This window comes from Sapajus apella, unplaced genomic scaffold, assembly GCF_009761245.1.
Source record: "Sapajus apella isolate SASKATOON/1434 unplaced genomic scaffold, GSC_monkey_1.0 scaffold52, whole genome shotgun sequence".
Lineage (NCBI taxonomy): Eukaryota > Metazoa > Chordata > Mammalia > Primates > Cebidae > Sapajus > Sapajus apella.
In genome coordinates this window covers 15,776,338-15,920,516 of record NW_022436992.1, presented here as the reverse complement: position 1 = coordinate 15,920,516, position 144,179 = coordinate 15,776,338, and the positions used below count along the sequence as shown (strand labels likewise).

The following is a 144,179-nucleotide window of genomic DNA, read 5'->3' as shown; positions in this document are numbered from 1 at the left end:
CTACAGGGAAACTCATTTGTTGTTGCTTGGTGCCCATGGTGTGATGCAGAAGCTCTGTATGTAGGTTTCAGAAACATAACAAGAAAAAACATTGAAACAAAATATAAATGAGGAATGCTATTTTTTTGTGTGAAAGTTTACCCAAACCATGCTCAATGGAAAATATCAAGATGTTATTATTCAGGATGTACATTTAGAGTATCTTTCATGTGAACTTTGCTGTATGGACTTTGCTTCTAAATAACTTGGGGTAAAGGAGAACCAGGTAAGTTACAGATGAAATAAGATTGGTTGTGAGTTAACATTTCTTCAGTTTTGGGAGAAGGATACATGGGAGTTCATTATACTATTTGTTCTACTTTTATATATGCTTTAAATTTTCCATAGAATTATTTTTAAAAATTAAACCTAGACCGGGTGTGGTGGCTCATGTCTGCAATCTCAGCACTTTGGGAGGCCAAGGTGGGCGGATCACGAGGTCAAGAGATCGAGACCATCCTTGCCAACATGGTGAAACCTCACCTCTCCTAAAAATACAAAAATTAGCCGGGCATGGTGTGTGCACCCAGCTATTTGGGGGGCTAAGGCAGAAGAATTGCTTGAATCCGGGTGGCGGAGGTTGCAGTGAGCGGAGGTTGCAGTGAGCCGAGATTGCACCACTGCACTCCAGCCTGGCAACAAAGCGAGACTCTGTCTCAATAAAATAAAAAATAAATCAAACCTATACTGCACATCCAAAACATGGCCACTTTACATTAAGAAATTATAAACTTTCAGGATTTTGTGAAATGTAATATCACATTATTTCTCTTTCACCTCCTTGTATTTTGTGTTTTCCAATCCATTTCTTTTCTCTTCCCCCACCCTATAGTTTTGTCTGTTGTATGGAACCAAGCTGGTGTTTCAGGAGCGGGCCTGGTATTTAGAACATAAATACTTGACCTCTGTGGCCAGCACGAGGATCAGGAATCAGGTAAGGACCCTGGGGTACAGAAAAACCCTTTGTACATCAGCTCTGGGCTCTGCTTTCTTAGAAAACAGTCCTGCCAATCTTCTATCAGTTTCCACTCATGGATTTTTATGCCTCTGGGACTTCACATATATGTTTTCATTACCTATCATGATCGTATTACACTTCAGAGTTTAGGTGACAAGGGAATGACTCACTGTACATGAGCTTTCTAACATGAAAAGGAGAGGAGGGTGTCAAAGTGTCTTCCTTGTCCTGGCAAAAAAAAAAGTATTAATGATTTTTTTCTGCTGCGTACCAAAGCCTATTAACACATTCTTCATATTAAGAAGAAAGAGCCATGATACTTTTATGTCAGTGGTAGCCATGGGGAATTCAGTACAATAGTTATGGAGCACCTGAAAAAGAAGGTAAGGCCAGGATTCACCACTACAATGCTACTCCAAAGAAAAAGAATGTGAAACAGCATATTCATCAGTAAAAAACATTTCTGAATACATCCTTTCTGCAGGAGAGATGCTGAAACACAAACAGGTATAAGACTAAGTCTCCACATAAAGGGAGCTCATATCCGAGGACACAAACCCAACTTTAAAAACATAAATACTGGCCTGGTGCAGTGGCTCACACCTATAATCCTAGCACTTTGGGAGGCTGAAGTGGGTAGGTCTCCTGAGCTCAGGAGTTTGACACCACCCTGGGCACACGGTGAAACCCTGTCTCTACTAAAATACAAAAAAATTAGCTGGGCTTTTGTGGCACGTGCCTGTAGTCCCAGCTACTCCAGAGGCTGAGGCACGAGAATCACTTGAGCCCCAGAGGTGGAGGTTGCAGTGAGCTGAGATCACGCCACTGCACTCCAGCTTGGGCTACAGAGTAAGACTCTGTCAAAAAAAAAAAAAAAAAAAAAAAAAACTCTCACAGAGTCATGGAGGTTTTTGAACTCATAAGAATAAATTCAGAGTTGACAGAACAGATGTCTTAGGAATGAATGCCATTCTTATGCTAGACCTTGAAGAGTAGAAAATTAAGACAAAGTGGAGGTGGTAGTCCAACTGAGAGGGGAAAATGCACTTGAAACTTCAGACAGTGTTGATAAAGTGAGCACGATCGTAGAAATGGAGTACTTAGACATATTAAGAAACAATAAAGACTTTACCTGTCTAATGGAAAACCTGGAGAAGTCTGTGGGAACCCGACTACAGTGGACCCTGGAGAAACTCGAAGAATCTTTTTCCTTTTCAGGGAAACAGAGATTATAGAGAAAAGCATATGTAATGATGCTTCAGTACTGTATTTCTATATAACAAATGACTCCAAACTTATGACTTACAACCACCACCACTTATTATTTGTCTTGGTCCATTTTTTGCTGCTGTAACAGAATACCATAGTCTGGGTAATTTATAATGAAAAGTCATGTACTGCTTACAGTTCTGGAAGATGGAAAGTCTAAGGTCGAGGGGCCCACATCTGGCAAGGGCCTACGTGTAGTCCCATCCCATGGAAGGGAAGGGCAAGAGAGGGCGAAAGCAAGGGAGAAGGAAGGGAGGGGTTGAATGTATTCTTCTATTAGGAACCCACTCCTGAGATAACAGCATTAATCCATTCATGAGGACAGAACCTTCATGGCCTATTTGCCTTTTAAAGGTCATACCTCTCATCACTATTACATTGGGAATTAAGTTTTCAACACACAAACTTTGGGGGACACATTCAAGCCATAGCATCATTTCTCATGATTTTGCATTCTAGACAGAGTTCAGCTATTAACAGCTATTCTTCTACTCCATGTGGTGTCTGCTGGGGCTAAGTGTTCACAATGACTGCTTTACTCATGGCTGGCACCTCAGCTAGGATGACATGAAACTCAGCCAGGATGACAAGAACAGATGGGCAATTGTCTCCTTCCAGGTAGCCTAGTTTGGGCTTATGCACAGTAGACTAGTCTGAGGGTGGTCAAATGTTTCATTTGATGGCTTCCAGGAAGGAGAAAGTGGAAGATGCCAGTCTTCTTAAAGGATAGGCCCAGAGCTAACATAGTGTTACTTCTACTGAATTCTGTCAGTCAGAGGCAGTCACAAATGCCAGCACAGATTCAGAGCTGGAGGAGAGACTTTGCTTCTGGATGCATGCACATGCTGGGAAGGGAAGAATTGATGGCAGCTATCTTTGGAGACTATTTCCCACAAAGAGAGTGCCTACTTTGGGAAGATAGAAGAATGCTTTTTATTTAAAGAAAAAAAAATACATAAGGGAAGATTTTAAATCTGTGCCACCAGGTATTTCAGTGACACAGAATTAGATAAACAGTACATCAGAGGAATATTTAGTGAGGGAAATAAACTTTCATATAAAACATTGAAGTGCTTTTGTATTTTTTTTTTTTTTGAGATGCAGTCTTGCTCTGCCACTCAGGCTGGAGTGCGGTGGCGTGATCTCAATTCAGTGCAACCTCAGCCTCCCAGGCTCAAGTGATTCTCTTGCCTCAGCTTCCTGAGTAGCTGAGATTACAGGCACCCACCACCACACCTGGCTAATTTTTGTATTTTTAGTAGAGACAGGGCTTCACCATGTTGGCCAGGCTGGTCTCGAACTCCTGACCTCAGGTAATCCACGGCCTCAGCCTCCCAAAGTGCTGGGATTACAGGCATGAGCCACCACTCCAGCCTGCTTTTATGTTCTTACAGTGCAACATGCTTTCCACACTTCTCACTTACTGGATCCTCTTAACAGCCTGGGGGATAAGCAGGCAGGAGCCAGCCACTTTGGAACAAGCTTGTAGGACATCTGAAAGCCTTCTTTGTCACATCGCTGATCTGCCAACCTTGAGCATTCATTCCCTTTGCTGGTGTCCCCAAAGGGGAGAGGATAGTGGAGCTGGCACAAATCCTTCCTTTCCCACTGCCACAGCACTTCTTTGAAGGGATCTCAAGCCTTTAGAGAAATGATTAGCAGCCATTCTTCACAAAAAAGTATCTGGAACTTTTGGTCAACTGAAAGTGCTAAATGAGAGTGTGCTTGCAAAGAAGGTTAGAGGGGACTGGGTTGATTGGCATTACTGACAGGGGTCCAGTTTTCACATGATAGCTCTCCACATTTCTTAATTGTTTCTTCAGATGCATCTAACATTCTGGTTACCCCATCCCCCCAATTTTTAATTCCAATTGTTAGAATTTTTATTTTTAAAAAATTTTCATATCATACATGTTACTTTTTCATATCCTATTCCCCAAAGATATATTCAATATTGTATTTTGTTTTTTATACATCAAAATTCAGCTGTTTTATAGCCTGTAGCTAACAATTCCAATATCAAAAAATCTTTACAAGTCTATTTCTTTTTGTCTCTTGTTTTTTCTATGTGCCTGGTTATCTTTTATTGTGTGTTGGTCATTTGTTTTGAGAAATAATGTGTAAGATATACATGAAGGCCCAATCGAAGGTAACTTTCCTTTGAAAGGCCTCTGAAAACATTCTCAGTTTGACACCCACCTTAAACCAAATTAAAGGCTTGAGGTTTTCTGGAAGACTCAGATACTCAAATTAAGGGTAGCAATTTTTTTACCCTCCCCATGGAGATATAGCTCTTTGACCTTCCAGTTTATCATGGCGAGGGTCTGCTGTTAAATTTCTTACTTAGTGCTGACCCTGGTTTTTTACTACTATTACCTCCTCTCCCCTCCCTGACCACCATAAAGTTGTCAATGTGAAAATTCAGATTTTCTGGAAATGGCAAATACGTTCAGGGAAAATGCAATTTTCTTGTTTATTTCTCTGGGTTCCCACATACATTTTGGCTTTATTGTTTTGTCAGATCATTGATGCTTTGAAGATATTTCCTGTATTTTCTTCAAATATTTTGGTTGTTTTCTGCAGAAAAGTTAGAAAAAAAAATCTAGCCCTCCATTCTCATAAATAGAAAGTTTCTTACACGTTTATTCTACATGACCCCACAACAACCTGGTGAATAATTTTCATTACTCTTACACATAGATGAGAAAACTGAGGCCCAAAGTTGGCAAAGTAATTCACTCAAAGTAACACAGCTATTAAAAACTCCTATCTCTCTGACTGCAAACACTTTCATTTATTTTATTTGGATAAAAATCAGCATCAGAACGACAACCACACCCAGCACCCAGTTCTTGGTTTCTAGCACCATCCTCCAATAAAAGGAACAGGGCCCTTGGAGAAATGGCTGATTTTAGGGCTGGGCAGTGAATATACAAGATGAGCCTGGAGCATCTTCTAATGTCAGAAAGTAAGAAAGTGTTTGGAAAACAAATAAACAAAAGCCTGCGATGATGGCAGTATGTTCATGGGACACAGAAAGGAGCCAACTGAAAGAGCTCCCTCCCAGTGGCCAAGGTTGGAACAATTTGAGCAACAAAATAATGTAATATTGGGGGTTATAACTCCAAGCATGTAGTAATTAAGCCCAAGTCCATAATGATATGAATAAATGATTAAACAAATAAATAAATGGGGAAAAGACAAGTCTTCCTTGCAGAAGAATCCCAAATAATATGTGTAGCTACTTCTCCCTCCATAAGGTGAAGCTTAATTCCCCTTCTCTTTAGTGTGGGTTGGACTTTAGTGACTTGCTTTTTTTTTTTTTGAGACGGAGTTTCGCTCTTGTTACCCAGGCTGGAGTGCAGAGGTGCGATCTCGGCTCACCGCAACCTCCGCCTCCCGGGTTCAGGCAATTCTCCTGTCTCAGCCTCCTGAGTAGCTGGGATTACAGGCACGTGCCACTATGCCCAGCTGATTTTTTGTATTTTTAGTAGAGACGGGTTTTCACCATGTTGACCAGGATGGTCTCGATCTCTTGACCTCGTGATCCACCCGCCTCGGCCTCCCACAGTGCTGGGATTACAGGCTTGAGCCTCCACGCCCGGCCGTGACTTGCTTTTATTTTAAAGACTAGATTATGGAAAAAAGAAATACTTATTTTACAATAAAGAAACCTGGTAGATCCTACCCTAACCAAGTGATGAAGGTACATATCACCAGTGATACATCATGTTGATAGTATGTACTCTGGTATGATATGAGGAAAGGAACACTTCTCACTTTCCTGAAGCCCATAACCCAAATCTAATCAAGAAAAAACACATCAGACAAAACTAAATGGAGGAATGGTCTACAATTCGAAGGTGTCCAATCTTTTGGCTTCCTTGCCTGGGCCACATTGGAAGAGGAAGAATTATCTTGGGCCGCACATAAAATACACTAACACTAATGACAGCTGATGAGCTAAAAATAAAAATCACAAAAACATTTCATAATGTTTTAAAACAGTTTATGAATTTGTGTTGGGCCACATTCAAAGCTATCCTGAGCCTCATGTGGCTCACTGGGCTGTGGATTTGCCAAGCTTGTCCATAATAGCTGCCTTGTACCCATCAAAACTGATGATGCAGGAAAGATGAGAAAAGACTGAAACCATCAAAGAGCAGGAGACATGATGACTAAATACAATGAAGTATCCTATTTTGAATCCTGGGACAGAAGAACATGAGTAAAAAAACTGGTAAAATCTGAATAAAGTCTGTAGTTTAGTTATTAGTAATACATTAATATTGGTTTCCTAGTTTTTATAATGAGCCATAGTTATGCAGAAACTGGGTGAAGGACATATGAGAACTCTTGTTATCTTTGAAACTTTTCTATAAATCTGAAAGTATTCCCAAATAAAAAGTTTACTAAAAAAAAAAAAAAAATCAGCATAGGGAGATAGCAATCACCCCAAACTATTTCGAAATAAATAAAACTTTCTAGAACACCCAGGACTTACACTGACGCTCCAGTCTAATGAAAATTACAAATGCATATTATACATACTTAAAAATGATCTCGATTTCATTCTCATTAAGATCTTCAAGGAAAGTAAGGCTGACATAATCTCCATTCAACAAATGAGTAAAACTAAGAAAGAGAGACATTAAATGACTGTCCAAGATTCTAGTTGAATCCAGAAACTAGAACTCTGAATCCCAAATGGGGTGCATTAAGCTCCAGGCATCGCTCATTTGTAGCCTGGCTCATTCCCTTGGTGCACTATAGGGCACTAGATGCACTGAGGAGTTCACACACTTCCCCAAAGCAGGCAAAATCTATCCACATATTGAGAAGGTAGCACAAGTGCCCAGTTGTTCAACCAAGGACCACAAGAGAGGGGGTTGGGTTGAGGTTTACTTTTTAAATTCCAATTTCCCACAATCCTTTAGATCAGAAAACTAATGCCCATTCTTTTGTCTGGAACTTCAGTGTTGTCAGAGAAGGTCCATATTCATTCTCGTATCATCCTCACAAGTACCCTTTAGTGTGAACAGCTGTTACTCCCTTGTAGGCACTGGGAATCTGAGGTTGATTTGCTGCTCAGTGAGCAAACAAGCTGAGGCTTCTGTGGCAGGTTTTGGACTCCACTCCATTGCTGTCCTAGCGTCTCCAGGGCTGAGGAGGAGGATGAGCTGCTCCCCCTTGATGCCCTCTCTGTGAGACCCTGGCTCGAAGGCCAGTGATGGTGCCCCTGGGGCTCCATCATAACAAGGTCTCTAAGTACACAAGATTCCTGTGTCCTGGCCATTAAGCATTTTTGCAGGGGTATGTAGAGAACAATTGTGTTCTTTGTTCCTGGAAAATTTTGTGTCCAGGCGTTATCCTGTTTCAGTCTTCATTAACCCAGACATTTGTATTTATTTTGCTTCAGATAATTATCAGCATTAGTGAGCAGCTATCAGCTAAGTCTCATTTGAAGGAAGAAAGCCTTTCAAAATGACCCAACAGTTAACAATTGTATATCTCCAGTAAAACCGACTTCATTTTACTTATAAAATAAAGCAAAGATCTCAGCTTCTTAAAGTAGAGAATTTTAATGCAAATGACAATTATTAGTCTCTTATATTATTTTACACCATCCCTTGAAATTGACTGAAGTTACAGTAGCCTTATTTTGCTCCCTGAACTCCTGGGCGCAGGACTTGCTCCCTGAACTCCTGGGCACAGCTGTCCTGCTCTGCCAGTGCCTGCCTGCATTGGGACATATGGAGAAGAACAAGTACTTGTGAACATGTGGTCAGCCCATGCTGAGAAATCAATGCAGGAAGAAGCTTTTCAGCCTATGTGTGTTGAGAGAACCACAGCCCAGCTGTGGGTTGCAGATCAAAAAAGGACCCTATTCAGTGTGGTGAAAATAATACGTAGCAAAATGTTGAATCAGGTTCTATTTCCTGTCATGAACTCAAATAATGGAATCATGTGAGCATGCAGGTGATGAAGGACCTGCAGGGAAGTGAGGCAGGCTGTGTAACTCTGGCACAGCAGGGAGGAAGGCCACTCTACCTCCCAGAGGCCGTAGTGAATTGCCTGTAAAATTAGCAGAGTTGAAAAACCAAAATCTCATTCACTAAGAGAGAAAATAAATACTGATTGTAACCATGCCAAGAAATCTGTACACCTCCCCCATATTAGATTATATTTATACCCATAGCTGCTACTCTCACCCAAATGTGACCTTAATGTCCTATTTGAGTCATGACCATCAATTCCTAGATGCACTGTTTCTGTTAACACTTTAGTGCATTTGAGGCTTTCTCCCATGCCACTAAGGCTGTTGTCATTTTGGTGTCCCCACTGATGTGCTAGGTGAAGCCCAGATTCACCAGCACAAGTGCAAATCCTGTTTTGTGCCCTTGCTGTTAAGTGGACACAGGAGCAGTTGCACCAGCCAGCAGCCTTCATCTGCCCTACTGAAATGAGCCATTCGTTTTCTCTCTGAGTCAGGGAGAGCTGCCCAGGAGCCCAGCTGCAATAAGGAGGCCAAGGAGAGCCTGTCGATGACATGTGATTGGGACTCTGGCTGTGTATCTGCTTATGTCTAAAATGACCACTAGAGTTTGCGTGTTAGTTTCAGTTCAGTCAATCAAACGGTTGAATCATAGAGGAAGAAGAGCATTCAAGCCCGTTGATTGATGAATCGTTCAAGCAGTTCTGAGTAGACACAGCCAATGGCATGTTGCTTTATTTTCAGGAGACGTGGCTTGGAGTAAGAACGTGCAGAAGTATGGTAGACACCAGGCTTCAAAGCCAGGATGCTCCTTGGCTCCTTTTAATTTAGAAGATGGATTACACGGGCCGGGCGCGGTGGCTCACGCCTGTAATCCCAGTACTTTGGGAGGCCGAGGCAGGTGGATCACGAGGTCAAGAGATCGAGACCAACCTGGTCAACATGGTGAAACCCCATCTCTACTAAAAATACAAAAAAAATCAGCTGGGCATGGTGGCGCATGCCTGTAATCCCAGCTACTCAAGAGGCTGAGGCAGGAGAATTGCCTGAACCCAGGACGCGGAGGTTGCGGTGAGCCGAGATTGCGCCATTGCACTCCAGCCTGGGTAACAAGAGTGAAACTCCGTCTCAAAAAATAAATAAATAAATAAATAAATAAATAAATAAATAAAAGAAGATGGATTACACTCATTTACTATTTTAATCTAAAGCATAAAATATGAAGGTAGTCACTGCTTAGTGCCACAAAGGCTTGGGATTAAAGAACACAAGGAAAAAATTTAGGAGAGAGTTCTAAGCTGGAAAGATGGTGCTGGAATATTAGCCCTTCTCAAATCTGAACTGCAAGAAAAACAGATATCCCACACCTACACCCGCTGGGCTTAGAAACAGTACATGTGCCTGGAACTTCCTCGAAATGCGGTGTTGGCTGTTTTCCATGCCACATTGAATGTTTGTTTTTAATGAACACTCGGATTTCCCATCCTTCTATTTCTCCTTCCCCAGACCGCCTGGATCAAGAGAAACATTCAGACGTTAGAATCGAATGCAACATGAACTAAGGTTTAGGCACAGCAGATTGAAAGCATTCATTGGAGTGGGGAAGAGAGATGGGGTTTCTCAGTCATTCACCTGCTACTCATAGTCTTTTGCTTTTCTCTGCAATAAATTTGAGGGAAAAAAAGTCTCTGTTTCCCTCACCTCCACCCCATTCAGCCCACCCAGCCCACCCAGTAAGGCCCATCTGATTTGGCTTCAAGGCAGTAATAAGGCTGTGAGAACCCCTGGCTGTGTCATCCTGGCTGAAGGTGGTGTAAGGTGTAAGAACAGGGTCCTACTCTGCCAAAGTGGAAAGGGACCACTCCTGCCTGTGGTCAGTGAGTTGAGGATGTTATTGAAATCACATTGAAATGGAGTGGTCATAGCAGAAATGCAACTGGGAGTCAAATTTTTAAATCCTCTTTGGTTTGAAAGCATCCCCAGAACTGGTTTTAACCTAGCTCCACATCTTTAGGACTCCTGGTTCACCTCTTGGAAACAGCAGGGACCAACTAGAATGTGGGTGTCTCCTGCTCCACCTAATCCTCCCAGTGCAAAAGACTCTAAAACAGGGAAATGGGAAAAATATTAGTACGAACAGTGTCCTGCTAAGAGACAAGACAATCTCTTTTCCCTTCCGCCTTCCCTTTACTGACCTTGCATGCTCCTCAGTGGTATAAAATACATTGTCGAACCTATAAATGCAGGCCATTCAAGTCAGGTTCAGAAAATCTAAATGGGATTTGGTTTCTTCAGTTTGGCCAGTAAAAGGGACCCTGAGGTCACCCCGCTGCAATCCCAGTTTCTGCATGGCAGCCACCTGGTCAACCCTCATGCCGCCTCACAGTACAGCTTTGTGTATCTGGGGACTGAGCTAGGATCATTCTATTTTCTTCATTCAAGGGTAACTTATAACCAAAGGAGAGAGCAAATTATTTTGATGAGCTCTAGCCTCTGAGTTTTTCTGACAGCTGCATTATCCTGGGCTCCTTGGGGAGGTACTTAAAATGGGGTTCCCTTCCCCATGAGTGTCGTTCATACCCTTGGACCAGTATGCACGGTGAGAATTTCTGACTTGTGAAACTTGTACCTAAGTATAGCTGTGTTGCACAAAAAAGGACCTCTCAGGAGATGAGATTCATCTGAGTCCAATCAGACTCCAGTAGTGCAGTTAAGAACAGTGGATTTTATTATGATTCCAGGGAATTTAAATAAATTATTGAACTTGAAATAGAAATGACCCCTAGTATATCCATTTTGGTATAAATTAATATTCTAATTAAAAATCAATAATTTTTATAATATAAAATGTGTTTGTAGTTGCTTTTCATTTTTCTGATGGTAAGTTACCTTTTCCCTTTGATTTTACAGACAAGACATTGCTGTGGCCTATTCCATTTCACTTTTCTTCCCTTATTTGGGGAACTCAAAGTGCTTGGTACTTAATAACCATTAAAAGATAGCACACAGAGGCCAGGTGCTGTGGCTCACACCTGTAATCCCAGCCCTTTGGGAGGTTGAGACGGGCCGATCACTTGAGGCCAGGAGTTCAAGACCAGCCTGGCCAACACAGTAAAACCCCATTTCTACTAAAACAAACAAACAAACAAAAACATCAAAAATTAGCCAGGCCTGGTGGCATGTGCCTGTAATCCCAGCTACTAGGGAGGCTGAGGCATGAGAATCATTTGAACCTGGGAAATGGGGTTGCAGTGAACCACAATCGTGCCACTGCATTCCAGCCTGGGCACAGAGCTAAACTCTGTCTCAAAAAAAAAAAAAAAAAAAAAGAGCACATAGGGCTGGCCACATTTTAAGACACAGAGAAGGGATAGGACTTAACTTGTTAGAGATGATACATCTATGGAAAGAAATTAGGGACTCTTTGCAACTTCCTTTTCTGGACAGTCAGTCATTCACACCACAGATTGTGGCCTTGAACCACTAGGCATTAATGCCATTAACCTAACTGGTTATTGGTGAGACAACATAAGTAAAAAAGGTCCAGCTCAAGTGTATGACTTTTTCGGAACTTTGGGGATGCAGGTGTTCTATTAAGTTGCATAACCTGTTCCATGACTGAGTTCATTTTGTGATAATTTAGCAAGCTGCTATATACCTAATATGCTTCACCTAAAAAGAATAAAAGGAAATAGAAAATAATAATCTCCTAGTGCCTATATAAAACATTTTTGTTAAAACCTAACTTGAAAGTTACTCTGTGATTTTTTTTTGGTTGTTTTTTAATGAAGGTCTTTTTCGAGAGAATCATAAATTCACATGCAATAATGCAGATATTTCATGTCCCTTAGTTTCCCTCATTGGTAACATTTTATACAACTGTACTTCTACAGTATCACACCCAGGGTTTTGATACAGTGACATTGATAAAGTGAAGATACAGAGCATTTTTGTCACCACTTGCGGCTCTTATAGCCACGCCCTCTGCCTGTCCTTCACCCTCTCTTTAATCTCAGGTGACTACTAAGCTGTTCTCCATTTTTATAATTTTGTCATTTGAAGAATGTTGTATAGATGAAATCACATCATATGCAGCCTTTGGAATCAGCTTTTTTCACTCAGCATTATTTTCTGACGATTCATCCAGGTTGTTACCCCTATCAGTGGTCTGTTCCTTTTTATCGCTAAGTAGTATTCCACACTACAGTTGGACTGCAGTTTGTTTAACCAGTCACATATTGAAGGATATGCAGATTGTTTGTCGTTTCTGGCATTTAAAAATAGAACAAAAAAATATTCGCATACAGGATTTTGTGTGAATATAGGTTTTAATTTCTCTGTAGTAGATGTTCAGGGGTGCCATTGCTGGGTCGCATGGTAGGTACATGCTGACATTTTTAAGAAATTGCCAAAGTTTTTTTTTAGAGTGGCTGTAACAGTTTACATTGCTACCATCAGAGTAGAAGTGATCCAGTTTCTTCACATTCTCACTAGCATTTGGTGTTGTCATTATTTTCTGTGTTAGCCATTCTGATATGTGTGTAGTATATTTCATTGTAGCTTTAGTTTGCAGTTACTTAATCGCTAATGATGTCGAGTATCTCTTCATATACTTATTTACCATCTGTATGTTCTCTTTGTTGAAAAATTTGTTCGCCTCATTTGTCCATTTCTAATTAGATTGTTATTTTTTTAACTGTTTATATGTTCTAGGTACTAGTCCTTTTTCAGATATGTAGCTTTCAAATGTTTTCTCCTAATTTATAGCTTGCCTTATTATTATTTTAACATGATCTTTAACAGAGCAAAAGTTTTTAATTTAATAAAGTCTAATTTATCAATTTTTCCTTTTACGGATTGTAATGAACTTTTACTGTCAAGTCTAAAAATTTTCACCTAGTCCTAGATCTTGCAGATATTATCCTATGAGCTTTATCTAAAAGTTTTATACTTTTACATTTTTCATTGAGCCATGATCCATTTTTAGTTACTTTTTATATAAAGTAGGAAACTTAGGTTGAGATTCCTTATTGTTTGTTGGTTTTTTGGTGTACCCATGTCCAATTGCTCAAACACTATTAGTTGAAAAGGCTATACTCCCCATGTTAAATTGCTTTAACACCTTTAAAAATTACTTGGCCATATTTGTATGGTTCTATTTCTTCATTTTCCTATTTTATCTGTGCATCTATTTGTCTATCCCTCATCCAATGCCACAGTCTTAATTACTGTAGTTACATAAGTCTTGAAATATGGTAGTTTGATTCTACCACTTTATTATTTTACAGAATCACTTTAGGCTATTCTAATTCCTTTGCCTTTTCATAGGAATTTTAGGATAATCTTGCCTAAAATATTTTTTACAATTTTACAAAGAATTTTTATAATTTTACAAAAAAAATCTTGCTGGGATTTTGAGAGATATTGCATTAAAACTGTAAGTTAATTTGAAGAGAAATTACATATTATTATGCTGAATCTTCCAGTCTATGAATATGGTGTGTCTCTCTACTTATATAGATCTACACTGATTTATTTCATCAGCATTTTACTGTGTTCAGCACACAAGTCTTAGTCCTAGTCCTGTTTTGTTGGATTACATCTATGTATTTCTTCTGAGTGATTGTAAATGGTGTTGCATATTTTAGTGTCTACATATCCATTACTATTATATGGAAAAAAACTATTTTTATATGTCGATCTTTCATCCTATGACCTTGCTCATCTTCTTAAATCTAGAAGTTCTTGTAGATTCCTTGTAATTTGCCATATAGACAAACATATAATCTGCATATAAGGACAGTATTTCGCTGGATAAAAGATTCTGTGTTGGCAATTCTTTTTTTTAAGCACCTGAACACATTTTTGGCTTCCATGGTTTCTAATGAAAATCTGCTGCCAAATAGTTCCCCCCCCGCCTTGTAAGTAAAATGTCATTTCTCTTTCTCTGCTTTTAAGATTAAAAATTCTTTACGATATGCCTTTGAATAAATTTCTTTGGATTTATCCCATTTGGGGTGGACTCAGCTTCTTGAATTTGTTGGTTTATGTCTTTTGTTGGTTTATGTCTTTTGCCAAATTTTGGGAGTTTTCAGTCATTACTTTAAGTACTTTTCTGCCCAGCCCACTTTCTCTTCTCTTTCCAGAACACTGATGACACTTAGGTTGAATCATTTTTAAAAAATAATTACACAGGTTCCTGATCCTCTGTTCATTATATTTTCAGTCCATTTTCTGTCTACTATTGAGATTCAGTAATTTTTATTGTTCCATATTTCAGTCCACCAGTTATTTCCTCTGTCCTCTCCATTTTGCTGTTGAAACCATCCACTGAGTTTTTCATTTGGGTCATTGTACGTTTCAGTTCTAAAATTTCTATTTGGGCTCCTTTTTTATCTCCTTTTTCATTGCTAACATTGTGTTTCTTTGCTGAAACTTTTTTTTTCCATTGATTTCAAGTGTGCTTATAATTGCTCATTGAAGCATTTTTATAGTGGCTGCTTTAAAAACTTTGTCAGATAATCCCACAATCTCTGTCATGTTGGCATTGATACCTATCGATTGTCTTTTTTTACCCAGTTTGACATCTTCCTGTTTCTTGATATGAAGTGACTTTTGATTGAAACATGAACATTTTGGATATAAAATTATGAAACTCTGGATCTTACTTAAACCTTCTGTTTTTAGCTGGTTTCCTTTAACACTGTTCCAGTGGGGAAAGGGGGTGCATCACCTCATTACTGCCTTATAGGGATAGAGTCTAGGTTCTCTACTTAGTCTCTATTGACATTCAAAGGGCTGGGGACTCCTTGTTATTTCTGGGTGGAAGTGGGAGTTTTAGTTACTAACTAGGCCTCCACTGACATCTCACTGGTGGAGAGGACAGGAAAGCCACATTACTGTCTCCTAAGGGGCCTGCACTGACACTAGCAGTGACTTTGTTACCACCATGTGATGGCTAAGTCTTGACTCTCACTAGGCCTTCTCTGACAGCATCCCATCTAGTAAAGGGAAGGATGCCTCTTCGCTGCCAGGTTGAGGTGGAGGTAACAGCTCTCCATGTGGTCTCCATTGACACCATGGTGGGCACTTCACTATAGCATGTTGTAGCTGTAAGACTAAGCTTCCCCATTTAGCCTTTAGAGCCATGGCAGGGGTGGGGGGCATGGAATGCGTAGTTTGTTCAAAGTAGGCTTTTTTTTTTTCAAAGAAAGAGAGAAAGAAAGAAAGAAAGAAAAAGAGTATTAAAAAAAAAGAATGAAGGAGAGGAAGAAAGAGGAAGAGGAAGAGGCAAAAAGAAAATGCAAGGAATTCACCACTGTGTCATTCCTTGAATCCTATGATTCCTAGACAGTCTAATTTCTCTTCACCTTTCATAGTCTTCTAATATTTGTTTTATATATAGTATCCAAGGATTTCAATTGTGCTTAGTAGGAGAAATAGGAAAAAGCATATTCATCATCTTAGAAGTGACTTTGACTACAGTTTTTGAGAAGAGAAAATGGTATCTAAAGGACTGGAGAGCTTTCTGAGTTCATTTGACCCCAGATCAGTGTTTTCCATGGAACTTCCATTTTTTCATCTCTATTTCACTAGAACCACCCCAGACCCTCTTTTCTCATGATAAAAAGTCTGCCTTTAACTGTTTCTTCCAGCAGCACTACTTGACTTTATGTAGAGAATCCTTTCTAGTCTTTGCAGGCTTGAGAACCATTCAGTCTTAATTCCTATAAGTGCAAGCCAGGAATTTTCCTAGAGAAAGAGTTGACCATTCTATGACAAAATTTGGGAAATAAAATGTATCAGGTTTTTCATAATGCAAAATAAGTTTTCATTAAGAAATTATATTATTATCTTCTCCCTACATTTTAGATGCTGAAAATTTCCCTTTACATAAAATAACGATTATAGACAGTTCTTTTTTGTTACCCTTATTTGACAAAATAGAAAAGTTGGCAATTGCATGTTGGTTACCCCCAAGTTGCTTTGTTTCCCTTTATTTTTCTTCTAATTTTAAAAATGGAGGTTTATTTATATACATTGAAGTGCACAAATTTTAATGGTGCAGTTCAGCAAGTTTTGACAAATAGCAGATTGTATAATGCAGATCTCAGTCATGTTAAAGGAGGTGTCTATCACCCAGTAAATTCCTCTCAGACACTTTTCCATCATTTCCTCACCCTGACCCCTGAATTTCTAACTTTGTTAGAAGAGCTCAGTTTGCCTGCTCCAGAGCTTCATAGGAATGGAAGCAGATAGATGTATGTTTCTTTTGCTCAGTATAATGTTTCTGAGATATTTGATGATTCGTTCCTTTTTAAAATTATTTTTGCTGAATAGTATTTCATTGTATAGGCCTAGCCCCTCTCTCCTCCCAAATGCTCATCTCTCTAGAACTCACCTGGTCAGATTCTTCAGGAACTGGCTTGTTACCTCCAGCTGACCTCAGTTACATCATTCCATAGGTATTAAGGTGCAGTGTTATTTATACTCACCTGTGGGAAGAAAAAATGAATGAAGACTTAAGACTCACTTTTTTTTCTTTGATTAACACAGTTTGTATTGAAAAAAAAATTGTTTATTCTCCTGTTGATGGACACTTAAGGTGTTTATGGACCGATGTTATGAATAAGATTGTCAAGAATGTTTTGTGGAAGATGTTTTATTGTCTCAAATTTAGAAACATTTCAACCATTATATCTTCAAGTGTTTTATGTCCCATTCTTTCTGACATCTGAAATCCCAATGGCATGTATGTTAGATTGTCAATATAATCCCACGGGTACTGGCATTCTGTTCATTTTTTTCTCTTTTCCCCATTTGAAATAATTTCTATGAATCTGTTTTCAAGATTATTGATTTTTGTTCTTCAGTACTTACTCTGCTGTTAAACTCATTAGTGAATTTTTATCTCAAATATCCCATTTTACAGATCTAGAATTTTCCTTTCATTCTTTCTTAGAAGTTATATTCATCTCTTAAAATATCCCATGTTAATCTATTATATCCATTTTTCTCCTTTTTTTTTTTTTTTTTTTTTGAGAAAGAGCCTGACTCTTTCACTCATGCTGGAGTGCAGTGGCATGATCTTGGCTCACTGCAACCTCTGCCTCCCAGGTTCCAGCAATTATTGTGTCTCAGCCTCCCAAGTAGCTGAGATTACAGACATGCATCACCATGCCCAGCTAAGTATTGTATGTTTAGTAGTGGCAGGGTTTCGCTATGTTGGCCAGGGTGGTCTCGAACTCCTGGCTTCAAGCAATCCACCTGCCTCAGCTTCCCAAAGTGCTGGAATTACAGGCATGAGCCACCATGGCTGGCCTTCTCCTTGTAAATTCTTGAACACGTTCATAATAGTTGTTTTTAAATCTTTGTCTGTTAATTCCAATAACTGGTCATCTCCAAGTCTGTTTTTACTGATTGTGCTTTGTTTAGATTTTAGGTCACATTTTCCTATTTCTTTGCAGGTCTTAAAACTTGTACTTCAAACATTGTCTATAACAGATTTTACTTTCTTTTGTTTATTTTCCTTTCTTGTGTCTGGTGGTTAGGGTCAAGGACTGATCATTAAGACTCCTCCTAGAGTCAGGTTGAGCAGGAGCTGCTCTAGTTAGACTAAGTTCACTATGATTAGTCCACTCACCCCACTACACCACCCGTTTTATTCTTTCAGAGTTTGAACTGTGAAGATGGTGAACTACAGTTTCAGATATCTTTGATTCACCTTTGAGTTCAACTCCAGCACAGCTCCAAAGTCTACATACCACAAGGATGCATAGACCATGCGAATTTCCTCTGCTTTTCAGTCTCCATGAACTGATGCTTTCATAGCAAAATTCTGGGTTGAGAGTAAAGAATTGCTAGGCCACGTGTTTGTTTTTGTGCTAGTTCTTCCCAATTCCAGTCCATCTGGCCATTTTTCTCACCCCTTCAAAGTCTCTCCATCTCTGTTCAGCTCATTCTTCTGTCCATCTGTCTCCAAAATAGGCACCTATCCCATGTGTGGAAGCTGCTGTGGCTGTCGGCTTACCTAGAAAGAGCTCATCTCTCTGAAATCATTTCATTAATGTTAATTTCTTACGTATTGTGCTTTTCAGTAGCCCCATAAAACGTCCGATTTTTACTTTGTTCAGATTCTTCAGTTTGTTACCATGGAGCAAAATTCTCTTGAATCCTTCTACATTTTAACTAGGAGTCTTCCCAATTGATTTTCAGATCATTTGGGTCCATGAAGCTGAACATCCCAGGACCCACTTACACAGAATTTCTCCATAATAACTTTGTACTCTTATTGCATTTTTAGTTTTGGCAGTTTGTGGGGATTCTGTTCTTGAAAATTTTTGACTAAAGATTATTCCTTCTTGGGTGTGTTCACTTCTTTGGGTCTGTAAGTTGATTAAGATGCTTTTTTTATGCGGGGGGGACAGGATCTCACTCTGTCACCCAGGTTGGAGTGCAGTGGCATGAACTTGACTTACTATATCCTCCACCTCCTGGGCTCAAGCAGTCCTCTTCCTTCAGCCTCCCGAGTAGCTGGGACTACAGGCATGAGCCACCACTTCTGGCTAATTTTTATATTTTTTTTGTAGAGTTGGGTTTTACCATGTTCCCCAGACTGGTCTCAATCTCCTGAGCTCAAGAGATCCACCTGCCTCAGCCTCCCAAAATGCTGAAATTACACGCATGAGCCACTGTGATGCCATATTTTTCATATGAGAAGTGTGCAGCTAATACTGAAGCTTTATTATAATAAATACCTAGTTGAATATTCTTTCTTGTTTCATATAAATGCCTTTGTCTGTAGAAAATGTCTAAGAGCAGCACTGTGGTTACTTTAATTTCATTGCCAAAACTTTTATATGGTTTCCTGTATTCTAAAGGGAAAGGTATATGCACTTGTCTTCTTTTTAAACTTTTCCTCTTATGAATCAGTAGCAGTATGAATAAATGTCAAAAGTTCTTATTAAGTGGTTAATGTTGATGCCTCTGTCTCAGCATTCTTGTTTTAGGTAATGATGATTAAGCAGACTTTGTCATGAAAATGCCACAGTTGTAACGAAATTGTATTTATTACTAACTAGAGAACCCACGATAATAACAATAATATTTATAAAGAATCAACCTGAGCCAAGTTCACTAAATCCTTCCATCTTAGCAATAAGGAAGGTTTTATGGGTTGGAAGTGACAATGTCAGAGTTCAAAGCCCTTCTTCTTTACTGAAGTGGACATTGCTAATAATACTTAGTAAACAGCCAAATTGTATACTCTTTAGTTGAAGAAAATTGCAATGAAAAGGACATTTTAGAGGTAAATTTTCTTCAAGTTTAATTATTTAGTGAGGCTAAACAAAGATGATTTTGTTGTTGTTAGGTAAGGAAGACAATTTATTCTAACATTTCAGATTAAGCTAAATATTTTTTATTAACTGAAGAACAAATCAACATAAAATATAATTTAAATTGATTCAAGGAAAATATTAAGCTGGAGTCCTGATTATTTAATAGACTCTTGGAATGTCATTTTATGCTAATGAAATTTGGTTGTAGAGGAAACCAATGAGAAGGTATGTGTCCCTGGGACCAGGAGACCCAGCAAGCTAAGGTCTGACCCTCCCTTGAGAAGCCAGCCAGTTGGCAATGAAAACAGGAATGGAGCTCCCCTTTCTAGTAGTTGTTAGGAGACAGCTACTAGAAAGAGATTTGAGAGAAGAAAATTAAGAGAAGTAGAATCACAGCACACACTGTGAGATTATGCCTTGTGTGAGTGTTTCAGGTTTATTTTTCTTTCATTCACTGCTTAGTCAGGCATAAGGACTAAGATGGGAAATTACCTGCCACAGACCTATCATCTGATCCTTTACAGTATGTTTGTCTAAAGGGAAAACAATTCTTCAGAAGTGAGTGAGGAGGAGATAAGTCAGGCCAAGGCCTCTGTGCATTCAGCAAGTTTGGAAGTCTGAAAAAAGTGGGAATAGGTGCAGATTAACTACTTGATTGTGCCCATTTTCACTAGTCACGATTTGCCAGTCAATGTGCTGCTCTTTTGAAGGCACTTCAATTGTTTGACTTAAGGTGGTGATCCGAAGGAGCAGGGAGGACCTGTCAACCAGTGCAGAAAAGTACTCCCAACTTCCTGAAGGAGAATCTGCAGAGCAGAATTGAAGCCTTGTCCTTCTGCAGGAAAACGTCCTTACAGGTCATCAAGCTGCACTTTTCACATCATGGTAGCTGGCTCTGAAGCCGATGTCCTTGGCACCTTCCTCTGGTGGCAACATCATAGAGTGCCCCTGGACCCCATTACTGCCCTGGTCCTCTCAGGGAATCCGAGCCAGTGTGGCTGGGCAGATTCATGTTCTCCACAGTAGGCACACACAGAATACAGATTCTGACTTAGGGAGAACATCCAGGGTCACACATCTGCCACAGTGGTAGAGGCATTTCCTCAGTGCAACACCACATAGCCTCCAGCAACTCGAAGCAGTGAGGCACTGGGGGAAAAGATCGAGGCAGAAGGACAGACAAGGCTATAGAAACAAAAAGCCCTGGATTAAAACTCTAGTCGCAGCAGTTACAAGGGATGTAACTTGAAACAAGGTATGTGACTTAAATTCTTTAAGCCTTGGTTTTCTCATCTGTAAAATGGATTGATATCTGATAGAGTTATTATGAATACCAAATAAGACAGTGAACATAAAGCCCTCCTCTGTAATCTGGCACACAGTAGTTGTCCAGCCAATGTCAGCATGGGGTAGAACACAGAAGACCTTGCTTATAAATGTAAAGTGCCACATGTTGCTACATAGCATTGTTATAAAAATGCTAGAGATACAGCAGACTGACAAGTCAGGGACAGCTAAGTAGCTGCCTTCTGTACCTCATTTCCTTTACCTGCCTGCCCCTCCAGGATGGAATGTGGAACGCACAGATACTGCATGGTGGAGATGGATCCTTGGCAAAGGCTGGAGTAAACAAGCTACGAATTGTTGATTGGGGACTAGGGTTGGGTGAGACAAGCATGGAATAAATGTGGCCCGAGGCACCTGCCAGAATGCCAGTTATGACACAGCAGAAGCAAAGGTGACAAATGACAGCCACAAGTAACACAGAAACCTCATTTTACCAACAGCTTTAATCTTAGTCCCTCATTACATCTTTTAGATTAAAAGGTGATGATTAATTAAGGTTCCCCTTCTTGTAAAGTTTCTACCTCAACATCTATAATCTAAAATGAAGTCAACTGAAAAAGAATGGACAGGAAATTACATTCATAGCTCACCAATATCTAACAATCAGTTAGAAAGTAATAGTTGGCTACATGGAGATTCCTTTTGGAAAGGAGGGGGAATTGATGCCTTATAGCAAGTTTGTTGTTTTGCTTAGTCAGATTTAAAGTTTCTATTTCTGTGCACTAGCAAGTAATAATGACTAATACTAATTCTGTAGGTAGGCAGCCTGGACAGTTCTTTGACTAGCCTTACCTGGGATCACTCCTGTGGCTGCAGTTATCTGAGTTCAACAGGACTAGGATGTCCAAGATGGCCTCTCTTTCATATCTGGCAGTAGGTGCTGGCTGTCGGCCAAGGCACCTTGGTCCATCTCTACATGGCCTTTTGTCCTCCACCAGGCTAGACTGGGCTTCTGCACAGCAGATGTTCTCAGGGTTATAGAAGAGTGATAATGGGGGATTCAAAGTTTCTTAAAGCCTAAGCTCTGGAATTCACCCTGTGACATGTTCCCCATATTCTATTGGCAAAGCAAGTCATAACTCAGCCCAGATTTAAGGGATGGAGAAAAAGACTCTACCAAGGTAGCCAGACAAGAAATGGGCTAATGAAGAGACATTTCAAATTGGGATAAGGGATTTTTCACATAAAACAGCATGTAGTCATACTATGCTGAGAATAGAGGTGAGGCATATGAGAAGAGGCAGGAAAACCTTCTGCATGGAATCCTAGGAAAGCTGAGGTGTCCCTGCAAGCGCACTGGGCACTTCCCACCTTGAACATCTATTGTATGATTAACACCAGGCCATGCTGGGAAAATATGGTTTGTTTAGAAGACTGCAAAGCTTAGTCATTGCCCATCCTTGGCCATCCTATTCTCCCAACTGAAATAAGGAAAATATAGGGAGAGTCAAAAAAGAGCAGAAAAACAAATTGAGTACTGCAACTAGATGGAAGTGGGAAGCCAAACTGACATTACAATTTTTCCCTCCCTCCCAAGTACACATATTAACATAATCAAACACAGTGTCATCCCTTGAGGGCCGAGTGCTTCTGCTTTCTTTAAAGCAGATATTCTCAAATTTCATTCACTGGCTATTTGCAGTTGATTTTACATTCTTATTGCCTGTAGAATGATAGTGCCCATGTTTAGGTTTGACCTTAAAAACATTTTTTTACAAGAACCTATAACTTGTTCATGCTCTTTTATTTTTAAAGTATACCTATTCATTTGTGTTTTTCAAAACCTGATGAATTTTCTTTGTAAAGATATGGGCAAGCTTGAGGTACTTTATCCAGCATAAATGGGTCATAAAGTGGCAGGGCAGGGGACCCCTACAGTGTGTGCAATTTTTATGTTTATAGTATGGAAGCATGTTTGGTAACAAGACTAAACATTAATAACATGCTGCTTAGCCCCAAATAAAATTACTCCCTAGTTATAAAAATACTATGCGTAATAATCAATGCTATATTATCTACTCGTTTATTTTGTATTAAAGAGATCATGTATTTTTTAGTCTTTAAAACACCTCAACAGTTTCACGATGTGAGACCCATTCCTGCAGCGTATACCATTAAACCTCTAAAGTTCAGCATTGTACTTAAGACTGGGTAGGAATCCAGCACACATGCTGTGAATGAAAGGATGGTAATTATTGTTATCCTGACAGCCAGGAACAGAGGTGGGTGGGTACCTGGAATCAGAGTCAAACATTAACTAACAGGAATGATGCCAGATCCATCCATAGAGACAATAATCATTTTGGGGTTTCTGTTGCAATGTATGAAGAATGGAGAAGGGTAGGAGGAGTTATTTTAGGCTGCCCCAGAAGTTTAGATTTAGAAAGGATGTTGGCAGTCAGCTCCTCTTCATAGCCAGTTCATTGTTCCTCCCTAGGGTGCCATTGGAGAACACACTCCCTGAACATTTATGAGTAAAGAAACCCTCTATTTCACTAGCTATTGGGTTCCTTTTCACTTTTTAAAAGTTTTTCTTATATTGAAATCTGCCTCCTTTAATTCCTACCTCTGGCCCTACGTTCTGTATTTGACACTAGGTAGACAAAACCCATACTCTATTTTACACTCATTCAAATCATTGTATTTCCCCCACTGGTGAATATATTACCAAAGCTGGTTGAGTTTCATAATGCAAACCCAAAGGGAAAATTATCTTGAATAATCATATGACAATATGTGGAAAGTTTAGGGGCTGTGTACGCCACCTCATGGTTTTGAACTGTGTGGTTAAAGACATTGAGAGTCAACAGATTAGTCAGGGATTTCTCAAGAGTATTAATTATAAACTTTGAAATCTTGGTCAGTGAAAGTTCATTTTAGTGCATCTTGCAAATATGATCAAAGGTATTTTCAGTACTGATTTGATGATGCTTAACCACATGGTGAAGAATGAACTTTTTCATTAGAAATTACAGATGTAATAGAGCACATTTTCAGGGAAGATGTATTGTTGGACTACTACAATTCATGTTCTTCCCCCACCATATCCCTACCCTCTACATCCCCCATCCCCTAAGCCCCATCCTCCTTCTTGGGACCTCACTGTGTCTGAAAACCTGAAATAGCATTTTGGTTTGCTGCAAAGGAAACTGTGATCTAAACAACATCAGTGCGGCTCAGAGATGACCACCACGTGCGGGCAAACGTGGGGCTGGTGTAAGTGGTGATGTTAAACTCATAAAAATAAACCATGAAAACCTGGGGATTTACTGTGATTTGGGGAGTGAAACAAATTTACGACTGGCTGGAAATTTGAAAAATGGAGTACAATGTGTAGTAGATTAGAAGAAAGTAAGCTGTCCCTCTGCCCTTGTGTAGTTTTAGAAAAAATAATATTATTTTGGTAAATTTCTTTTTTTCACGGAATAAAAAAATACACTGGCACCTAAGCCATGGAAAATGAAATAAAAATACACTAGTGCAGCTTCCAAAACACTGGCTTGCATCTCCCTTCTCCTATCTGCCAGGAATGTCTTATCCCTGCCTTCCAATGGCTGCCAGAACAAGCGAGGGCATCCATGGCGTTCCTTGACATTGGCATTAACAGCAGATCGATTTTCCGCAGCAGCCAGGTGGAAGGTGCTTATCATTGGTCCGCCGTCTCACTGTACTGAATTTTCAAGAATCGTGGCCTACTGCCAGCCAGGTCCGAAGGCGCTAGTCTGGGGAGACTGGAGCAGGTCTCCTCTGGTTCACCTGTTCTAAGGCTCTTCCTGTTCAGTTGCCTCTGCGCGCCAGAGGGTGGCACCCCAGGCACTCCAGAGGTGGATTGGAGGGGATAGCAGGGGAAGAAAAGGGAGAGGAGCGGACGTTAGAACCAGGAAGGAAGGACCTAGGAGGGACGGGGAGGGAACATTAATAAATTCTCAGACCTTGGTCTCGAGTTCCCGACTAATTTAGGGGCACAGCCGCTCCCATGTTCACGCCCACCCCTTTACGGAAAAAACCTGGGTTTCCATTGGGCTAGGGGTAAGAACTGGGAATTTCTAAAATAAAAAAGGCTTCCGAGCGTTATTCATGGCCAACAGTTTCCACCGGAGAATCCAAAGGGAAACTCGTTTCTGGGGCCTCTGGGTGTGCGGGTGCTTGGGGGTGGGCGGAAAGCCGTGACACTTAATCGCTGTGAGTGCGCCAACATCTGACCTGTCCCTTTGTGTCGTGTTTTGCAGTTGCTGGATTTGTGCGACTCGTTGAAGGATGATGCCCTGAGGGTGATAGCCGCCTTTAACATTCCATACACCAACCTCCATGCACCAATCGCCGGAATCTCCAACCCGCGGGCCGCTTGGGCCTTCTACCCTGCACCGCTGCAACCCGTGGCGCGGGAAGGGGCGCGCTCCCAGCTGCCCAAGCTGGGAGCCAAGCTGTAACGGGTGTGGCGGGAAGTGTGGTGGCCCGCCTGCAGCTGCCACGACGCTCGCTCCACTGACGCCTGGAGCTGGGGCTGAGGCTGGGCTGGCACACGCTGGGCCGCCGCTCTCCGAGATTGTGGTGGCAGAGCGAAGGTCCCGCCGAGGCTGGCTGCTAGGAAAGAGATCCAGAGGGTCGCCTGGTGCGCTGGATCCCTGTGCCCTTTCCCTGAAACCAGCTTGGTCTGGCTGCAACCTCTCCCAGCTTGGTGCCCGATCGCCTAGACAATCAGGGTGGGCTCACCCCCGCGAGCGCGCCCCACAGCCAGGTGCCGCCAAAGGTCTCCTGCGGTCAACGGTGACTCAGATTCCCAGTGATTTAGAAAAGCTGCGGTGCCAAGTGAAAGAAAAAAAAAGCAAACACCCTTAGAAAAGCAAAAAGCTGCACTCCTTCCGCAAGCGGGCAAAAAGGTTGGGCTCAGCAAGTGATGCTTTTCCAGTGAATCAGACGTTGTGGGGCTCTGCGAGGAAAAGCACGGACGGGGAGAAGGAAGTGGCAGCCTGGAGTTTTGCTCTAAGCAAAGCAAGAACTCGCCTTGTCCTCCCAGGTCGGCGGTTTCCGGACGGCAAGACAAGGCGCGGAAAACATTTTTACCAACTAACGCCGTAACCTGTCCTTAAGAAGAGCATAGGTGAAACGTTTAGTAAAGAAATTAAGCGATATGGAAGTCGTTCCCGCTGCTGGCAGAGGGCGGTGAGGCGGGCCTGGCAATTTCGGAACTAGGAGAGACCACTTCAGCAACTCCTGTGGTCCTGGGCAAGGGCCATGGATTTCCCATTTCTCAGATCCCGGCTGCCCGACTTCATTCTTGTTTCTTTCAGTCCAAGCCATCCTCCCGTCTCCCTCCCCTTAGTCTCTTGGCAGGGGCAGAAAGGGACACCGCTCTGCCCGCGTCCACTGCAAGGGACCTAAAACTCATGGGCCCTTCACACACTGCATTCTCTGCGCTCCGGCCCGGTTCCGGGAGAACCTCCCTATGCCGCTGGAGAAGGCCGCAAGGGCTCGCGGCCCCCGACGCTGCCCGGGTCTCAGGGGCGCAGGAACCGCCAACTTTGGCCGGCTTCCTTTTAGTGCCCCAAGCAGCCCTAGTGCGTTGCTTCCCCCGACTCCTTTGTTTTTCAAAGTGTTCACAGGGTCGCCAGAGCTAGCTACGTGGGGGCGGTGAGGCTGCAAGGCTGCACAGGAACAGACAACAAGAAATAGGGCTTTCTTCTGCGTGGTTCTTTTCCGGTCCCTGTCTGCACCACCCGACCCCGAGGCAAGCGCGGAGCATTGCTGCGTGGGGCGAACTTGGGGATCTCAGCCTGTGCAGCAGGTTGCGTTGCTTTTCCCCGGGTGCGAAACCGGATGGCCAAAGAGCAGTGTTCTTTGGCGGTAGGAACTGCGAGGCCGGGTCAGGGCAGATCTCCGGCCTGCGAGTCTACTTGGCCGCGTCCACACCCGTGCCTTTCCCCTCTTGCAGCGAAATAACTGGGCGGGGCCCGGCGCGCGTCCTCCAGCTGCTCCGGGAACCCATGGTCTTTATCACTTAGCTCAGAACTCACCTGAGAATGCGCTGAGACTTTGACCTGGGGCTGTGCTGTATCCCACTGACGTTACAGATGTGCTTATGAATTTAAAAACTGATCCAGGTGGCCCGACCGCAGGACAACGCCTCCTCACTTGCTCCTCTGCTACAAGACCCCGTCCTTCTCCCTGCCGGCTGGGGTGCTGAGAAGGGTGGCCCCTTTCCTTAATCTAACTAGCCTGACGTCCCCTGCGGGATGTTCAATTTCCTGACCCACCTCACACCCCGCTGCTGCAGTTAGTTGTCTAGAAGCCGGGGCTGGGGAACTGAGGCGCTCGGGAGCAGAGAGAAGAGGAGAGGTTGGGGGCGGCAGCCACGCGTTGAGAGAGCAAACCCAGGTGCAGACTCAGAGGACTGGACGGGCGGCATGGAGTTTGGTCTCTAGGTAGGAAGAGAGTGTGGTGCCGCGGACTTCAAGGAGGAAAGGGATGGGGGCGCGAGGGGAGGAGGGACAGGGTGTTTTGCGCCCCCGCACCGGGGCCTGAACTCTGCTGTTCTGCCTTCACTGGCCTCAGCCCGTCGAAGGACAGCTCCTGCGAGCTTATCTGCAAGCCCAACAAATCTCCGGGGTGCTAGCCGAGTGTAAGGCACAACCTTCTCTCTCACTTGGAGGCCGCCACTCACCTCGGCTTTTTATTTTTCCTAAAAGGATTTTTTTCTGAGTGCTTTTTTCATTTCCCTATTTTACCTGCTCTGCACATGTCTCCCGAACACCCCCGGGAGGCGAAGACGCCCACTGGGACCACGCCTGGCCATTTTCTGGGCACCTTCTGTCCCCACAGGCTGTGTCTGTTAGGGAGACTGGGCGCGGAAGAAAAGCTGGAGACACCCTGCGAGGTGGCAGGAGGAGGGTGCCTGAGTTCCGCGACAGGAGTGGGTGAGGAAGATGTGCAGCCTACTGATCTGCGTCCCGCCGGGCGCCAGGGACCCTCGGCGGGAGGAGAGCTCAAAGACCTCGCCCTGCGCCTTCTCGAGGACCAAGAGAGTCTCCGTGCCTGCCCCAGAGTGGCTTAGAAACTGGGCACAGTGAGGGTGCAGTGCACCTCTTGAAGCTTTCCTCGGCCGGCTGGGCCAGCGGAAGCTGTGACCGGAGCGCCCCCTCTGTGCTGCGCACGCCGCGGCGGCCACCGGGTTAGGGGAGATGAACGGGAAGCTAGGGTACACTTCGGGGTGGGGGATGGGCGCGCACATAGCCGCCACCAAGCCGAGTCACTCGGGTAAACAAGCCAGGGTCGCCGGCGCGCGCGATAGGCAACCCAGTGGGGCCACTCCGCCTTTACCTGTCCGAGCCTGCACGCGCCCGCGGCTGCGGCGCCGCTGGGGCGGAGCTTGCTAGCCTGCGCGCCGGGGCGGGACCTAGCGGGGGCGGGGTCCGCAGTGATTGGGCGCGGGCGTCGGGCCGCCAGCCAGAGCTGGGCTGCAGGGCTGAGCAGGTTTCACTTCGCTCCGCGCAGCCGCCCGGTCTGCTGTTTGTTGGAGTTCTGCGTCTGGCGCCGGCGCTGCCACTACCACCACTCACTTTTTGCAGCCGCCCTGTGAACCCTGCCACGCTGCGATCGCATCGTCGTATTCGGTTCGCTGCGCTCCCGCCGCCACCGCCTAGGCGCCCTTCCCTTGGCCCTTGTTCCCCCAATGTCTGACTCTGACTCTCGGACTGAGAAACGCAAGGTAAGTACCTCCAAATCCCGAGGAGCGGGTCGGGCACGGATGGAAGACAAGCGCTGGAGTCCGAACGGCACCACCTACTGCCCGCTTACCGTGCACGTGCGAAGCCAGACGCTTGCATCGGCCCCGCTTGTCGCCGGCGGCAGGCGGCGATCCGTGTGGGTCGGGTTCCCTCTCGGGCAGATTCTCTTTAGGGAAAGGTCTTTCGCGCGGAACCTGCGGGATCTTGGCTGAAGTGCGGTTGGGCCGGGATGCTGCGCGCCGGCCTGGTGAAGGGTCGCAGGCCCGGGGAGGGGGAGGAGCAGCGCTTGCTTTCGGCGCCGGCCGGGGGGTTGGTAACCGGCCCTGCAGTACGCGGCTGTGCGCCCAGCCTGGAAGTGTCGCGGGCGGGTCTGGTGAAGGGTCGCAAGCCCGCGGAGGGGGAGAGGCAGCGCGTGCTTTCGGCGCTGTCTCGGGAGTTGGGGACCGGCCCGGAAAGTCTTGCCGCGCGCGGGCCTGGTGAAGGGTCTCAGGCCCAGGGAGTGGGAGAGGCTGCGCGTGCTTTCGGCTTCGGCCCGGGAGTTGGGGACCGGCTCCACAGTACCGGGCCGTGCGCCCAGCCGGAAAGTCTGGCCGCCGGCTCCGGCGCCCCGTGAGTAGCTGCCGGGCAGTGTGAGCGAGTTTCGCGTCTTGGATTTTTTTGGGCGCGCAGGCCTGTTGCTCAGGATTTGGGGAACTGCGGTGGTGATTTAACTAACGAGACGGGGCTTTTCCTTTTACTCATTCAGGCCAAGGTTTCGGGGCTGCTGCTGGTTCGTCTTCTCTAGCGTACCTGGGGCCCCTGCTTGCTCTGCAGGAGTCCTGCGGACAGTGCCATCCGCACGATCCACTGGCAGCGGGAGATTTAGGCCCTCCCCTGACCACATGGACCGCGCAGGGAACTAGCCCCGACCAGAACCTGCCTAGTCCCTGGGACCGAGCTATCTCAACAACTTACGCGTGCCCAAGCACATCGACCCTGTTCGCGGTGCGGGCTGGTGGCGCCGTGGCCTCCGAGACCTGTTGCCCCAGGGTGGGCGCTACTAGTGGAGGGCCCGACGGATGCCTGGGCGGAGGGTGTCGATTTACTAGATGATCGCGGACCTGCGCGTCTGTGGCCAGGGGAGGCCCTTCGGCTTTGACTCGTGTCTGCCGCGCACAAGGAGAAAGAGAGGAAGTTGTTGGAGGAGAATAATTGCCGCAGCTAGGGCTGTGACGGCCGTTGGGGTCTGCCCTCGACGGTCCAAAACAAGGACCAGTGGCGGGTTCGGGGCCTGGGGATGGCCCTGTGGGTGCGGGCGCGGCGCAAGTCCTGCTTTGTCTACAGGTGACCCGCTGCCCGGAGCGGCGGGAGCTGCTGGGGCTCTGTCCGGAAGGAGCACAGGGACGGGGCAGGTTAGCCGGGACAGCCGGTCCCCAAATCCTCCCGCAAAGCAGCCGCCACGGCCACGGCCCGAGCCGCGCTCCGAGGCGAGTTTGTCAACAATCGCCGCGCCTTTGGCGGCCTGACCCGTAGGCGCCGCCCCCACCGTGGCTGCCGATTGGCTGCGGCACGGAGCCACCGCGCGCGGACCAATTGGGAGCCCGGGCACCCGGCGCCAGCGGCGCGGGGAGGTCGGTGGTGCCGGCGGCGGCGGGCGCAGAGCGCAAGGGGAGGAGCGGGAGGAGGCGGAGGATGTTCCCGGCGGCTGCGACCGGGGCCGCGCGGGCCAGAGGCGCAGCGCGCGGAGCCGTCGGCTGTCCGGCGGAGCGCAGTGGCGGGCTGGCGGGAAGGCGTGGGCTCTGTGCTGTGCCGGGGACTCTGAATCCGAGTCCCGGGCTTTGTCTCCTGAGCTGCCTTCGTGGTGACGGTCAGGGGCCGCCGGCTCGGCGAAGGGCGCGGGTCGGACGCCGCGGGGCCCGGTCCCGGGCCAGGACGCTGCGCTCTGAAGGGAAGGCTAGGACGTGAGTTTCAGCGTGATTGCCTTCTGAGGGGAGGTTCTGTGGGGTGAAGGGGGTGCGCACCAGTGTTGCCTAGCATTCGGACCTAGTTGTGGACTTGGTAGGGATTGGCTTCGGGGGGACCCCCCAGATTTGGAGGTGTGCACCTCACCGTGCAGCTGCACCTCGGAGAAGTTCTGTCTGGTTCGGTGCGGCGTGCGGTACGGGAGTGGGAGGGAGGGACCACGGGTGGAGAGCCCCGAGCGCGGCCGAGCCGCGCTGGAGTTACAAACTCTATTGTGACGCACTTACTACGACTGACGGCCGCTGCCAAACCTTCCCCAGACTTGCTGTCCTCAGCATTTTCGGCAAACAATGGGGCCGGAGCAGGGAACACGGCCAGCCGCCTGCAGTCGCTGCATCTGCGCCCTCTCCTATGCTCCAGCCTTCTATCTAACTAACCCCGGGAAATCAGAGCCGCAGGGAATTTCTGACTTAAGTCTGTTCTGGGCAAAGAGCTCACATGAATAGACTTGAGATAAACTACTACTTTGGAAATGCGTGCGTGTGTGTGTGCACTAGTTTCACAAGCTGTTGACATTGTTACTGTATTTTGTTGGGGGTTACGAAGTTTAGTCCCACCCTCTACCAAAAAAAAAAAATTATGTCTTTATTATTTTAGGTACGTTTTTATTATTTGGGAGATTGTCAGAAAAGTATAGAACATAAAGTATTGGGGATTAACCCTAAGAATTTTTAATGATTAGTGAGAGCTAATTTGTTTATTCATTGATTTTTTTTTTTTTTTTTTTTTTGGTTAAAAATAATCTTAGTTTTTATTTTGCTTGCAGAAAAAAAGACCAAATGGCAAAGCAACCTTCCGATGTAAGTTCTGAGTGTGACCGAGAAGGTAGACAATTGCAGCCTGCGGAGAGACCTCCCCAGCTCAGACCTGGGGCCCCTACCTCCCTACAGACAGAGCCACAAGGTAATCCCGAAGGCAATCACGGAGGTGAAGGGGACAGCTGCCCCCACGGCAGCCCTCAGGGCCCGCTGGCCCCACCGGCCAGCCCTGGCCCTTTTGCTACCAGATCCCCGCTTTTCATCTTTGTGAGAAGATCCTCCGTGCTGTCTCGATCCTCCAGTGGGTATTTCTCTTTTGACACAGACAGGAGCCCAGCACCCATGAGTTGTGACAAATCAACACAAACCCCAAGTCCTACTTGCCAGGCCTTCAACCACTATCTCAGTGCAATGGGTAAGCAATGCCCGGGTAAGAAGCACTTGATGTGTGGATGGTTGAATCTGCTTGAAGGCTGTGTGTGGCAACTAAAATCCCCTTTTAAAACCCTGTAACTGATGTATTCCATGTTTTGATGGGAGTGGAGGATATGTCAAACTGTCAAACCAACATTTTTTAAACATTAAATTTTGTGGCAGTGATGAGTTCAGGTCAAAACATTAGGTTTCAGGTGTGACTTCATTTTAAGCTGAAGTGTGTAACCACGACATCTTGTTTTAACCACCAGGCTTTACATAGTGATGATATTTTGCTTGAAAAGGACATGATCATTTATAGAAAATTAATAGCTTACTAATCAAAAGTGTGAAGAGAGATGACAATTATTTTTGAAAATGATTCTTTTTTTTTTTTTTTTTTTTTTTTTTTGAGACGGAGTTTCACTCATGTTACCCAGGCTGGAGTGCAATGGCGCGATCTCGGTTCACCGCAACCTCCGCCTCTTGGGTTCAGGCAATTCTTCTGCCTCAGCCTCCTGAGTAGCTGGTATTACAGGCACGTGCCACCATGCCCAGCTAATTTTTTGTATTTTTAGTAGAGACGGGGTTTCACCATGTTGACCAGGATGGTCTCGATCTCTTGACCTCGTGATCCACCCGCCTCGGCCTCCCAAAGTGCTGGGATTACAGGCTTGAGCCACCGCGAAAATGACACTTTAAAAAAAATGAACTAGTTCATAAAAGCAGTACCACCATAGAACCATGAAAATGGTTTGTTTTCTGCTTAAATTCCTCTTTGGACTTACTGCTCAAAGGGTTCGGACATAGTACTGATCAGATTAGGTTGTAGGTTTTTATTTCAGGAATTGAAGGCAGTTGTAGGGTTTGAACCAAGAGTGGCTAATATAAATACAGAGAGGCCAACAGCAAAATCATGGAAGGAACGGACCTGGTGGAGACTGGTAAACTGGAGAGTATTTGCCCCTCCCTGTTTGGGCCATGCCTAATTGTGGCTGTGAGGGCATGTGGTCTCAGGGTGGTGGGTTTTCCTATATTGCAAGATAACCCAGTAATGCAAAATTGTTGCCAGATACCCTTTTTCAACATTGACAACTAATTTAGATCTTTGAAAACATTGTACAAGCTGAAAAGAAATATCTGCAGGCTTGATTTGGCCCTTGAGCCTGTGACTTTGGGTACATAGAGTCCTGGTAACCCTGGTGAGGGGCTGAGTCTGTGTTGATTAACATGCTGTTCCCCACCAATGGAAAAGGGTCACGTCTTGATCATTAGTCACCACAATCACATTGACCATTTGTCCAGATTAGCTTGCCGTACATGAACAAGATAGAAGTAATTTGGTAGTTATCAGGAAATCCAGTACAGAGTTTTTTAAGTTTAGATTGTACTTCATGATGAAGGCTAACTCAACAAAGTCATCAAATTTGACAGTGGAACAAAGTGATATTTCTAAATACCATTCAGCTCTGTCTTCATAGGCTTCAGTGAGGTAAATCAGGCGGACCGTTGCCAATGTTACAGAGTTGGAAAGAACCTCAGAGTCACTTGTCAGAGGTTGGGCACACCTGTGAAGTGGTGGACAGAAACGACAAACGTCCCAGCAGCTGCACAGGTTGGCTGCATATCTCCTGCTACCTTCTAGCTCCTTTCCCTAAAAGTACTTTTTTAGGGCCCATCCTTAGGGAAAGGAGCTAGAAGTTTTATTATTGCTGGTATTACTGCTCATGAACTCATTTCAGCCTTAGAAGTTCTTAGTGCTTGTAACTGTTCTACTCGTGAAAATGTTATCCCATATATATGAACTTGCTTGCTTACTAAATGAGTTAACAGGGCTCTGTGGTAAATATGCTCTTTAAAGACCTTCTGGAAGCTAGTATCACTTTTCACACTTTCACAGCAGAAGCTTCACACTTGCGGTTATTAAGCTATTTTCTCTAAATAACCAGGTCCTTTTCAAGCAAAATGCATACATTGGTCTCTAGGTGGTGGCTTAATGCATGGAAATAGTTTCTCTTTCCCTGAAACTAGGAATAGTGGGTGAGATAGTGTATTTTTTTTAATGTAAAGACAGGCATGAATTTTTTTTTTGGTGATAAATACTATTTTACAAGCTAATTATAAGTTAAGTACTGTTACTTGTGTTGAAAGATAGGGCTTCAAAGATAATCTAAATTTTTATGCACAGCTAATGGTTATATCTGTGAAGTGAAGTCATGGATCCTGAGGTATAATTTTATAGTATTAGCTACATTTCAGTAGATGGTGTGATGAAGAGTTTAATGCATAGGATTAAATGAGAAGTTACAAAGTTTGTTTAAAGTTAATGTACCAAGGTAAGTTTTCAGTGTTAAGTTTTTGGGAGATTTGTTTTGGAAGAGGATGAGTTGGGGTTCAGGGAGGAAAGGACTTATCCAGATGTGAGTTTCTTAAATTGAAACATAAAATTTACAATTTTTGTTGTATGTAATTAACTTTTCTTTGGCCATTCTACAATCTTAGCTCATGCCTGAAGACCACTGAAATAATGCTGACTTGATAAGTGGTTCTCTTGACTTTGTTTAGTATTTTTACCCAGCCCTATCTGTGAAGTTCTTCAATGAAGCTTTTGATAATTTAATGCAAAATACATTTTCCACAAAGAAGTCATTATGATTGGTTTGAACTAGTGGAACACAAATGTGAGGTTATAAAGAGGTTTGCCTTAGCCAAGGGCTCCTTTCGCCACAAAATAGTTTTTTGCTCAGCAACTTGGGGTAGAGAGTGCATCTTGAAGTTTTGTTTTGCATCTTTGTTCTAATGAGAAAGTAAAGTCCTATGTGGAATGCATAGTAGTTAAGTGTACTAACAGTGTTTTCATATTTTCCTTTATGTCTCTAATTTTTCCAAAGACAGGTTCAAAGAATATGTTTATCTGTGGAACAACAGATACAGTTTTTACACTTTTCCTCAATTTTAGTCTCCTTACACTCTGGGAGGATTAACTTGAAAAATGATGTCTTAGTGAATAACTGATTATTTTTATTAAAATCACTCACGTGTCTGTTTACTGAGTGCCTTTTTGGATGAGTGTTTTATGCCATATGTGTTTTTAATGCAAATTAAAGTATAGTCAGTACAGTTGGAAATACGAGTTGAGAAAGGTGAGGTTATAGAGGAATGCTCCCTCATGTCATGTTAGTAAATGCCTTAAACTTTCTACTTGTTCCCTGGCACATCGGAATTCACAGATGGAAGATAATGGCTTTCTTTTTTGCACCCCTCGGAGTCTTGTGGGTACTTCTCTTATAGCTGGTAATTGTCTGGCCCCTCTTTTAGTTTGTGAGCTTCCTGGGCGGGGCATGATGTCCTGTAAATGCTAGTGAGTGCCTGACAAAGGGAAGCCCAGGAGATGTTGCAACTCAATCCAGCTCTGCCTGTTGGCCTTTCCAAGGAGCTCAGTTAAAAACGGAGGACAAATAAAGTTTAAGCAGCCAAGTAGCAAGAGAAAGATCATGACTTCTGCTCTGCCAAAATGTTTTTCATGACCTGGATCTAGCTGTAAGTTTTGCCATGTAGGGGTGACAGCCCAGCAGGAAAGCCACACATGCATTAAGCACTTGACGTAGGACTAGTCTGAACTGAGTTGTGCAGTCAGTGTTGATACATACTAGATTTTGAGGACATAAAAAAGAATGAAAAATAGTTGAATTGTTTTCATATGGGTTACATGTTGAAATGGTATTTTAAATATATAAGTTAAATATAAACTTGTATTGCAGTTTAAAAAAATACAAAACATAAAATTTACCATCTAAACCATTTATTTCTAAGTGTACGGTTCAGAGTGTTAAGTGCACTCATTTTGTTGTGCAGCCAATCACCTTGTGAAGAAACAGAAATGCCATACTCATTAAACAACTCCCCATTTCCCCCTCCCCCAGCTTCTGACAACCATCATTCTGTTTTCTGTCTATTCATTTGACAACTTTAGGTACCTTACATAAGTGAAATTTATACAGTATTTGCCCTTCTATGACTGGCTTATTTCACAATGTCCTCAAGTTTCTTTTATCTTGTAGCATGTCAAATTTCCTTCCTTTTTAAGGATGAAAGGTTGTTCCAGTGTGTGCCTATCACACATTTCGTTCATCCATTCATACATCAGGGGACACTTGCATTACTTCCACTTTTTGGTTATTATGAGTAGTGCTACTATGAACATGGGCATGCAAATATCTTTTGGGGATTCTGTTTTGAATTTTTTTGGATATATACTTGGAAGTGGAATTGCTGGATCACATGATAATTCTCTTTTTAATTTTAATGGGAACCATCATGCTGTTTTCCATAGAGGCTGTGCCATTTTACATTCCCACCAACAGTGTACAACGGTTCCAATTTCTCTACCTACTCACCAACACTATTTTTTTTTTAACAGTAGTCATCTGAATGGATATGAGGTGATATTTCATTGTGGTTTAGGTTTATATTTACCTTCTTTGATTTGTATGGCCACCACCACAGTCAAGGTACAGAACAACTCCATCACAAGTATTTCTCATGATACCTTTTTATAGCCACAGCCACCTCTCTCCCTCTTGCTTGAGCATCTTGTCATATGTTCATTGGTGATTAAATAAAATATATTTTAATATTGACTTTCTCTGTTTCTTTTTACCTTTTTAAACGTGGCTACTAGAAAAATGCAAAATTAGATCTATGGGTAGTGTTCTGTTTCATCTAAACAGGCTGGCCTCAGAGAGAGGAGCTAGAGTGTACAGTGCTGCTCTAGCAAGCAGGACTTGACTCTTCCCACTCAGGCCACGTAATTTCCATGAAGCTTACTCCTTGGGTTGTTTGATTGACTTAGGAGAAAGAAAGTGATTAGCCAAATCTTGTGAGCATTTTAAACATTAAATGAGCATTGTAAACAGCAGTATACCGACTTTTGTTTTACCACTAAACTCCATCGTATATTTGGACTTCAGAAAGTAGATGGTAGAGCACATGCTTCCTCAGCACCCCCAGGCTACCCAGAAGCTCACAATACAGGTGTTTTTGAGAGAGTCCCAGCTCTGTCTCTGAAGCCCCATAGTCACTTGTTTGACACCAGGAGAAATAAGGAAGCTTCTTAAGTCCTAAGTGGGGAGAGAAAATGCTAAAAGAGAAAGATTTTTTTTTCTTTTTACCAGTTCCAAACACAATTTAGTAATTGTTAGTTACCCAGTTTTAAATTTATATCTTTCAAAAAAATTTTTTCAGGTAATTATAGATTCACATACGTTTATGGGAAATAACACAAAGAAATCATATATACCATTTACCCGGTTTCCCACAATGGTAACATCTTACCTAATTATAGTATACTGTCACAACCAGCAGTTGACATTAACAGAACCCATCTACTGTGTTCAGATTTCTTCAGTTTCACATTTAGTCCGTTTTATTTGTCTGTGTATGTGTAGATACTACTATTAAGTTTTATCAAATGGGTAGATTTGTGTGGCTACCACCAGTCAAGATACAGAACACCACCACAAGGATTTCTCATGATACCTTTTTATAGCCACAGCCAACTTCTCCCTCTTCCTTAACCCTGATAACCACTCATCTGATCGACATGTCTGTACTTCTGTCATTTTCAAGGATGCTATATAAGTACAATCATACTGAATATGACCTTTTGAGATTGGCTTTTTTCACTTGGCGTAATTCCCTTGAAATCTGAGAGTTGTGTATTAATAGTGCCTTCTTTTTTATTGCTAAGTAGTATTCCATAGCATGATGCATTACAATTTGTTTATGCACCTGTTGATGGATACTGTGTTTGCATGTTCTGGCAAGGCCCTGGCACAGCTGGAACTTAGGGGGAGGATTAAAAGTATTTATTGTAATTGTACTTTATTTTTATATATATTTTTTGAGACGGAGTCTCACTCTGTCGCCCAGGCTGGAGTTTGCTTTTGGGATCTTGGCTCACTGCAACCTCCAACTCCTCGGTTCAAGCGATTCTCCTGCCTCAACCTCCCAAGTAGCTGTGATTACAGACATGCACCACCACACCTTGCTAATTTTTATATTTTTAGTAGAGATGGGGTTTCACCATGTTGGCAAGGCTGGTCTTGAATTCCTGACCTCAGGTGATCTGTCTGCCTTGGTCTCCCAAAGTGCTGGGATTACAGGAGTGAGCCCCCACACCTGGCCCTACTTTTAATATTTATGTGTTCATTTGTAGTGTATAGAAATACAATTGATTTTTGTATGTTCGTCTTCTGTTGTGCAGTTTGCTCAACTTCTTCATTCTAAGAGTTTTTCCATACATTTCCTGGGAGATGTATATAGTCATGTGATCTGCAGTAGGGACAGTTTTATGTCTTCTTTCTGATCTGTGTACATTTCTTTTTCTTGCCCAGTTGCACCTGCTACAACTTCTAGTGTTTATGTTCACTGGGAGTGGTGAGAGCAAACATCCACACCTTGTCCCCAATCTTAGAGGGAAAGCTTTCTGTTTTTAATAATTAAATATGATGTTAAGTATAGGTTTCATATGGATGCTTTTTAAAAGAATGAGGAAGTTTTAACCTGTATTCCCAGAATGCTAAGAGTTTTTGTCATAAATAGATGGTGGTTAGATTTTATAAAATGCTTCTGTATCAGTTGATATGATCCCATGATGTTAATTTATGTTAACCTGTTGATATGGTGCATTGCATTGATTTGCAATGTTAAGTCTCTCTTGGATGTCTGAGACAAATCCTGCTTGGGCATGGTCTGTGATTCTTTTCATCCATTGTGGTATTGAATTTGCTGATATTTTGCTTAGAGTATTTGTGCTTAAGTTCTTGAGAGGTGTCATTTTCTTTTAAGACTGTCTGTTTTTTATATCAGGACCTTAATTAGGAAGGGTTCTCTCTTTTATTTTCCGGAAGAGATTGTGTTAGAATTGGTATTGATTCTTCTCTCAATGTTTATAGAATTCTGTAGTCAAACTATCTAGGCCAGGAGATTTTTTGGTGGGGGAGCATTTAGATTATAGATTTTTTTTTTTTTTTTTTTTTACTATTTTTGTAGGACTGTTCAGGTTGTCTGTTTCATCCCAGTTGAGTTTTCATAGTTTATAACTTTTGAGGAATTGGTCCATTTCTTCTAAGTTACTGAATTTATGAATGTGAAAAGTATTTGTTGTAGTTTAATAATTTAATGGATGCAGGATCTGTTGTGAATAGCTCCTGCTTCATTTCTGATATTGATAATTTGTGTCTTTTTCATCTCTATCAGTCTTTCTGAAAGTTTATCAATTTTAATGATTTTTTAAACCAGTTTTTTGTTGCACTGATTTTTCTCCACTTTCCTATTTTTAATTTTATTATTTCCTTCTGCTTGTTTTATGCCAGGTTCTTTTTCTAGTTTCTTGAGGCAGAAACTTAGAATAGTGCTTTGAGACCTTTCCTCTCTTTTCTTGTTTTTTACTCAGAAAGAAACATTTAATAGGTATATACAAACAGAAACCCTATCTCGGGCAGCCTCAAGATGAGATGGTAGATCCCTGCATGGTTACCCCCCAGACCCAGGGCTTATGTGCCATAGGGAAAGAATATATATGCTTCAGAAGAGATGTATAGAACAGTTGCTTAAGGCCAAGAATTATGGTAAGTAAGATAATATCAAAGTTGTTTCAACCTAAGGACAGGATGGATGGTAAGTATATGCTTGTACCCAAGGAACAGTAGATAAAACAGAAATCTTGGAGGCATTCCCAAAACCAGAGTTAATCAGAAGTCAATACAGCAGATTAGCATCCAAGATGGAGTTGCTTTGGCTTCCACACTCTAGCCCCCAATCTGGCTCTTATAGTCTCGTATGCCTTGCTCTTCTGCCATGGTCCCTGAGCCTTTAGTGGGTGTGCTTCATATTGCATAGCTTTACCAGTAGTGCCTTGGCAGTGGAAAATAGATCGGGCACAGTGGGATTCCAAATGAGGGAGATTCTCAGGCTTTGTCAAATCATCTGTAGTCCTCAGAATACCAGAATTCTGGTTTTCTTGGAAGAAGTAAAATGAGATAAACACTGTTAATATGCGCACAAAGATTATAATGAAAAAAAAAATAATTTTAACATGGTTCTTCTTTAGAGACTTGTAGCTAAGAGATAATTCAGGATGCATTTTGAAATACAGTCAAATAATAACTCAAAAATAATGGTTAGGGCTAGAATTTGATAACAGGCATACAATAGTTTTCTTTGGAACATATTTTTTTCTCTCCAGTTTCCTCATTTCCACCAAGGACCAATTTATTTGCAAAATAAATTTTAGTCTCATTATACTTAGCCTGATTAGTTGCATAAAGTGCAGCAAGAATAGTGATTGGCCATATAGGCTTTTCTTAAGTTGGCTTTGTTGGAATGTTTTTCATAAGGAATCTCAGATTAGACTTTTACAGGCTTCCATGCTAAAAAGCCAAGCTGAAAATTTGCCTCCAAATATTGCCTGTAATACCTCCAAATTGGATGAATTCCTTTCTTCTGGAGGTCCCAAAGTACCTCGAGGTTCCTGGGCCTGTCAGAAAATGATATTCTTTACTTATCCAAGGTCAGGAACCTTGTAAGGGAACTATGTAGACAAGTTACCAGGCCTGTCTTTTCAAGGGGCTTTTTATTCTTTAAAGCAATCTGGTCATATCTGAAAATATGCCATTTGAGTCAAAGGCTTGGTAAAATAACCAGCGTCTCCAATTGCGTATGGAACATAGTCTATGCAATTTCAGTGCTTTTAAATGTGTCAAGGTTTGTTTTGTAGCTCGGGATATGGTCTATTTTGGTGACTATTACAAAAGAAAACAGAGTCTTACTGAACTGATGGAAATAATTGTATTGCCATCAAGTAAGAATACTCATGAGTAGTCTCCAAATTTTGGAGCACTCAGAGAGAGGCAAATTTTGCTCACAAAAGTATACTTTACTCAGTCATAAGCTATAAATAACTCAAAAGCAAAAGGATTTTCTTCAATCAGAATGGTGGCTTTCCAAGCAGGATGCTGTCCATTCACCTTAGAGCTGCCATCCACAAACCAGACAGCTCTTGGTCAGTCAGGTGAGAGCTGTCTTTCAGGTGCTGTAGAATCCAGCAGCTCCTCACACAGTTCCAGAGTCGATTGAACAGAAGTCACATCTCAGGAGCAGAGCTGGTAGATTTTACCCCCTTTTGCTTTTCTAATGTAAGTGTTTAGTGCTAGAAATTTTCTTTTCATCACTGCTTAGCTGCATCCCACATGTTTTGGTATGTTATTTTTTCATTTTTATTGAGTTCTCTCTATATTTTTAAATTTCCTTTGACACTTCCTCTTTGACCCTGGGCTATTTAGAAGTGTGATTTATTCCTAAATCTGTGTAGACCATCCTGTTTTCTGTCTACTACTGTTTACTTTCTGATTCTCTTATGGTCAGAGAACATATTTTATACTATTTCAGTTTTATAAATGTGTGAAGATTTGTTTTGTAGCTCAGGATATGGTCTATTTTGGTGACTGATCCATGCATGGGTACTTGAAAAAAATCTGTATTCCGCTGCTATTGGGTAGAGTGTTTATTATATATCAGTCAGATCTTATTGGTTGATTGTGTTGTTCAGTTCTTCTCTGTCCCTGCTGATTTTTCTGTCTTGTTCTGTCAGTTGCTGAGAGTATGGTGCTGAAATCCCCAGCTCTTTCCTTTCAGCTCTATCAGAGTTTGCTTCATGTCTTTTGAGGTGCTGTTGTTTGGAGTTTACACATTTAAAATCATGATGTCTTCATGTTGGATCTGATCTTTTATCATTCCTATAAAATGTACTTTATCTGGTATTAATAGCCCTTCTGCTTTTTTAACATTAATCTACTAATGTTGACATAGTATTATCTTTCTCCATCCTTTCACTTTCAATCTTCATATGTTGTGTTTGAGGTAAGTTTTTTATGTATGGCATGTCTTTAGGTAAACCTGTTTTTTCTGGTCTGCCAGATATGTCTCTTATATGGTATAGACCATTTACATTTAAGAGAATATATATAAATCGAAGCGCCTTTTTATTATTTGTATTTTGTTTTCTTTGTTCCATGTTTTTTTGTTTTGTTTTTTAACCTTACTGTGGGTTATGTGAACCCTAGAGAATGTTCACATAACCCACAGTAAGATTAAAAATCTGGAAGTTCAGATTCCTCCTTGGCTTTGCTGGAGGAATTTTGATTTGTTGTATTTTAAAATATTGATCTGTATCATTTTCTTAGTTGCCGTTCCAGGTATTACAGTATATCTGTGGAATATACAGTATTTTAAATCTACTGGTGTGAATGGTCCCAGCATTTTATGACTAGACTGAAGAATAGAAACCTTACTTTTCTAGATTCCTTTAGCCCCATGTTTCAAATAAAATTGTCTTAAGTATTTCCTCCACGAGCATTGAGCACTTGTATGAGCTAGTGTTGTCATTTTTGCTTGAGCCATATGATTTAAGAAGTCGTAAGCAGTAGGCTAGTCTACTAATAGTTCCTCCCATTTTTCCCATTCCAGTTTCCTTTCTGAAGTTTTAAGTTTTCTTCTTTTATCATTTCCTTTCTGTTTAGATAATTTCCTTAGCTCTTTAATGATAGGTTTTTTAGTAACATATCCTCTGAGTTCTCCTTCTGGGAATGTCTTTATATTCCCTTCAGTCCAGAATGATGTCTTCACTGAAGATAGAATTCAGTTGATGATTTTCTTTCAATACTTGGAAAACATGCCACTTTCTTCTGGCGTCCATGGTTTTAGATGAGAAATGCCCTGTCATTTGAATTGGTGTTCTCAGCTAAGTTATGTGTCATTCCTATGTGGTTGCTTTCAAGATTGTTTTAGTATTAAGGAGTTTAATTGTGATTTAATTTTTATATATGGCATGTCTTTAGATAAACCTGTCATGGGTTTTTTTGGGTTTATCCTTTTTGGGATGCATTTAGCATCTTGAATCTGGAGTTTCATGTTTTATGCCAGGTTTGGGAAGCTTTCAGCCATTATGTCTTTAAATACTTTTCCAGTCTCTTCCTCTCTTTTGGAATTCTGATGATAAGGATTTAAGTACTTTGGTTAGTCCTGTAAGTTCCTGAGACTGTTCATTTTTTTCCAGTATATTCTCTCCCTCTTCAGATTGAGTAAATTCTATTGATCTCGCCTTGTATTCACTGATTGTTTTTAAAATTGTTTAATTATATTTCTCAATTCTAAGATTTCTGCCCGTTTCTTTAGCTAAGTTGGAAGTTCAGATTCCTCCTTGGCTTTGCTGGTACTTTCCAAGCAAAAGTGGGGCCCGAATGCACACTGCTTCATTGTGTCCAGTTGTTGGGGGAGGTGTGCAAGCTTGGCTCCCTAGGCCACTGTGACACCAGGAAGCAGGGAGACCGTGGAGGGCTGCTTCACACCTTGTTTCTGCAGGGTAGAGGCCAGAACTCAGCTACCCTCTGTCCCCTGCTGACACTGGGGGCGGGGGAGCAGGTACAGCATGCCAACCAGCCCCACTTGCCACTACCTGATTCTCTCTCTTTGATGCTGAGTGGGGGAGTTCCCTTTTGTTCTCCCTAATTAGCCAGATGGGGCAGAGACTCAGTACCCACTGGGTGCCCAGACACCCAGGGCTGGGGCTGGGAGAGCCAGTGGGCCCATGAACCCTGTTTTGCACTGTCTGGTTCAGTGGGTATATGTAATGTCTTGTCAACTAACCCCACCTTGTACCTGTTCCTTGCTGTTTAGTAGAGGTGGAACCTTAGGTCACTGCTCAGCCCCTCTAAGGTTACCCTGGGGGGGATATTAGATAACTGCCCATGCACCTACTAACACTTGCTCTGGCAGGGCAGCTGATCACCTCTGACTGCCAGGCAGGGTCTGGGATCACCTCTGACTGCCAAGCAGGGTTTGGGAGATCGGTCTGCTGACACCATCTGGTGGTGGAATCAGAGCACCTCCTGCTTCCCCTGGGCTGGGGATGGACTGGAAGATCAACTCCCCACTCTGGCCATGCTGAAGCTGTGGTGCTGCTGCCAGGGGTGTGGTGGTTTTTCCCATTGCTGTTTGGCTGGAGTAGGGCAGGAATCACGAAGTGGCTTTCTGTTCTTAGGTCACCCTCTTCTCAGTTCCTTGGCGATGGAGAGCAGGCCTCCAATGGAGCTTTTATTTATGCCTCTTGGAGAGGCCCAGTCCAAGGCTTCTGCAGCGTGCTGTCCAGAATACATGGGAGTGAGGAAAATGACATACTCCCTGTCGGTCATCCCTCAAGTCCTAAGGTCCCCAGCAGCCTGCCCTCTTTCCCCCTTCAGTTTTCCTGGGCCTGCTTGTTATATTGTGTCTAGATTTGTCTAGGGTTCTGTCTTGGGTCTTGCGTTGAGAGAGGAAGGACCTGGAGAGATGGCTTCTCCACCTTAATGGAACTAGAGCTCTGCTGCTTCCTTTAAAAAGTGTTTATGGTGGCTACCTGTCTTATTCCCTTTAAGCTGCTCCGATGAAATACCTGAGATTGGGTGGCTTATAACAACAGAAGTTAATTTCTCACAATTCTGGAGGCTAAGTCCAAGAAGAAAGCAGCTTTGGTGCATGGTGAGAGCCACTTAGACGGCACCTTCAGGCTGTGTACTCGAGTGATAGAGAGGGTGATCTCTGGGGTCTCTTGTGAGAGCACTAATCCCATTCCATTGGCCCCACCTCCTGACACTCATCACCTTCAAGGTTAGATTTCAGCAAGAGTTTTTGGGGATGTAACGTTCATACTATAGCAATATCGATTGGCTCTGGCTACAAAGACTGCTATGAATTTTAGAAGTTATTTCTTTCACCCCTTCTTTTTACTTGCTGTGTGGAATAATAGACTTATAAAGATGCAAAGAGATTTAGCCATGATCCAGGCCACCTTTTTCAGAAGATAACCATAATATCTATTGCTGTAACACTACTGTGTGTGACTCTCATGGTGTGCCCATAGGGTGTGCTCTGTGCTGTTTTCAAACATCACTCCTGAAAACGTCTGAGTAACCCAAATCCAATTTTGCATGCTTTAGGGGGACTTCTTCTAAAGATTCTGACTTGTTATATATTTAGGGTACTTGTAGTAGGTTTAGAGATATACACGTAATTGACAGTTGGATGCTGTATATTCTGATGGCTTGCTGCTTGACCTACTTTAAAACCATTAAATCTGATCATTGGCCCAGTCTCCACACACCCCAGGTCTGCCTGTCACGGGACTCCCGGTGAATCACCACCTCTCCCTGCCCCTGTCTCCACTTCCCATACCTGAATTAAGTTGTCTCCATTCCTTCTTTGTTAGGCCAGCCTCAGTCTCTTGCCATATTCCTTCTGTGATGAAATTTCTAGTCTAGTTCACCTCTGGTCACTGCTCGGTCAATGGCTGAGACTTGTGCCAGGGCAGCTGACTTCAGACTGCTTTCCTTCTCTGCAGGTCTCATCACACTGTGGGCCCAAGCCAAACACATGTGCTCTGAGACCTCACAGGCTTGGTCCTGTGCTGGCTGTAAGCTCTGCCACCTATATCTGTCAGACCCTGCACTGCAGGCACAGAGCAGAAGACCTGACATTCCCTTGTTTTTTTTTTTTTTTTTTTTGTTTTTTTTTTTTTTTCAGGAAATGTTAGCAGAAACATTTGTGCATGGGGGTTCATCACAGCATTGTTCATACACCCAGACGGGTGCTGTCTTCGTGGTGTTAAAAAGAATAATGGCATGGGGGAAATGCCTCTGGCCCGATATTAAGTTTTAAAAAGCTGCAAGATTATTTATGGTAGTCTAGTTTGGTATTAAAGAAGTTCATAGGCATATCAACGGGCATGCATGCCTTGCTTGTGTGATTCAGTGTTAACCATTGTGTCTTTTGCATTGGTAAAGATTTTGTCCAGGCTGATCAAGTTTGGGGCCCATCATCACCATCACCTGAACTACTCTAGGTGAACATTAGCCCCTGATTTACTCTTTGGGGGTCTGCCTTTTTATTTTTTGCAAAGTGAGTAATCTATCAGGGAACATCGCCATCGGTGGGATCATGGATAGATTGGTGCTGGCAGGTTGCTCTTGGTAGCTGTCTCCCCCACCAGGTTGCTCTTGGGTCCGGGGAAGGTTCTGGGTTGAGTCCTGCCTGCCCTCCATGAGTCCTGGGTGGATCAGTGAGTCTGTCTGAGCTTCAGCTTCCTCAGCCATCAAGCACGGACATAATGCTCACCTGTGAGGGTCACGGGGAGTTTTTCCATAAGTAAATTAACAGAAAGCACCTGGTAGAAACTTGCAAAGGAATCTTTCCTTGCTCCCCAATGAGTCCTCATTCCTGGTAGGTTAGTGAGCATGACTGTAAGGAAATGCTCTCTGCTGCTCTCCGTGGAAAGGAGCTGTCGTTCCAGGAGTATAGGAAACTCACAGGGAAGTGAATTCATCTGGAAATGTTACTATAATTCAAATCCCCTGGGTCCCAGAACAAATAAGCAAGCAAAAAAGAACATCTTTTCTAGAAACCGCCTGGAGGGGGTGGGGAGAGGAGGTCTGAATCAGCCCTTACCTGCCAGTGAACCGAACAACATCCTGAGAAGAACCTTGAGACATCTGGAAACCCGCCTCACCCCAGCTTTGTCTGAATTGGGGCTGAGCTGGGGACACCTGCCAGAGATGGCTCATTTGGTTTGGCAGAAACTTGACTATAGTTCACATTGTGTCTTGAGGGCCGGGTGCGGTGGCTCACGCCTGTAATTCCAGCACTTTGGGAGGCTGAGGTGGGTGGATCACAAGGTCAGGAGTTCGAGACCAGCCTGGCCAAGATGGGGAAACCCCGTCTCTACTAAAAATACAAAAATTAGCTGGGCGCTGTGGCAGGCACCTGTAATCCTGGGAGGCTGAGGTAGGAGAATCGCTTGAACTCATGAGGCAAAGGTTGCAGTAAGCCGAGATCGCACCATTGCACTCTAACCTGGGCAACAGAGCAAGACCCCATCTGAAAAAATAAAATAAAAACAAAAAATGTGTCTTGAGACATGAGAAATAGACAACTACTTTTTTTTGCAATCCAAAGTTATGAAACTTTTTCCCAAAATAAGGGGTACATTGGTTGCTCATTGATTTAACATTAGCAATGTTCATCGTGTGACTGAGATCAAGACTTTTACAACTGCTTTTTCCTTCTTTTCCCTGAGATAATTAAACTCCTTTAGTGAGAAGACAATTTAGACAGACGATTGGCCATCGATAATCAAAATTTTGGTATTTCTAAGTGAGTGATTTATGGATCCTTCTTCGTAACCTTTGTTCACATGCTATGAGGTAGCGGAAGTAAATAGTCAGTATAAAGAACATTTACCCAGTTTAACCCCTCTTTTTAAGAGGCCAGGCCATTGTGGTTTTAAGTATTTGCCTAGAATGAATTGGTATCCCAGTGTCCTCTGGGAACCAAAATTCTCTTTGTATTTTCTCTTTCCTGCCTTGGACCAGATCCACAAGGTTGGCAAGTAGAGTTGTGCTTTGCCAAGACAGGTATGGCAAGAAATAGCCCTGAGACAGGCCTCCTGGCAGGCAGCTCTCCTCCTGTTCTGCCCTTTGTATGAACCACGAGGCAGGAGTGAGGGCTTCCCATGGAGCGTGTCTCCCTTTCAGTCACACATCTGCGTTCACAGTGCCAGCCAGTTGACTGCATGGGCTGTGTCTGCAGACCTTAGCGTGGGGACTTGACATTGTTTTCAGAGTGAGGAAACTGAACTTGGGGATTTGGGCATGAGTCTGGGCTGTGCTTAGTGTTGGAGCCCCAGCTTGAACTCGGGTCTTTGGTGCTGGCAGACAGCCCTCTGCACAGTACATAATGCTTGGTTTGGTTTGGACTTCCCTTGCTTAGGAGTGAAATGGTTTTGAAGCTTAAATTAGAAAAAAAAATAGTATCAACCATTTCAATCTGATAAGAGTATGTGTGTTAAATGGAAACACGTTCAATGTAAGGATTTCAACTATTTGAATTACCTTGGGGCCTTTTCCCCCCCAAAATATATTGTATTCCTGTGTCATCGCATACTTCCCATTCCAGTTCCTAAAACATTTTACTATTAGCAATTTATAGGAGTGATTTGATACTTTTTTTAAAAGAAGGCAGCTTAAGTGGATGGAATCTGTTTTTCTCTTAGGCACATGCGCCTGTGAAAGTGTCTGAGGTGAGCCAAGCTTGATAACCTGATTTTGTTAGTGAGTTACTTTGCTGTGGGTTAAGTGTGCTGGAGAAAAGACTAAAAGTTTATTTTCTTGTTGATTTGTCTGTTATTTGGTCCCTTGAGAAATGCGTAAATCTAAAGTAGTCTAGTAGTGAATTCTGAATAGATACAATGTTAGTATATGAGTTTATACCTCAATATTACTGATACTTGAGCATAAATTCTAAATTAGTCAAAACAACTTACCAACTTAAGAAAAACTTTGGTACATAGCAGGAGTGCAGTATTTGTTGATTTAAAGAGAATCTAAGTGGTGTTTAATGCAGTGTTATGAGTGCTAGCAGTTCCTTCTCTTTTCACTTGGATTTCACCAGTGTTCTCATTTGAAGCTTAGAACTCTGTTCTCTCCAAAGAAAGCCTGGCATATGCAGTACATGGTGTTGACTCACCTTTGTGTTCCTCTGCTCCTCTTTCTCATAGTGTAGTGTGAGGTATGGAGTGGGAGGTTCCAGCAGGTGACCCATCCCAGTTTGGTCCTCCCACTGGCCTGTTAACAGCCCTGGGGCAAATGCCTCAGCCTGCTTGGAAATGTCAGGGTATTAGGGCCATGGCCCTTTTGCAATGGTCATAGCAGTGTAGGGAGTTGATGCCAGTGGGGAACTGGCTTGCACTGAGTTAAAACAATCCCGCCTCTTTCTTCTTCTAAGATGGGAGTTTCATTCTTGTTGGCCAGGCTGGAGTGCAATGGTGCCATTTTGGTGCACTGCAACCTCTGCCTCTTCACGGGATTCTCCTGCCTCAGCCTCCCAAGTAGCTGGGATTACAGGCAGGTACCACCACGCCCAGCTAATTTTTGTATTTTTTTAGTAGAGATGAGTATTTCACCATGTTGGCCAGGCTGGTCTCGAACTCCTGACTTCAAGTGATCTGCCTGCCTCAGCCTCCCAAAGTGCTAGGATTACAGGCATGAGCCACCGCCAGAGTCTGTTTCTCACCTAGAATACAGACTCACTGGTCAGTAGCCATGTCTGCCCTGGAAAGTGAGGGGCATCAGGGAGGAGCAGGAAGAATGTGTGAACCCAGACACTTGGGAGACCTTCAAAAGCACCAGAACACAGAGTCTTTCAGCACATAATTCTATACATCCTTAACTTGCACATGCGCTAATGGAGACCTCCTGTTCCTTTTCTTTTGTCATGAAAGAGGTCATCTGTCTGGGCACAATTTACTTATTCAACATTTTTATGGTTTACAGATGAGGCCACTGGATCCTCCCTTGGAATTGCCCTTCGTAGGGAGGTTCAGTGGCCAGTTGAGTGGTTAGCAAAATCCAGGTGAAAAGTTTTTCTTTTTATTCAAAATGGGATAAAAAGAAGCAGCTGCCTTTTGTGACTTTAAGTGAGAAGCTTTTATTTGTGTCTCAGCCCTGCGGTGTGTTATCGATCACCATATATCTGTTAAATTGTACTTCACTTTGTATATAGCCATTGAAAGTTTTAACCGTGTAAATAAAATCGATAGGCTTTTCCATGTTTTATTTTAAAAACTGTTGAAGGCGTAGCTTTTTAGGATTTTGTTTTTGCTCTTATTTTTGACCTGTGTCTTGGTCTTCCCTATCATGGAGATGAAAACAGTAATACCTGAGACCTTAATGTAGGTTTAGGAGAAAAGATGCTCGTGACCAATTTCCTGCTACTGGTTTTAAATTACGTAGAGGAAGCCACACTTACTGTGTCATCAGAAACTTATATTTGTAGTTTAAATTCCCATCTCCCTCCCCTCTTGTCCAGATCTGGTTTTTTGACTAGAAACAACTACAGTAACTTCAAATTAAGCATTTTAATTCTAAGGAATGGTCTTAAGTGAATCAATGTATATAGAGTTGTATCTTTACTTTTAAAAGGTCTCTAAAGCATTTTTCTTCTTGTGGAGAAATATACTGGATAATTTACATTGTCAGTAGAATAAATATAGGAGTTTGTGTTTTTGCACTAAAGTAAGTTCAGGGTTGGGCTTCATTTATTTGTCCTTAGTTTGGGGGTTATTTTTGTTTTTCAGAATGAAATGGCACAGATACTTTTAATCTTCTGAAAGTAATCTAAAGCTATAGAAATGGACCTGTAGCTGTCCCAGAGACTTACTAGGACGAAGGTCAGTGTAGAAAAATTAAGGAGCAGTAGCAGTATCCAGTGTCCTGTGTCCTTCTCGGAGAGAACACTGTCACACACTATCCAGAGCAGCGATTTCAGGAGCACACCAAGGCGGGCCAGGTGGTCAAGGGACTTCCCAGGGGATGTCATAAAAGGCTCATGGAAGGAACTGGTTTAGGACCAGATTTGGTGCAGGTTCATTGACAAAAAGTGTGGTGGTGATTAAGAGGGATCATAGATTTCCTTTTTATAGTTGCAGGGCAGAATCAAGATTTTCTATGAGGAGTAACTTTGTAGCACTCAGTGTTCTTCAGGGAGGACAGCAGTGCCTTAGGAAATGCGCATCTGTCCCAGGAAGTAGGCACACAGGCTGGGAGTCGCAGAGGGCTCCTGTCCAGGTCTCCCACATGGTGGAAGATGCTGTCATGACTCAGCTGGGAATGTCCTTGAATATAGGGATTACAACTCAGTCTGGGTTTGCTCCTGGCTGCTAGTAAATATGTTAATGTGTGTGTCGGGGACAGCTCTGGTGACATAGATAATTAGTTCTTCTGATGTTGAATGAGAAATGAGTAAAAAGGCATAATATATTTTAATGTCTTTAGACTTGTACTTTTATTATAAGAGACAGATAATAGTGAAAGAGGGAAAACTCTCATGAAAACTAGTTTCCAGACTTCTGTCCAACTTCACAGCGTTGGTTTACTGGCAGTTTCGAAATGGTGAGGCTGGAAATTGATGAAGTCAGTTTCTTTTGACCATGGCCACATAAAGGCAATGGGCAGTGCACGTTGAAGGAATAAATATGAAAACACTGGCCTCATCTCATAAACTTTATTATTGATAGTATTTTATCCTAACAGCTGTTTTTAAAGCATCGTCTTGAATTCATATGACTGCCCAGGCTTGACACAAATATGTTCCAGGGTGACAGATTGAGGAAACTTTGAGTACTAATGCTGTCACTTTATTTCTCATGGCTTTTCTTTTCATCCAGTGTCTCAGTGGAATTGATTGGGATTGCCAAAAAATAAAATGATGCAAGTGAGAAATAGACCTGGAGGGAGGTGTATGTGTGTGTGTGTCGTTGGTTTCTTGCTTATTTTATTTCTGAGAACCATCAGAGTTGAGGATTTCAAACACATGATTCTGATAGCATTTACCACAAATAGTGATGGCAGTTGCTCTCTTTTGCCTTGTAGCTGACTGGGCCTAGAAACAGCTCCATCACTCAGGTGGGTTTCATAAGGAAACATTAGTGGACTGGTCTGTTGCTTCCCTCCTCCTGTAAGCTTTGAATAACTCTGAATGTAGAAAGATATTTCTGAAAATACTTTAGGAGACTTAACAGTGTTGAATAAACATCCTAGAATTTTTCTTTCTCTAAATGAATGCCAGCATCAGAAAGCCCACCTGCAGACAGAGACAGTGTCTCCTCTAAACATTTTTGGAGTATCTAGTGGAATTGGTTTAAAGCTGGTTTCAGAGTCCACAAAGAAATGGCCCTTTACAGGATCCTTTATTGCTTTTGGTGGTTAAAGCAGAATCTCTCCAGAGAGTAAAGGTGGACAGCCCTGCATGTCTAAAGGACAGGCCTTCTCTCTCCCCACAGCCCTGCAGCCACAGCCACAGCCCTCCCCATAGCCAAGCCCGGCTATGCTTGGCTGTTTCCCACAAGTGCCGGACAGAACATGCACTTTTTGGCTAAGTATGTTCTATTATGTGTATAAAATCCTCTCTCAGTTCTGAGTTGAATATTGATTCAAACCTTAATTCATGCTGATTACTTGAAAATCTAATCTTGATTCTACCCAAGTGTTTGTAGATATCTGAACATCTGAAAACAGTGCAGAGTGAAGTGTTCCTGTGAATTTTAATTTGGTTTCTGGTGCTACACTTGAAACTCCATTAATGATAAGATGGGAACTAAAACAGCAGCTGCCCCTCAGAAATGAGGGTTGTACAAACCTTGTTCCCAGACTGAGGCTGCAGTTGAGAATGCTTGTGTGTGATATGCCCAGCCTCCCAGTACACATGCCTGAGTCATTAGATGTCACTTTACAGCATCATCACAGAGAGCAGCTGTGTTTTGGAGCGAGAATGTCATGATGAGACTTCAGTTCCTTCACTAGGGTAGAGGCTCTTGACATACAATCTCTTGGACATTAAAGAGAAATCAGAAGGTTTAGCCTGACTGATACTGAGCTCGTTATGAATTGACAGTCTCTCGTTAAAAAAAAAATTTTCCCGCCTTGGCTGCTGGCACTACAGAAAGTCCTCTGTGAAAGCCCCAGCCTGATTTCACTATCAACCATTTAACCACGGTATTAATTTTTCAGTTGTTGAACTTTTAAGATTTTAAATTAGAGTTTGGAAATTGTTGCTGAACCAGAATAGTTTGTTAAGAAACATGAATCTTTGAGTAGAACTAAAGTTCCTTGGTGTTGGAAAATACCCACCCCACTCCTCCAAAAATGGATTAAGTATATACTTCATGGTATTTTCTCATAGGGAATAATGTTACCAGTAAGCTCTGGACTTCAAAAATCATTTCTAAGAAGTGTGAAGATTCAGTGGACGTATCACACTTTTGGCAAAAATTGCTTGTGTCTGACATGTTGCATTATAAAAGTTTTGATTAGCCTTTTTTTTTTTTTTTTTTTTAAATACAAGTAAAGAGAAGGACAATGTGGATCTACCAAGGAAGTCCCCTCTGCCCGAGTCTGCTTCTTGCAGGGTTGGCACTTGTGCTGCAGATTATAGCTTTGGCATCGCTTTACCTCAAGAGCAGTTTACATTTTATTGTGCTTTAAAAAAAAAATAGTGCCAGGTTTATGGAGTGAAATGCTTTCATAAATGCTGAAACTACATTTTCTGTGGATAAAAATGCACCTCATCAGAATTTCCCCTTTGAAGAATTTTATCATGTTCACATAAAATTACCAAGTTAAAAATTTGATCTCCCTACAGAGTAGAAGCCTTCATTTCAAATAAAGCCATTTTATTGACCAGATATCAACATTTACAGTGGTCACATTGCAGATAATAAAATATTTATGCTTGGTACTTACTTTTCTTAGAAACTAGAAATGTTAACCTAAGTTATCTTTTTGATACCTCGACTATGTTAGGATGGTAGGAATTGGGTTGAGTATCCAGGTGGGATTACAGGGGTGAGGGTGGAGCAGCAAATGTTTAGAAATTGCTGTATCCCATACCCCACGGACTCCAGGCACACTTTTGGAAGACTGTATCGATGGATTGCTTTGCCATCGTGGTGGCAAAGCAAACTGATGCTAACGTAAATAAAAACCTTAATTTTGGTGCTGCTTGGTGCCACTGGGGGGCTGACAGACCCCATTCATTTGTCCTGGTAGATGTCATCTGGTATGAGACCAAACACAACTCTCGCTGACATTAAATTAGCGATGAAGTTAAGGAGAGGCTTTCTTGATCCTCGAAGAAGGCATTTTGTCACTTAAGAAATAATTGAACTTTATGTTGCACTGTATTAATGGATTAAAACTACCTTTTTAAAATAGCAGAATAAAGTTCCTTTTAAAATAGTAAAAATAGGGTTTTTGTCATTTAATCTTCATAACCATATACTGCTGTGTGCATACTAGCTAGGTCTCACTGCAGGATGAGTGTTTGCCCTTACTTTTAGCTTTATACATTCAAGGAATAAGAACTGTATTTGTATTCTCAAAAAAACAAACTGGTTTTTTAAAAAAATAATGATAGGTGCTTGTTAGAGTAGCCCCAACAGGTCAGTCTCTTTTGCAAAATGTAATTTATATTTCCATAATAACTTTTTAAAACTACACCTAAGTACAGTTGATAGCTGTCTTAGTAATCTGTAGCTATTGCCAATTCCAGTATATGCAATTCCAGCATAAGCCTTGTCTCTAAACCATTATCTTTGGTTAATACAACTCTCCTAACTCTTAAATGCTAAAGATAAATCTCAGGGCTCCAGGGCATTGCCATGGTTTCTTACCTTTTGCCCACTAGGGTCTGGTTGGGAAACCATCTGCACCAGAGTTGGTTAGTAACTTACAAGAGTACAGCCTTCTCCTGTAACCTCCTGCCCCAGCACATACCCTCACACCCTCCGTTTCTCTCTACCAGAGCTTAGGGATGTATTTATATCTCTGAATTTATTTAAGCTAATTAAATTTAGCTACTGAACTTTTCCTTTTGTAAAAGAAACAGGCCATTTGCTTATTTGCGTCCTCGAAAGCTAGCAGGACATTTATCTCTTAACATAGAAGTTAAAATTGTCCACCAGGGTTCCTTATTTATCTCCTTGCTGCATGCTAGGTTGAATGCATTCACTAAGTGCTAGTTTTGATAGGTTGGCTTCTGACAGAGACTGCCCCTTTGATGGTGTTTGGTGGTGTTTGCAGTTGCCAGCCCAAGCACAAGCCATGTGGGACCTTCTAAACCACAGACACAAGTCAAGGTGTTAAAGGGAATCCAGTGGACTTCATCTACAAGTTGGGAGAAATTGATGGGGGGAGTTATATTTGTTTTGTCTTACGAAAAGTATAAAGTATGTCTCCTTGTCCAAAAGAAATTTTGCAGTTAGTTGAAATCAAGCAGTTAACCCACAAGAATGTAAGCCCCATGGAAGCAGGACATGGCCTCCTCTGATGCTGTACCCAGAGCACCTCCTAGAACAATGTCTGGCATGTGAGTGTTTGTGTTTGTTGAGTGGTTTTGTGACTATCATTGATTTATTAAGTATTGGGTAACTTGGCCAGCAATTTTTACCAGTCTGCCAACTTTATAAAACATCCATCTATATTTCACAGATGTCCTTTTGATAATTGGCATTTTCCTCACTTCTGACCCCAGGGCTGAAGGCAGTTTTCTCTCTCAGTCATGTGTAGTGACAAACAGGTGGAGCCTGAAGCTCAGGAGAGGTGGGTGATGATGTCTTGCTGGCTGGATGTTCACCTGTGCATATGGGTAGGTGCATCTCCTTTAGGAGGATTGCATGACACCCTTGTGCAGTGGGTGCCCAAACAAAAACTTTTCTTCTTCCCCTAAGGGTGAATTAACTTGTTTAAAAGCTTCTAAATCAGGAAAGAAAACTTAAAAACAGTAACTCTTTAAAGGACTGTAAGCCCAGGAAAAGGAACTATGACGTTAGCATCACCTGGTATCGCATCTACCCAGAAATTTTGTTTTCTCCCAGTTTAGTTGCTGAAAATTAATTTTAAGACCTTTTATAGATTTGTTAGTACAATCAAAGTAAATTTTATATGATTGGATGTATTCAGAGGCCATGCCTGACATCAAAAGTTTGCCTTTCATCAGCCTTTGCGTTTCTCCACCAGGGCTTCTTATAGCCGTTCCTCCCTCTGGCTTATTCGCAGAGTGCAGATAACTCTGGAGGGGATTGGTGTGTGTCCCCCACTCTTCTCCACCACCCCCACAGGGTGGTGTGATATTCTGCCTCTCTTAGGCCCTCAGTCTTTGTGGGATTATTGTTAAATTCAATTGGGTAGGGGCTGGGGAACAGAGAAGACGAGGCAAGGGTTTTTAGAGGAATTGGCAAAAACTCTTCAAAGTGTTCACTTTTAAGTGCTTTTATAGAGCTGTGAATCAGTATCAGTTTTACCAGCCTTTTACAAAAATAAAAAACAGGAAGTTATGTTCATACTATTACAAAATCCTATTATCGTAGGTTTTTACATGTTTTGTTCTGGCAAAAACGTAATACGTATTTTAATTGTGAGTACAGTATGCCCATTTTTATAGTAAGTTAGCATAAGTCACACGTGACTAGCAGTGAAAATCCAAAAATCTTATCTCTTTTCCTGTACACATGTTACTGAACTGTTCGCCTCTGAGTATAATGCTTTCCTGGTGGCACATGGAGAACATAATCTTTCTAATGCATAATGGGATCTTTGACAACTCACATTTGTGTTCTCCTTCGTTTTTGGCTGCCACATGGCTTTTAATGGTTTCATTAGTAAACAGATGAATGTACTGGGTGTGAATGTTAGTGACAGCTTAATGAAAGGGCAGTCCCCCCTCTTTCTTCTCCTTTCAAAAACGCCTTTGCTCTTAGACCCCAAAACATTTTTTCTCTCCATGTGGTGTTTGCAGACTTGAGCCCATCTTGATTGGCTGCATTAATATTGAGACAAAACATGCAATTACGCTTTCATTTGGCACTGGGGTAACCCTCCTGAAGACAGCTGTCTGTATCATTGTACGTGCTTTAATAAAAACCATCTCATTCAGGTTTCTTAGAGTTTCACTTATTTTGCTTTGAATGGGGCAACCATTTTACCTCATATTTTTCTGTGATGTTTGAAAGTTATGTAACAATTTTTACCTTGTAATAAGATCAGAATGGTCATTTTACTGAAAAGCCAAATTGTTATGCTCTAATTATGTTTCAGGCACATTTCTTTGGCAGTATTTTCCTTTTTTTTTTTTTTTTGAGTATCTTCTTGAAATGGAAGTGTGTATGAATGGGTAGGGATGCTTTCAGTTCTTGCAATTCTGAATCTCCGGTTTTGAAAAAGGAAATTATTCTATATCTCTTATTATTTAACCGAAGTTATGTAGTGCTACTCTGATCTTTAATAGATGGCTGTAGTTTTTACAGTAAGGGAGCTCCCAGAAACATGAAAGAGTGTGTGAGATAGGCTTGCCTCTACTGTAGAGACTTATCTTTGGAACTTTCCGAGTGATCCATGAACCACAAAGTGATTTTTGTTTTGTTTGTTCTGATGCAGCTTCCATGAGGCAATCTCAGGCTGAACCTGCAGGTATGCGCCCGGAGATATGGATCGCCCAAGAGTTGCGGCGTATCGGAGACGAGTTTAACGCTTATTATCCAAGGAGGGTAATGATATTTTCTTTACCCCCTTTCTGCTCACCCCTCCCCCTCCACACTGTATTTTTTTAAAAAAAGACAAAGTGACTTGTCATAACTACATGCTAATTCTGGAAATGAATACTGTTGCCTAGTTGTGGCCTTTCATTGTTTCTCCTTTCCCATTTTTCATTTGTTTTATGGCTGAGTTTAAGTAATGACACTTAAATAAAATACAGTAGGAGGCAGCAAAGGAATTTTATGAGGGCAGACTTTAAAACAATGCTAAAAAAGGGATTATTTATAGGCTTTGAGGGAGTCCCACCTAAATATTATTTACATAGGTTTCAATCCATGTAGTGTGTTTCTGTACTTCCCTTGTGCAGTTTACGTCAAAGTTAAAAGAAATTTTTAAAAAACACCTTTTGTTACTTAGCGCACAGGAGCGATGCCAGCACTCATGTAAAACACTCTCCTGCAATTTGCAGGGTGACCCGGGTAAGAGCAGGGAGCCATTGCCCTTGCAGAGCCATTGCTGTCTTTGGACATTTAGTTATTGTAATATATTAGAAGGCCACTAATCAATAGCCTGTAATTTGGGCTATAAAAACTATATTGTGGATAATTGACTGTCACTTATTTTTAGCTATTTTCTTGATTTTTAAAACATTTTAGCCTCTGTCATCTTCTGTAGTTAGTAGAAGTAGAAGCAGTGTTTTTTGTGTTTGTTTTACCTGGGGGCAATATAGGTGATCATTTGGACACCTTTTTCACATGGGAGACATTTTTAAATGTGTAGGCATTAACTCCAGGAGTTAGTACCATTAGAAACAGCTGTGACTACTTCCGCTAAAGGGCACACTACTAGCAAATGTGTGATATAGTATAATTTACTTGTTCACAGAGTTTTAAACACCTCATATAAAGGTATCTCAGTTGATTCATCCAAAAGGAAGACACTAATTCTTATTTTGTGGACAGTGTTACAGTTGTTAATATCATTAATTCTTAGCACTTCTCTTCTAGCTCTATTTTTTTTTTCTGAACATTGTTGTTTCACATAAGTACCTCTTAAAGATTTTTTTTTAAAATCTGTTTTCTGGGGGAGGTCATGCTTAGTTAACTGTTGCTATGTAAATGGATTTTACCTTTGAATTATTATTTTTCTGTCTGTGCACAATGTTTTTTAGACAAATATAGAGACATTTTCCTGTTACAAAAGAGTCAATTCTTCAGTATGGAATTTCTGTAAGAGGCAAGGATGTTTTAAAATACACATCAGATCTTCCTACCTTTCTGTGGAGGTGTGTGTTTGAGGAGTGTGCTGTAGTAATGATTCTGTTGTAAAATGGGAATGTGACATTGATGGGCTTAAGAATTTCTTAAAATATTGTCTTTAGCTGGCAAAACTCTTGGCATCCTCCACCTGACATAAACCAGTTCACAGAACGTATGTTCCTTTCCAGCCTGTATCCGAAATGGTAATTTTTTTTCCAAGTTTGGTTGGTTTTATAATGTCACTGAAGTTACCCTTCCCTCCAGTTCCTCTGCCTTGGTTTTCCTAAAGGGATTTCGGTGTTCCTGTATGTGACTGGATGTGGCTGTCTCTTGGTTGACTAGAAAGAATTGGTGAGAAGTGGGACAACAGTGTATTGAGGATGGAGGTGGGGAGGAAATGGGTCCCTTTAAGAGAGCAAGTGAATACACTCAAGTCCCGATTCTGGGATTGTGTCCAAAATCCAACAGGACAGATCATTTCTGATGGGTGTGGAGACACCTCCAAACCTGGACTATAAACTATCCCCTTGGCCTGTTTTCTTCCCGTCTGGAAGGGGCTTTGTAGACACCTTTGGGGCAGGATCTGCCTTAGATGGGGCTGCCTGAGATCCGGGCTGCAGTAGGCCTTGCCTGGTGCCCACAGTGTCTCCCTGCTGCCAGGAGCTCTGGGTACTGAGATGAGCTCGCACATTCTCGGGGATTCTATTAGTGATTTTGACAACAGAGCTGGATGTGTTTAAGGATATTATACAAGTTTCTCTTTAAACCATGCAATATGAATGCATGACTCCACAAGGCTTTCCTGTGGTCCTGCCCAGATGGACCTTGTGGGTACACCTCCTTCATGGCCTCCATGAGTGGTCAGTGACAAGACATGGGCTAAGGCTCACATGGGGACTAGAGTGCCTCCCAGTCCCCAGCCATCCCCTTGCGAAGGCTGTCAAGGTGGGGAATAGTTTGAGTCACATGCCAATGAAACCTAAGCTGCCGGGTTGTCTTTGTTACCTTGCCTCTCTGTTGAGAATGCAATGGCAGCACCTAACAGGTTCATAGCCTGCCTCCCGACTTCTCTTCTCCCAATGTCATTTCACAGTTTAATGTTCAAGTGTATGGTTAAGATGGTCATGTCTGTGTATCCAATGAGATGCAACGTATTGTTCCCCTGCTTTTGGTGGTAAACTAAATTTGGCTGATTGCAGTATTTATGAGATTTTGTCATTGTCCGTCTTATTTTGCCTATCTTAAATAATTCAATGCAAAAATACAGTCACAAATAATTAAAGGACTTAAGCCTTCTTAGTATGCTGGGATATTGGGTGGAAGGAGTAGGTAGAGATTCTAGGTTATAACCCAATTTTTCTGAAAAAAAGATAAATATATTTAGATTTTGTAAATTATTCAAAACACTGGATAATACTCTGGATAGTGACACAGTGACCTTCAAAGCCACAGACACCCGTCTTGATACTTGTTAAATTTAAGACAGTCCAGCCGGGCGCGGTGGCTCAAGCCTGTAATCCCAGCACTTTGGGAGGCTGAGGCGGGTGGATCATGAGGTCAAGAGATCGAGACCATCCTGGTCAACATGGTGAAACCCCGTCTCTACTAAAAATACAAAACATTAGCTGGGCATGGTGGCGCGTGCCTGTAATCCCAGCTACTCAGGAGGCTGAGGCAGGAGAATTGCCTGAACCCAGGAGGCGGAGGTTGCGGTGAGCCGAGATCGCGCCATTGCACTCCAGCCTGGGTAACAAGAGCGAAACTCTTGTCTCAAAAAAAAAAAAAAAAAAAAAAAAATTTAAGACAGCCCATTGTCTGGAATCACACTTAATGGTCCAGTGTTAAATATTGGGGGCAGAAATCCGGGGAGGAAATGGGAGGCTGTTTTGGGAAATAATGAATTCAGATTACCTGTTGTTTTCACAAGGGAATTATCTTCTCTTGGCAAGCCAGTGTACCTCACTACGCTGCTTTAGGATGAATATTAGCCTTTTAAATATTGACTGTCTTTATTTGCTTAATGCTATTACAATGCCTTGTCTAAAGTGTTAGTCTTTTATTACCATGAGCCTTGCGAAGCCTGACAGGATATTTTCCCGTTTTTCCAGTTAGAGAAATAGAGGAAGTTGTCGTGTAGTTGTCATGTATTCAGTCCACTTAAGGGCAGTGGGGAAGCATTTGAGACGGAGCTGTGGAGGCTGAATCCTTGAAGGAGGAGGTGAGAGAGGCACAGGTGAGCGCAAAGTCCCAGTGCATGTCCCCTCTTCTCTTCTGATGCTGTGCCATTCCCAGATGACCCTGCCCGGCTGAATGACCTGACTCCTCTATTTAGTTGGAGTTTTGCTACTACAGAGGATTTTGGTAACTTTATTTTGAAATAATTTCAGACTCACAAAAATGTTGCAAGAATGACACAAAGAACCACCCTTTTATATCTGCCCCATTTGTTTTAATGTTTTCCCTCTTTGCACACATGTACAGTTTATTTCAGAATAAACTGCAGAGATGATACTTCAGTGTGTATTTCCCAAAAATAGGAGTAATCCCTTATGCAACCACAGTGCAATTATCAAAATTGGCAAATAGTGTTACAGAACTATTATCTGATCTATGTACCTTATTCGAATTTTAGAAGTCGTCCCAACAATGTCCTTCTCAGGGAAAAAAAAAAAAAAAAAAAACAAATTTTCTGACTCGAGCCAATGTAGGATTACACATTGAATTTAGGTGTACTAGCTCTGGCTCTGTTAATCTGGAACTGTTCCTCTGTCTTTGTCTTTTATGACAGTGACATTTTTTAAGGATCAGGGCAGTTGTAATTTACAGACTCCCTGAATTTGATTTATCTGATGTTTCTACATGATGAGACTCACTTTTTGCATTCCTGACAGAAGTGCTCCAGAGGTGATGTGTCTGTCCTCAGTTTGGTACAGCAGGAGGCATACCACGTCCATTTGTCCTGTTACTGATGAGGTTCACTTCGATCCAAGATGGTGTCTTCCACTGTGAAGTTAGTACTTCTCCATTTATAATAGAAGGACAGAGCTTATAAAGGACAAAGAGCTATTCTTTTTCCCTTATATAGTTATTTAGTGTACCAACTTAGATTCATGGATTCCTGTTTTATTCAATGGACTACAATCCATTACTCTCAATATTTATTTTGATGCTCAGCATCTTTTTTTTTAAATATATATACTTTAAGTTCTGGGGTACATGTGCAGATCTTGCATGATTGTTACATAGGTATACACATGCCGTAGTGGTTTGCTGCCTCCATCCCCCCACCCACCTACATTAAATATTTCTCCTAATGTTATCCCTCCCTAATCTCCCTACCCCTTGCTATCAGTTTCTTAAAGATTTGGTAGGAGGCACCAGTAGTGCAGGCGCAGGGAGAACCAGTTGTGGGACAAAGCCCAGGGGCTGTGGAGGTGATGGAGCTCTTAAAAGGCATTTGTTGCTGAATGAATGTGGCCAGGGGGCTGCTGACCCTCTCAGCTCCTCCTATGCAAGTCTGCTTTGCAGGGCATTCTTACAAGACTCCAAGCTTATGAGACTCCTAGTGGAGAGTGGGGAAGCTATTGGTAAAGACTGGGTAGCACAGGGAAGATAGTGGGGGGAGGGAAGAGAAGTTCTTTAAGAAGCTAAGTCTTTATTTTGGAATTTGTGAGGAGGTGAGCAGCTTGCCTTTACCTGAGTGGAACAGTGTTTGTACACCTTCTCTTCCTTGTGGGTGGGCACATCATCCCAAGACAGCCAGAACTGTTCTTCTGTAGCTGTGGCCAGTTTCTTTCATCACCCAAACTGTGTTAGAGCATGTGCTGGTTCATCTGCTGCATGCAGTGCCAGCAAGTGTAGATTGCGATCCTCTGTAGGTGTGGAACACAGGTACTAGAAGGATAGTGTCTACTTGGATGGGAGTCTTGACCATGGCCAGGGCTGCAGTCAGAAGCCCTTGGAATGTAATGCTTGCTCTTGGAGTAACTGGACCCATTCTGCAACCAACATTCTTCCCCTCTTTCCCCTCCATCCCTTCTACCACCCCTAATACTGAAGCTGGAGTCGTTTACTTTCTGTGGCTTCTTAAGTTCTTTGCAGTGAGGTTGTCCAACTCAAGTCACTTTGAATGCAGGCAGACTGCTCTTGGCTAACAGTGACCTGCGCATGTCCTGGTGGTGGGCTGCGGTGGACAGCAGCACATGAATCTGCTCTCCAGATGAGGCAGGCAGTGAATGAAAACCCTTTCATTGTTTGATCACGAGAAACAGTGATCTTTTGTTTACACTGCCTACTTCCTTCTCTGTCCAGAGCATGTGCAGACATGAATTGATTGAAATGCATGTAGACCCAGTCTAGCCTTGAATCAAAGTAGAGTTGTGAAGGTGGCTTGCAGACTGGTTTTAATGGAAAGAATTTAATGTAAGTGTCATTACATTAGCATTTTCCTATACTGTGTATAAATTTGAAATACTTATATGCTCCCCCTCTTGAGAAGTGAAATCCCCAGTGCTATCTCATTCTCGTTTTTATAAATGATAGTCATTCTTCTGGGAATAATGTACAAAGGCGAGGACTAAAGTTTAGCCTGTTCGGTAATTGCACAAACTGAACACAAACCCAGAGATGTGTGTTCTCGGCATTCTTTGGAGGCCTTCATTAATTGAATGTTGGAATTTAGTAAAATAAATTGCTTTCTGTTACTGGCTGTGAAAAGAATTGTGGAAATCTGCATGTCAGTTATTAAATATATGCAATGATAGGTTGCCCCCACACTTCACTCACATGAGTTTCTAAAACGTCAATTTTCATAACAAAAGCAGTCATGAGGAGCTTAGATAAATTGATACCTGCCATTGATCAGTGGCACAGTTTTCAGGTTCAGCAAGCGTTTTCCTTAGAGCTGGAGGGGAGGCAGCTCAGTGTTTGGGTTTAGGAGCCTTCCTTGCCTGTTTCACACCACACCATTTCTATCCCACAAGTGCAATGGCCAGAGGTGATGAGCTCCTTGGTTCTTCCCCTCAGACTTTCAGGAGAACGTGTGGCTGTGATTGTGTGGACTATGGATTGCTGGTTTTCCAAACAGGGGCGTTCTATTGCTCATTGAGGCCAGAATGTGATCTTATAGGCAAACACAGCTCACAGAGAAGTATGGGGACTTTGGGGTCAGACCTAGTACCCTGGCTGTACCCTTAACTTTTAGGAGGCCCATTTTCTGGTCTATCAAAGGATAAGCATGTAGTGAAGATTAAGTAAGAACATTTAGAGATGGAGCTAGAAAATTCTTATTATCATCATTCTGTTTCCTCTTACTTTGAACTATAATTGAAACATTTTTCAGTGAGTCTTTGGTATTTAGAAAGGGAGATACCAGGAACTCTGTTTGCTGGTCTGTCTTTTAAATACTTTCGAACTGCTTTTTAAACAAGTTGTGTGTTTGACCCTCCTGCACGTGCTGTGTCTGGGTATAGGCAAATATGAGATGAGGCTGAGGCACTGGTGTGTGTTTAAATGGCTGGGTGGGCATTGGACTAAAGGGTTTGTGCTTGTTTGCACCACGTGTGAGTGCTTATCTGTCTGGCAGGTGCCTACCTACACCTGCAGGGCTGCCTTGCAGCTCTGGATCAAGGCCATTAACACATCGTGTAACCATGAGGAGATGCAGGTGCCTGGAAGGGGACTTCAGGAGGTCTAACTGGGTTTTTTTTTTAATCTCTTCAAGAGGAAACGAAGATGCACACAAACTAAGGCTTGGTCCTGCTGCAGACTTTCAAAAATAATAAGCTTCTCATATCACCCTTCACTAGACTTCTACCACCTGAAACAAAGTGGAGAGGTTTTAGTTGTGGTTAAACTATGTTACGTCTCACTTAGCATTTTTATGAGGCTGGAAGATTTTGGAACAGTGTGTTTCTGCTCTGAATCTAATATTCCAACTACTGGTGGCTCACACAGATGTCAGAACAATCTGTGTCTTCTCTGTGGTTGGCCATAGAACAGTGACAACTTCAGAAGTGGTAGGTGGGAGTTATTCACTTTATTCAGCACCGGGTCTGGAGTCTGACAGGCTAGAGGCCTGCCAAGTGGAGGGATGTGCTGTGCTGCCTGAAGAGCATCAGTGCACAGCCTCACCTGGACATTCACTGGAGAAGGGATTAGTCTCACAAGAAGCCTTAACTATCGTAATTTCTTTGAAATGTTGTGTCAAAAATAGAATAAAAGTTTGGTTTATGCAAATGTAGTTTTTATCTGACTTATGAAGACCACATTGTCACCATAGCAGATCAACTGCAGTACCATTAGCTTTGCAGCGCTGGGGGAGTGCACTCTCCTGATTTGGGGTGAAGGTACCATGCATCCGGGAGAGAACTTCCCAGTGCCCTTTCCCCAGCTGTGGTGACCTCTAAGTGCATAGGCATAAGCTATGCAAATATCCCTGTTGCCTTGGTGATGAATAGAAAGTGGATTTGGGGTTGGGCAGTATTGCAGCAACTTCCTCTGACACCTGAAAACAGCAGTGCATATGGAACCAGTGCTGAAATACAACTGAGCTGCAGTTTGACTGTGGTTGTTAGTCTGAAAGAGGAGAGAGACCAGATCTTTCTGAGGAGCCCCGCATTGAGCTCACCATATGCTGGGCCTTTTTCTCTCTGACCTCTGTGTCACTCAGTTGCCAGTTAAAATGCTGTTTAGACGCTGGGTTATGAATGGGTAGTGGGGTGGTATTCTTCTAACAGAATCGGGAGGTAACTCCTAGTCCCCTCTCCCACCCTGCCATCTTTGATTATAGGAGCACTCAGCAGTGTCCCTGAAGGTGCCGTGACAGCCCCTGGATATTCTCAGGCTCTTAGATGCCCATTCCAGGCCCTCTTTTCTGCAGCCTGTGGGGATCAGACACCAACCAGAGAGACACTGCTTCATCAGTTGCCTGAGCTTGGAGCAGAGATTCCCCTCTGTCCTTCCTGCTCTCACAGACCAAAATTCAGTCTCCTACAACATGTTGACACTTAAATATATATATATTTTTAAAGTTTCAGGACATCTTATACATTCAATGTTTAAATTCTATAAGAAACAAGTTTTTGAGTAAGTTAAATTCCTTTGCATCTCAGAGTTCTTTAGGTATACCTTGCTTTTTGAATGCCTCTTAGAATTAGGAATTAAGCTTGCTTTGATATGACAAATTGTCATTTTTTTCCTTGTTACTTTGACTGCCAGGAAACTCTTAACTAAACTGTGGCTCTCTTGCAGCATATCTCACCCCTGATTCCCAGGATAACTCCTTGATGTCATTTCTGATCTTAGCCTTTTTAAAAATTGCGTCATACACATTTGTGCTTTTTTTAAGTCCCCCCTTGAATGATGCTGTGCCTGTGTCTGTGTTGTACTTACTTAATTCTTTGGCCCAATGGGTGTGGGCCCTGCCTTTGAAGCGTGGGTGGATGGGCTGTTCTGTGAGCTGTGTTGTAGGAATCACTTCGTGATTCTCAATTCTCACTCCAGAAGCTCTGTGACCTCAGCTCAGCCTGAAACAAGGCCCCTTCAGGTCTGAGGAGCAATGAGCCCTTCCTGGCACAGGCACAGGGCATTTGAGGAGGTAAGGTGCTGGCCTGAAAGGCCTTGTTTAACTTCTGTCCTGCTTCTGGCATTCCATCTTCATGTGGGCCAAGAGTACCCATCCTGTCCTATCACTGTTTTGTGCTGCCCCTCCAGTCATTTGCCTGGCCCCTGTGTCACTGGCTGCAAAACAGCATATGGATTGCTATCCTGGCACTCAGGTTGTTGTGGAGACCAAAAAGCATGGGCTAGGTCATTTCATTTAGTGATGGCCTTGGCAGCTCTGTCCCCAAGCTTGGACACACAAAGTCCAAAGGCCTGGAGTGCCATAAGCAGCTTTACAGAGGCTGGACTCCTTCCTCTCTCTCTGCCAGAGAGTGAAGCTAAATCCAAAGCTGCATTCTATAGGTGTCTGGTGGTCAACCTGACCAGTTCCCTGGGGCCAGGGCCTCTTTCGTTTTCCAAGCATCTGCTTCCCTGGACTGAGCAAGAGAATGTTGTTCTGCTGCGATTATTTTGGCATTAGAGTGTCATTAAATTCCCTGACACTTCCTTGGTTATCTCAAGTGTAAATTGAAGATGCTCCTGCCTTGCACTCAGTGTTCCTTGCTGCAGTGGCAGCACCAGTCCCTGGCAAGGCCCAAGAACCACACTGGGGCATTCCTGTGGCACAGCTCCTCCCCAGCTGCCACCCAGATGAGCTTGTGCCATCTGGTGTCACGGGGATATGTGAAGAACTATTTAGGAATTCCCTATCAAATGGTCTTGACACCATCTCAAAGACCATTCTTCAAATCTTCAGAGAAAGGGTGCCTATGTCTATACTGAGGAAACTTGTAGACATAGAGTCTTATGCCTTTCCACTTAGAGGGCACAGTGTATGGGGGAGCAGTCCTACAACTTGGCATAATTTTTCCTTCTGGTTTTGATAATACCCCCTATTTAAACTATCTTTACTGAACTGCTGGCCTCTTCTGCCTGTTGGCCTTGCTGCCTCTGCCCAGCTTTTCTCTCCACCTCCAGGCCCATTCTTCTCTTGTCTTTCCAAGAAACTCTCCTCTTCCTTAGGAGCTTGGTGTGGTGATTCACCCTCGTGACTTCCTTCCCTGGTCCCCCCACTTCCTCTCTGGCCAGTGCTTTTTTTCTGTCTCATTTTATTTGCTCCTGTATTGTCCTTGCCTTACTGTCGTGTTTACTATCTTGTGCTGGCGACTGGCGACACAGCTATCACCGTCAGACTTGATGGGTACACAGACATGTGCCTTGAAGTCAGGCCCTCCACATGATGCCAGCCAGCATCAGGGCCACTGGAGCCTCTTACCCTGAGAGGGACAGGGGCAGTCAAGAACTGGTTCCTGGAGGGACACACAAGGTTGTGAATGTTGAAGGAGTCATCTTCTGGACACATGGGATGGCCACAAAAGGCAGTTACCTCCAGGTAACCCAGACTTCATATAGCTCCTGATTTAGACCATGGCGATTACAATACCCAACTGGATGGGGCCCTCCTCTTTGTACACTTGTGATTTTGCGTTGTGTGTGTGTGTGGAGAGAAAGAGTGAGAGAGGAGAGAACTGTAGTATATGGTCACTTAAATTGTAACTTAGTAGCATATTTGGTCTTTAAAAATAATCTTCTTCACCCAAATGAGTTATTATATCTTTCCAAAGTATTTTTGCAATTTAGACTAAAACAGAGTTACCCAACTCTGTAAAAAGGATTATTTTCACATAAAAGGTGAAAGACTGAGGATTATAGATAAGCATCAGTGAAAGGGTGTGTTCGTCAGCTAGGGCTGCTGTACAGAGTTCCAGAGAGACTGGGTGGCTCACACAACAAGAATTTATTTTTCCCGGTTCTAGAGGCTGGAAGTCTGTGCTCATGATGCAGAGTTAGCCTCCATCATCCCCCTTGTCTTCACATGGTCTTCCCCGGTGGGTTTCTGTGTCCTGATTGTCTCTTACAAGGGCACCTTGGATTAGAGCCTACCCCAGTGACCTCATTTTAACTTAATTACCTTATTGATGACCCCCATCTGCACCTACAGTCATAGTTTGGGGTCCTGGAGATTAGGACTGCAACAGATGAATTGAAGGGACACAGTTCAGCCCATGAAGAGGAGGACGCCCAGAAGTTTCAGGAGGGAGTATAATGTCTTCCCTGATGGTGTTTATTTTAGTTTTTTTTTAGAAATGCTTTTAGTCAGGAAAGACAGTATGTCTTTTTTGTATTATCCACTCTAGGCATGGCAGAACTTAAATGCACTTTTGATACATAGATATCTCTTCCATCTGATTGAGAATCACTGTAGCAGATGCAGTCTTAATTGGATGCGAGGTGGAAGGCCAGCTCTGCAGACACACCAGGTCTCAGGAAGATGGTCCAGGCATCACTGTGGAGGCTTCTCTTAGGGGTGTTTATTGTCTTAGCCCACATCAAATGCAAGGGACCACTCACACAGCAAACGACATTGCTTAGCTCAGTCTTAGTGTCATACTTGCCCTTAACTGACAGCTCCCCAATAATGCAGGGATTGTCATTTTTAGTCCTGAATTTGCAGTTCCATCTTTGACGTAATACCCTGTCCAGAAGCCACTGGGTATGCCCTTACTTTGACCTTTCACCAGTGCATTCCATCTTAAGGGGCTTTCTCTAATTGCTTCAGACTCCCTCCCGACCCCTAACGCCACCCCAAAACCAAAGGCCCTTGTTTAGGATCTGAATTGTAGCAGCCGTTCCTCACGTATCTAGATCAGAGGGAGATCTCACTGTAGCTGGCTGAAGCTGTTGGCGCTTTGAGCAGCATTGAGCCATCAGTCCTAGTTCTACATCTTCACCCCACTGCAGCTTTTGGCCACTTGCCCCAGTTTAGTGTCACCCAGGTCCCGGCCATAAGCCGCAGTAATTTTTATGGCTGCAGGTATTAGAGGACAGCCAGTCTGCCCATTTTCCAGCTGTCTTCCGCAGGACGGGTGTATGCTTCGAGCCAACAGAAGCTCCAGCCGGCCGTGCCAGCTGTCAAGTGCTTTCTGGGCTGGCATGGCTCTTTGAATCAGTGGTAATGGCTTCCTCTGTTGAATGTCGTCCAAAAGCAATTGCCTTTCAGCTTAAGAGTGTATGCCGTGTTGTCATGCCCGCTGTCTAAGAGGGCAGGCATCCTTGTGCCCTTGCAGACTGGAAATGCTGTAGCATCTTCTCATGGGTCAGGGATCAGGTGTTCCTTTTGCCAAAGTTTCCTGAATCTTCCCCACCCTCTCCAGCATGTCTTTGAACACCCTGTATCCTTTACGTTTAAGATAAGCAGAACTCTTAAGAAACTTGGAAAGATTCTCTCATGAAGTGATTTCTACTTAAGCTTGGTCACGGCCTCCTGCTGTCCTCAAAGAGTGAGTGGGAGATTTCTTCCCTCGGATGCTGCCAGTGCTGGAATATGAAACTTCCCAAGTGTCAGCAGTTGGGGTCTGCCCTTCACATGACCCAGTCCCCTGTTGACTGTGAACATCCAGTCAGCCCCATTTTCTGGCCATGCTGAGTATGGCAATGACACCAGATTGGCACAGACCTTCCCTGCCTGAATTGATTACTTAGCACATCATAGCATACACTTTCTTCATTTTGGTAAGTTGTGGTTTTATTTTGAATAAGTCTCTTTCAACCTATTAATATAAGTCTACACTAAAATTAACCTTCCCCTAAATTATTCTCACACAGAGGCAGCAAAGTAATTTTGAAAGTTAAATCAAAACAAAGCAATCTTCTGTGTAAAACAGATAAAAATCACAGACTGTGGTTACAGAGTGCCTCTACAGGAATCGCTTACATAAAGCTGATTTCCTCCAATCTTGTTATGGAAAGGAAAAGGGGAAATGCCCTGGCCTTATCACAATCCCATTCTGTCAAACCAGCGCGGCAGAGCTTGTGTAAACAGTGGAGCTGCAGCTGCAGCTGGTGTCTGTGGGGGCTATTCAGGGTCTGAGGGGACAGTTGTCTCAGTCTGATTCATGGCCGGTGGTTCCCGCGCCGGTGTGTCGGAGGCATCCCGTACCCAATGAGAAGGGGGTTTGTGGAGAGACAGTCACGTAGCCCGGTCTCATGTGGATTAGTCATTAAGAAATGGCCACGGCAGATTTCAGACTTGAACAGTGAACCAGGTTGTAGCTCGTGGCATCGAGGCTGATGTATTGTGTTGCCACCTTTGGCGACTCCGAATTGATACCTTGCACTACCCACAAAATGGATTAGAACCAGAAGGTGGGTGCTACGGAAGACCTCAGGACACTGAAAGCATTGAATAAGCTGGTGATTTCCTTTTGAACAGTTTCACAGCTTGTAACAAACATATGCTGGTCATTGGCACAGAGGCTTTTTTATGTTCTGAATTACTCTTTCCTCCCCACACTGGGAGGGTGGGAGGATAGGGGTTGACATTGCCTGTGTCTGTGACCATAGGCACCCCTCTGGGTCACAGTGTTTATCACAGCCTAGCAGCCAGAGGCACAATGGCGAATCACTGCGCCACTTTATTTAGCTTTTTAGGGCAGATTATTCCAAATCACTGGTTTCTCAAATAAATTACAGCTACCAGAAATTCACCCCATGGGGAATCTATAGCATGTTTGAATGTCAATTAACGTGGGTGGTAAGATAGTTTCTTACATCCTGTTTGAATTTTCCAAACATTCTTTTGGGTGCTTTTTTTTCTATTTTTAGGAGTAAATCATTTGTATGCCTGCCCTTCAGGGATGTCTTCCCCTTTGCAGGGAAAGGAAATGAGTTTTCTTCATTATCTCAGGGAAGAATCCTGCTTAGTGACAGTGCTCTTGAAGAGGAGCCTTTCGTGGTGATTAAGATGGGATTGGTTGTTCACTTAAATATGGGCACTCTCCCCTCCCTACCCCCAAATTAGGGAGAAACTAAGAAGCTTTCCTTTTGTTGTTGCAGGTATTTTTGAATAATTACCAAGCAGCCGAAGACCACCCACACATGGTTATCTTACGACTGTTACGTTACATTGTCCGCCTGGTGTGGAGAATGCATTGACGGGTTCTTTGTGGAGCCAAGATACGTGCAGACATTTCGCTTGTTCAGACCAACAAGCCCCAGTGCCACAGTCTCCTGGTGCCATTCTTATGCAGCCAGCGGTTCTCTCGTTGAGGGGCAGGTGACGTGTTCAGAAAACACTGGGCTGGATGGGGACTTGACCTTTCTGTTTATCACCACGCAGCAGAATTTCTAATGGAAGTTTGTTGTGAATGTAAAGGAGGGAGCATTCTTGGCTTTTTAATGTACAAACCGTGGTTTTTTAGAGCAGGATTTTGTGTAAGAATGGTGTTTACATGCAGTGTGTCTTCCCCCTCACCTTCTTTAATGAGAACAGGTTTGTCAAAAAGGAAATGAAACTTTTTAACCAACTTGTGAATGATTTTTGTATTAAAATTTTAAGAACCTATTGCCTATTCTCAGAGGATTATGTAAACTCTGCAGTAGAAACTGAGCCAGCTAACTTATAAAGCTGCCTTAGTTTATTTTTAGAGATTACTGTACAGAATTTTTAAACAGGGAGAGGTGTGATATACTCCCTCCCTTCCCTACTATTGCCTCTTTGACCTTTTTAAATTATTTTTATTAATACCAAAAGAGTTCTTTTGAAATGGAACTGATTAAAGGGGCAGAGGGTCTGTTGTCAGCCTGCATTGATATGCCAGTCCCATTTGTAAATATTTACGTACCTTTATAAATTCAGTTGCATCTGTGGCAAAACTTCAGACTATTTTTGTGTCTTTCCTCATCACTTTTTGTGATGCGCCTCCAATCTGGACTCAGATGCATAGATTTGGTCCAGTGTATTTTCATGATCAAGTGAAACTGCGTCAGAACAAGAGTTAATATCTGCCTGTATCATGCACAGTTCAATCGATCTATTAATAGCTGACTGGGAAGCATTTGGTGTTGGTTTTTATTCCATTTTGATGGGCATGTTATTTGGAAGTATTCTGAAGAGGAGGCAATAGCAGTAATAACAGCAGACTTAAGTGCTGTGCCCTTTGTGCTGCTGGCTTTCTGGTTGCAGGCTTTCCCATGGTCAGAGGATGCACTGTCAGCATCAGGTCCCAGAGGGTCATCGTGCCCAATACAGCAGAGTCCAGCTGCAGCATGCCCTCATAGGAATTGGCACAGGCTTGGGACAGGGCTTTTGATGGCCATTTGCTTGGCTTCTTACAATTTAGTCTAACTCAGAGCCCACTGGCCTTCGCTCCTCTAAATTCACTTTGAAACATAAGCTTCAGCCCACTTCCACCAGCACCATAAAAGAAGTCTCCCGGGTAGAAGTCTGTTTTTTTCATCCTTCCAGGACAATTGGATATTGTCAGGCCACTTGTGCCGCCAGCCTTGCCGTGAGGGTGTCCTTTCTCTGTGCCTGCTCCTAGGAGTGCAGTGGAAGGAAGCCAGCCACACACTGGTCAGTCATTTCAGAGGCAGCAGACACCCAGGGAGACCCAAGAAAGACACAGGTTAGGGAGCAGTGAAAGTGAGGAGTAAAGGCAATTCTGTGAGCTCTGTAACTCTTACAGTTGTTGAAAACTCCAATCATTAAACAACTTTTAAAAGAAATAACTAAATTTTCAAATGAGTCAGCAGTGCCAGCAACTAGTGTGTTTAGTTTTGCCCAATAGAAGGGCTAGCATGTTCATGTTATTTAAATTAGGTGGAAAAATCTAAACATTTGTATCTTCATAATTTAAGAAAGGTATGTATATGTATAGCAAATACATATACACTTTTTCCTTTAGGTAGAGCTGATTTAATTCCAAATACTCTTCATTTAAAAAATTTCCTTTTCTCAAGAATCTCCTTGGGATTTTGACTTACTTGTAAAGCTGTGTTGGAGCTCAGCTTGTTCGCTGTTGTGTCTCCAGCCTATTTGTAGGATCACACAAAGCCCACAGTTATAAGCGGTGGTAGGATTGCAGCTGTGGGCTTGCTGGACACACACACACACACCAAAGACATATTTGGTTCTGGGCGCCCCCTCCCAGGATCCCTGTACTCATGTGCCAGTCTCCTGACTAGAGCACTTTACTCTGTTTCCTCAGTCCTGCAGCCCCTGGGAGCACACGGTGGGGGCAGCCCTGGGCCAGGCGCCGGAGGCCTTGCCCAGTACTGCCCGGGGGCCATGTGCACCACGGCCTCCAGGCTGGTTGTGGAAACAGTTCCTGAGGAAATTAGAGATTCTATGAATTGTAGGAGCATTAAAGAACAGGCTGTTGGCACCGGAACTTTAAGCGATGACTGGATGTCTCTGTACTGTATGTATCTGGTTATCAAGATGCCTCTGTGCAGAAAGTATGCCTCCCATGGGTATACATTTTACCTTTTTAAAAATTTTTTGTAGAAAAAATAAGTAAATCCCCTTTTTGGAAACTTAATGCGGGTTTTGTGCCTTGACAACCTCTCCCCATGTGAGGTTTGTAAAAAGTGTCCTGTGACTTAACACAAATGCAATAAACACATACAAAATAGCTTCATGAGTTATTCTTCAGATGTCCTTCCCAGAAACAAGTTGATCAAGAAATTTGGGGGTGGGGGTTGTGGAGAAATCAAGTTTAAAATTCCTTCCAATTAAAAAAAAAAAAAAAACAGTGGAATAAAATTGTCTGCCATTTCCCCTTCTTAATGTATATATTGTGACTATTTATTAGATTGGTAGGTCATATTTTACTTATGAACTGAGCCAAATGTCTGTGTGCAATTATGTTTCCTTTACCTTTCTTGTAAAATTTTGTACAGCATAAATGAGTAAAAAAAAAAAAAAAAAAATCACTGTTTTTCTAAACTTTTTCAGAATCGAGGATTTGTAAATATTGTAGATTCTTTTTCTGTGTGATGTGTCCTACTGTTTCATAATGCTGTAACTTGTAGAAATATTGTATATTTATTTTCTGCTTATTTAATGTCTTAAGTTCTGGAAAGTATTAACATCCCTGTCTCTCACAGCCCCCACCATCCCACGAAGTTAACTTCCAAGAGGTGTGGGGGGTGTCTGGACACCTCACTGCAGGCCACATGGTCCTCCAGGGTGGCTCTCCAGCTTTGGGTCCTGGTATTTCCAGTCAAGTGGGTTTCAATTCTTGGGCTTTGCTGCCCTTATAATGAAGGGTATGTTTGATGCCAATGAGAAACTCAATCTGGCAGGCTACAAAAATCTACCCCAAGAAATACCCAGCAACCTTCTGTTTGTTCCAAAGCAGCTAGCTTCTCATACAAGCAAATTTTGCTGATTCCAGACTTTATCTTTAGGAAAACAAACCAACAAACAAAATCAAAGTATTATCAGCAGGTGGGAAAGACTTTTCTATTGAAAATTTATCCCTGAAAACTCAGTGTTTAAAAAAAAATAAAAATGTGCCACTTCCAGAGGTGCTGCCTTGCAGTTGTTCAGGGCTGGGACCGGGCCCCACAAGGGGACAAGGTGGGGCTGGTGGCTCCTGCCTCAGGACCACCTTGGGCCACCAACCCCTTCTGAGTAGGGGTTGTGAATAGTTGGGTTTTCCCCCACCTGCTGTGTGACTTCCTATGCTTTGAGGTTGGACTAAATCGTCTTCAGGAGCCAATTCACTGTACAGTCCTCCCCACACCCCACCCATTTGCTCACTGCATTTGGTCAGCCTGCTTCTTCAGGTCAATGCCCTCCTTCCGATTCTCCCATCTCCTTCAAGGGAGGTTGGGGCCCCACTGGACTAGGTGTCAAGATGTGAAAGCTAATGGAAGCTTTAAGAAGAATTCTTGGTAGTTCCATGCAGGTGGTTCTGCCATCCCTACTAATTTAGCCTGGTGCTTGTGTGTGTCCACTCACATACACGTGTGTGTTTGGGGGTGTGTCTACACATGACGCTAAATCAATTAGGGTCTACTCTAAACAGCATTGTGTGTTAGAAGCATCCTCAAGCTCCCAGCTAAGTAACTTGACTACTTTTATTTGGGAATTTCGGACTGTAGAAGCTGTTTTATGTTTTATGTCCAGATTCTGTGACCACTAGTTACTGTATCGGAACTCATCAGGTACCCACTTATAAATAGCACTGATCTGTCTGTATACTGATCCATCACTAACCTGTTTTCTAGGACCCAGCATATGTAGCATTTGTATTGCAGTTTCCCTGGCTTACTTGTGTTTTGCACTGATGAATTTTGACAGGGTAATTGCCACTTTACTTGTGCAATACTGCTGTAAATAACTGCAGATTTTTAAAGAAACTCAATCTTTTATGTTCTTAATGAATTTTATATAAATAAAACTTTCAACTAGTTTTGTTGAGCTGCTTGATTTGTTTGCACAAAATGTCAGAGAAACAGCTGAAATTATATACAAACATGTACATGCCCACACATCTGCCGTTATCAGTCATAAAACGTAGCTGTGTGTAGCTCTTATTTATTTTTGCTCGAAGATTAATCTGTGCAGTACACTTAAAAGCAAACCAGTCTTTAAAGTTTTGATGTGGCTGGTGTGACTGCTAGCAAAGTATTCTGACTGCATAGTCAGATGTGACTCAGCACTTGGGTGGGGAGTGTGGGGGAAGGGGAGGTGTACTAGGAGCCGGCTCTGCATGTGTTGATGGCAGCTGCACAGCCATCTTACCCCATCCACCCCATAGAAAGGGCTTGTCTGCAGCACCTGCTCGGAGTCAAAGGGGCCACGCAAACATACCTAGACCCTGGGTGTGAAGTGGTGACCAGGAACCGCTAAGTTCCCAGCCCTGTCATACAGGGTGGAAGGGAATTGCCTTAGGAATGAGTGAGAGAAATTAAAGCCTTGTTTGAGGATACAGTTGATAAAAATCTAGTAAGAAAGTACTTATTTGCCACGTTTATTCTTAGTGCTGGGAAAGTGAAAGAGACTCAGCTTCATTTTAGACTAATAATTTGTTAATGCATTTGATCAGGTGAGCAGTACATGAATATGGTCTTGTAAATTTATTTATTTCAAATTGTATTTGTTTCAAATCAAGTTGTTCTTAATCCTTCCTCCTGAGGCAGCAGTTTGCATTTTCCTGGACCCTTAATCTGCACAGAGAGAGAGAGAGAGAGTGTGTATGTGTGTGTGTGTTTCTAAGACAGCAGTTTTGCTTTTCTATAAGTGCCATGTGGGTAACCCCCCCTTCTGGGACCCTTAATCTGCAAAGAGTGTGTGTGTTTGTGTGTGTGTGTGTCTATACTTACACAGAAGTTTTGCTTTTCTGTAAGTGCCATGTAGGTAGCCCCTCTTCTGGGCACCAAGGAAGGAGAGCTAGGCAGACTCCCAGAACTATTAGAGCCTGAAGAATAATTTACTGCTCATTTATATCCTTCTATATAATCCTTTTATATAATCATATCTTAATTTGTAGTTCGAGGAGTATCTAGAGCAGACACGGTACAGAGCACAAACTAGGGAAAAACAACCATACCAAGAGGACAAGAATCAATGGCCCAGGTGGTAGTGCCTCTGCCTGAAAGGGCATGCACTACGTGGCAGGCCGTCCCAGGTGTAAAGATACCTGCTGTATGGCAGGCTTGGAGCAAGAGTCACTTCTCCTGTAAGGGAGTTATAGTATCTTCCGTCCAGTTCTTCTGGAAAGCTGGCCTCAGGCTGGCAATCCCTCGAACATCCAAGGGCTTAAAAACCCTCTGGTATAATCGTGACTTGGTGGCTGTATACCCTGTTAGCTCTTGCTACTGTACTGACTTGAAACATCCTCCCATAGAAAACCTTAGAAGTTGCCTGCCCCTACGTAAGAGATGTTGCACACTGCACCCTCGTTGCTGCACACTGCCCACTTCCTTCTCTCGGTGACTTAATGGGGATGGGCCCCTTGTTTATTGCTCACATGATTGTCTTGACCCTATCACTATCCTTAAGATGACCTCACTCACTACCCTCCCCCTCCCACCACCCTATACCAAATAAATACAGACACGCCTGGATGCTTGGGGCCTTGGCTGTCTCTGCTTGTAAGTGACATTGGCCCCCTGAGCCCAGCTGCTCTTATCCAGTCTTTTGGTGTCTTGTCTCCTTATTTCTCGGATCCAGCGCCTCAACACAGTGAGAGGGGACACCCCATGACCCTAGTATGTCTGGACCCTATGTGTCATGGCTCTGTATGTGGTTCTGTCTTAGCAATAGGTCACATGTCTTTCCTTAGTGACTCCACTTCATGCTAACTACTACCAGAGCACAAGCATAGAGTTTGCTCTATGAGTTGCCTTTTTTCCCCAACCTTTTATTATAAAAACTTTCAAACATTCAGAGAAGCCAAAATGAGTTTTACAGAGAACACCGAATACCCTCACTCCCTTTAACTTTTACTACCTTTGCATTATCATGTATTCATCTACTAATCTGGCTTATTTTTTGGTGCCTTTCAAAATAAGTTGTAGTCACCAGTGCTCTTATCCCCAAATACTTCAGCATCATTTAGAGTTCATTAGTTTTTTTTCTAATTTTTGTTTCCAAAGATAAAATTTACATAAAGTAAAACAAATCTTATGTGTGCATTTGCTAAATTTGACCAAGAATACAGCTGTTTCTCAAACCCTTGTCAAGATAAAGAACACTACCATAACTTCCAGAAAGTTACCTCCTTCTCCTTCCCAGGTAATCCCTCCTCTCCTGTCCCCAGGGGTAACTAACTTCTGCTCTGAAGTTCTTTTCCATCAAAAATTACTTTTACCTCTTTCTGAACTTTGTATTAATGGAACCATACAGTATATGGCCTTTTGTTTCATGTCTGGTTTCTTTGGCTCAGCATATGAGATCCATGTTAAAATTATCAGTAATTTTTTTCCTTTTTATTACTGAGTGGTAGTCTATTGTGTGAACAAACCATGCTTTGTCTATTGTCTTATTAATGAACACCTGAGTTCTTACTAGTTTGGGGCTATGATGAATTAAGTTGCTGTGAATACTCTCATACAAAGCATATGAGTCTTTTTTGTGAACATATGTTTTTATTCTGCTGCATGTTTTTTAATTGCTTGTGGTGTACTTTATGTAGAAGTTGTCACCTTAGAAGTGAAGTTTATCAATCTTTAGTTTCTGTATTTTTGTGTCTTAAGACGACAGCGCTATGCTGAAGTTTTAAATATATTTTCTTATGTTTTATTCATATAACCAGTATAGTTTAGGTTTTTTTTTTTTATCTTAATCCATCTGGAATTTATTTTTTTAGTGATTTTTCCCCCACAGCCAGCCAGCACTGTTGTCTTTTTGTCCACCAGCCTAAACTGATCCTTTGACAGTATACCAAATTCTCATACATACGGTTCTGCGTCTCAACTCTTCCCTTTTCCTTTGATCCTTTTGCTTAATGTACATTATTTTAATTACTAGAGTTTTACCTGTTCTGAATTTATTGTCTTTATTTTTCAAAATCACTGTGACTATCTTACATTGTCTTTTTATTTGCATCTTAGAATTAGTTGAAGCTTCTTGGAAAGTTCTTTGGAGGTCTCATTTAGGATTACAGTGACCCTTGGTTTAGGGAAGAATTGCCATTTTTCCAAATGTTGTCAAGATGTGTAATACTTTTATCCATTGATTATGTTTGATTATGGATGCTTTTAGTACACTTGATTTTTCTTCCTATAAATCCCGCACATTTCCAGTTTGCTTTTTCTGGGAAGGGGGGAGGATGTCTGGTATCCAGCCCTTATCTCCACTGCAGTTTCCCTTTGTGTGCCTGCCTGCCCCTGCCTCTGCCACCTCTCAAACTTTCTCTCCCTGCCCGAGGTACCGCTGAGGGCAGGCCCTCGGCCTAATGCTTGGCTGATAAAACGCACTTCCCAGCACTTTGACTCTGGAGCAAGTGAGGCAAGGAGGGGCCCTCTGGAGGGCAGCACCCTTGAAGCTGCAGGAGGACGTTAGTGATCTTGGCCACGGTAACCGGCTGCCCAGCCACCAGCACCCTGGGCCCTGTCTCTGAGCTGCCTGCTGGACTATGCAACGGGCGCCTACCCTCCAGCATGTTCTTTTTCCTTGTGCTAAATAGCTAGGGCTGGTTTTTGTTGCTGCATTGACTCATTCCTACCTGTCAGAAGGACCAGATAAAAAGGTTGCATGAAGTTCTCTTTAAACAAGATGAATTAGAAGGTGTAGGGTGATGGGCTGATTATGACGGTCTCCTCTGGCGAGACCAGAATTGGGCTGTGAGGAGAGCAGAAATAACAAGGAAAAAGGTGGTCTCTAATCTTTTTGGGTGACTTAAACCACTTGCTGTTTTTTCCTGGAAACTATGTTTCCTGAGGTAACCCCTAAGTCCTTAGAAGTTTGTATTACCGAGGAGAAGATATATTAGAATATTAAAGGCCCTTGTTTCTGGACATGTTATAGAGTGATTACATGTATTATAGAAAAGGACCCAGGAAGGCATGTTTATAATAACTACTCTGTCTCCATAAAGCAGATTTGGGAAGAGTTAGCTCTTACAATAACCCCTTATCTAATAGCTAAACAAGATCAAACATGGCCCACCACTCTTAAAAGTACACCATAAAGCTGTAACGTCTCATTGCAGATATCAGAGAACTTATGCAACCCCATTAAAAATATATTTTAGGTGGTCATTTTCCTAAAATCCCCATCTGAGTATTAAGGTCCTACCATATACTAGACAGATGAGAATATTAAAATGCTTAAAACCAGGGCACAATAAAGAGGCTGTTTTCTTCAAGGTCTCACAATTAGTAAGCAGAAAAATTCTCTAGTGCAGCTCCCAGGGGGAGAGCTGTTTCAGTAGCTTAGAGAAGTGAGAGTGGTGGGCCTGCAGTGCCGTGGGTTGTCTCACCCACTTCCTCCTCATCTCAGGGTCTCCTGTAATGATGCTATAAGGACAGCTAACCATTGGGCACTTGCGACATGTGAAGTACTGTTCAAAGCATCTCATAATTCATTTTCATCTCAGAACAACAGCCCTTTGAAGCAGCTGCTATTACTACCCCAAGTGTCCAGACAGGCAAACCAAGTCATGACGTGGTTAAGCCACTTGCCCAAGGGCATCAGGCTCCTCAGTGGCAGAGCCAGGATGTGAGGCCAGGCAGTGTGGCTCTGCCAGAGCATGGACGTTTGACCACTCCCCTGTTGCCTCACAGGGCCCATCGGAGCAGAAGCAGCAGAGGGCTGAGACCAGCCAGCCAGGGTCCGCCCCAGACAGGATGCCTGTGCTGCAGCCTTGAATCTGCATAGCTGCCAGCACTCAGAGGACTCATGACTCCATGGCCTGGTCCAGATCCAATGTGAGAATGTGCATGCACAGGCCCAGGTCTCACTTGCGTCTCCAGCCACCGGAGCATTTCAGCTTTGCCAGTGCCTCTTCTCGCTGTGGGGCCCTAGTCCTGCACTTGTCATGGATTCTTTTGACCTAACCTGAGGGCCTCCTGTGGACATGTGGGCTGTCCCAAGAGCTCCTGGTTTTCCCCAAGCCTGCTAATTGCCACGCAGACCCCTGACAGGTGTGGCCTCTCTGTGATGGAGGATGTGGACTCCCCTCCTGCCCACTGCCCCAACCTCACTCTGCCACTGGGGTGGAGCAGCTCCCCAGGCATTTGTTCGGATTTAAGTCCATTTTAATGGAGCCATTGCAGTGCTGAGGTGATGGAGCAAAGGGATCAGAAGGCCCCAGGAGTGGTCTTCCTAGCTAGGAGCCTAGAGTGAGGTCGGGTGGGAAGGAGCTGGTCAGTATCCATCAGTAGCAGAACCCCCACCCCCCAATGCCATTCCTGTCTGGGTCTTAAAATCTTTTCTCTCCGGACCGGGAGCAGGAAATTGTTCTGAACCCAGAGCCTTCCAAGCCCTCCACATCTTACCCCACCTGCCACATACTGCCTGTGGCTCTATGCTGTGTTTGAGATGCAGCCCCAGCTGGGTGCACATGTTCCTTTTGCTTGTCTCAACCTGGTGCACGCCTTCCCTAGGGCGCGAGTGGAGGGCAGGGCTTGGGGTTCAGATCTTTGAGTACCCCATGGATCCAACTTTGCAGTGAGTCCTATAGAGAGCAGGCAGGACTGGACTCCCTGGGGCTCAGGGAGGCCATCATCCCCAGGAGCTGCTGTTTGCTTTCAAAGAGCTGGAGCTGCTCCGGTCTTCTTCTTTCCCTTATAAAAAAAATGTAATGAGGTACAAGTACACACAGGGAAGCATACAGCTTGCACGGCCGACTTTACACATTTCTACAGCCAAGGATTTGTCTCCCCAGTGAAGATGCAGAACCTTCCCAAGTTTAAGTGAGAGCAACTTGGTCCTGCCTGCCCAGGCTTGCCCCTGACCTCCTGAGCCTGAGCCTGGAGGCCCCCGCAGGACAGCCTGGGGATGCAGGCCTCTAACCTCATCATGGGTAGGTCCTCCAGGGCGCTCGAAGGCCCCTCAAGGACCTTCTAACATGAAAGGGAGCCATCTCCGCTCGTGGAGTAGGTTCCAAGGAGTCTCTGACTCAGTCAGAAACTCACCTCAATGTTAATCATAACCTTCAGGCCAATATGTGTCACTTTTTTCTGCTGAGACGCCAGCTACAAAAAGCCCTGACTAGGAGATCAGGTATATTTTCTTAAAAAGTAAATCAATTCTATTACTTTGAATTCTGAAACCTTAAAAGAAGAAAGTGATGGGTCAAAGCTTCCTCAGGCATTGGATGACACTTTGGAAGTCTTTCTGAGGGAAAAAAAATTTTTTTCTCTTCAATGAGTGCCTATAGAATCTCCTTATTTAAGTGTTGGTGAAGGGATTCTATTGTCTCTAACCCAAATGGTCTAAAAGACTTGCATTCATTCATGTATTCACTCACTCGGCAAAAGTTCATTGAGCGTCTATTGTATATCAGGCACAATTTATTCTAAGGGCTCAGGAATTAGCAAGGACAAGCCCCTGTCCTCATGTGGCTGATGTTCAGTGGAGGTCGGAGGCATAAGATAACACACAGGGGAACCAGTGACCAAGACAGTGAAAGGTGCAAGAAATAAACAAGGCAGAGTATGGTGGGCCAGGTGTGGTGGTGGGACCAGAGAAAGGAAGGCCTCTCCTCTGAGGCCTCAGAGTGATCAGGAGCAGCCAGAGAAGAGTGGTCCAGACTGAGCCACTAGCGATGTAAAGCCCAGCACAGCAAGTGGGGAGGAAGGGGCTGCATAGAAGACATGAGAGGGAGGAAGCCATGGATTGGGGAGATGGGCTTGAGAATTAGGCCGAGCTGCAGGGCGAGGGGGCATGCCCAAGAGAGGGCTGGCCATACATTCCCAGGACAGTGGAGGGCTCTCGTTATAGGAGCAACATAATCTGACAGAAACTCCAGATTACAGGAGACCAATGGGACATGGTGACTGACTGAATGCAATACACTATCTGGAATTTTCTGTCGCTATAAAATACGTGATAGGGGCAAGTGGTCAAATCTGAAGGAAATATGTAGATGTAGTAATAATATTGCATCCGTGTTAATTTCCTGATTTTGATCGCTGAACTCTGGTTATGTAAGAGATGTCCTCATTTTGGGGGTACACATTGAAGTATTTGGGGGAAAGGAGCACCACATAATTTACTCTCAGTGTTCAGGAAAAAAGTCTGATGAGAAGGTGGCAGTTGGAAGGGAGAAGGAATGTGGCCAAATGGTAACATCTGGAAACTCTGGGTAAAGGGTATAAGGAAAGTATCTCTACTATTTTGCAAACTTTTTGTGCATCTGAAACTATTTCAAATTAAAAATTAAAATATTAAGAGCTATACTTGGATTGTCGCTGTGCCTGGATTGTGGTTGGGAGCAGAAGTCAGGAGTCCACACTGGGAGACCTGGGATGTGGACAGAGGGGAGACAGGCTTGGGAGGAAGAGGGGAGGTAGGGCTTCCTGATGTGGAAGGTGAGGGAACAGAAGGAATCAAGGATTCTAAAGGATGATTTGGGTCAGAACAATTGGCAGGGTGGCGCTTCCTGAGATTAGAAGCAGGAGTGGGAAGTGGGTTAGGCCAGGAAGGGGCTCGGGTGGAGGAAGAGTGAATGGAGTGCTCTGTTTTGCTGTACCACACTCTCATTAAACACAACACCAGGGAAACAGGGCCTTGAGCATCTGTGAGAGGTGGATGATGGCCCAGTGGCCTGTATGGAGCATCTATGAACACAGGCCAGACAGGGCGCAGGAGGGAGGTCCTCAATCCTGGAGGATGTTAGACTCCCCCAGGAGCTTTTACAAAATACCCACACCAGAGGCCCACCTCTCTGAGTCTCTGGTGGGACTACTGTGTCATATTATTTAAGGCTCCTTAAGTGACTCCAGCGTGCAGCTTCGTTTGGGGTCTGCTGAATGACAGCTTGCTCAAAGCTGCCAAGAATGACTCCAACAGTGGCAGGGCAGCCACAGCAGCATCGGTCCAGCGAGCCTCCCTGGGAAGAATGCTCTGAAGGATAGCACTCAGCAAGGTGCTTTCTGCCTGTTTAAATTTCTGTTGTAGTTGCAAAATGATCAATTCTCATTTCTGTTTCCCCCTGCCAATTTGCCCTGGCATAGGCATCCATGCCTCCAGCCAAATTCAAGGTGAGTAGAGGACAGAGTGGACTGCAGGGCCCAAGTCCAAGGCCATGGCAGAGTGGAGGTGAGGTGGCGTCAGGTTGTGAGCCTGGGGCAAGTCTAGTCATCATCTGGTGAGTCACAGGCTGCTATTGACAAACCCAAAGAAGTCGGCAAGGTCAGAGACAAGAGGCAGAGCTGTGGTGTGGACACCAGGAGGGCAAGAGGTGGAAGTGAATCTGTGTGTGGCACAGGCAGTGAACTCGGGTGGATCATGCTGTGCTTAAGCCTGGCTTTCCATAGCTCAGGAGAGTGTGGAGTGTGAGGGGGATCTCATAATTATGCGAAAAGTGTCATCATCATCCCCTGAAAAATAAGGACAGGAGGACACATGAGGCAGGCTCTGAGAGTGCACATTCAGGTGTGAACACTTAAAGGGGAAAATGAATGATTATTTATATTGGGGAACAGACCACAATGCACATTGCCCCCAGTTAGACACCAAACTCTTCCAGGGGAGCTTCCACTTCTGATTGCTCAGTACTGTGCAGAAATGCCCTCCATGGAAGCCTCCATAGACCCACCCTTTCCCCTCCACATCCCTCTCAGGGCCAGACTGCCTACCCCTGCCCCAGCCAGCAAGGCTCAGAACAGTGGCTGCTCCCAGGTAACTCTCAGCCTGACTCCAGCTCCAGTCACCAAGCTCTGGGGATGGCCTTCTGATGGCTTGCAGGTAAATGCTTCCAACCCCTGCTGGAAGATCTTAATAGTAATATTTTAAATTATGTCTCTCTGTCGGTGGGGCTGCAAGCATTAGCCAGTGTCCCTCTGACTCAGCAGGATCCAGCACCTAGTAGGCCCTCCACACACAGTTGTTGGATGGGTGCATGACAGCTCTCTGATGAGGACTCTGGTAAATCGTCTTCTATGAAAGCCCAGCCAGTTCTTGGCCACTTGCCCTTCATCATATGTATGTACTGTTTGCCGTTTTCAAGAGTAGTGAGAACCCGGAGCCTATTCAAATGATAGACCTCTTTAAACAGCAGGTCCAGCCCTTTAGCACAATGGCTCTCCCATTTAGAGTCCCCTTTTTCTTCATGGTAGCCCCTTCCTCCTCCCTCATCTCACCTGTTCAGGCTCTGGGGACACTACTTCTCCTCTCCTTTTTGAAAGCTGGTGCCCAGAGCCATAGTGCTGCCAGGATTCTGATAAATATATTCCCCTGAAGAAAATAACTGACCATGTCTTGATGAATGTACTATCACTGGCTGCTCTGGGTGGCGTGTGCATTTCGGACAATTTAGTTGCTCCTAAACTTGGTGGCTGGTATAAAACAGAAGTCTTCAAGAGTCAAAGAAAAAGGACACATTGGGGAAACAAATGTCAATATCATGGGATCTTTCATGGAGTATGCCATTTGCCGTTCCTTAGAACAACTCAAGCTCACCCTCACCTAAGGCTGCAGCTGCCCGCCTTTTCTAAATATCCCTTCCCTTGATAGCCACAGGGATGGCGTCTTCAGCAGTCAGGGCTCTGCTTGAATGTCACTTTCCAGTGGTGCCTTCCCTGGTCGCCCCCGCAATCCCACCTTCACTGTTATTATCTGGGCAGCAGGCTTTGCAAACACTCTGGGAGCTCCAGGTCTAATGTGTGCTAGAACCTGGGATTATTGGACCTGGGGGTGGCTATGGGATGATTGATAGGGAAGGACTCAGGTCCTAATCTCTGGGGGTCTTGTGGTTGGCAAGGCCTGTACTATGTGCTCCATGAGAATAAGAGCTGTGTGAACGTCATCCTTGTGTCCCTAGCATTGACACATATTAGGTGCTCAGGGAACGTCTGTGAGATGACATAGCTCTTGCTTCTTGAAGAGTGTGCCTACCCTAGCAGCCTGGACAAGGTAAAGAAATACTAAGTTGGGTGGGAATGAGAGAGGCTCCCCATCTTCCTCTAGACCCCCTGATAGCATCCCTCTGTGGGACCCTGTCATATATGGCCTTTCACAGTGCACCCATAGGCAGCACCCAGACAGAAGTTGCTCAAAACTTCCCTCCAGAGGAAATCAGGCATAAAGTCCTTGCTGGCCATCAAGCCAGGGCAGCCCTGGGGCACAGTGGCTGTTTTCCGATGGTGTCTGGCAAGAGGCCTCTGGGAGCTCTTTCTCAATGGAAGCAGGCTCTCACATCATTACAGGTCACATCCCTGTCACTTCAACCTGGTTCATCCCACAGGACTGACCTGCCTAGCAGGGCTGTGAAGGTTTAGGCAGACAGACAGACAGATAGACAAAGGGCCTAAGGTGTAACGGAGTAGACTTACCCTTGTGACCAAAACCCTATGTGTGGCCAGCGTGGCTGATTACTCATGGTCTGGGGAGGAGGGACTGTCGGATCTAGAGGTAAAGTCTAACCCATGGAGTCCAAAGCAATGGGAAAGGAGTCCCGTGTGGATTAAATAAACACATTCCTGCCTGTAGATCCCCTTCTCTAAATGCATAAGGCAGATATACAAGCTGAAGGACTTTGGACTCAGTGAGTTGTGGCTTATGTAAACAATACCACACTGACTTAAAAATAATACACGAGGCAGGAAAAAAAACTACTTTCATTGTTATAAAACTGAACTAAGATTACATTTTTTCCCCTTGTAATTGCTTCTCAGGTCCGTAAATAGACCTTATTATAAAGAGTTGGGGAGGGGAACAGCAAATCAAGATAAAGTACAACCTTTTTTTACATTATTTATGGGGTGTTTTTTTTTGTGATCTTAACTCTTTGAAGAACTGAAGGACTATATCAAGCAAGTTAAATGGTTTCATTCTAAGAAATATCAAATAAAACCCTAATTTCAGAAAGGCAGAACTCTAGCAGTGTTCCCAAATGCCAAGAATTTTCTATGTCATGTTTTCTGGGACTTAAGTTATTCTCCTTAAACCTGCCATGATTTTGTTGAAAAATATCCAAAATGGATGCAAGCCTTGCCCAGGGAGAGTATCCTGAATGTGTGATTCCCGTTTTCTACAACTCAGTGAGAGAGGAAGACGCTGACCAAGAGGAGAGCAATGATCACTGCTCAGCAGAGAGCACCTTCTCAGGGACTTGGCATTTGAAACTGACAAGACATTGATCTCAGTGGGTCAGCTGAATTACCTACTCTTCTTGGCTGTCTCTTCCCCATTCTAGCCATTCTCTGTGAGTTTAGTTTGTTTTTTTTTTTTGAGACAGAGTCTCGCTCTGTCACCTAGGCTGCAGTGCAGTGGTGTGATCTCAACTCACTGTAGCCTCTGCCACCCAGGCTCATGCAATACTCTCACCTCAGCCTCCCAAGTAGATGGGACAACAGGCATGCGCCACCATGCACAGCTAATTTTTAAAAAAATATTTTGTAGAGATAGTGTCTGCTATATTCCCCAGGCTAGTCTTAGAACTCCTGGCTCAAGCAATTCTCCTGCCTCAACCTCCCAAAGTGCTGGTCTGTGAGTTTAGTTCTGATGACTGAGTCTAGCTGTCTGAAGATGCTGAACTGCTGAGCTCCAAAGAGGGCTGGCCTCTCCGCTGCACCTCTGTGCTAGACTTCTTCAGCACCTGTGAGAGGCCCAGCTGAGCCTGTGGCCAGCAGAGGAAGGGGAATCTTCTCCCTCATATGGTCCCACAAGGGACCACAGGAGGTCTGAAGACATCCCCCCAGTTCTCTGACATTATCATGTCTGGTATTGGTGGCCACTCTGGACACTTGCCCTCTCACATTTCATATACGCCCATGGATTTGTGCCATCCACATAGCTCTGATGGCTGGAGGCAGTGTCTGACTGCATCTCAACTCTGCTGAGCAAGGGGTACACGTAAGACAATAGTAACCAGAAGCCCAAAGCAACATTTAGGTCAAAAGAACACGCATGTGTGTGAAGGTCTGTGTGTACTCATGCCTGTGTGATGGAAGTTGGGAAAGATGCCCCAATATTCATTAGTCACCCTCCTTGTACCTTCAGTTTTTATACATCTTGTTTCTTAGTGCCCATGCAGCTTCCAAAGGTAAAGATTATTGAGGTCCAAGCACATGAGGGCTATTTCAGTTTCCTGAAGTTGCCGTCACAAATTATCACAAATTTAGTGGCTTAAGACAACAGAAATTTATTTGTTTACAGTTTTAGAGACTTGAAATTCATAGTCAAGGTGTCGGCAGGCCATACTCCCTCCAAAGGCTGTTTTGTGGCAAGTCCTTCTTTGTCGTTTCCATCTGGTGGCTCCAGGATTCCTTGATATGTGGCTGCATCACTCCAATCTCTTCCTCCATTCCTATGGCATTCTCTCCTGTGTGTGTGTGTGTGTGTGTGTGTGTGCACGCGTGTGTGGGTGCACGCGTGTGTGTGTGCACGCATGTATGTGGGGTCATTTTGAATCTGTGTCCTCTCTTCTTCTGTTTCTTATAAGAACACTTGTCATTGAATTTAAGCTCACTAAGACAATCCAAGATGATGTCACCTTAAGATCCTTAACCCAGCACTTGGGGATCCCAAAGTGGGTAGATCACTTGAGGTCAGGAGTTCGAGACCAGCCTGTCCAACATGGTGAAACCCTGTCTCTACTAAAAAGACAAAAAATTAGCTGGGTATGGTGGTACATGCCAGTAATCCCAGCTACTCAGGAGGCTGAGGTACGAGAATCTCTTGAACACGGGAGGCAGGGGTTGCAATTTGCTGAGCTTGTACCACTGCACTCTAGCCTGGGCAACAGAGTCTCTCTATAAAAAAAAAAGCCAACAACAACAAAAGAAAAACAGATCCTTAACACCCCAAATGTCACATTTACAGGTTCAGGGTGTTGGGTGTGGGCCAATCTTTCAGGGTGCCACAGTTTAATTCACTATAAAAGGTGACTTATGGCACAGAGTACTTATGGTACGTTGCCTGAATTATTTCCATTAATTTTCAAACAACTTTAAGAGGCATGTGCAAATTATTCCCCATTTTTACAAGTAAAGATACCAAAATGCAGAGAGGGGAAATAAGCCTCCAGGGTCGCACATCTAGAAAGGGACAGAACCTGGGCAGGGGTGCTCCAGAGCCTGCTGTAGCCACTGGGTACCTTGCCTGGCTCATGGAGCTGGTCAAAGGCAGCATTGTCACCTCCTGGTCACTGTCTTCACCTCCACCTCCTGATGTTATCATCATCCTCAGTGGTGTTCATATCCAGTCAGACAGACCACGCAGCACCATAGAGGCCTCTCCCTCCTGGGCTCCTCAGGTGCCCATTCCTGCAGTCACACCTGGACCATCCCATCCTCAAATCTAGATTCTAAACACATCTCTCCATCCTCCCCGCCCTGCAGGTCAAGATTCTCCACTGCCTCAGTTTCTTGGCTTCCTTGAGAATTTCAATGCAGTGACTCCCCCTCCTCCCTCTTGAGCCTCCTTCCCAGCTCCTCTTCCTTCTCTCCTTCCTTCTCTGTCCAGCCTCTGCTCCATGGTTCCTCATCATTATTCTTGTATGAATTTTCTCAGCAACTCTGCCTTTCTATCCTTTGTCACAGCCCCTTGGCAAAATCCCAACCCTGAATGAACCCTCCCATCCGCTATCTCCATGCCTGCTCCAGAACTGTTGCCTGTTCTTCGAGTTACACAATAGGGCTGGCTGATTTAGTTCTAAATTCATGATCTTGGCCCACGCACTGGCCCTCAACACTGCCAACCCACCGCTCTCTCTAGTAGGCCACTGTCCGCTCCTAGATGACAATGTTTCTTCTTCTCTTTGTCCTCTCACCTTCTCTTCCACCCTGCTCTCTCCCTCTACTTCCAAGGGACCCCATGACTTCACTCAATTCTCATCTTCCCAATACCAGACTAGGACCCACCCTGGCTGCTCCTCTCTTCTGCTTCTTCCTATGCTGATGGAGAAAGTCCCTCCACCTGTGCTCTGAATTCATTCCCTCCAGCTCCTCGGGAACTTCTTGCCCTCGTTGTCCCTCTCTGGTTCTCTCACCAGTCTCTTCGTTTTTCTAGGCAAGTCCAGTCAGCACCCGACATGCTCCTCCCACCTCCAGTTCCTCCTACCTCCAGCCCCTCCCCTTGACAGCTACTTCCCAATCCCTCTGTTTTCTTTTAGAGTCAAATTTCTCCAAAGAATATAATTTGGTTGCAGTCTCCATCTCTTAACTCCCATGCACTCTTGGACCCACTGAAGCCTGGCTTTGCTCCCCTGTACTGAGACTGCTCGCGCAAGGTCACCAATGACTCCATCTAGCCAGGCCCAGCCCACTCTTGGACTTCGTCTTAGTCTTGTGACAATATTGACCCCTCTTTCTGCAAACCCTTGCCTCTCTCAGTTTCGACCACATGCTGTTCTCCAGGCTTTCCTCACACTTCACTGGCTGGTCCTCCTTTCCAGCCCTCCTCCTTTTTCTGACTTCTCCTTGGTCTTCCTTAGGCCCTCTTGGGTCTTCTTTCTTCACTTCACAGGTGAGTTCATGAAATTCCATGGATTTAAATACTATCTGTATGCTGATGATCCCAAATCTATATCCCCAACCTGGGCTTACTCGAGCTTCCTTCTGACTTGCAGACCCTATTGCCTGCTGACATTTCTACCTGGGGATCTCAGATATCCCCAAACTAGCACACTGAGAGCAGACTTTCCATCCTCCCAACTCCACCTTTGCCATTCCAGTAAAGGGCAAGGTGCCCTCACCCCATGGGACTTGAGCCTCTCTTCTTGATTGGGTCCTCTTCTCTCTTTATCTAAACCATCAAAAAGTTGTTCTGGTTTGCGCTCTAAAGTCCATCTTGAATCTGTCTCCTGAAATAGCCTGGAAAACACAGCTCTGCCCTCCACCCTCAGCTCAGGATACTCCCTGGAGACACTCCTCTTCCTTCAGTTCCGACCTTTCCCCACCCAAGCCTTTTCCTACCTTTCTTACTTAAAAGTCTTGTGCCTGCCATGTTTTTCTCTTGCCTGTAATGCTCTTCCCTTTTATTTATAGAGCAGCTATTCTTCCTCCTCGTACGCCACAGTTTTAAATGCTGCCCATTCAAAGAGGCAGTCATTAATCAACCTCATGTAAAGTAGGTCCTTGATATTCTTTATCTCAGCCCCTTGGTTCTTTTCTTAATTTCCAGCATCACAACTTATTTTCCTTTTTGCGTGTTTGGTTTTGTGATTGTTGTTGTTGACCGTCTCTGTCTCCCTCACTTGCACATAGGATCCAAGAGCACCCAGGTCTTGAAGATGAACACATTTTCAGGATGTAGAACAGTGCCTGGCATGCTACAGATGTCGAGTTAATGATTCGATGATTGCAGATAGGAAACCAAGATTTAAACCCCATCGGTCTAGCTTCAGAGCCCTGCTGTCTTCTCACACTCCACATGCCTTCCTTCAGCAGATAGAATTCTGGAGGAGTTCAGGGTAGGAAAGGGCCCTCTGGGTGGGAGGGTCAGAGAAGGCTTCCTGGACGAGGGAAGCTGGATTTAGAAAGGGGCGATCCAGATGTCCGCTGTGTCCTGCCTTCTGATCCTACCAGGCCCAGTGACACTCCACCCCAATCATGGTGAAATGACACTGAGTCTGATTTGAACTTGCTCCTCACATGCATCTAGCCTATGGAAGAAGAACACTGAATATCAGCTCTTCTGCTGGCACCTTCTTTTCAGACATTCAGAAGTTTTTCAAGATACATGTGCCTTCCACTCACTCCCCACCTCCAGCTATCTCCATTCCTTACTACCTTCCAAATCCTGCTGACTTCAAGGTCCGGCCCCAGCCCTCCTCCAGGAGCCCTTACCCAGCCCTTCTGCAGACCATTCACTCCTCAATGTTTCCTCTTCATCTGCTGTCTCAGGACTCTACTTTTCTCCCATGCCCTGGCATTGCCTTGCTGGCTTCTAAGGGTGAGTTAGGTTGCATGGCAGGAACAAAGCAACCCAGCTGTCGGTGGCCAAGTGGTGGACACTATCAGGGCAAGGGGCAAGGCCTTGCACCACACGCCCACCCTGGTTTGGTGGGAATCTCTGCTCGCCATCATCCTCCTTCGAGGATATTGGCTGATAGAGCCTCTGCCATCTGGAGCATTGCCAGGCATCAGGGGAGGAGGAAGGGAACGTGGGAAATTCTACATCAGCTCTAAGAAGCACCCACCAAGTGCTTCATGGTTCTTCTGCGCACATTTTATAGGCTAGAGCAATCACATGGCCATGCTTAACCTGAAAGGTGAGGAGAGGTGGGAAGTAGTGAGTGCAATCCTATAATGCAGTCAGAAGAAGCAGCAAAGGAAATATTGGTGGATAATCCTTGTGGTTACCACACCACATTAAAGTTCTAAAATGTTGGCGGCTGTGTTTCTTCTTATGCTTTCTCTTCAATGCAGTGCTTAGCCAGCTTGGACCAAGATGCTGAGTGAGCTAGGACCCCACCTCCAAGCCTGGCAAAGACTTCCTTTCCTCTAAGATAGGCTGTGATGCAAGAGGTAGTTGAGAATTTTTGCTGAAGCTATCGAAACCCTGGCAGGGTTTTGTATAAAATTTATGGGAGCTGACCTCTCCTTGATCTTTGTTTTTGAGCATCAAGCGCCTTTTCTTTTTCTGTTAGTGTTCAACCCCCTCCATCTTCACCCCCATCTTTTAGGTCTCTCTAGAACCGGCTGTGGTTTGAATGTTCAGGTTGAATGATCTTCTGCCTGACCCTGAGAACACAAAGTGCCTCCTTTCAATTGGCTGGAATGTATGGAGACCGAGCACTTCTCAAAGGCCAGCACTGAGTTCAATGCTCTCTCAGATCACTGGATTAATTCTTGTTACAAATCAGCCGGTGGAAGCTCCATTGTTCAGGGGATTTCACAGAGGAAAACTCTAAGGTTTAACAACTGACCCGAGGCGCTTGGCTGGTGGGCAGTGTCTCTGGGCACCTCCCTCGCTGACTCCCCCACGCCACCTGCCTCGTGACTGGGCGCTTGGCTGAAGGGGTGAGTGGGTGCCAAAGGTCAACCGGGAAGCGTGTGGCCAGCTCCCTGGGGAACTAAGTGTTCTGTGTGGGGGCTGAAGTGCAGAGATAATGGTGGAATTTACCTCTCAAGACGGCAGGGCTAAGTGTGACTTTTGTTTGATAAGCTTGGGTTTTATGTCTTTAGGAGCAAACAAACAAACCATAAAGTGGCAGTCTGTTGGAGTGAGTCCCAGCTGAGCTTGCAGGAAGGGAGAGGCTCTGGGCTCTGCCCTGGGGAAGAGTGAGAGGGTCAGGCACAGTGATAGTGGAGGGAGCTCATAGAACTTTCCTTTCCTCATGTGAAAAGTAAGTCAGATTCTGTGGTAATGACCCAAAGCTCACTTAAAAGGCTCATTAATGAGGAAAACACTAATAGTAAGAACAATGACTATATTACACTGATGCCACGTGCCAGACAAGAGAACTTTCTATGTATCGCCCATTTTAGATGTGAAGAAAGTGAGGCTTAGGCAAGTTTAAAATGCGCCCAAGCTTATACAGTTAGTGAGTGATGGAGCTAGGATAGGAGCCCAGCAAGACGTCCAGGCCCTGCGCCCAGCCCCTAAGCTTTACTGTGGAATGTTGGCAGTGATGGTGTAAGAGGGAGTGGCGTTGATAAAGATGGCGATGATGATGATGGTGACGCCAAACTCCTTGCTAACTGGTTACTCCATTCTTCGCTCCTTCCAGAAGTGCAAGCCTTCCCTGGCTGCCCAGCCATAGGGGATAAGTAGCTTTACTTGTAGGGGAGAGGTACCGGGTGAGCATGAGCCCTCTCTTATCTGTTCAGTTCCATTTCCAGGGCACACGGTGCAGCGCCAGCCTGGGAGGCCACCCGTGCAGACGTGCTGAAGGAAGACATTTTCCAGGGCCAAGTTGATGCAAACTCTGTGGAGCACAGCTCCCCTGCCCTGAGGTGTTTTCCTGGCCCTAGGCTCTGGCCAGCCCTTTTCTCTCCAACCTAGCATGGTTCCCTTTGCTCCATCTCATCTGCCCAGCCTAGAATGCGCTGTCTTGACCTTTCCACCTGCTTAAAGCCTACTCATCCCTTAGGGCCCATCAAGAACATGCGGTTGGTTGCTTCATTCTTTCATACGTTCATTCATCCATTCATATTTTTCAATCATGTTTGTGAATTTTCTGCAATGTGTCAAGTATGTGTGGTGTAGAGGGCCGAGCATGGGTTGCGGCTAGACACAGGTTCGAATGTGTCTTTTCTCAGCCGTGTGACTGAGCAAGTCGTGCCCTGAGCTTCAGTTTTCCCCTCTGTAAAATATGGATAATCAGTGAGACTGTGTGAGCTGAGAGAACCATAAGCACTAACTTTCTCCCACAAGTGCCCTTTCTCACGCCCTCTCACACCCTCCCTGCATCCCCGGCTCCCCCAGCCACTGCTTGAGTGGGAGCAGGCTAATTCTGCAAGTCAATCAATGATCACAAGGAAGGCTCCGGGGCCCAGGGCTGGTCTTCTCTTGACTGTAGCATTAAGACCATGACTAGATTCAAGGCAAAGTCTCAACAAGGGCTGGTTGGGTCCCCAGACCACTGTGCAGTTCCATGGAACACAGGCCTTCCTGGGTATCCAGATCAGAGTTGGGGAAGGCATGTAGGCCTTCAGGTCTTAAGGGCCAACCTACTAAAGACTTGTCAAGAGAACGGAGCACAGCTCCCTCCTGCTCCAATCTGAGCCAGCCTAGGCAGAGCCAGCATTCAGTTATGGTGACACGTCCCAGCCAGGCTGGGTGAGGACACCTGGGCTCCCTCCATGTTCCAGCAGGGACTCCATGTTCATCCTGATGGGGACCGGCCCCCTGAGGGAAGGGGAGCCCACCTTGGAGGCCCTGCTGTTGGCTGGTAGAGCCTTTTCCTCCTTAGGGGCTCACTCAACCTCATGAGCATGGATGAGCTTCTCAGGAAGGGACCCCAATCACCAAGACTGAAACCCATTTTCCTCCCGTACTGGCGATCATTCTCATTTGCATTGGACACAGTGGTCGCTCATTGCCCACTCTTTCTAATATGCTTGCGCTTTCCTCTGTGTTAGCCATGCAGGACAAATGCAAAGGGCAGCGAAGAACCTATTTTAAAAGCCTGCAGGCAAAAGGACAGTGGACTGAGAAACCAATACCTGCTCCCCCTGATGATGCATTTACATCATCTGAGAATTTCATCCCAAATGAGAGGAAGAGACAGGGCTGCAAATGAAGGGAGGGAGAAAAAGGAAAGCTCATGACAGGGAGAGACTGAGAACGGGAGAAAGTAGGCCCTGTGGGTATAGCCCTATCCGGCTCACATGGGAGGTGATGACAGAGCAGAGGATTTGCCTTTTGCTCATGAGGAGAGGAAGTGATGGGGCTTCAGGGCTGCTCTGGGGCTGCAGAGTCAGAGCCCAAGCCCTTATCAGGGTCCCCCAGCCCAAAAGGCAGAATATGCAGCCAGGGCAGCCTCTGGACATCATCAAATCACACACAAAAACCCAGGGCCTCCATGGGAACTGCAGATTCTACAGAGTGTGTGGGTAGGAGGGTTGGGGGTTGAAATTTTATTCTTTCATCCTCCTTCCTTGAAAACTCTGATCACACACATTCTCATGCACTCACTCACCCATGCGCATGCCTCTTCAATACCTGACCTATTCCATCTTTGTGAAAAAGAACCAAGATGTTGTCTGTGAGGTATGTCTTCACTGAACTTAGACAAGACCAAACCTACCTCCTCTCTCTTTGCAAAAACAAATTGCATTTACTTTTCTTCCAAATCCAACAAAAATAAATTTAAAATGTTATAAATAGTTATTGAGCTTTTAGGCATTGTTACAGTACTGAAAGTGAGGCAGTGGTTACCTGGCCCAGGTACTTCACTTTAGCCTAAGTCCAAATTAAAGTGGATTTTTCTCTTCTAGTGATCTGTTGATGTATAGTGCACCATCTCAAACTCAGTAGCTTTAACCATAACACCAATTGTTTTTTATCAGCTCTCATAGTTCTGGGGGTGGACTGAGCTCAGACGGGCCACCCGGGGTCCCTTTTGTAGTTGTGGTCAGGCTAGGCTGGAGTCAGCTGAAGGCTTCTGTGCTGACAGGGGTGGTGGTGGATGGTGGTCAATGTTGTCTGTCAGTGAAATCTCAGCTGGGCTGTTGGCTGGAACACCTCCGTATGGCCTCTTCATGTGGCCTGAGCTTCCTAACAGCATGGCAGATGGGTTCCAAATGGGAGTGTCCCAATATGATCAGGAGGAAGCTGTACTGCCTTTCATAACCTGGCCTCAGAAGTCACAGGATGTCACTTCTGCCATAGTTGCAGTTCCCTCCAGATTCAAGAGGATGGACAATGAACCCCACCTCTCTTTGGGAGGAGTGAGAAGACCATTTGGATAGGAGATCTTATTGCAGTCATCTTGGCTAATACATTTTTTCTATGTTTTTAAAGTATGGAGGTGGTGTTCTTTTTAAAAATTATCACCCTCCTTATCACACTGCGTCAGTGTACATGGGTCATGAGTTCCTCAGGCCAGCCCTACCCTTTGCAAACCTGTTCTGACTTCCAGCTGCACTAACTTCTCCCCCTCCCATCCAGGCCCCAGGGTGTTCAACCCAGAGCCCAGAGGCCTGTGCCCTCCTGCCTTGGGTCCCACGGGGCAGGGCTCCAGTATTGTCACTGTTGTCCTCATTCCACTCTCCCACTTATCAGTACAGTGAAAATTGCTTGCAGTCTGCAGACTTGGGTGTGAATCTCAGGTCTGCCTTTACTCCTTACCATCCTCCTTCATCAAATGGAGATGAAATTCTCTTCCCCTCAGGACCACCAGGTAGGTGGAATGAGAAGTGGCAAATCACTCAGTTTATGGAGAGTTTCTAATGCTGGTGGCCAAACTGGCTTATCGCCCTCCCGCTTTGTAAAGCAGACCAAGCACCCTTTACTACTATCATCACATGCATGGTGCGCATGAGGAAAGCAGGCTTTGCGGGACTGCCAGAGTTGTCCTAGGTGTTCTCTCCACCCAGTCAGCAGCCCAGCTGCTCTGCTCCGTCTCATGTGCTGGGCATTGTGCTGGGAGCTCCATGCACAACCAGAGAGCTGCCTGTTTTCTGCATGTCGAGCACACACCATGCCAGTTTGCCTAGCCCATAGAAGAGGCTGGGCGTGGTGGCTCACACCTGTAATCCCAGCACTTTGGGAGGCTGAGGCAGGTGGATTACCTGAGTTTAGGAGTTTGAAGCCAGCATGGCCAACATGGTAAAACTTCGTCTCTACTAAAAATACAAAAATTAGCTGGGCATGGCAGTGCATGCCTGTAATCCCAGGAATCTGAAGCAGGAGAATCCCTTGAACCCAGGAGGTGGAGGTTGTAGTAAGCAGTGATCGTGTCACTGCACTCCAGCCTGGGTGACAGAGTGAGACTCCATCTCAAACAAACAAACAAAACTGAAAAGGCTTAATACAAGTGTGTTGGATGGAAGAGCTAAGTGCTTTGAGGCAAAGATGCCTCTTGGGGAGCTCTTGGGCTCTGTAAGTAACTGTTGGAGAGATCTCCCCAGAACTGGCTCCCCTAGTAGCCTCAGGCTTTGATTCACAGGCCACAGTTGCTATATGCCCAGGTCTTTTCAGGAACATGCCTGTGTCCAGGTAGGACCGTGCAGAAGCTATAATCCAGCTTTAGTCCTAAAAATGCTCATTACCTTTGTGTGGCATGCCACATTGAATCAGTTAGAGATTCCTACAAGTATCCTCAGATCCTGATTCAGCAGGGGTGTATGAGGACATCTGCATGTCAAATCTCCCAGGGAATGCTGGGCCAGCCAGGCCAGGGACCCCTAGAAGCTCCACCTCATGTAGGAGCACAGCAGCCTGGTAGAGTGGTTACAACTGTGGGCTCTAGTGCTGACAGCTGGGGTTTATTTTCTGGGTCCTGCACTTTCAGTAACTGTGGCACCTTGGCTTGTTACTTAGACATCCCGTGCCTCAGTTTCCCCATCTTTAAAATGGAGATAATGGTGGTGGTGGAATCAGGATGCTGTAACAAGGATTAAATGAGTTGCTGCACTAGAACCTCAGCTTATAGCAGGCATCCTACAAAGCAGGGTGGCTGGGTGGGGTGTCTAGTTTTTGGCTACCTCTTGTGAGTTCCTTGAGTGTTGGTTCTAACGAAGCCAGAGTCTTGGCCCCACTTGCGGGGGGAGGGCAGAAGCCTCTCTCAAACTCCCCCCCAAGACATAGATTCTTTTCTCCCTGGGAGCCCACAATTCAATGGAGACAACATAAGCCAGACATACACACAAGAAGGATTTTTTTCCAAAACACAAATGAGTGCAAAAGACAGTTTCTATGGTTACTACACACACCTTAAAAAAAAGGAGAGAGATGTATGTGTGTGCTTAACTAAACAAGACAGAACCCAAAGACAACTTTGAGATTGCTTGCAGTAGACAGGTAGGCAGAGGGAGGGTGGGAAGAGGGATGGGCTGCCCACCACATGCCCTTGGCGTGGCCTTGACCCACAGCCACTTCTATGGCTGAACCAGGAAGCAAGAAGCCTCCCGTGGTTGTCAGCCACACAGTGTCAAGGGCCAGTCCCTTCCAGGCCAAACCAGAGATAGGGATGTGATTCTCCAGTTAATTTTAGTCAGCTATGAAGTCTCAGTCCTGCTTCAGGGGTAGGGAAAGAGATCAGTATCTGTGTGGCCTGCAAACATCACACATTTCCTAAAATGTGGCATGTTCACTGCCTTGCTCTTCAGCTTCATTGGGTCAAATGAAGATTCCTTTTCCCTGGAATTGCTCTGTGACTGTCAGGGCTTTCAGAGAGTGAGAACCTCACTCGAGGATGCTGCGTATTTGTGAATTTATCTTCTCTTTAAGGTACAGGCCCCAGTTCTGGCCCTGGGCAATTTTCCTGTATTGTCTTGAGCCTGGAGCTTTCAACTTGGGTGGGTCTCAGAAATCTTATTGATTTCTGCTTCTCTGCCCTCTAAAAGAGATAATTTTACTCCTAAACGGGTTGAATCTTCTTCTGAGGATGGGCCTAAATTCTTGCTAAATATACCTGAATTAACTCTGTCACTGTCTAAATATTTGTGTGTCCCCATAAATTCCTATGTTGAAATCCTAACCCCCCAGGTTATGGTATTGGAGGTGGGGCTTTGGGGAGGTAAAGAGGTCATGAGAGTGGAGTCCTCATGAATGGGATTAGTGTCCTTATCAAAGAGGCCCAGAGCTCACTTTTGCCTCTTCTGCCATGTGAGGACACAGTGAGAAGACAGCAGACTACCAACCAGGAAGAGGATGCCCACCTTTATCTCTGACTCCTCAGCTTCTAGAACTGTGAGAAACAAATGTTTGTTGCTGAAGTCACTCAGCTTATGATATTTTTGTTATAGGAGCCCCGACTGACTAAGACAAAGTCCTTCAGTGGAGATCTTGGGAGAGCTGCACATCAACGTCTTCCCTATTTCCATTCCCTCCATTTCCTATTTTCTGCAAATTGCACACCCACTAATTCACTGGGTATCTAAGTTGCTTAATAGATAAGCCAGAGATGTGTGGCTCTCCATCAGATCCATAAAGAGTAGTGGGGGTGTAGACACGGCTCTGTGAATTCTAAGATGCTGGCATCTTTCAGGATGCCTGGACACTCCATGAGAACAACTGTGCTCTCACCTCCTGAGGTGTCCGCCTCCTTTTGCACTGTCTCATTATATTCTGAACAGCCCTGTGAGGCTGGCAGGGTGGTCACCATCCCCACTTTGCAGATGAGGAAGTGGAGGCTCAGAGGGGGTGTGCAACTGGGCCAAGGTTGTAGTGTCAGTGAGTGATGGGGAGCCACACTGCACCCAGCCTGTCAGTCTCCATGAGCCCTAACCTCTGTGGCTCTTATCTTTGTGGCTCTGCACAGAGATCATGACCATCTATGGGCTCGATCTGAGTGCGCTTAGTACAGATCTCTGCCGCTGATACTGTAAGACAGTAGATCTCAACCCTAGCTGCTCATATAAACCATCTGGGGAGCTTTAAAAATTTCCAGTGCCCTGGACTGTTCAGCAAACCATTTAACTCAGAGTCTCTGGGAGGGGAAATCAGGGATAGATGATTTTTAAAGCTCTCCAGGTGATTTCAGCAAGATTAAGAACCACACCTCTGGGCTGAATCAGCAAGAATCAGAGGCTCTCTATAGGGGGCTGTCCTTACATTTTAGTAAGCTGATTTGATTTCTGCCTGATTGATTACCCTTATAGGTAAACTGGACACTGCCCTTTTGCCATTGGAAGGAAGTGTGTCTTGATGCATTCCTGGTTTTACCATCGAAAGCCAGCCACAGTGCTTACTGGACCACAGTCAGAGATTGTTCAATCAATACTTGCTGTGCCAAATCCCAGAGAATTATTTCTGGTAGTATTCTCCAATCTGTGGCCAGATGGTGCTAAACGATGTTGGCCCCACAGCTGTACTTGGTTCTCAAGGATGGTGGCCCTGTGGTCAACTCTGCTTTAAAACTGCCCTGGTTCCACTCTGCAGTGGCATGAAACCAGGAGCCTGAGGGTCCTCCCAGAGCTGGGAGAATGGGCAGTGATTGCAGATCCCTCTCTTGAGACCCATGTAATATGCTTGAGTGCCTTGTATAGCTTCCATGCCTGTGCCTACAGGATAAGAGGCATGTGAATTCTTATTTATGTAAGGCAAAAAAAAAAAAAAACCTGAGATGTTGAAGGAGCCAAGATCCCTAGGGCAATAAGCCGGCTAGCACATCTGCCCTACTGTAATTTGAAAGCCCAGCCTCTCAGGTAGGCAAGGTCTAATGTATGCCGGTCTGATTTTGTTGAGTTCTTTTTGGTTAAAAAGATTGTGAAGACAAAAATTAGAGGAAAAAAATACATAAACTCTCTATCCTTCCAGGCTTTACCCAAAACCGTTGGACTCCTTATATACTAACACTTCCACTTCCTGCTTTTTTAACTCACTATTTTGCCACCCTGCTACACAGGCCTCAGTAAACACAAGTTGTTCGACCATCCATTAAGACTGCATTCATTTCTTCACTGTTATTTTTCAATGAACATTTTCTGCATGTGATTTTTTTTCTGGACTGTTTGTTTAACATAAAGTTAAAGAACTAGAATTACTGAGTAGGAACTTTTAAATGACTCTATTACTAAATTGCTTTCCAAAAGAGTTATACTGATATATGTTGCCATCAATAGTAGATACCTGTCAGATCCCATAAAACTTCACCAGGATTTTTTGTTTTTTGGGGTTTTTTTTTTGGTGGCTTAAAATACAAAATGATAACATGGTGGTGGTGTTATATGGGCTTCTTTGATTTCTAGCAATTTCCATTCCTTTATTGATTCATGCATTCAATGATGGATATGTTTATTGAATGCTTATTCTGTGCCAGACACCATTCTAGGCACTAGGACACAGTGAGCAAAACATAAAAATCCTAACCCCTGAAGAAGTTACTTAATATATATATTTTTTCTGTACTCTAGCAACCACATGGCTTGTTAAGAGTAGGGGCAGGGCACTCAGGCAATTTCCATGCACACATTTAATTCATACAGCTTAGTGCTGCAGAGGCTTCACAAAACCCTTTTTTCAGGTGATGAAGTGCAGGCTTGCCTTGCCTGACGTCCCTCACTGAACACAGAACCCTGGGTCCCCAGTCCCTGACTATTCGGCACTGTTCACCCTCCCTGCATAGAGGAAAGTCAGGCAGAGCTCGAGGAAGACTGGGCTGGTCACTGACCAAAGTGCCAGGGTGTGAGGGGCACCATACAACCCTGTCAATCTCCAGAAGGCCACAACTACGCCTTCCCAGAAACAAACTCTCCTCCAGATAAAAGTCAAATAGTGAAAGCTGTCTGTTTCCAGGGCCACTAAGGGCTAGCTTGCTAGGGTAGCCGATTCTGTCCTGCCTGGATGCAAGCTGGAGGATTCTTGATCTCCAGCCTAAGTGGACCACCTATTCCAGTGTCTAGTTCTGAACCTGCCAATTCTATAGCTCCCGGCCTAAGTGGACCACCTATTCCAGTGTCTAGTTCTGAACCTGCCAATTCTATAGCTGTGCTTTCTCTTGAGAAATAGAGTCTCAAAAACATCAAGAATATTCTCCATAACTGCGGTTAAGCATTACAGCCCATAGGATGTGTCCTGCCAAATGCCCTCACATCTGTGCTTGGGGTGGGAGCAAGAGGCATCCCCTGTGGTGTGGCCTGCCTGAGAGGTTACGATTTCAAATCACAGTAGGGCAGATGGGCTAGCTGGTTTATTCCCCTGGGGATCTTAGCTCCTTCGATATCTCTTGTGGTCTTTTTTTAAATTTTAGCCTCACACAAGTAAGAATTCACACAGCTCTTATTGAAAACCTAGAAAATGAATACAAACAAAAAAAAGGAGGCCAGGTGCGGTGGCTCACACCTGTAATCCCAGCACTTTGGTAGGCCTAGGCCAGCAGATCACCAGGTCAAGAGATTGAGACCATCCTGCCCAACACGGTGAAACCCCATCTCTACCAAAAATACCAAAATTAGCTGGGCATGGTGGCACACTCTTGCAGTCCCACCTACTTGGGAGGCTGAGGCAGGATAATTGCTTGAACCCTGGAGGCGGAGGTTTCAGTGAGCCGAGATTGCACCACTGCATTCCAGCCTGGCAAGAGAGCGAGACTCTGTCTCAAAAAACAAAAAGTGTAAATAAACACTGAGAGATGGCTACTGTGGACATTTTGCTGTACCTCTTTAAAGGTATTGTGTATGCATGTGTGTATATAGGACAAGAAATAGATAGTGCTATGGTCTGAAAGTGTACCTCCAAGATTCACACCTTGAAACTTAATTGCCAATAGGTGAAGAAGCCGTGAGGGCAGAGCCCTTACAAGCAGGAGTCATCACTTTCCAAAAGATGTGTGAGGGAGCTAGATGTTCATGCTTTCCACCATGTGGGGATGCAGCAAGAGGCACCATCTGTGAAGCAGAGGGAGCCTTCATAGAACCGAATCTGCTGACACTCTCAACTTGGACTTCTCACGCTCCAGAACTATGAGCAATACATTTCAATGGTTTATACATTCCCCAGTCTGAGGTATTTTGTCATAGCAGCTCAAATGGACTAAGACAGATGGCTGGTTAGCTAGATATGCAAAATGGGACAATTACATTGCATACTTTTTGTAATATCCTTCTTTTCTTCTCAGGATTCTACAGTGATCATCTTTCCATGTTCTTGAATATCTTTCTACAATGTTTGCATGGGTGCATGGTATCTGTGGAATGGAAAACTAGCATATTCATCCAGGTCACTTCACCAACACTTATTAAGGAAAGTGTATCTGACAGCTTTATCCAAAAAGAAAGATTAATTTCAATCAAGAGCCCTGTAATTTTGTTCCCAATTTTCATGGGACCAAAAAAAAAATGCTGATGATGGTTACTGACTAGTAAATTTGTTTTTTGGAAGGGTCTAATTTTCATACACAGTGGATTTGCCACGGAAACACTGAGGATGTGCACAAGAGCCCTCTTGGATCTAGAAAAGGGAAGAACTTCGAAAATGCATCACACTGCTTAGGTACTAGTGAGTTTACTAGTGGGGGGATATCATGTTGTCACCACAGACAAAATATGCTTGTTCCTTACTAATCTGTTTGAGTAAACCAGTGCCTTGGACTGATGCCCTTTTTCCTTGAGGAAACAGTGTCTCTTGATAAGAAAAAAAAATCCTTTTTTTTTTTCTGTCTTTCTGCAAAGAACATGACACTCCAACATTGCTACAAAGTGTTTGTGTTTTGTTTCAATCTTTCTCCAAATGCAAGTATAGATGGAACATGAATTTGGAGTGAAAAGTAAAGTTTGTACTTGTTTTGAAAATATCTTTAAAAAATAAGAGTTTTTGAACAATGAAAGTATTGATAAAATCACGCGTCTGAAGTTAAACACACTCTCAATCACCTCACTCATGTTTCCTGTTTTGGTTAACACATTTTAATTGACTTCAGTCTTCCCACTGCCGCTCTTCCACCTGCAGCTCTGGACTGAGCGCCATGCATTGTCTGGGAACTCAGAGCCGGGAACTTCCGGCAGAGTCTGGAATTGTTACCTGTTGATGGGTACGAACCATCTCCACCAGTTCTTATGAGAAGCTGCCTAGCAGAGAATTCAATGTAAACCTGAGCCAGCTTAGCTAGCTCATACAGACAACTGCGCTGCTTATTCCTCTGGGCCACTGGTTATTACCCCTGGTTGTTCATTAGTCATCAGGGGAATTTTTGAAAAGTATGGGAGCCTGTCCACATCCAGGGATTTGGCTCTAATGGGTCCTCAGTGAGCCAGGACATTGGTTTGGATTTTGCTGGTGTAGTTCCCCTCTTCAGGAGTTTTGCTCTGGAACATGCTGCATTTTCCCAGGCCCAGTGCAAAGAAGAATGTCCTCCATGGATGGTTGATCAGAATTTAAGGGATTGTTTGTTATGCTGCTTTACTACCTGACTGTTCACCTAGTCTTTTTTTTTTTTTTAAGGTAACATGTGAAAAGTTTATCTCTCTGAAAAAATAGATACAACAATGTTAATGATAATAGCAGTTGTGGCTCATGGAGGGGGTTCCATTGGCAAGCCCTGGCTCCCTTCAGTCAAGGCTCACCAGCTGGTAAGGCTGGACTTCCATTTTCCAGTAGATACAGGAGCATGGTGAGCTAGAATCACAATGGCAGAAACTGCTGTCATCAAGCTTAGAGATACACTCTGTCTTTCTCCTGCCTCCGCATGGTCTTTAATAGTTTTTTTTTTTGTCTTGATGGAAACAACATATTTCTGTAATACATTCATTAAAGCTGCTGCTTATCCTCTTTGGAAATGAACAGAGACTACATTGCAAATAAACGTATTTATTCCCAAATTGACATAAATAACATAACAATGTTATGTATCATTGGATTTCTCAAGGCAAAAACGGGAAATCTCTTTGGTGTGGATGAGTTTCCAAAGATGGTCACTGTCCATTCATTCTTTCCTCTATGCACTTGGCACTACCCACTGAGAGGTGGAATCTACCCCATGCCCACCCCTGCCTCTGGCCCTGAGCCTGGATGGGCCCTGGAACTGCTCTGCCTGAGAAAATCCTGTAGGACTACATTCTGAGACTTTTGAGCCAAGGCCTTAAGTGAACTGGCAGCTTCTGCTTTCTTCCTTCCTTTGGGCCCCAGCCTCCATAAGAAGCCTGGGCCGCATACAGAGGCATGTGAAAGAGAACCTAGGCACCATGGGGACAGCCCCAGCATGAGTTGGGGTCCCAGCCAGCAGGTAGCACCTACCATCAGCCACATCAAGGGGGACTGCTTGGAGGCTCCAGCCCAGTTGAGGCCCAAATGACTGTAGCCCCCGCCAATGTCACATAAAAAAGGAAACTTGCCAAGGAGTCAGCCCACAGAAATAATAAAATGACTGTTGTTTTTAACCACTACATTTGGGGATGGTGGCAATAGATTAAAAACAACAATGACAATAAAACACTTGGTGCTGTGGCTCGCTCCAGGTTATAGCAATTGTATGAATCAGGGTTCTCCAGAGAAAGAGAACTAATAGGATGGAGAGGGAGTGAGAGAGCACCTGAAAGCTGCAGGGGAGGCTGATAGGCTGGAACTTCTGGCAGGAGTTAATGTTGCAGCCTTGGATCCTAAATCTAGAAAACTCGGGCAGGATTTTTGTGTCGTAGGCTGGAGGAGAATTCTCACTTCCTTAGAGGACCTCAGTCTTTCTCGTCAGACCTTCGACTGATGGAATGAGGCCCGCCCATGTTAGAGGGCTAATCTGCTCTCCTTTACTCAAAGTCTGTTGATCTCAATGTTAATGACATCTAAAAAATGCCTGCACAGAAACATGGAGACTGGCATTTGACCAAACAGCTGGGTACCATGGCCTAGCCAAGCTGACATATAAGGTTAGCCACCGCAGCAGTGAACCCTGGGAGTTGCCCTGGCTTTCAGGCCTGCACGCGGGGCCATCACTCCTCGGCTACTGCTGGAGACAATAAACGAACGGGACACGCCCAGGGCCAGCCACGAGCCAGGTGCCATGGGACAGCCTAGCTTCAGTCCCTCCAGTGGAGGAAAGATAACCACGGTCAGCACCATCTCCACTTCCCTCTGGGTGAGTTCAGCCCTGAAAAGAGAGGAGGGGGATTTGCTCGCTTCTACACCAGAGATGTAAGGAAACCCAGATTCTGAACTCACCCCTCAAAGTGAGGAAAGTGAGGGCCAGGTGGGACTCAAGCTGGCCACTCATAACTAAATGGTGCTTTGTACCAAATGGCCATTTCTACCGTTCCCAGGTTGCTGGTGATACTGAGCTGCTTCTAGAAAGGGATGCCCAATTTAGTTTTATGTGGAATTTAGTTTCAAGGACAACTAAATAAAAAAGAGCAACTCTGTACAGCGTTTGTAAAAATAGACAACTGATGGACTGCTCTCTCCTCTGGCCTGGTCCTCTTCCAGCCCCCTGACCCCCTTTCATCAGACTGGTCTTTTCAAAGCACGATTCTGATCATACGATTCCCTTGCTGAAAATCCTTTCTTGGCACCTTGTCGCTCATGGCAGTTTCTCAAAATATGATGTGTGACACATCAGGTGGCTTTAGGTGGCATACAAGTGGATGCTGTTTATTTTGATAGTGACATTTTGGTTTTTATGGTCATCTTCTATTTAGGACAAGTAACATGGTTTTTCATTTTTAGTAGTGGCATTAAATGGGTTTACTTCTCCGTTGGTCTGAAGAACAGTGTTGGGTTAACAGCGATTTGGATGGTGGGAAATGGCAGAATCCCAGAGATGGACTCAGCCGTGGGGAGTAGCATGGCCTGGGGGCCCTGCCAGGTCTGCCTGCTGCCTCCTCTCCTTTCGTCTCTCCACTGGAGGCCTCACCTTGATCTCCCACGTAGCAAAGAGCCAGCAATTCCCAGGACCACACCTCATGACATTGCTAATCTCACTGTCTGGAATGCTCTGCCCCCAAGCCCCACTTCATGGAAGATTCCTATTTATCTTTCACATCCCAGCTCGGGAGTCACTGCTTTCACGAGGCTTTTTCCAAATTGTTTCCTTCCATGGTCCCTGCAGCACAGACCTTCCCCTGTGTGTCTCCCACCAGGAATAGGGACTGTGTTGGGGATGTCCTCAGAAGCTTGGATACTTCTGCAGGCCTCAGGATGGGAGGAAAAGACCCTGTCACACTGCTGGATGGGCACTGTCAGCTGATGTCTGAGGGCAGGGTATAAAAGGCGGCTACCTGCTTTTTGACATAAGTGCCAGGGCAGCTGGGCGCTGTCTGAAAGGGTCCTTTCCCAGGCCCAATTTCCCAAACCCAGGGAGAACACCTCCCATTTTCCCCACTCCCCTCCCTGCCCCCTAACTTCTATTTTCCAGAGAGTGAAGACAAGAAGAGGCCTGTGTGTGATATGTCAGAGTGCCTCTCCCAGCCCCGTGTTTCCCTCACAGCAGGGAGATCCTTCCTGTACAGCCCCCTCCAGAAGGAGCCAGATCAGTATCATTGTTTGCACAGAGAGATACCGTCCTACTGTGATTGCCAGTGATAGCAGTATGGGTTGTGGAAAGCGGGGCAGGGGGGCAGGGGGCGGTCTGGACTGGGACTCTGCCTGCTCCATAGCTTCTGTCATGTGGAGCAAGAGTGTCACAAGCTGTGGAGCATGGGGCTAGTCCCCTTACGTGAAAGTGGGAGGCAGACAGGGTTCTGGGGGTTTCCGGTTTCTGCGCCTTGACACCTGACAGGCAGCTGGTCTCAAAGTTCAGTTCTACCACTTAGGACTACAATAGCTGGGCTCTGGCCCTTGGCTGCCTGTCTGTGAAGTGAGTGTCTGGATGGACACTGGTAAGCTCTCCGCATGTGTAGCTTTGCTTTCTTTTTGACTCTGCCCTTCCTTTGCTGCAGGGAGAGGGACTGTCAGCCAAGGGTGCGCCCATCAACTGGCTGACCAGAGTCTATGCCCCCAGCCACAGTGATTAGCCTTCGAGTGGCCCAATTACAGGCCTCTTTGGGTAACTGGTGTGAGCCCTGGGAGAGAGATCTCTTATTTTGAACTTGAGAGTGTAAGGATGAGGCAAGAAATAAATCTAGAGAATAAAGTGAGCACAGGAGAAAGTACTGCTGAGGAGAGAGGAGGACAGAGGAAGGAAGGAGGGATCTGAACCCAGGAACACAGCCCCCTCTGCTTGGGGTGAGAAATCTTACTTACATTGGGGCTTAAGGAATCAGTGGATGGGAAAGAAAGCATTTAATTAGATGCTTGGCCAGAGTAGCCCAAAAAAGAATGGTCCCCAATGCCACTGTCTCCCAGTCTGCCTGGAAAGACAGGCAGGAGCAAGTGGTTCTGTCACTGTTCAGAGTCTCAAAGAAAGCCTGCCTCTCCACTGAGGGGTCACCCTGGTGCCCTTGAATTATGGCTGGGCATGGAGAGTCCCCGGGGCTGTGGTTAGGGTGCTGTCGATGCCATCTGACACCTGTAGAGGCTGATGGAGGAAGCCAGGCACGCTGTGAAAGAGGGCATGGATATTCTAGTACTTTCTACAGAGAAGCTGTTTTCACTGTAGGCTGCCAAGCTGGGACTGGGCTGCTCTGTCAAGTGGAGAGAGGCCCTCCTCCCAGCTGCTGGAGGAAAGGCCATCCAGACTTTTGTTCTAAGCTGGTTCTGGACCTGTGGGAGTTCTCGAACTTCCTGTAGCCTCAGCCCCTCCAGAAGTGCTCCTTTCTGGCACATGGGAGAAAAATAGAAAATGCATAGCTCCCTGCTCTCCTCTTTATTTTGCTCTACAGTTTAAAAATTAATATATAAATCACATAGAATAAAATCTGTATGTAAAAAGCAAGTTTATGTGTGGCCCCATGCAACCATCACCCACACCAGGATCCAGAGCATTTCTGCCACCCCAAAGGAGAGAGTCCTCTCCTGTCCCATCCAGCAAACCCCCCTCCTCAGGGGTAACCACTACACTGACGTCTATCATCACAGGTTAATTTTACCTGTTCTTATACTTCATAGAAATGGAATCATACACATGCTTTTTGAGCAGTTTCTTCCATCCAGAATGTTTTTGAAATTCATCCAAGTTTGTGTGTCAGCAGTTTGTTCCTTTTCATTGCTGAGTAGTCTTTCATTGTGTGTCTACACAGTGACAGTCACATGTCTCATTGTGATGTGGGTACACTCTGAGAAGTGCATCATTGGGTAATTTTGCGTTGTGTGAACATCGTAGAATGTACTTGCACAATTCACGGTAGATGGTGCAGCCTACCACACACCCAGGCTGTATGGCCTCTTGCTTTTAGGCTACAAACGTTTGCAGCATGTTATTGTACTGAATAGTGTAGGCAATTGTAACTCAATGGTAAGAATTTGTGTATCTAAACATACCTAAAAGTAAAAAAAGGTATGGTAAAAATGTGGTATAAAAGATAAAAATGATATGCCCGTATAGGGCACTTCCATGAATGGAGCTTGCAGGACTGGAAGTTGCTCTGGGTGAGTCAGTGAGTGAGTGGTGAGTGAATGTGAAGGCGTAGGATGTTATTGTGCACTACTGTAGCCTTTATAAACAGTGTGCACTGGGGTGATAGGAATTTTTCATTCCATTATAATTTCGTGGGACCATGATTATGCAGTGCTGACTGTATTACATTTGGATTGTGTCTAGATAAACATTTAATAGGAATTTGGGTTGTGTCTTGTTTTAGCTTTTACAAATAAAGCTTATGAGCATTTTGATGGATATTTGCACATACTCCTCCTTGATAAAAACCTGGAGTAGAATTCCTGAGTGACCTGAGAGGTGAATGTTTAATTTTGCTAGAAAATCCCAAACATTTGTCCAATGTTACTGGATCATTTTGCATTTCTACCAGCAGTGAGGGCTCCATTTGCTCTGTTGACTTTCCAACATTTGGTATAGTCAATCTCTTTAGACACTTAAATGGGTGTGCTATGGTATCTTTTTGTGGTTTTAATATGCATTTCCTTGACAAATAATGGTTTGAGAACGTTTTCATGTGTTCATTGGCCGTTTAGATACCCTCTTTTGTGAAGCACTTGGTCAGTCAAGTCTTTTGCTTATTAAAAATTTTTTTCTTGCCAGAATAAATTGGGATGTTTATAAACTTTTCTACAGGCAGCAGTATGGAAATTACTAGGAGTTATACTGTTATTACTTTTGATTATTTGCATTAAGACCATAAGTTTTCAAATGAGTGGTACAAAAGATAAGAAACAAAATTGTGTTAAAAATCCTTGAGGCAATCAAGTATCAAAAATGACACTAATTTATTCTATAATGAAGGGAAGAAATAAGATATAGTTTAAGCATGATCTGAGATAAGAATTTTAATTCTTTAACTAGGCAAAAGATCAAAAGTTAATCCAAATAATTTTCAGATACAGAATACCATTTGTGGGGTTTTTTGGTTTTTTGTTTTTTTTTTTTTTGAAACAGAGTTTCGCTTTGTCACCCAGGCTGGAGTGCAGTGGTGTGATCTCGGCTCACTGCAGCCTCTGCCTCCAAGGTTCAAGCAATTCTTTTGCCTCAGCCTCCCTAGTAGCTGGGATTACAAGTGCCCACCACCACGCCTGGCTAATTTTTGTAGTTTTAGTAGAGACAAGGTTACTTCATGTTGGTCAGGCTGGCCTCAAACTCCTGACCTTAAGTGATCTGCCTGTCTCGGCCTCCCAAAGTGCTGGGATTACAGGCATAAGCCACCATGCCCCGCCCCACTTGTGCATTTTTAAGGTCCATTATAGTAGCTACATTTGCAGAAAATGAACAAAATTCTGAGATATAATATCAAATGGAATTTGACAAGCAGCTCGTAATACCACTTTTATTTAGCATGCGTTAGACACGTACAGTGCAGGTGAGGATCACTGTTAGGTGTCTGCTCGAGACAGCACCATCAGCAAGCATGCATCAAATCCCAAAGTACTTTCTCTGTGGGGCTTCTTGAGTTTTCTTTGCAGCCGTTTTTCTTTTTCCTTATTTGTTGGTGTTCTGCTAGAACCAGGTTAAATTGAATTTTGTCTTCACTATACTTTAATATTCTTTTTCTGAGCTGGCATCACCAGACACAGTTGTCTTGATTGCAGGACTCTAAATCCATTGGTCCTCCCCTTAATCTACCTAATTCACACAACCTTTCAGCCACAGGAGCACATCTCGCAAGATGAGAAGTGTCTTTCCTAGTAGCTGCAATCTGCTTGAACTTCAGACATTTGCTGCCTGGTAAAGATATTGCGAGTTTGCTGAATCACTGCTGTGTTGCTCATAGCTGCGTCCCAACTGTGAAAATTACTCAGTCTCTGATCATGTCTCTCCTTGGTGGGTACAGGTCAATAGCACACTTGGTATGATTGTTCATTTTAAGAGTCATATGTGGGCAAACATTATTCCAGATGTTTCTGTAGGTGTTTTGGATGAGATTTTTACATTTAAATGGATGGGCTTGGAGTAAAGCAGATCACCCTCCATAATGAGGATTGGCCTCATCCAATCAGCCGAAAGACTGAATAAATAAAAAACTAAGCAAGAAGAGATTCTGCAGCCTATGGCTTTCAGACTTGAATTGCAACATTGACTCTTCCTGGGTCTTCAGGCTGCCGGCTCACCCTGCAGATTTTGCACTTGCCAGCCTTCATAATCATGTGAGCCAATTCTTTAATATAAATTTCTTCATATACCTACATATACAGTCACAAACTGCATAACAACATTTTGGTCAATAATGAATCACATATATGATGGTGGTGTCATGAGATTATAATAGAGTTAAAAAATTCCTATCACCTAGTGATTTCATAGCCATCATGACATCCCAGCGCAACATATTACTCAACAAGGCCGTGGTTGAGATGGCAAACAACGGTTCCTGAGAAACTGACTAATGAGGAGCTGTTTGAACTGGAACCAGAACCCATAGCCGAAGAAGAAGCAAGAGAAAAGAAACTGCAGAAGAAAAGAAGAACCCCCAAGAATATTCATCATAAAGCATTTGGCAGAAGCTTTTGCTGACCTGAACTTTTTCTTTAAAAAGTTTGAAAAAGTGACCCCCGACACTGAAAGGTTTTTATGAACAGAGAGGAATGTTCATGATGCATTATCTGCCTACAAACAAGTCTATGATGAAAAAAGAACCAAGCAAGCTGCTATGGACATATTTCGAAAAAGAAAGACACCGCCTCAAGAAGAGCCTCAGTCAGGTCCTTCAGGCAGTGTTTCAGAAAAAGGCATTGCTATCATAGGAGATGACAGCTCTGTGCACGTTTTTGTCCTGAAGACCCTCCAGTGGGATGAGATGTGGAGGTGGAAGATACTGATATTAATGATCCTGACTCTCTGTAAGCCTATGCTAATGCGTGTTTGTGTCTTAGTTTTCAACAAAAAAGTTTAAAAATTAAAAAGAAAAACATTTTTAAATAGAAAAAAAAGCTTGTAGAATAAGGATATAGAGAAAGAAAATAGTTTTGTGTTTTTGTTTTAAGCTAAGTGTTATTACAAAAGATTCAAAGTGTTAAAAAGAAGTTTAAAGTTTATGAAGTAAAAAAGTTACAGTAAGTTAGGGCTACCTTATTATTTAAAAAATCTTTTTCAAAATCTAGTGTGGCCTAAGTTTACAGTGTAATGTCCTAGGCCTTCATGTTCACTCACTGAAGTGCACTATACAAGTGTGCAATTTTTACTTTTTTATACTGTCGTCTTACTGTACCTTTTCTATGTTTAGCTATGTTTACATAGACATAAACCTACCACTGTGTTATAATTGCCTATAGTATTCAGTACAGTAGCATGCTGTACAGGTTTGTCGCCTAGGAGCAGCAGGCTATACCACATAGTCCAGGTGTGTGGTGGTCTATGCCATTTAGGTGTGTACAGATACACCCTATGATGTTTGCACAACAATGAAATTGCCTAAGGACACATGTCTCAGAATGTATCCCTGGTGTTAAGCAATACATGACTGTATATAGACACATCTTTTGATTCTGTCTCTTTGGAGAACCCTGACTAATATACTTGACAAAAATGTCAGGGTAAGCCTGGAGTCTTGCTGGTTGTTCTGTCTGTCATGTTGAAAGAAAAACAAAACTATTAACTGGCTTTCATTTTTAAAAATTCCCAGGCCCCAAATTCTATATCCCCCTGGAATTAGCATGGCTTCAGGAACATCTTCTCTCTGCCTGTCAGGGACACTCTCCTCAGGCAGAGTGGCCCTTTCCAAAGCTGAAACAACTTCTGTCTCTACTTGCATGGCTTCCAAAAGGCTGGATCCTTTTGGGAATGCATTTTGAAAGAGAAGAATCAATTGATTTGGGGGCATGCAATCAAGACACGGGGTATCAATATGAAGGAGTTCTTCATATAATCTAAATTTGAGCCTCAGTTAGGTATGTGTATAGTAAAGAGTTTCTTCCGGTCTGTGGCTGCCCTTTTCGCTTTATTAATGATGCCTTTTAATAAACATAAATTTTAATTTTGATGATGCTCCATTCACCTCTTTACAAATTTTATGCTTATTGTTTTTTTTGTGTGTCTTAAAATATGTTTGCCTACCTCAACATCATGAAGACATTCTTCCACATTCTCTTCTGGAAGAACTATACTATTATTTTTCAAACTTAGGTTTATGATGCATCTCAAGTTAATATTAGTGCTTGGTGTGAGGTAGGGAGTTAAGTTTTTTTTTTCCATATGGATATGTAGTTGCTCCAGCAACATTTATTGAAAAGAACTTCCTTTTTCCTTTCTAACTCTTTGGCCTTTGTCAAAAATCAACTGCCTATAGGTGTAGTCATTTTTACCTGACAAGTTTTTGGGTGGGTGCTAGCAGACATTTTGTCTGTAGCTATACTACTTGGATGAGAAGACATCAGCGTCATCCTAAGGCTATCTGTATTTCCGATGAAATTGTCCTCATAGTGCAAAGATATTTGGCTACTTCCATTTCCCAGTCACCTTCGTGAATTACTACTTTGAAGTTTTATGTTACCACAAAGCCTTGGTTTTTTGCTGTCAAATACCCAAGGTGCTTGACCCTTCCCTGCCACAGTTTCCTTATTGGTAAAATGTATAATGGCAATAACTGATGCATGGGGTTGTTGCAAGATCATTGGGGTCACAAATGCAATGAGAACACTCGCTATTGCTTTTATTGCCTGTTTCCTCCTCACCACTTGAGAGCAGAGACCATGTTTTATGAATCTCTGCATTTCAGTGCTTGAAAGGATACCTGGCATATGGCAAGTGTTTATTAAATATATGGAGAATAAACAATATTATTTTAGATGGCTTAGATAGAACCATTTGTATGGCAGCCTACTGTTCTTTATTCCTACTAAATCCAGGGGACTTGTCTGTCTTCATCTTATTTGACACAGTTGACTGCTCCTTCCTGAAGCCCTTTATTCTCTTTGCTTCTAGAATATCATACACTCTTTGCTCTCCTCCTGCTGTACTGAATGCTCTTTTGGAGCCTTTTTAGTCATGCCTGTTGCCTCTGCTCTAAAGGCTTTTCTGTCCAGTGGTCATGTACCACCCCTTTTCTTCTCTATGCCACACTGGCTCTCTTGGTGACCTCTTCTACTCTCATGGCTTTATGTTCTATTTGCTCACAACTCCTGAATGTCTGTATCCATCCCGAGCCCATGTTCATCTACACCATGGCCTACTCTACTTAGACTCAACAAGCATTTACATTCCAAGTTGTCCAAAACAAAGCGCCAGATCTTCCCACATGCGATTTTATTTCACATTGTCTTAGGTTCTCAAGCTTCTCAAGACAAAATCTTCAGAGTCAGTCATGGTTCTTCTCTTTTTTTTCTTTTTTTTTTTTTTTTTTTTTGAGACGGAGTTTCACTCTTGTTACCCAGGCTGGAGTGCAATGGCGGGATCTCGGCTCACCACAACCTCCGCCTCCTGGGTTCAGGCAATTCTCCTACCTCAACCTCCTCAGTAGCTGGGATTACAGGCACGCGCCACCATGCCCAGCTAATGTTTTGTATTTTTATTAGAGACGGGGTTTCACCATGTTGACCAGGATGGTCTCGATCTCTTGACCTCGTGATCCACCCGCCTCGGCCTCCCAAAGTGCTGGGATTACAGGCTTGAGCCACCGCGCCCAGCCATGGTTCTTCTCTTTATCCTCAGTCCGCTCCTCTAGTCCTTTATCAGGTCCAGTCTGACTCTACCTCTAAAACCGTTTGTAAATGTCTCAATTTCTTTCATTTTAACTGGCTCTACTATGTCCAAGTCACTATCCTCTCCTCACCGGCTACTGCAGTGGACTCTGGCCTGGTCTCTCAGGTTTCTTTCTTGAAGGATCTGGTCATACTACTACCTGTGTAAAACCCTGTCATAGAGCAAAGTCCAAGGTTGTTACTCTAGCCTAAAAAGCCCCATGGCAAGGGCATCTGCCTGCCTCCTTGACTTTATGGAAAAATGGTTTTATCTGTGGGGAAATCTGGATGATAAGAATGCAACATTCTGGACACCGTGGAGGTCCAGCCTTCTATCCAGAGTTATATAACATCTTGGAAGGTTACGAAGGCATTAAGTCAAGTCCAGGTTTGTTAGTTTCTCCAAAAGATGTCAATGAAAACTGCATGTCTTACAGCTGAACATCTAAAGTATCAATTACCTGAAAAATACTAATGAGCAAAATCCACTGGTGGCTATAAAAGTGATTATAAAGCAGTATCACACTGAGTTAAGGAAAGCTTGTGGGCATTCTGGCCAGACTGGCTTAGGTTCAAATCCTTACTGTGCCCTGTCCTAGTGAGTCCCAGGGAATGTTAGCTGCTGAAGCTCTCCGGGCTTTATCCATAACAAGGGGTGATTCTGCCCTTAGAAATTTGCCAGAAGATTCTCTGACAGAGTGTCCTTTTCAGCAAGGGACAGAAATGCAGTAGGTGGGGTCTCTTTCTCTGTCTGCTCCTAGAGATGCAAAGGAACAGGAGCTGATGAGAAGTTCTAGAAGCCTAAGCCAGTTAGTGTCTTACCCTTTCTACCCTACCTCACCATTATATGGTTCATTCTGGAAAAGGCTCTGCAGAGGCATGAGATTTTCTGGCCAAGAAGCAGATTGCTGCTTTAGATGGCTATGTCTTGGCAAGACCACCTTAATGACCTGTCCTGGCACTTTTAGGGTGTCAAGAACAGCCCTTAAATCTGGGCCCTTTCACAGCTCAGAAGAGCCTGAGCATGATATAGAAATTATTCTCTAGTGAGAACAAGATCTACAGGGTGAAAAAATAGCAATCTTAAAAGTTAAGAAACAAGAACAGAAAAGTAGTGTACCTTATAGATTATTTTTAAATGACCAAATTGAAGACCATGGGATTTCTTTTTTTAAAAAACAAACAACCTGGGAGACAGTGGTTAGTTTTGACATTGATGTAGTTGTAGGGAACTCTAGTTTGTGGTCACCCAAGGTACTTTCCATGCACATGAATCATCACATGCACTTAACTTGGGCAGAGCTCGATTTCAGATTATTTAAACCAAAGTGAAAAGCCCCAAGTCGGGTTAACTGGCAGGCACATACAATAGACAGCCCAGATCTGGGAAGAAAAAAAAGTGTGTGGAAACAAACATATTTTGGTGGTTTTTAACATACTTGTCTCTTTCTCACAGCGATTTGAATAATGTTGCAGAGGTGTTGCCTGGCAAGCTCCAGATAAAGTTGTAGATTTTGTGTGTACTTGTTTGCAGGCTAGATAGAGAACAGTTATATGCAAGTAAAATCTTGGTACCCTTTATTGCTTTAGTTACTTTTTTGAGCAGGGTTATTGCTGTGTAAGTCACATAAAAAAAATCCACACATTTAAAGTGTAGCATATGTTTTTGCATATGTATATATCCATGAAACAATTGTAACAATCAATATAGTGAATATTTCTATCATTCCCAAAAGTTGCCTCATGTATCTTTATAATTTCCCTCCCAGGCCTCTCTTCCTCACTATTAGTTTGTTTTACATCACTAAAGCCTTTCATTTTCTATAGTTTTATTAAAGTGGGATAACAGTATATAGTCTTTCTGGTCTGGCTTCTTTTACTCAATATAATTATTTTTGAGATTCATCCATGTTATGTTTATCTATTATTATTTTTTCTTTTTTTCTCTTTTTTACTGAGTAATAGTCAATTGTATGAATATACCACAATTTATTTATCTATTCATCTGTTGATGAACATTGGAGGCGTTTCCAGTTTGCGGCTGTTTACCAATAAAGGTACCATGAAGATTTATGTACAAGGCTCTGTATGGATATCTGCTTTCTTTTCTGAGAGGCTGGGACATGTGGTAGGTGCATGTTTAACTTTTTAAGAAACTTTGATCTGTTTTCCAAAGTGGTTGTTTGATTTTACATTCCCAATAGCATTGTATGAGAATTTCAGTTCCTCCATGTCCACACCAACATTTGATATGGTCTTCTCAATTTTAGCAATTCTAAAATATGTGTAGTGGTATCACACGGTGGTTTTAATTTGCACTTCCCTAATGATGTTGACATCTTTTCATGTGCTTATTGCCATCCATAGATCTTTCAGGAAATGTCTGTTTAAATCCTTTGTCTATTTCATTTTTAATTGGGCTGTTTTCTTATCACTGAGTTTTAAGAATTCTTTATATATTCTGGATGTAAGTGCATTATTAGATGTATCCTTGGCAAAAATGTTCTCCTAATCTGTGGCTTATTTTTGAATCTCTTCTTAGTATCTCTCAAAGAATGGAAATTGTAAATTTTGATAAAGTCGAATTTATCAATTTATTTTTTACGGATTGTGTGTTTGGTGTCATACCTAAAAACTTTGCCTAACCCAAGGTCATGAAGATTTTCTTTTATGTTTTCTTCTAAAGGTTTATGGTTTTAGATTTTACATTGAGATCTGCAATCCATTTGAATCACTTCTTTTTATATGATGCAAGTTTGTGCCCAAGTTCATTGCTTCTGTTTGTTTCCACATATAGGAAATGAATTTTTCCAGTACAGTTTGTTGAAAAGGCTATCCTTTCTTTGTTGAATTGCTTTTGCACTATTGTCAAAAATCAGTTGTCCATATTTTTGAGTGTGTGTGTCTATTTCTGGACTCTATTTGGTTCATCGATCTTTTCCTCTACCTTGCTGCTAGTACTAGAATATTTTGATCACCTGTAGCTTCATAATAAATCTTGAAAGCAGATAGTTTTAGAACTCCAATTTTTCTCTTTTTCAAAGTTATATTGGCTCTTTTGTTTTGTTTTGCACTTTCATATGAAGTTTAAATCTGCTTTTCAATTTCTACAAAAAGTCTGCTAGAAATGTGATCAACACTGCACTGGGAAGAGTTCTCATTTTAGCAACTGAGTTTTCTGACTGCTAAACAGAGTATATCTCTCTGATTATGTTTTGTAATTGTTAGTATACAGGTCTTACATATATTTTGTCAGATTTACCCACAAATCTTCCCTCCTCCCTCCCTCCCTTCCTCCCTCCCTCCCTCCCTCCCTCCCTCCCTTCCTTCCTCCTTCCTTCCTTCCTTTCTTCCTTCTTTCCTTCCTTATTTCCCTCCCTCCCTTCTTCCTTTTATTTTTTTTTGGCAGAATCTCAGTTTGTCCTCCAGGCTGGAGTGCAGTGGCGCCATCTCACCGCAACCTCTGCTTCCCAGGTTCAAGTGATTCTTGTGCCTCAACGTCTCATGTAGCTGGGATTACAGGTGCAGTCCACCATGCCCGGCTAATTTTTTGTATTTTTAGTAGAGATGAGGTTTTGCCATGTTGGCCAGGATTGTCTTGAACTCCTGGCCTCAAAGTGATCCACCTATCTCAGTCTCCCAAAGCATTGGGATTACAGGTGTGATCCACTCGGCCAATATTTCATATTTTTGATGCTATTGTAAGAAATTGAATTTTAACATCTGACAGTTCCTTACTAGTACATAGAAATATAGTGATATTTTATATTTTTTTCTGTGTTCTGCAATGTTGCTGATGTGGTTTGGCTCTGTGTCCCCCCACCCAAATCTCATCTTGTAGCTCCTATAATTCCTACGTGGTGTGGGAGGGACCTGATGGGAGATGATTGAATCATGGGGGTGGGTCTTCCCATGCTGTTCTCCTGATAGTGAATGGATGTCACAAGATCTGATCTTTTATTTTTTTGAGACAGAGTCTCACTCTTGTCACCCAGGCTGGAGTGCAATGGTGCAGTCTAGGCTCACTGCAACCTCCGCCTTCTGAGTTCAAGTGATTCTCTTGCCTTAGCCTGGAATTACAGGTGCCCGCTGCTATGCCTGACTAATTTTTGTATTTTTAGTAAAGACAGGGTGTTACCATGTTGGTCAGGCTGGTCTCGAACTCCTGACTTCAGGTGATCCACTGGCCTTGGCCTCCCAAAGTGCTGGGATTACAGGTGTGTGCCACCATGCCTGGCGGATCTGATGGTTTTAAAAAACAGGAGTTTCTCTGCACAAGCTCTCTCTTTGCCTGCTACCATTCGCATACGATGTGACTTGCTCCTCCTTGCCTTCCACCATGATTGTGAGGCCTCCATAGCCATGTGGAACTGTAAGTCCAATAAACCCCTTTCTTTTGTAAATTGCCTAGTCTCAAGTATGTCTTTATCAGCAGCATGAAAATGAACTAATACGGTTGCTAAACTTACTTTTGAGTTCTAGTATTTGAAGTGTACATTCCTAAGAATTTTGTATATACACAATTGTGCCAACTACAAATCTTTCCAGTCTATGACATTTATTATTTTTTTTCTTTATCTGTTTTGCTGGCTGGTATTTCCAGTACTGTTAAATAGCGTGGTGAGAGCAGACACTTTTCCCTAATTCCTGATTTTACAGAAAAACTCCATCTTTTATCACGATATGTGATATTAGCTGTAGATTTTTCATAGCTATCCTTCAATTGGTTGAGGAAATGTTCTTCTATTCCTAGTTTTCTAATAGTTTTTAATCAGGAATGAGTGTTGGGTTTTTTCAAATTTGTTTTTTCTACATCTAGTTAGATGATCATATTGCTTTTATTTTAAGGTTAATAGTGATTTACATTGATTGGGTTTTAAATATCAAAACCAGTCAATGCATTCTTGGGATAAACCCTTCTTGTTCACCATGTTTTATGGTTTGTATATATTGTTGAATGAGATTTGTAAATTTCTGTAGAAATGTTACATTTATGTTCATGAGAGTTACTCATCTATAGTTTTTTTGTTTCACTTTAGAATCAGGGCAATAATAGGCTCGTAAAATAATTTGAAATTAGTCTTGTCTCTAAAATTTTCAGAAAACGTTTGTAAGGATTGTTATTCTTTCTTCTCTTAATGTTTGGTAGAATTCACTAGTGAAGCCATGTCAACCTGGAATTTTCTTCATGTGCACATTTTAAACTAAACATTCAATTTGCTCCATAAATAGAGGACTGCCCAGGTTATTTCTTTCTTTTTGAATGAGCTCTGGTAGGTTGTGCCTTTCTAGGAATTCATCCATTTTACAATTTATAGGCATAAAGTTCATAACAATTTCTTATTATCTTTTTAATATCTGTAGAATCTGAGTGATCTCACTTCTATAATTCCTAATATTGATTAATTTGTGTCTTAAATAATTTTTTCCTGATCAATCTACTTAGAGGTTTTTAAATTTTATTCATCTACTCAAAGAAGTAGCTTTTGGTTTTATTGATTTTTTCTATTGTTTTTCTGTCTTCTATTTTATTGATTTTTCATTCTGATCTTTATTATTTTCCTTTTAATGCTTACTTTGGCTTAATTTGCTCTTCTTTTCTAATTTTTAAAGTGCGAGCTGCGGTCATTGGCTTGAGAGCTTTTCTTTTTTCTAAAGTAGAAATTCAGTGCTATATATTTCCTTCTACATATTGCTATAATGGCATCCTACTAGTGTTGATATATTGTGTTCTCATTTTAATCTTCTTCAAGATATTTTCTATTTTTCCTTTTGATTTCTTATTTTATCCCTGGTTATTGACAAATACATTACTTGTTTCCAAACTCTTGTGAATTTTCCAGATAGATTTCTGCTAGTAATTTCTATTTTAATTCCAGATTGTTCAGAAAATATATTTTGTTTTACTTGAATCCTTTTAAATTTATTATGCATTGCTATGCCTCAGAATATAGACTATATCTTGGCAAATGTTTCACGTGCTCTTGTAAACAATGTATAGTCTGTTATTTCTGCATGATGTGTTCTATAAATGCCAAGTAGCTACATTTTTTTTTTTTTTTTTTTTTTTTTTTTGAGACGGAGTTTCGCTCTTGTTACCCAGGCTGGAGTGCAATGGCGCGATCTCGGCTCACCGCAACGTCCGCCTCCTGGGTTCAGGCAATTCTCCTGCCTCAGCCTCCTGAGTAGCTGGGATTACAGGCACGCGCCACCATGCCCAGCTAATTTTTTGTAGTTTTTAGTAGAGGCGGGGTTTCACCGTGTTGACCAGGATGGTCTCTATCTCTTGACCTCGTGATCCACCCGCCTCGGCCTCCCCAAGTGCTGGGATTACAGGCGTGAGCCACTGCGTCCCGCAGTAGCTACATTTTATTAGTAGTGTTGTTCAGGTCATCTACATCGTTGGTGATTTTTTTATTTACTCATTCTATAAATTATTGAGAGATATATTAGAATATCTAATATAAATATGTATTTATTGAGAGAGAGTTATTAAAATATCTAATATAAAAATGTATTTGTTAATTTCTCCTCATAGTTTTATCAGTTTCTGTTTTATGTACTTTGGAGGTCTGTTATTAGTTGCATAAACATTTAGGATTATTATGGTTTCTTGGCAAATTGACCTTTTTATCATTTTTAAATGCCCTTCTCTATGCTTGATAATATTCTTTGCTTGAAACCTACTTTTATATTAATATAGCCACATTAGATTCTTTATTAGTGTTTACATTGTATCTTTTTCCCATCCTTTTTCTTTAATGTTTGTCTATATTTAAAGCACATTTTTTGGTTGGTAAAAAGAACATAGTTGGATTAGAATTTTAAACAATGGAATTTGACAAGCTGCCTTTTACTGGTGTTGTTTAGGCCATTCAAATTTAATGTAATTATTAATATGGTTAGGTTTAATTCCTGTCACCTTACTGTTTTTCTTCAATTTATTACATATGTTTTTGCTCTTTTTTCTCTTTTCCTCTGACTTTTTTCAAATTGAGTGTTTTTATGATACAGCTTTATCTCTTTTGTTGTCCTATTTGCTATAACTCTTTGTTATTGTGTTATTTTCATATTTCTTAGGGTTAACAGAACACATCTTTAACTTATTATAGCCTACCTTCAAATGATATTACACATTACCAGTTCACATATAGCATAAAAAGCTTACAACAGTATACTTCCATTTCTCCCCTCTGACCTTTATATTATTGTTGTCATTCCTTTTACTTACATATATGTTAACATCACTCTACATTGTTATTATTTTTGTTTAAACAATTTGTTATATTTTACGGTCATATCCACTTTTCCTTCTTTCTTCCTGAGGTCCTGAAGTCTTTTGTTATTATTTCCTTTCTCTTTTGCACATTTGCTTTAGTCATTCCTTAAGGGCAAGTCTTCTGCTGACATATTCTTCTAGTTTCCTGTCATCTGAAAATGTCTTTATTTCACCTTCATTTCTAAAGAGCAGTTTGACTTCTGGTTTGGAGTCCAGTACGTAAGGAACATGAAAGTTGTCACTACATTCAAACAACAAATAAAAAGCTGAAGAAACTGATGAATTAACAACTCTTCTTAGATCCATCAGAGAAATGAAGTTCACTGCCCCCAAATTGGAAAGACTGACAAGAAAATACTTAGAATCACAACTTGCTGGAGCAGAAACCCCTGAGTATAAACCTTTGTGGGAACCAGTATTGGGGTAGGAAAACCTGAACTGTAATTGATGAATTGCTGGGTGTCAGAGTAAACAAGTAAGAAAGTTAAACACTCCAGGGGGACCCATTCAAAGGGAGGCCCCACGCTTCTGTGAGTTCTGGTTTTAGGAGTTCAACTAGGTTCTCACAGTGAATATCAGAAAAAAGAAATTCTTGTACTTCTGGTAAGGAGAGGGAGGCATTATTTGAAGTAAGCCAGAGCATTCTGTTCTAGTTAAAAAAGCCTGGCCTCAAGAGAAATTATTTTACCAGAGCCTAAACTATTGGGATTTTATCAGAGCCTAACCAACCTGGAAGAAAGGAAATAGCATACTCCAGCATGCTTTAACCTTCTACAGAGAGGAAGAGAAATCTTCAACTTCAGTGCATTCTAGCTGTCTTGTCCCACCTGAAGGGAGTGTTGGGGGACTGAAAAGCACTGTTTGAAGTTCAGTTTAGAGGCACAGGCTCATGAAAAGACTGAGATATAGGACTATGAAACACTTTTCCCCTTCCCACACTGTTAATGGATCCCTGGGGTGTTGATTTTCTGGCCAGAAACCTCTGTAACTGGGGGCGTCTTTGCCTTAGTTCATGTCTTGTGCCCAGAAGAATGAGGTATGCAGACAAGTCAAGGGTGAACAAAAGGAAGAAAAGCTTTACTAAGTGTTAGAACAGCTCAGAGGAGACCCTCAGTGGGTGGCCCCTCTCTGTAGGCAGATCACTCTCTCTATAAGCAGATCTTCCCATTGAGTGCTCAGCTCTCAGCAAGGAGGAGGCCCTGGAGAGGGTAGCTCTTTTCTGCTGCTAGTCATCATCCCAACATCTACTGCTCCCAGCAGAAAGGAGGTCCTGGAGAAAGTTGCTCCTCTCTGCAGCTGGTAGTCCCTATGCCTCTGGAGGTCTCTGAAGCTCTCAGCAAAGAAAGTAATTCCTCTCTGCAGCTGGCCATCTGTCTTCATCCATCTGTCCTCCCCACTGCTCTGGCTGAGCCCAGGGCTTTTTTGGACCTCTGAGGGAGGAAGTCCCTGTTGATTAGTTGATGGGCAGCCATGGGCAGCCCAGAAAATGCACCACATTCTGCTAGTCTGGCAGCCTGGCCTGAAGGTGGGGTCTTACCAGGGACCCACCCCCTTCCAGCCAAGAGCCTGTCTGCCTTCTGCTGCTGTCCCTGGCCCCCTGGCTGCTGGTACTAAGAAGCACCTGCAGGCTAGCACTAAGCAGCCCTCAACACTCCCCTCTGCTTCCTCATTACTCTCCTTGGCACCCAAAGTCTGGAGGGAACCGGGCAGCAGGGCACTGGATTGCCAGCACTGCTCCAAGTATGCCCTGACCCTGCCAAGCTGTGACAGCACACAGGCTGGGCCCCAACTCCTCTCTGAAATGGGATCCTGTGCCGGGAGCAGTGAGAGGCCAGGCAGCTGGAGAAGACACCCCTGGGCCTGTGGGGACCATGGTCGGGGGTCTTCCCTGGCCCCTAAGGGTGCAGGTTTCAGAGATAACTGGGTCTTGCACCTTGGAGGGTGGCTGCAGCTGCACCCAGGGAGCTCCTACCTTGCAAACTCAGAAGGGGTGGAGTTCCTGCTTGTCCTTGGCTGCTGCCAGCTTGGTGGAGTGGAAGCCCAGGGCTGCAGCTGTGGATCTAGCGGTTGCACGCGCACCTGGGAGGGCAGGGATCCTCCCTGTTCCTGGCACCTGCAAGAGCACAGGGAGACTCTGATTGGCAGCCACAACTTGAGTAGCTACAGCCTTACTCAGGAAGGTGGGGCTCCTGCCTGCTCCATGGAGCAGGAGGCCTGGGTCTGCAGCTGCAGCAGCGAGCAGGAGGCCTGGGTCTGCAACTGCAGCAGCACCCAGGAGGGCAGGATCCTGTCTGCTACATAAAGCAGGAGGCCTAGGTCCACAGCCATCATTTGGGCAGCTGTATAGGTACCTGGGGAGCTGCTGCCCCAACTCAGAAGGGGCAGGGCTCCAGCTTGTCCTGGCTTCCAGGCTCCACAGAGTGTGCAGCCTAGGCCATGCCTCCCTGCTGCAGCTGGCATGATGGCAGCACCACTGCCATCAACACCTTCACTACCACATTACTAAAGACCTACTTACTACAGTTCCTTTTTTCCAGTATCTCATATCTGGCTATCAAAAAACACAAGACATACTAAAAGACCAAAGAAGAAAAAAAAATAGTTTGAGGACACAGCGCAAGCATCAGAATTAAACTGATTTAACAAGAGTAGTCTTTCTAGATATAGCATTCGGGGTTGACAATCTTTTTTGTATCACTACTTATAAAATACTGTGCTACTTCCTTCTGGCCTAAGTTTTACAAGTAATGTATTGTTTAACCTCTCTTAAGACATTTTGTCCATCTTTAATTTTCAGAAATTTGAATACAATTTGTCTTGGCATGGATTTCTTTGGTTTTATCCTATTTGGGATTTGTTCTACTTTATTCTTTTGGAATCAGTGGGTTTAATGCTTTTTGCCAAATTTGGGAAAATTTTAGTCATGATTTATTTGGTTATTTTTTTTCAGTCAAACAGTTTTTCTCCTTACTTCTAGAACTCTGATGATACAAATATTAGATTTTTTGTTATCATTCATAGATCTCTCAAACCGTTAATTTTTGTCTAACCTATTTTCTCTATATTGTTTACCTTGAGTAATTTGTAATTATCTGTCTTCAAGTTTGCTGATTCATTCATTGTTGTCTCCAAACTACTTTTGAGGCTATCTGCTGAGTATTTCAGTTATTGCAGTTTTTTAGGTTTATAATTTCTAGCTCATTACTTATTCAATATCTTATATTCCTTTACTTATATTTTTAAAATTTTGTTTCAAGAGTGTTTTTCATTGCTCATTTAAAAATTTTTTACGCTTGATCTTAGCCAAAAGGCCAGGAAGCAATCATTTAATAGTTTCTGGAAACTTTGTATATGTTTGAAACCTCACAATAAAAAGTGAAAACAAATGCAATTTCTCTGATCTAGAGAAGATGCTGACCACTTTCTTTATCTGTAGGAAAAACCAAAATGAGAAGGAAATGAGACTAAATGGTCACAGGAGAGAGTATAGCCAGCTTAACTAGGAAGATATTTAACTACTAGGAAAACTTCCCATGCAAAGTGCATCCTAGTGCCTGGTCATCTCTCAAATTTAATCTTTATTAGTTTTAATTGCAAGAGTAATAAGTAAAAACTAATGATTCTTTTTGCAGGATAATAGGTATACTGCAATCCTAGTTCTCACACATTAGAGAAAAACAAAATTTAGAAAATGAGATTCCTCTGTAGTAACAGCCCTGTTTATCACCACTCTCAATGGTTTTGTAAACCATTCAGATTTTTTCACGTGTGACTACAACTGGGATTATAGTATACCTATTCTCCGTCTTCTTCCTCTTCTTGTTCTTCTTCTTCTCCTTCTCCTTCTCCTTTTCCTTCTTCTTTGCCTAAATATTCTGCTAAGAGAGGTTTGTGAAACAGAATAAACAGCTGTTTAGATAGAAAAGCTAAAAACAGTTGAAAACAGCTAAAAGTAGCTTCTTTCTGTTGAGATTCCAAGATCATGTCAATTTTATCCATATTTTAACATCTGGCACGATCTTTTTTACCTAAGGACATAATTGTACACAATTATTATGCTTTTACCTTAGGACAAAAAAAAATTACAGTTGTTAAAATAACCCAAAAACCAAATCCTGAGGTTCCGTGCTTGTAGCTGGCTGGCCCTCTGTGCCTCTGGTGGGCAGGTGGCCTCGGCTTCATGTCTGAGAGGCTGCATAGTAGAATGACTCAGCAAAGCAGTGGCATGCTGAACATAGAGGAGGCTGACTAAGATTATGAGCTTTCAGGGGAGAATTCTTTTTAGCTGGCAAATTTCTCTTTTAAGATAATGAAAGTGTTTCAGGTTCCTCTTTGTCCATTTGCAAATAAACTGGTGAGTTAACGTCACTCCCAGTGCAAACGAGAGTGTAGTGCATAAATCATGAAGAAGAAATGTTTTCCCCTTAATTTTGCATATTTTCTTGTCTACTTTTAACTCTAGAAGATATTTGCCTTCATCTAATTTACAGTCAGGTTCATTTCTTGCATTGTAGATGGACTCTTCTCCGTTGTCATCACAAATTATTCATTGTGCCCGTTTAAAATATGATGCCCCTGATTTTGTAGCATTGGCCCTAATAGAATATTAGACAAAACTCAAGGAGGAGAAACTACATGTGGGGATAGGGAGATACATGGGTGCCCTTTGTAGAATAGAACTCTGTCTTGGGCTTCTTTATTTATCCGACAAGGCTTAACTGTAAGAAGCTCATGGTGTCTCCATACATGCCTTCTGGTTGATTGACAAATGTTTTCAGCAGGAATTATTTAAGAAAACAGATCTCGGTATTTCTAAGAGCTAGTTGCAATGATTCATAGTGAACAGACAATTATGATTGGACGGTGTTGGAGCCAATTGAGACCTTGTTATTGCACCCCAATGCTTGGCAAAAAGCCTCATGCATTCACCTGTTCATCCATCCATTGTTCAGCTAGCTCTTGCTACATAAAATCATGATATGAAGCTCTGTGCCATGTGTGTACTCCATACGCCTATCCCAATGACTCCTTCAACTCAAGCTTACTCTCTGAGGAGAAAGCTTGAACACATCCCAAAGCCACACTCTACCTCTCTCCCACTGGAAGATCAGAATCCCTTTTCCAGTTCCCCCAAGCCCAGGCACTGACTGTCATCTGCCCTTGGGAGCCTCTAAGCTACTCCCCTAGCCCCCATCCAGTTCCTTGGTCTCCTTCCTCCTCAGCATCTTGGAGCCTCTTCAGAGTTGATATTACTTCTTCCTCAAGTGCCCCCTGGAGTCCTCATAGGCCCTCACAGGCTTGTTTAAAGATTGCTCCTTTTAGAGACCGAAGGCATTCCAAAGAGCCCTCTGTGAGGTTTCCAAATTTTCCCAAATTAAGATTAGCTTGTCTCTTCTGCCCAGGTGAGGAGGCTCATGCCTGTAATCCCAGCACTTTGGGAGGCTAAGGCTGGCAGATCACCTGAGGTCAGGAGTTCAAGACCAGCCTGACCAACATGGTGAAACCCTGTCTCTACTAAAAATACAAAAATTAACTGGGCATGGTGGTGGCTATCTGTAATCACAGCTACTCAGTAGGCTGGGGCAGGACAATTGCTTGAACCCAAGAGGCGGAGGTTGCAGTGAGCCAAAATCGCACTACTGCACTCCAGCCTGGGTGACAAGAGCAAAACTCCATCTCAAAAAAAAAAAAAAAAAAAAAAAGATGTACTTGTCTCTTCCATGCTGGGGAGTAAAGGCCTCTCTGCTTCCATGCCCAGTTTCCACCCCTGCCCCGTCCAAAATAAAGCAAAGTCCAGTCCCAGCTGGCTCCTCCCTGCCACCTGGGGAGTATTCTCACTTACCCTTTATATCTCTGCTTGGCACCCTCAAGCCTCAAAAAGAGGTTTTTATTGTAATATCATATTATGCTACATTTGAAAAAGAAAAAGTAACACCCAGTCACTCCCACACTCCAAAACAGCCACAGTTATTTTGGTGGGTTTGACTGGGGTCTCCTTTCTTGTAAAGGTTGTCATAGTTATATGCATGCAATGCTGTGCCTTGCTCTTGTCAAAAGCATGCCTCCATGTTGCTACATGAACAGTAGTCATCATTGACATACATAACACAACATTAAAACATTTATAATAAGCTAATTTTAGCACTGCATACATTTATCAAAATGACAATTAACACTGAAGTGATACTTTCCTCCATATTTTGGATTTTTTTTTTTGTAGAGAGGGTTAAGAACCCTCTTGCAATTCTTAACACATCATGATGAATTGCTCTCCATGGGAAACTGTACAAATGCATACTGTCAAGAGCAATGTGAGAAGACAGCAGTTTACCACATCCTTTTCAGCCTTGGGAATTGCAGTGAAAATGTTAATTTTTGTTAATATATCAGGGCAAAAGATGGTTCTTCATTGACATTTCAATTTGATTACGAATGTGGTTGTTGAATTGTTTTCCACAGACCAGCTATATCATCATGGCTCTATGCCAGCTAAGTGCTATTGTCTTTCCCTTTGGTTTCTATGCTGTGGAAAGCTGTTGTTCACAGAGCTTTTGCAAGCTTGTCACCTCTGCCATTAATGCCAGGCACACCATATATTATAGAGCCAGCTTTAATTTTATTTTCAAGTGGCTTCCCCCTTTCTGAAAATGGACTTGGCCAGAGTTCCATTATGTCACAGTGAATTAGACACCAACTTCCCTTGTCAACAGGAGTTGGCCTGTTGGGCTAGACTTGGGCACCAGGTGCCACCTCCTGCTTGGCTGCCCTCTCAGTGACATTGTTTCTACCTGGAATGCCCAGGCTGGGCTAGGAAAGAATCTGACCTGCCTGTACTGTGTCTGGGTGCAGGTCAGTGGAACTTGAAGAGTGACACAGTGGCAAAGCCCAGCAAGGACTGGCAGCCTGACCCAAGGAGGCTCTAAACCATTCATCCCCTTCCACTGCCACACCACCATGTCTGGCCCCTCAGTGCTGAGAAGGTGAGCCAAGTGAGGACCAGCGTGTCACTAAGTCAAGCATGATGAGGCAGAAGGAAAGGGGGCAGCATACAAAATGTGCCCTCTGTCTTGAGGCATAGCCGTTCCTTTTGTATGCTCAATCAACATATTTGTGGCATTTTTACGCAGTTCACCCACCTGCCCGAGGATGTTCATGGCAAAACAGACCCTCCCCACAGGCCCACCTTCCCTTGCCCTGGCAGCAGCCTCCTTGAACGGAGTCCCAGGGAGGCAGAATAATCAAAATTACATCTTCCCCTATCAGGAGGAAGACTGCACCCTCCTGCTGATTGTCTTTGCCTAGAAAGTTGCTTGGCCACTCTGTGGCTCCCTTGGGTATTTGAGGATCACTGTGGAGCTGTCTATCCCTCTCCCCAGCACACACATGTTTAAGTTCTTCACTGGGACATCATGAGCTGAGAAGTCTGAGATTTTGTTATTCTCTCTATCAAAACTTTATTGAATGTCCATCCTCTGCTAGACTTTGCAGCAAAGCCAAGTCAGGCTTGGCTTGCCCTCTAGGAACTCACAGGCAACAAAGTTCATAGTCAAAGTAATGTCAACTAAGAATTTTGCTAGCTAAGCACAGAACACATAGGAAAGATGAGGTCCGGGCACGTTTCCCAGAAGCCATGAAGCCTGAGCTGAATTTGGGGGCAAAAAAAACAACAACAACAACAACAAAAACCAGAAGATGTAAAATTGCAAAAGGTCCTGTGTTCCCAAAATGTTGTCTTAAAAGTTCTGAGCTTCCTGAAATATTTCAAGCAAGTCAGGGAAGGGAAGGCAGGCATGGCTAACTCTGCATTTAGGACACATCCCCTTGGCAACCATGTTTGGCATAGACTGTAAGATAGGCAGGCCAGGAGAATGGTCATACCCAATGAAGAAGTGGTGAGTGCCTGGGCTCAAGCAGGATCCATGGGGTGTGGGGGGACAGAGTGATTTTCAGAGGCAGTAAAGAGGAGGGGGCTCCCCAGCTTGGATTTGGTGGTGGTGGGAAAGGGAAGATTTAAGATGATATCCAGTCTCCTGGTTCAAGCAGTGGACACACGTTTGGGGGAAAGAGGACAAGTTCAGTTTTCAGATGCTGTATTCTGGACACCCAGGAGACATGTGAGTGTGTCCCGAGTGGCCCAAGCACAGGACAAGGACCCAAGATTCCAAGACAACATGTGGTTAAGTCCATGGCTGAGTCTATCACTGAGTGGGTCCACCTAGGGCCTGCTATAGAAGAGGTGAGTCCTGAGGCCAAAGGTGGGATTCCCGACCTCTAAGAGGGTAAGAGGAGAGAAGGACAGCACAAAGAAGATTGAGAAGTCCTGGCCAGAGCAGGTGGCCAAAAAAAAAGAGCTTCTAAAAGATGTATTTACTGTGTCAAACATTGCAAAAAGTTTAAGTAAGAAAAAGACCGGAAGTGTTCACTGGTTGGGACAAAGAAGAGGCAGCAACTATCAGTAGCTGGTATAGGAAGATTGGCTGTGAAAGAAAGGTGGGATGAGAGGGGAAAATGGGGTAGAGAGGTTTTGTCAAGATGGAGGACTTTAGCACATGTAAAGCCTGCAGAATTGCTCTACGTTGCAGTTTACAGAAATGCAGCAGACTTTTCTGTCTCAAGTGAACGGCATAGTTTCTTTTGTACCTTCTCAAGCTTGCATAGCTCTGGAAGGTGAGTTTTCTCCATCACCACGTGGGAATAGAGGGCAGGACAGAGTAAGAGGCGTTGGACAAGAAAACAAAAGGAAGATTGAAGGGGAACCAATGGGAGGGAAGAGGGGTGAGCAGAAAGGAGGTGGAGCTCAAAAGGGAGAAGAGAGAGGACCTGAGCATGTGTGAAAGAAGAGAGGTCACGCGAAGAACTTCCCAGGGCAGCCAGGCATGGCTTGGCAGACTGGGAATGACTAAGATTCCACCTGAAGTTACCTGCTTAGCCAGATAATCTCAAAACCCAGTAAACATCAGTCATGCCCAATCACTTTTGTGTGAGTAGAGTTTGGAGATCTTTATTAGGGACAAAGGTTTAGATCAATATGTGGGCAAGAGAAGAAAATAGTCATAAGAATTAGAATATGAATGAGAAAGAGAATTCTGCTTGAGTCAGTGCAGGGGTAGATGAGTGTCTATTTCCCCCTGACTGTGAGGAGGGTCTGTCCATTTCATTGGCTGTATCAGGAGGGAGGCTGGCAGGTTTCAGGCTCCAGATACCTGATTCTTGGTTAACAGAGGGAAAAACCCTGGACAAATGGAAAGGTTGAAGACATGGATCAGTTTCTTCTGTCTTTGTGCTGCTCCTTCTGTCTTTCCTCCCACACCTGGAGGACAGCATCCCCCACCCCCACGCAACAAGTTCCACTCCAGCTTTCAGATGCTCCCTGTCTGCCCTGGAGGCAGCATCAGACCCTGCAGGTGACTGGGTGCAGGTGATTTGATAATTTTGCCAAATTACCAATCACTATTTCCCAAAAGCCAATTAATTGAAAAACAATTTGCTGGAAATTAATTTTCTAAATTATCAATTTCCATGAAAAGAGATCTCTGGAATTCACCCAAAAGTTGTTTTGGTTAATTATTTTAAAAATTATAATGATTTCTATGTTTTGGTTTCTAAAACACTGAGGATTTTCCCTCAAGTTTGGTTTTCTATTTCACTTATGTTTAGCAGTTTAGTTTACAAGTGACAGGTATATTTTCATCAGCTGTTTGGCTGTGAATTTCTCAGTCCCTGGTAAATGTCAATTTCATGTGGGTTTCCAAATTTAAGGAGTGGGACACTTCTCAAACACACAGTATTTTTTTGATGCCAATAGATGGGTTTTCCCTCAACCACATTTATTGTCAACTCCAATTTTAGACTTGTGTCTAAATTGGACTATCATTCCCACTTTTGGATTTTGTTATTGGGGAAGTTGTCATGGATACATGAAAATTAACATGCAGAAAAAAACTTTTATTTGGCTGACTACCAAACCACTTAAAAAAAAAAAAGATGATGAAAATTGGTGTAAAATTGCACTTGAAGGGCAAAACCATCTTTTCTGAAAACCAAAGGTTAGAATATAAAAAGTCTCATGAATTGCCAAAACCTTTATAGTAACTACTGAGGAGTAGTCAGCTTCTGAAATATGAACCACATGCCTATAAATCTGATAGAAGACTGTGGTAGAGAAACCAAAAATGCAGCATCTCAACTAGATATAACCAAAGGCCAAAATGTTGGGAAAAAATCATTAACAGATTTTGAAACTTTCTGTGAAATACATATTGTTACACATTTTATAAATAATCACTAGAAAGAAGTTTTTAGTGACTTAGAAATCTGTTAAATTCATCATTTTGTAAACTGATTTTTAACACAGTGGCTTTTGGGCAATCGGTCACTGTGAGAGTGACCTTTTGGCAAATGTTCTTGAGGTTAGGAGTTCGAGACCAGCCTGGCCAGCATGATGAAGCCCCATCTCTACCAAAAAATACAAAAATTAGCTGGGCATGGTGGTGCATGCCTGTAGTCCCAGCTATTGAGGAAGCTAAGGTACGAGAATCACTTGAACCTGGGAGGCAGAGGTTGCAGTGAGTCAAGATCGTGCCACTACATTCCAGCCTGGGCAACAGAAAAAAATAATTGCTTTCTCAACAAAAAAAAATTTGCTAGCATGAATCTGGAAAGGGTGAAACATTAAGCCAGCACCACACATTCAATTCCTGTGGCTCCCTCCTGTTTTGAACAGTCTGGGGATGCAACTGGGGACATCCCAGTGGGCAGTGCTTTGAATGCAATGACATTACTCACACCTGATTCTGACTCGTACTTCTGCTATGACTCTTATGTGGTCTCCTCTGCTCTCAGGCTGAAATCCAGGCACCTTGTGGAACCCTCCAGGCCTCACGGATCTGGCTCGTCTACTCTACGATCCCAGTGAACACCTCTCATTTGCAGGGTCCAATGTCCGACCTGCTCTTGAGACGCACCCCACCACACTGCCATCTGTGTCCCGTGCACTCCTCTCTGATGTGCCACCTTTGGTTGTCATTCACAGTAGCACAGCTAAACTGGATCATAATGATTTTTAAAGTTCAATACGTTGAGACTTCTGCTTCTGGAAAGATGGAGTAGATATACTTTTCCTTATTCTTCTCGGTAAGTACAACTAAGGCATTGTATAAAACAAACATAAGAAGACTCTGAAAGATGTAGAAAATAAGGCAGCCTGACTAGGGACCTTAGCCTCCCAACCCTGGCTCCCCAGGTGGTGTCAGGAAAGCCAAGTGCAGAGTCCAGATGGATAAGACTTTTGTTCCTACCTGGAGATAATGAGCTGCTGACCCTCCTCCATGCAGTGTGAATGGAGACTATGCAGGAAGCTTGGCCTGCCCCCCACAAGGAGGAGGTACCCCAAAGATGTACAGTAAAAGCCAACAGAACTGAGAGGAAAAATAGACAAATTCCTAATTATCATTGGCATTTTGCTACAGTTTCTCTACCTGTCTCTACAACCAATATGAAACCAAGCAGAAAATCAGCAAGGATGCCGAAGAACCTAACAACATCTTCAACCAACCAGATCTAATTGACATTTCTAGAACACTTTACCCAAAACCTGCGGAATACACATTATTTTCATGTGCCCAAAGACCATATACTAGGATACATTGTATCTTGAGCTGTAAATCAGACCTTAGCAAAGGTAAAATGATTGAAATTATACAGAGCGCATTCTTGGACTACAATGGAATCAAACAAGAAATCAAGAGAAATATAGCAGGAGAATCTCAAATACTTACAAATTAAAATAACACATTTCTAAGTAACCCATGGTTTAAAGAGAAAGCTTCAAGAGAAGTAAAAACTGAACTGAATAAAAATGAAAATAGAAATATCAAAATTTGTGGGATGCACTAAAACAGTACTGAGGAAAATGTATACTATTAATGCCTACATTAGAAAAGAGGAAATTCTTCAAATCAGTAAGCTGAGCTCTTGCCTCATGATACTAGAAAAAGAAGAGCAAAATAAACCCAATGCAAGCAGAAGGAAATAAAAAGATTTCAACAGGAAGCAGTGAAATGAAAACAAAGAAATAATAGAGAAAATACATGAAACAAAAGCTGGTCCTTGAAAAGGTCAATAAAGTTGACTAACCTGTAGCAAGACTGACAAAGAAGAAAAGAACACACAGATTGCCAACATCAGGAATCAGAGGATGTCACTAAAGACCCTGCAGGCATCAAAAGGTTAATAAGAAAATACTATGAATAACTCTATATACATAAAATTTGAGAACTTAGATGAAATGAACCAACTGCTTGAAAAGTACAAACTACCACAATTTATCTAAAATGGAATAGGTCATTTGAATAGCCTTATAACTATTAAGGAAATTTAATTTATAATTTTTAAAAGCTCTAGAGAGAAATTTATAGGCTCAGTAGGTTTTGCTGGAGAATTATACCGAATGTTTATAGAACAATTAACACCAATTTTATACAGTGTCATCCAGAAAATAGTGGAGGAAGGAAAGGTCATCTCCTAATTCATTTTATGAGGTCAGTATTACCATGATGCTAAAACTAGGCAAGGACAGTATAAAAAATTAAAATTATAGTCCAATGTTCCTCATGAATATAGACATAAAAATCCATAAGAAAATATTAACAAATAGAATTCCTCAATATAAAAAATAATTATATAACATAACCAAGTGGGGTTTATCCCAGGAATACAAGGCTGGTTTAATATTCTAAAATCAATCAATATAATCCACCATATTAACAGGCCTAAAGAAGAAAAATCACATGATTATTTCAATTGCTGCAGAAAAGACAAACACAAAATTTAATACTCATTCATTATGAAACCTCTGAAAACTTTGGAGTTGAAGTTGGGTGCGATGGCTCACACTTGTAATCCCAGCACTTTGGGAGACCAAGGAGGGTGGATCACCTGAGGTTGGGAGTTTGAGACCAGCCTGACCAACATGGAGAAACCCCATCTCTAATAAAAATACAAAATTAGCTGGGCATGATGGCACAGACTTAGATGTAAAATGTAAAAATATAAAGCTTTCAGGAAAATACAGGACAAAATTTTCAGGAGCTCCTGCTAGGCTGGGCTTGGCACCAAAACATGTTGTATAAACTGAAAACTGATAAATTGAACTTTATAAAAATTAAAATATTTGCTGGTAGAAATATCCTATTAAGAGAATGCAAAGACAAGGCACAGGTTAGGAAAAAGTATTTCCAAATAATTCTGATATCTGATATTCAATAAAGAACTCATATCTAGAATTTGTTTAAAGAATTATTGAATCTCATCAATAACAAATGAACAGTCTAATTAGATACTAGACAAAAACATGAAGAGGCATTTTACCAAAGATGGAAAATAAGCATATGAAAAGATGCCCAACACCACTGCCCACTAAGGAAATGTGAATTAAGATTCTCACTGTATGTCACCACACAACTATCAGAGCAGCAAAAATAAAATTTAAAATAGGATGTATATCAAATGTTGACCCAGATGCTAAGAAATTAGGTCTACATTGCTGGTGAGAATGTAAAATGGTGCACCCACTTTGGGAAATAGTTGGGCAGTTTCTTAAGAGTGTCTTAGTCCATTTGGGTTGCTATTACAAAATATCATAAACTGGGTGGCTTAAACCAGAAACCCTTATTTCTCACAGTTCTGGGGGTTAGGGAGTCTAAGATCAAGGCACTGGCAGGGTTAGTATCTCATGAGAGCTGGTTTCCTGGTTCACAGATGGCACCTTCTCGCTATATCCTCACATGGTGGAAGAGGCAAGGAAGCTCTCTAGGGCTCTTTCATCAAGGCATTTATAAAATCCCATTTATATATGCCCTGCCCCTATGACCTAATCAACTCCCAAAGGCCCAATCTCCTAACACCATCGCATTGGGGATTTGGTTTCAACATAGAGATTTCAGGGAGGACACAAAATTAACACTATAGCACTAGGATACACTTTTCATATGATCTAGCAATTATATGCTTGGACATTTATTTCAGAGAAATGGAAACATGTGCACACAAAAACTTGTATATGATTCTTCATGACAGCTTTATAGGCAATAACCCAAACCTAGAAACAACCAAAATGTTCTACAATAGAAGAATGGTTAAACAAACTGTGGTATATCCATACCATGGAATACTACTCAATAACAAAAAGAAACAAAGTATTGATACATACAACTTGGACGGGTCTCAAGGGCACTATATTGATGAAAAAAAATCATTCTAAAATAGGTCACATATTGTATAATTCCATTTATGTAAAAATGCTCAATATTACAAAATTGTAGAAGTGGAGACCAGAGTAATGGTTGCCAGGGGTTAGTGACTGGCGGGGTCATGGGGGAACAGTGGGTGTGACTTTAAAGGGACAGCATGAAGGAGAACTTTGTTGTGATGGCACAGTTCTGTATCTTGATTGTGACTGAACATGCATCAATCTACATCTGTGATAAAATGGCATAGACCATCATATACACATGCACACACACACACATTGTGCCAATATTGATTTCCTGGTTTTGATATTATACTACAGTTAGGTAAGATGTTAATCACTAGGGAAAATCAGAGAAAGAACATGAGATATTATGAATCTTTAATTTTTTCCAAACATAAGGTTTTTTGAAATATTGTTAATTCAATTGCATTCTGGCCTCTATGCCTGCCTTCCCTTCCCCTCCCCTTCCTTCCTCCCTCTTTCCCTCTCTGCCTTCCTTCCTTGCCTCCTCTCTCCTCCCCTTCCTTCCTTCTTTCCTTCCTTCCTTCTTCTCTCTCTTTCTTCCTTCCTTCCTTTTTCCCTCCCTCCCTCCCTCTCTTCCTTCTTTCCTTCCTTCCTTCCTTCCTTCCTTCCTTCCTTCCTTCCTTCCTTCCTTCCTTCCTTCCTTCCTTCCTTCTTTCCTTCCTTTCTTCCTTTCTTTCTTCCCTTTCTTTCCTCTCTCTGTCAGCCGGGCTGGAGTGCAATGGTGCGATCTCTGCTCACTGCAACCTCCACCTCCCAGGTTCAAACAATTCTCCTGCCTCAGCCTCCTGAGTAGCTGGGACTACAGGCACAAACCATCACACCTAACTGATTTCTGTATTTTTCAGTAGAGACAGGGTTTTGCCCAAGATTTGTCCAGGCTGGTCTCGAACTCCTGACCTCAAGTGATCCACCAGCCTGAGCCTCCCAAAGTGCTGGGATTACAGCATGAGCCACCGCACCCAGCTGGGCCTCTATGGTTTCTAATGAGAGATCTATAACCCTTTAAATAATTGCAGTTTTATAAATAATGTCTTTTTTTTGTTGCTGCTTTCAAGATAATTCCTTTGTTTCTAGTTTTCAGTAGTTTCCCTATGATGTCTCTAAGTGCAAATCTCTTTGAGCTTATTCTGTTTGGGATTCTGAGCTTCTCAAATCTACAAGTTTATGTCTTTTGCCAAATTTAGAAATATTTTTAGCCATAATTTTTTCAAATATTTCTCAGCCCCTCACTCATTATCCTCTCCTCTTGGGACTTTAATGTTACAAATATTAAGCCATCATTTTCTGTTATTATGGATCCTTCTGAGAGACATGTTTACTTTCCTAGAATTGTCAACTTTTTGTCAGATCTACATTGTTCATCCCCAGCCTGGAGGAACACCTGTACACACTCACCTTCTCTGCATTGATTCTTGGGTTCCCAAACATGGCTAGTAACTGGTTAAAATGGGATTCCCTGGGTGTGTAGCCAGTTATAGTTCCAGGCTTCTATCACTTTCAGCATCGACCTCTTGTTGAAAAAATTTCACATTCCCAACAGCGACTTCCCTATTCAAGGTCTCACATCCGTCCCCCAGAGCAATGTGCTCACCCTGTGTTGGTACACAGTCAGAAGCACTCCATACAAAGTGGCGAGGCACCTCACCACCACCTTTTCTTTCTTCCTAGTCTCCTAATGATCCTCCTTTTCCCAACTAAGCTTGGGGTTACTTGCCTTGGATCCTGTTGCTTCCTTGAGAATCTTGCTCCAAGCTTTATCCTCCCCACCCTCCACTCCAGTGGCTTCTTTTCTTCCACTTGCAGACATCCTCAGGCAACTCCAAGGCTTGAACATCAGCCTCCAGAATCTCCCGTAACCTTGCTCTTTCTTCAAGTTGAAGCTGTCCTGTTGACATTTTTCTGTCACGACAGAATCTCTTGGTTATCCAATCCAAGAGTCTCTCTACACTGGTCCACCGAGTCTCCCTGTTATTGAAAAGCTCTCCCCTGCTTCCCTCAGCTTCTCATATGCCTCATTCTCTTTCTGAGCCTTGGATCCTTTCCCACTGACTCCTCATCACCTTTATCAATTTTTATAAGGTTTTTATTGAGGTATAACATGCCATATCAGTCTGTTTTGTTTTGCTACAAAGGAATACCTGAGAGTAGGCAATTTATAAAGAAAAGATGTATATTTGGCTCATGGTTCTGCAGGCTGTACAGAAAGCATGGCACCAGCATCTGCATCTGGTAAAGCCTCAGGAAGCTTCCACTTATGGCAGAAGGCAAAGGGAGAGCAGGCACATCACAAGCTGAGAGAGGAGGAGGAGGAAGAAGAGTGGTGGGAGGAGTTCCACTCTTTTAAACAACCAGCTCTAGCCTGAACTAATAGAGTGAGAACTCACTCATTACTGCGGAGAAGGCACCAAGCCATTCCTGAGCTATCCGCCTCCATGACCCAAACATCACCCACTAGGCCCCACCTCTAACATTGGGGTAACATCTCAGAATGAGACTTGGAGGGGACAGTATCCAAACGACATCACATGCATACAGTAAAGTACATAACTCTTCAGAGCCAGGGGAATTTTTGCACACATACATAGGTGTAACTACCACTGTGAATGACATACAGGCCACTGCCAGAGGAGCTCTGTGTCCCTCCTCAGTCAATCCACATTCTCCCTTGCTCCCCGATAACCACTACTCTCACCCCCATCCACACGGATTATTTCTGCCTGTTCTGAAACTTCATATAAATGGAACGTGTTGTTTCAAGTCTGCTTTCTTTTGCACAACATGGCGACTGGTGGATTCACCCATGTTTCTGTGTGCATCTGCCGTTCACTCCTTTTTCCTGGAAGGTAGTATTCCATTGTATGAACACACCATGATTTGTTTACTCATTCCACTCCTGATGGACGTTTGAGTTTTTTCCCCTTAGGCTCTTGTAAATTCAGCACTCTTCTGTATTTTGTCTTCATCTTTCTTCAAGGTGTCTCTTTTTCTTTCTCAAAATGATCCAGAACAATACACATTCAGCCTTCCCCAGAACTGGCCTTTTCCTGCTGCCAGAACAGTAGGTAACAGTTTCTGGCATCAGGAGGTCAAGTCAGAGTTATCAGTCAAAACACAGCAGGAGAGAAAGTGGAAATGGGTAGGCAGCAGCGTATAATCAAACAATTGCAAGCCTTGGGAGGCATGAAGAGGAGTCTTGGGGCCACCCTCTCAGCTGTCAGGTTCTACAGGTAGAATCCCTTACAAGGGGGGTGGCAGGCACAGCAGACAGCCTGTCACTGTAGCTCTCTGAGCCTTGCAAGTCTCTAGGCTGGGGCTGGGCTCCCTGGCCTTCTGCCTGGAGCCCTTAGGCAACCAAAATGAGAGCCCAAGAGAGCCAAGAGCCACAAGGTTATTTTTCTAAGACGTAAAGTGAATTATGTCATCCACCCAGACCTCTTTGTCCAAGAGAAGAAGCTCGGGTCTCCTCCTTCAGGACCGTCAGATAGATCTTCCCAGAAAAGGAGTGGGGGAAAGACAGAGGAGGAGACACTGGAGCCACAGGGCTGGAGCAGCTGGATGGGCTCTTGACAGCAGATGGAGGGGTGATAGCATAGGGAAACAGAGAGGGACAAAGTGAGCTATGCCTGAAAGAGCTTGAGGGCTACAAAGCTGAATGTTTATGTGAATGTAATCAAAGGAAAGGGGAAAGATTCGGGAGAGAGACACCCGAGAAAACCTCAAGAAGCCACAAGACTTAGACAGCAGCTGCCAATCTAGTAATGACCGGGTGTGCTGTGGAGTTGGTGTTTATTCCAGACAAAGCCAGTGCTTTCCCGAGATCTGGTGACAATTTGAAGCACATATATTTAGGAAGGAGGACGAGCCCTGGGAAGAGGTTTTGAGTCAGGAGACCTGGGCTTGGGCCTCAGCCATGTGGTCTGCTGCTCTCTAGCTTTGACAGCAGAGTCCCTTCTGCTGGCAGAGTCTCTGCCTGTGAGTAGCAGCAGGCCAGCCCAGCTCCACTGGCCCTTCTGGGTCTAAGAGGTCTGGCTTCTCAGGTCCAGGCTTGCAACGGCTCTGGCTGGACTTCACAGTAACCTGGCCAGCGCACACCTGAGCCACATCTCACTGCTTTTGAGCATACCTGAACCTCAGGCAAGGTTTGGTTTTATTCCTAACCTCTAACTGCAGAACAGAGGAAGTCAATTTAGAGTCAGATCCTCACTAGGTTTCTCTTATTCTAGGGTATTTATTTGCTTGATGATTTTGAACCATTTATTTGGACACACAAAGTCCTATCTGGGAAAGAACCATTGGCTCCAGTGTTCTCAAATAATGCTAGTTTGAGATGCTGATAGGGTCTCCAACAGGAGGCAAAGAAACATAACACCCAGCCAGGCGATTGCAAGGTTGAATGTGGGAGTCTAGCTTTTTGAGAATCCTTCTAAAAGCCATGCGATAAGGGACTGTCACAGAGAGGATAACAAATGCACATCTGAAGGATGGAAGTAAAACTTACTCCGATGCTCTGCAAATGGCTGTCGGGGGTTGCTTTTCCTGGGAAGCACCCCTCAGACTCGGAGCTGCTGCATCCTACATGATTTAACTGAAGCAAAGGTGATGGATTCATCAACAGACAAAATAATAAAAAAGAGATCTGGCGTCGACAAACATGTCGGTGCTATAAAGGAGGTGAGTAATGTGGGAAAAAGCAATGTTTCCAAACTCACGTAGTATTTTATATTTTAGTTTTTGAGACAAAGTGTCTCTCTGTCACCCAGGCTGAAGTGCAATGGTGCAATTTCAGCTCACTGCAACCTCTGCCTCCTGTGTTCAAGTCATTCTCCTGCCTCAACATCCCAAGTAGCTGGGATTACGGGCATGCATCACCATGTCCAGCTCATTTCTTGTATTTAGTAGAGACAGCGTTTCACCTTGTCAGTCAGGCTGGTCTCAAACTCCTAACCTCAGGTGGTCTGCCTACCTTGGCTGCCCAAAGTGCTGGGATGACAGGCGTAAGCCACTGCACAGGGCCTATTTTATTTTATTTTTTGAGATGTAGTGTCGCTCTGTCACCCAGGAGTGCAGCAGTGCAATCTCAGCTTCCTGCAACCTCTGCCTCCTGGGTTATACCTCAGCTTCCCAAGTGGCTGGGACTATAGGCGCCTGCCACCACACCTGGCTAATTTTTTATATTTTGGTATAGAGTAAGGGTTTCACCATGTTGTCCAAAGTGGTCTCAAACTGAACTTAGGCAATCCGCCTACCTCGGCCTCCCAAAGTGCTAGGATTACAGGCATGAGCAACTGCGCTAGGCCCTACTCATGTAGTATTTTAAATATGCATGAGTAACTATATTGCTAGTAAAATAGATACCTGACTATTCTCTCTACATGACAAAAGTTGTTTAGAATATTACTTAAAATTTTTCTCATCGAAAAAATCACATGGCTGGGCATGGTAGCTCATGCTTATAATCCCAGCACTTTGGGAGGCCAAGGCGGGCAGATCACGAGGTCAGGAGATCGAGACCATTCTGGCTAACATGGTGAAACACGGTTTCTACTAAAAAAATACAAAAAATTAACTGAGTGTAGTGGCACGAGCCTGTAGTCCCAGTTGCTTGGGAGGCTGAGACGGGAGAATCGCTTGAACCCAGGAGGCAGAGGTTGCAGTGAGCCAAGATTGCACCACTGCACTTCAGCCTGAGTGACAGAGTGAGACTCTGTCTCAAGAAAAAAAAAAGTCACATACACAGTTATATTAAAATCGGCATATGCTATATTTTCTAATCTAGAAATAGAAAATGTCCAAGATATCTATCTAACCCGAGCCTGTGAAGTTCTCTGGAATCCCCCTGAATCAGCTGCTACTCTGAAGAAGACCATCACTCATAAGGTGGACCCAGCCCACCCTTGGCCCAGGCCCTGGTGCACCTAACTTCAGTGCAGACCCACCCCTTCATCAACTGCACTCTTGAAGAACCACTGAGTGGTTCTTCAATCATGTCCCATGGTCTCTGTGGCAGATGCCACACAGGTTGCTGTGGAAGATCTTCAGATGACTTGGTGACAGGTTCATGACCATCCGGTTTCAAGGAAGTGGAAGATCTTCAGATGACTTGGTGACAGCTTCATGACCATCCGGTTTCAAGGGGGACTGACAGGCAGGCACCAAACAGGCTCTGTGAGGCCAGAGTGTGGTCGTGTGCGTGTGAGGTTGAAGGTGGTCAAAGGAAAGCAGAGTGACTGTCCCCACGGTGTTGGCAACAAAGAGTGGCAAATCCATATTTGGGGTCTCTCCTCTTCTTTTACCTTCCTCACTGGCTACTGTCATCTGTAAAGAGCTCCAAGTCTTCATGTATAGAAAGCATTCAATGGGCAAGGAAGGCCCAGTCCCCACACTGGGGGATCTTCTGGCTCTACAGTTAGAGGCCCACAGCTGGAAGGACAAGGTTTGCCCTTTAGTGATTTCTTCATCAACAGCCAGTTTTCCCTGAAGTGTGACTGACTGATGTGTGGAGGAGTTGATATTCTAGTTGGAAATGGGAAAGGGAAACAGGACTGTGAGGAGGATTGTTCTCCATTTTCAAAATAAAAAACTTCGTCTACTGCACTTCCCCAAACGAGGCTTTCCCTCCAGGCACATCTTCTGGTTCACAGCTGCTCAAGAAGGGCAGGAAGGGTCACCTCAAATCCCATCCCATTGTTCCTACAGATCCAGCTTCCCAGAGATTAGGGTCGGCTCATCTGGAAAGGAGCCTGTGGGATCAGCAAAGTCCTAGTTTAACACACTCCAAGGAACACCTCTGATTCCTTAATCTTTGGAGACTGGCTCCCATTAGCAGCTACTGGAAATAATGGCTGCCCACAGAGCATGACCGGGAGTGTGCAATGCAGTGAGGGCATCCTGGGGTGGACCACTGATGTGCGGAACCCAGGAGCCCACAAAGGCAACAGCTATGGGCCTGCGAGGGTCTGAAGATTTCTCCACCAATGGCTCCTGGTAGTATTAGGGCTCCCCGCATTGGTTTGTGTGTCTACATCCTCAGCATTGAGAGTGTCCAGCTGGGCTTGGTGTCTACCTCAAATCTTGGGTTCAAGGTCCATCAAAGGTGCATGGTAACTCCAGCTGCAGAAAACATGGGGGAAGAGCTACATGACAGGTCACCATGTGCTCTCTGGAAATATCTCCCAGGTGCTCTCTTCTGAAAAGAAAAGCCTCTCTCTCAAACCAGGGCTCCCTGTGGGTCCCTGGGCCTTCCTGTCTAAGCTGGGCCCTGGATATCTACACCAGCCTTGTGGGCACATCCCTGCCAAGTGCTGAGAGGCTGTTTACAGCAGGGCTGCGCATCCTTTCTGAGGCCAAAACTGAAACAACAACAGAAACAACATAAAACCCCCTTCCTGAACCACAGCTCTGGCTTGGCTGTAATTTTTGAGAACTTCTCCATTCCTTGAATGATTACCTTTGTCTTTACGGTCCTGCTATTTATGTGCTCTGAGAACACTCCAGAAACTTTTTTTCCAAGAAATGAGCTAGGCTTTCAGTGGCCATGTTTACTGAATTTCCTGTTTTCATCATATGTGGAGGGGACCAAATTTGGAACCTTCTGAAATAATCAGGGTTTCTGACAAACCTTGTGGGCCAATGTTACTGCATTCCAATTATGTGCAAACTACCTGTCACATCCAAACCTCAAAGCTTCACCCAATTCCTGACTCTTTAGTTATTTCCTCCCCTTCCCTTCTGATGCTATAGCTATGGCGTGAGTATGGAGTTTCCACTCCGCAGCTGAGATCTGAAGTTAGGGTGGAGGAAGGTGGAACAAGTGGCCCTCTCCCCTGTAGACGTAAGTAGGTACGTACATATCCCCAGGCCCGTTTGAGGACAAGCCTTCCATTATCAATGAGGTAATAGGTGGCACCCCAGTCCTGGTGAGTGTTGTGGTACAGTGGAGGGAAAAAAAAAGATGGCTTGGGCCATAAGGACAGAATTCTGACTCCATTTGTTGTGAGAAGTGGTCATGTGCTCCCTGAGTCTGTTTCTTCATCTGTGAAATGGATTGTTGTGAGGACAGAGATAACATATGATCACATGTT

General features: G+C 43.5%; 2 protein-coding genes and 2 long non-coding RNA genes across 16 annotated transcripts in view; 2 read left to right on the top strand and 2 right to left on the bottom strand.

Moving 5' to 3' along the window:
- ACOXL (acyl-CoA oxidase like) overlaps positions 1–25,964 on the top strand; it is a 376,563-nt gene extending 350,599 nt beyond the window's left edge. Inside the window, 2 exon segments of the mRNA XM_032243751.1 lie at positions 872–973; positions 25,177–25,964. Of these exon segments, the coding sequence (XP_032099642.1) occupies positions 872–973; positions 25,177–25,377 (303 nt within the window). The 3' untranslated portion in view covers positions 25,378–25,964.
- Positions 25,965–28,409: 2,445 nt separating this feature from the next.
- Positions 28,410–100,019, top strand: BCL2L11 (BCL2 like 11). Of its 13 annotated transcripts, none has more exons than XM_032243748.1 (5): positions 28,410–28,652; positions 31,439–31,575; positions 31,756–31,845; positions 56,921–57,030; positions 99,562–100,019. In XM_032243748.1, exons 2-5 carry the CDS (start codon positions 31,452–31,454, stop codon positions 99,748–99,750), a joined length of 513 nt encoding a protein of 170 aa, XP_032099639.1. In that variant the 5' UTR covers positions 28,410–28,652; positions 31,439–31,451; the 3' UTR covers positions 99,751–100,019. The 13 variants fall into 13 exon arrangements, 12 of the variants coding, with proteins under 12 accessions (XP_032099639.1, XP_032099641.1, XP_032099635.1 ...); XM_032243740.1 differs by lacking the exon at positions 28,410–28,652 and adding an exon at positions 30,240–30,611; XR_004258335.1 differs by lacking the exons at positions 28,410–28,652; positions 99,562–100,019 and adding exons at positions 30,283–30,611; positions 60,387–60,511; positions 70,777–71,143 and having other exon boundaries at positions 31,439–31,845.
- LOC116527001 lies at positions 36,250–37,401 on the bottom strand. The gene is made up of 2 exons (XR_004258340.1): positions 37,359–37,401; positions 36,250–36,366 (listed from the first exon to the last, which is right to left on the bottom strand). It is a non-coding gene; the product is annotated as an uncharacterized LOC116527001 (long non-coding RNA).
- Positions 86,737–107,385, bottom strand: LOC116526999. The gene is made up of 3 exons (XR_004258338.1): positions 107,375–107,385; positions 100,382–100,386; positions 86,737–86,831 (listed from the first exon to the last, which is right to left on the bottom strand). It is a non-coding gene; the product is annotated as an uncharacterized LOC116526999 (long non-coding RNA).
- Between the last annotated feature and the right edge of the window lie 36,794 nt (positions 107,386–144,179).

What these genes read in the sequence shown, in the direction of transcription:
- BCL2L11 (XM_032243738.1), top strand. Translation starts at nt 30,343, where the DNA reads ATGTTCCCGGCGGCTGCGACCGGGGCCGCGCGGGCCAGAGGCGCAGCG. An exon ending in TCTGAAGGGAAGGCTAGGAC is followed by an intron (nt 30,612 to 31,438) that starts GTGAGTTTCAGC and finishes TTTTGCTTGCAG; the next exon opens with AAAAAAAGACCAAATGGCAA. An exon ending in CCACTATCTCAGTGCAATGG is followed by an intron (nt 31,846 to 56,920) that starts GTAAGCAATGCC and finishes GTTCTGATGCAG; the next exon opens with CTTCCATGAGGCAATCTCAG.